At 37.3% G+C, this 144,179-nt stretch overlaps 8 protein-coding genes across 16 annotated transcripts; 6 read left to right on the top strand and 2 right to left on the bottom strand.

The window, feature by feature from the left end:
* The first annotated feature begins 50,737 nt into the window (after positions 1 to 50,737).
* Positions 50,738 to 61,829, top strand: rnd1a (Rho family GTPase 1a). The gene is made up of 5 exons (XM_082144790.1): positions 50,738 to 51,007; positions 51,366 to 51,453; positions 57,029 to 57,138; positions 57,496 to 57,630; positions 57,714 to 61,829. Exons 1-5 carry the CDS (start codon positions 50,888 to 50,890, stop codon positions 57,957 to 57,959), a joined length of 699 nt encoding a protein of 232 aa, XP_082000916.1. The 5' UTR covers positions 50,738 to 50,887; the 3' UTR covers positions 57,960 to 61,829.
* A 7,339-nt stretch (positions 61,830 to 69,168) lies between these two features.
* prim1 (DNA primase subunit 1) lies at positions 69,169 to 73,107 on the top strand. Its single transcript, XM_082144449.1, has 13 exons — positions 69,169 to 69,384; positions 69,578 to 69,735; positions 70,181 to 70,287; positions 70,409 to 70,482; positions 70,590 to 70,726; positions 70,859 to 70,917; positions 70,997 to 71,111; positions 71,207 to 71,293; positions 71,407 to 71,542; positions 72,067 to 72,136; positions 72,241 to 72,347; positions 72,435 to 72,533; positions 72,886 to 73,107. Exons 1-13 carry the CDS (start codon positions 69,276 to 69,278, stop codon positions 72,903 to 72,905), a joined length of 1,278 nt encoding a protein of 425 aa, XP_082000575.1. The 5' UTR covers positions 69,169 to 69,275; the 3' UTR covers positions 72,906 to 73,107.
* Positions 73,108 to 73,283: 176 nt separating this feature from the next.
* tfip11 (tuftelin interacting protein 11) lies at positions 73,284 to 81,646 on the bottom strand. Its single transcript, XM_082144443.1, has 14 exons — positions 81,572 to 81,646; positions 80,736 to 80,945; positions 80,446 to 80,605; positions 79,846 to 79,999; positions 79,601 to 79,728; positions 78,416 to 78,571; positions 78,128 to 78,319; positions 76,746 to 77,060; positions 75,675 to 75,781; positions 75,432 to 75,600; positions 75,084 to 75,327; positions 74,859 to 75,001; positions 73,890 to 74,055; positions 73,284 to 73,787 (listed from the first exon to the last, which is right to left on the bottom strand). The coding sequence occupies exons 2-14, from the start codon at positions 80,939 to 80,941 to the stop codon at positions 73,426 to 73,428; spliced, it is 2,502 nt and encodes an 833-aa protein (XP_082000569.1). The 5' UTR covers positions 80,942 to 80,945; positions 81,572 to 81,646; the 3' UTR covers positions 73,284 to 73,425.
* Positions 81,631 to 95,185, top strand: naca (nascent polypeptide associated complex subunit alpha). 4 transcript variants are annotated; one of them, XM_082144447.1, is made up of 8 exons: positions 81,631 to 81,715; positions 82,604 to 82,679; positions 91,436 to 91,521; positions 93,861 to 93,938; positions 94,037 to 94,183; positions 94,464 to 94,592; positions 94,725 to 94,847; positions 95,065 to 95,185. In XM_082144447.1, the coding sequence occupies exons 2-8, from the start codon at positions 82,610 to 82,612 to the stop codon at positions 95,077 to 95,079; spliced, it is 648 nt and encodes a 215-aa protein (XP_082000573.1). In that variant the 5' UTR covers positions 81,631 to 81,715; positions 82,604 to 82,609; the 3' UTR covers positions 95,080 to 95,185. The 4 variants fall into 4 exon arrangements, with proteins under 4 accessions (XP_082000573.1, XP_082000572.1, XP_082000570.1 ...); XM_082144446.1 differs by lacking the exons at positions 93,861 to 93,938; positions 94,037 to 94,183; positions 94,464 to 94,592; positions 94,725 to 94,847; positions 95,065 to 95,185 and adding an exon at positions 88,877 to 90,492 and having other exon boundaries at positions 90,637 to 91,493; XM_082144444.1 differs by lacking the exons at positions 93,861 to 93,938; positions 94,037 to 94,183; positions 94,464 to 94,592; positions 94,725 to 94,847; positions 95,065 to 95,185 and having other exon boundaries at positions 88,877 to 91,493.
* Positions 95,186 to 97,383: 2,198 nt separating this feature from the next.
* LOC309480085 (calcium-independent phospholipase A2-gamma-like) lies at positions 97,384 to 107,183 on the top strand. 2 transcript variants are annotated; one of them, XM_082144442.1, is made up of 10 exons: positions 97,384 to 97,861; positions 101,577 to 103,026; positions 103,921 to 104,070; positions 104,172 to 104,329; positions 104,547 to 104,641; positions 105,296 to 105,467; positions 105,557 to 105,614; positions 105,705 to 105,899; positions 105,978 to 106,173; positions 106,597 to 107,183. In XM_082144442.1, exons 2-10 carry the CDS (start codon positions 101,728 to 101,730, stop codon positions 106,857 to 106,859), a joined length of 2,586 nt encoding a protein of 861 aa, XP_082000568.1. In that variant the 5' UTR covers positions 97,384 to 97,861; positions 101,577 to 101,727; the 3' UTR covers positions 106,860 to 107,183. The 2 variants fall into 2 exon arrangements, with proteins under 2 accessions (XP_082000568.1, XP_082000567.1); XM_082144441.1 differs by having other exon boundaries at positions 97,384 to 101,120.
* Positions 107,184 to 107,609: 426 nt separating this feature from the next.
* Positions 107,610 to 127,664, top strand: nfascb (neurofascin homolog (chicken) b). Of its 4 annotated transcripts, none has more exons than XM_082144438.1 (28): positions 107,610 to 107,745; positions 109,762 to 109,829; positions 110,544 to 110,653; positions 110,790 to 110,895; positions 111,127 to 111,317; positions 111,396 to 111,518; positions 112,951 to 113,121; positions 113,394 to 113,505; positions 113,622 to 113,806; positions 114,776 to 114,907; positions 114,988 to 115,131; positions 115,217 to 115,328; positions 115,534 to 115,697; positions 115,919 to 116,066; positions 116,158 to 116,282; positions 116,362 to 116,463; positions 116,550 to 116,762; positions 118,848 to 118,924; positions 119,037 to 119,262; positions 119,358 to 119,473; positions 119,549 to 119,759; positions 119,846 to 119,968; positions 125,124 to 125,297; positions 125,389 to 125,520; positions 125,611 to 125,677; positions 126,024 to 126,035; positions 126,644 to 126,679; positions 126,774 to 127,664. In XM_082144438.1, the coding sequence occupies exons 3-28, from the start codon at positions 110,548 to 110,550 to the stop codon at positions 127,003 to 127,005; spliced, it is 3,540 nt and encodes a 1,179-aa protein (XP_082000564.1). In that variant the 5' UTR covers positions 107,610 to 107,745; positions 109,762 to 109,829; positions 110,544 to 110,547; the 3' UTR covers positions 127,006 to 127,664. The 4 variants fall into 4 exon arrangements, with proteins under 4 accessions (XP_082000564.1, XP_082000563.1, XP_082000565.1 ...); XM_082144437.1 differs by lacking the exon at positions 107,610 to 107,745 and adding an exon at positions 109,477 to 109,671; XM_082144439.1 differs by lacking the exons at positions 107,610 to 107,745; positions 126,024 to 126,035 and adding an exon at positions 109,477 to 109,671.
* A 3,373-nt stretch (positions 127,665 to 131,037) lies between these two features.
* Positions 131,038 to 139,037, top strand: LOC309480351 (acidic mammalian chitinase-like). Of its 2 annotated transcripts, XM_082144784.1 has the most exons (12): positions 131,038 to 131,234; positions 131,359 to 131,430; positions 131,522 to 131,548; positions 131,783 to 131,987; positions 132,117 to 132,173; positions 132,268 to 132,433; positions 133,292 to 133,416; positions 133,557 to 133,680; positions 134,308 to 134,490; positions 134,591 to 134,707; positions 134,791 to 134,923; positions 135,818 to 139,037. In XM_082144784.1, exons 2-12 carry the CDS (start codon positions 131,403 to 131,405, stop codon positions 136,087 to 136,089), a joined length of 1,437 nt encoding a protein of 478 aa, XP_082000910.1. In that variant the 5' UTR covers positions 131,038 to 131,234; positions 131,359 to 131,402; the 3' UTR covers positions 136,090 to 139,037. The 2 variants fall into 2 exon arrangements, with proteins under 2 accessions (XP_082000910.1, XP_082000909.1); XM_082144783.1 differs by lacking the exon at positions 131,038 to 131,234 and having other exon boundaries at positions 131,300 to 131,430.
* LOC309480356 (uncharacterized protein) lies at positions 138,935 to 143,931 on the bottom strand. Its single transcript, XM_082144789.1, has 3 exons — positions 142,772 to 143,931; positions 142,589 to 142,675; positions 138,935 to 142,520 (listed from the first exon to the last, which is right to left on the bottom strand). The coding sequence occupies exons 1-3, from the start codon at positions 142,772 to 142,774 to the stop codon at positions 141,747 to 141,749; spliced, it is 864 nt and encodes a 287-aa protein (XP_082000915.1). The 5' UTR covers positions 142,775 to 143,931; the 3' UTR covers positions 138,935 to 141,746.
* Positions 143,932 to 144,179: the final 248 nt, after the last annotated feature.

The following is a 144,179-nucleotide window of genomic DNA, read 5'->3' as shown; positions in this document are numbered from 1 at the left end:
AAACAGTTTCAAAGTACTTAGACTGGAGTATATAAACTGGCTAGCTTCATTATTTTACATTTATATAGCGCTTTTCTCTACACTTAGTATATACTTAGTCCACCCATAAATACATTTTCTGTCATTAATTACTTATCCTTATGTCATTCCAAACCTGTAAGACCTTCGTTCATCTTCAGAACACAAATCAAGTGTAATACAGTCTACTCCCCATAGACTGCAATGTCATTGCCACTTTCAAAGCACAGAAAGATAGTAAAGACATCATTAAAATAGTCCATGGGACGTAACAGTGGTTCAACCTTAACGTTATGAAGTGACGAGAATACTTTCTGTGCGCAAAAACACATAAATAACTACTTTATCAACAATTTATTCTCCGTGTTATTCTCCGACGCTGTTCACATTGTAAATTGTGATGCTCCTGCGTCAGCAACACACACATGCGTTGTGGTGCACATGTGAACAAAAAGTATTCTCGTCACTTCATAAAATTAAGGTTGCACCACTGTAGTCACATGGACTCATTGAAAGTGGTAATAACGTTGCAATCTATCGGCGGTCAGAAAGCTTTCCACACACCAGCTTATTGGTGGAGAGGAGATCAATATCAGTATATATGGGGATGAGGCCACGATGATGCATAGAGGCCAATGGCCAAAATTTGCCCATGGGCAAATAACAATAACAATAATAAAAGTCTTAATATTGTATTATTATTATTGTAGCAGTATTAATAATAATAGTAAATAGCTTCAGTAAAAAGTAAATATCTGCCGTACAGACCTGCACTACCCTACATGTGCCTCATACACACATTGGAAGATTATGACTGACTGTGAGTGTGTCTTTATATGATGACTGACTTTCATCCTGGCTACCATCCATCTGTTTGTAACTCTGGGTCTCGCTTTACTTTCTTTTACTTTCCTCATCTCTCTCTCTCTCTGTCCTCTAGTCATAGTGAAGCATCACAGTGTTCCTGCAGAGAGTTTTTAGACAGGAGGTCAATATTTAATGAAGTGACACTCTTGTTAAAATGCTTAAAGTGCTCCTGTTCAGCACTAGAGGTTGGTTATGGCTTTTATTTATTCATTTAGGACCCCCACTCTCTTTCTCTCACTCTTTTCATACTCTCTAGCCCGTTCTCTCAGGTTTGAAAGAAGAGCCTTGTTGTTTCCCCCAAGGAACGCCGCTGCATCATTCCATCAAACACACTCTCTCCCCTTTGGAAACACACACATCAAAAGACACCTGAACACACACTTCTTACAGTATTATTAATATTTTCACTATCATGAACATGCCAGCACACACTAATCGACGTCTCAAACTGGAAAACAGTGGGATGACTTTGCAAATGTTGTGTGTTGGAAGTTGCCATGATTATTATTCTACAACAGACGGGTTGTGTATGTGCGCACACGAGTCTGTGCGGGAGATCGGACAGCATATTTAAAGAAGTCATGCTCATCAGCAAAGTCTCTATAACACCCAGCACATCAATATTATCAGAAACTAAAAAGCTAAGGGCCAACTCTAGGAGATGTTCAAAAAGCTCTGTTTTGCCAATAACTATTAATTAAACATCATCACTTACATCTAAAGAGTTTTCATCAAATATTTATGCTGGGAATGTTGAAACATGCAGAAAAGTGTGTGTTAAATATGCCATAAACCCATGAGAAACCGGTTTGTGAGCACACACTCACATATATGCGAGTTAACATAAGAGTGTAATTTGAAAGGACAGTTTCTCTCCTGTGTGTGCATGTGTGTATATGCCTGTGTGTGTATCTGATCTGAATATGTAGGTCAAACAACCATATATGGAAAGCCTGAAAATTGCCAACTTGCGTACGCTTGAGTAGACACACTCACACACAGCAGCGCTAAACCCATTCAACTAACAGATCAGATCTTTAAGTGTGGAAGTGTGTACCATTTTTGTCCTGCATTAAAACTTTGGCTGTTAGACTCCACAATGTTTTGCACTTGAAGAAAGCTTTGAAACAATCTTCAAATCTTCAAGACAGTAAGAAGCAGGGCTGATGTTGTCAACTGCTTCTTCACTTTAAAAAAAAATCTTCCCCCGTATTTCTCTCTCTCAGTTATCACTGAAATATTTAAATGAAATTCCTTTTTTTCCTGCTGGTTTTTGGAACATCAAATGAAGTTTTAATTGGATTTTTTTTCTGCCATGGTTCGTGTTTAGAGATTTTATTCATCAGTTTTTTCATTTGTTAAATCTCAACCTCTGCTGATGAACCGCACACATTTGTCCTCACAAGTCAGCCTTATCAGACGGCGGAAGAGAGGGAGGGATATGGAGACAGAGAAAAAGGAACAGACTGAGCCAAAACAGAACATGTCAAATAGAACATCTTGGAATAGTGTATCGAAGACTAAATTGTTTGAGCTGTTTGACACACACATAAACACTTGAGACGAGTCCTGCATGCTCATATCTAACTGTAAATGATGGGGGGAGTGCTCATTAGCATAGAGACAGGTTTAATCAAATCAGCTGTGGGTACAAATTAGTCAGTGAGAGCATAATGAGTTAGGAATTAATTAGAAACATAATGAGAATACGAAAATATGGGAATCCTGGCATCTGCACATTATCTTCTGGTCACTAGATTCCCAAAAGACCCTCTGCCTCAACCCTTTCTTTCTTTTCTTTCTTTCCTTTCTTCTTTTCTTTCCTTTATTTCCTTCGTCAGTGGGAACAGGAGTTGGATCAGCGTATTGGAACAGAATGAAGTTAAACATGGTTGGAATGTGAATATGACTTACAATATTTTAGAAAAAAGACCCTCAAATGTTCCTTTTAATCCCTCCCCAATGTTATAATTACACCTCAATAAAAAAAGTAATTAACATGACATAATACCCATTATATAGTGTAAGGTCATGACACAGCTGTTTGCATTTTACACTGTGACAGAACATTCTTGCCAGAAACTTCTGTGCATCAGCAGAAACTTCTGCATGTGTCAAGACACCTCTTTCTCTCACCCATTACAACACGACTCATTTGAGGTGTAATCATGCAGGCTCTTACTTCTACTGACAAATTCTAGCAAGGCTCTGCAAAATATGAGTAAAAGGGAGCGAAAATAATGTAGCTATAGTCTTATGTCTCATCACAGTACTCATCATCACAATCACATTAATCCTGACATTTTTTCACAGTACTCATCACATCACTTCTTACATTTTATCACAGTGCTCATCACATCACTCACCTTTTATCACAGTACTCATCACATCATCACAGTACTCATAACATCACATTACTTCTTACTTTTTATCACAGTACTCATCACATCATCACCGGACTCCTCACATTTTATCACAGTACTAATCACATCATCACAGTACTCCTCACATCACATTACTCCTCACATTTTATCACAGTACTCCTCACATCACATTACTCCTCACATTTTATCACAGTACTCCTCACATCATCACAGTACTCCTCACATCACATTACTCCTCACATTTTATCACAGTACTCCTCACATTTTATCACAGTACTCCTCACATCACTCACTTTTTTTCACAGTACTCATCACACCATCACAGTACTCCTCACATTTTATCACAGTACTCCTCCTCACATCATCACAGTACTCATAACATCACATTACTTCTTACTTTTTATCACAGTACTCATCACATCATCACCGGACTCCTCACATTTTATCACAGTAATAATCACATCATCACAGTACTCCTCACATCACATTACTCCTCACATTTTTTCACAGTACTCATCACACCATCACAGTACTCCTCACATCATCACATTACTCCTCACATTTTATCACAGTACTCCCCACATCACATTACTCCTCACACCATCACATTACTCCTCACATTTTATCACAGTACTCATCACACCATCACAGTACTCATCACATTTTATCACAGTACTCCTCACATCACATTACTCCTCACATTTTATCACAGTACTCCTCACATCACATTACTCCTCACATTTTATCACAGTACTCATTACATCATCACAGTACTCCTCACATTTTATCACAGTACTCATCACATTACTTCTTAAATTTACACTTTATAACAATACTCATCACATCACCACAGTAAGGCAAGGCAAGTTTATTTATATAGCACAGTTCATACACAATGGTAATTCAAAGTGCTTTTCATAGAAGTAATTAAAATAATCAAAAGAAATAAGAATAATTAAAACAGTTTAGAATAAAAAGGAAATAAAATACAGTGCAAACAGTCGGACGAACAATGGCACAGTGCTCATTCAGTACAATACACATTTTATTATAGTAAGGAAGCCGTCACTAGATGGAGTCAGGCTAGTACTGGACAGATTGTGTTTGTGAGTGAGATAAACTAGGTTAGCGTTAGTGCTGCTGTATAGCAGTAAAACATCTGACTCTGATGTTATGGAGGGGAGGTGGTACTGTCATAGTATCTGCACAGTGCTAGTTTTAGACTTTTTTAAATAACCTTGTTTTTAATCATGCTCTTAAAACACTTATTTATTTGCTTATCCTTATCCTGACCCTTTAGCTGCTTTCTGGTGTGATTATACTTGTGACTATCACAATACTCAAATTCACTACTCACATAATTCATCACATTTTTCACAATACTCGTTCCATCATTTTATCACAGCGCACATCACTGCATTACTTCTTGCATTTTATCACAGTACTCATCACATACATTTTCACATTTTATCAATACTCAACACATCTTGACATTAAAATGTGAGAAGTAATCACAAAACATTTGATCACAGTACTCATCACATCATTACATTACTCCTCACATCTTATCACAACTTTCCTTACAACACCTTACAATTACTCCTCCCTTCTTTTAATAATACTCATCACATCAATATTTTACTCCTCAAATCTTATCGCAGTACTGGAAGTACTGACTCATCACCTCATCACAATACACGTCATATCACAATGCTCTTTACATCTCATCACTCTTTTCTTTATGTTACGATACTCTTCCGATCACTGTATTTCAATCACAATGTTCTTTATATTCGTATCAAAATACTCTGGACAGTTCATCTTGCTCTTCGCATCACATTACTTCCTACATCTCCTCATATAGTAGGGATAAAACCAGACACCAAACGAGATCAATTAATTAAACCTCAATTGTAAATGCAAAATGAGCCGTGCTGAATAATAGGCCGTGATTGTTACCGAGCTGGTCCCTCAAACAGGAGCGGGTGATCAGGCAGGTGGCTCAGCTGTGGCACTAACGAGCCACTAACGCCTTAACGAGGCTGCTGCCCTCATTTGTTTATGCTAATGAGTTAAAATAATATTTGTTCTTTTCTCAGCAATAGTGAACCAATGTGCCAGTTTCCCTCCTTCCCCTTGTGTTTGGAATCATGGCACAACAAAAGAACCAGGGGTTCAGAGGGGAGGCTTTTGTTTTCTAATTGAGCTAATTAGTTTAATAAGGTCAACTGGTTTGATATCAAGTTGTAGAGGAATCTGTAGCCTTTTGATATATTTAGATTAGCAGCGACTGTTCTTGGATTGGTGCAGTGTTCTAAAAGAAAACCTCTGGCTGTGTGAATTGGCCAACTAAGATGAGGCACCTTCACAATAAGAAGTGTTTTAGAAATCCTTTAAATTGGAATTCCTACCCGTTATAAGAAATAATCACCCTTCTGTGTTTAAGGCAGCACGTGTGTGTGTGTGTGTGAGAGAGAGAGACTTCACCTTCATACAGGAGGTTATTTCTTTATTCAGACAGAGTGGTCCTGGCTATGGTGTATGTTCACCATTGAGTGAGCATTCAGCGATGTGAAACCAGCTTGCGCCTGCTCCGCGCTGATAACTTCACAGCAAAGAGATGGCAGCCGACTCAGACTTCTTCTTTTCACCACTGCTATTATTAATAAAGGAGGGGGGTGCTCTTTAATTGGACGCACTGTCCCTCAAAGAAAAATCCGTAAGAATAATTTCCTGCAATATTCCACAGCAGGCAGAATTAATAATAATACAATTATACAGAGAGACACAAGCCAGATTCGCATACACACAAACACACGCAGCACTCAGTGATGTGCTACACTGGACACTAAACACTGAGTAAAGCAGCTTAAAATGCCTCCTTTTTGAAATAGAGAGAATGCGTCTCATAGGCTTTGGAGAGAGTTGAGTCCCTCAGGAGAAGGGGAGTTTAGGTGGACTGAGTAAAAACTACTTATCTAAAAGGAAAAAAATGAAGACCAGCATATTCTGCACTGTAAAATAAATGAAATTAAAATTTTTTTTAACTCAAATGTAATTTAATAAAATCAGACATGTCAAAGTGGTGCCAAAGTGCCAGAGTAGCAACTTGTACTGAAAAGGAATTTGAGTTCTCATAACATCTAGCAGAAAAATGACAGAAATTATTGACATGTGCAGTGGATGAAAATAATGGGAATTGATGAAACCTTTTTGACAGTGTGTATTCTTACTTACCCCTGTAATGCAACATTACCTCATAGTTCTTATCATATTTTTGAACAATATTTTCTTTTCTACAAAACTAGAAAGGTCCATGACTGTGCCATGAAGTTTTCTAAATAAAAAACCTTGCATATAAAAATAAATTAATCACAATACGAGGAGGAAGATAATACATCACTGTGATTGGCTGATCATCTATTTATCATGTTCACAACATGTCACAAACATTACATAAAACCCACAAAAATGATTCAAACTACTGGAAATGTACAGACTAATTACAAACTTGGGTAACACTTTTTCTTTTTAAATATATCCCTGTTACTGTGTAATTATACATTTGGGTAATATTAACTAACTATAAGTACTTACTATAGGGTTAGGGTAGGATTAGGGTTTGGTTTAGGTTTTGTTGCATGTAATTATGCAGAATTTATAGTTATTACTATAGTAAATTCATGTAACGTGTAATAAGGACATATTCATGTAAAATGTTACCCAAACTTGTTTTTCATTCTTAATTTCATCTAAATCATAAAAAAAAACTTGACTTAAATGAGTGAGCTGGATTTTAGTGACCATTCTGCTTTTTTATTAAAGGCATACCTCCGTTTCTGCCACCATATTTACCTTTACTGTGTTTACTGCACTCTAAAAAAAAAAGTCAGTAAAAATAGGATCCATTGTGCTATTAATATGCTGGAATTTTCCATATTGATTTTTCACAGGTGTTTTCCCCATATTTTGAATTTATTTATAGTGTTGTATTTTAGGATGAAAGGAAAATGTCCAGGCAGAAAATTACCAGTTCCCTTTTTGGTTTTTCTACAGATTTTTTTTTTTCTTATAGCAGTGTGAGCATTTGATATTTTGTTTAAAAAAATAAATAAAAAAAGGTGATAAATTAAAAAGCAGTTGAACAGTAGATACACCATTATTGCAGTTAAATTAAAGCAATGTTAAAAAATGAGAGATTTTGATGCAACTTGGTTTTAATAATGATAATATAAAAAAAATATAAAATTCATGTGTGCATGTGTATATTATATACACATGCACACATGAATTTGGTCTTAGCCTTCTCTTTTAACTGTCATGCAGAGCCTGAAGAGACAAAGCACATTTCCAGCACAGAGCACATCACCTACATGCATGATAGTTCTGTCTCTTACAGTCATCAGTGCTGACGAGCTGTATTTGACAGCAGTCCCACCTCTCTCTTCTGGGCCGTGTAGATTTAATGTGTGTCTGAGCTAGTGTGTGATGTTTGGGTGAGAATGTTAATATATGTATGTGTGTGAGTGGTGGGTAATCTGCAGGGTGGGGTGGCGGGGGGTTGTTGTCACACTTGTCCTGCGTGAAGAGGCGCTGTAGCGTGCAGTACTGCAGCGATAGGCCGAGCTCATTAAAATACAGACAGAAACAAAAGCATGGATACACTCACTGTGGCGTGTTCCTGTGTGATAAACGGCATAGTTCCTCATCTGAATTAGCCAGCCTTTGTAGTCACACACACACACACACACACACACACACACACACACACACACACACACACACACACACACACACACACACACACACACACACACACACACACACACACACACACACACACAAACGTATACATGCAAACACTTGAACAAAAGTACACACTTTCGCACATGCACTCGCACATACACATTATAGAGAGTAATATATTTATACAAGCAAAATGATATAAAATACTACCACCCTTTTTACACTACCGGTATATAAAACAGGGCAAAATATGTTATAGAAAAAAATCATAGGTTGAGCATTCAATGTATTCAATAACATCACTCACTAAGAATATATATAATTCACTCACTTTTACAATTTATTAAAAATAATCAGCTTTTAGTCAATAAACATCCAATAAACATCTTTAAAATAAATTTGAGAAGCTATTACAAACTAAAATTGATGATCTTGAATTTAATATCATTGGCAAAAAAAATAAAATAATAATTTAAATATTATTTTAAGCCTAAACTCATATATTGTTAGATTAAAAACTAATTATAGTCTTAAATTCTAATAAAATTCATCTTCTTCAATAAAATTATATATTAAATAAATTAAAAATAAATTTTGAAAACAGTTCATATGAATAGTAAATATACAATATAAATACATTAATTATTGAAAAAAATTAATAAAAGTAAATGTATAAAATAAATATTTTTACTGGAAAAGGTATATTTTTAGTTCTGGCCATCCAAATCATGTAAAACCTTTCAACACTAGCTTTCTAGTGTGTTTTTTATGCTGTAATGAAGCTTAAATGGGTGTCGAGACCAACTAAGGAGAAAAATATTTTGATTATAAAGTAATATTATTTGAGGAAAAAATAACGTCAGCAAAATAAATAAATGATATGAACATATAAAGCTTCTGCAACTTGCAACTGACTCAAGCTTTCTCACTTGCACCCACATATGGCAAACTCAAGCTCCACCACAGATGTGCCATGTATTATTAGACAACAGAATAAAGCAAGAACCTTTGCCTCTTCTCATTAATGTGCCAGCAAAATATGGTCAGGGTACATTTCTTCCAGTCTTTTACTAGCAGGTTAACAGAGAAACCAATACAATCCTTAATGAATGCACAACTGCTTTACAGCACAGTAACAAAAAGCCTTTCCTGTCCTCTGTTCATACTGTGTGGCCAGTATATCTTATATGACCACTGAAAGAGCGAGAGAGAGAGAAGGCTTGTCTTCGGCACAATAAATATAGGAGGGTGAGGGGGTGGGGGGAACCTGACCCCCCTCACCACCACCAGCCCCCTACCCAAGGCTGGCCCCCAAGGACAAGCTGTGTGATTGGCCACCATTGGGACAGGAAATCGAAGAAGAGCGGAGAGAAAGAAAAGGTGTGATTTCACTAGCTAAATTACCCACGGGACTGATGAGAGAAACAAATCAGCGAGTGAGAGTCCAGCATCAAGAAGCCAATATCACAGCACATCTCTTAGACTGAAATATGAGGCGATCCTGGAACAAAATACAGCGTTTCTGTACATTGTCATAACTTACACGGCCAAAAAATAAAGCATCATTGAGCAGGCATAAAATAACTATCCGGAAGGGTTTTTTTCCACCCTGTCGCTTTGAGCAAATCACGAGTGCTCAGGCTATCAGAGATAAACACTGGTGCGCCCTGAAACATGCCCCAATGTCAAACAACCAACCGGGATTTGAAGCAAGGTCACTCCAGCTCTCCTTTCACCTCCCTCTCTCTCTCTCTCTCTCTCTCTCTCTCTCTCTTTCACACCCTCCTTCACTCTGTCACTTAAATGCTTTGCAGTAATTTCACTGTATCAGAGCATCTTTCTGTAAACAGATAAATGATAACCTATCTGGCTCTGTTCAGAGAGATAAGACTTTCATCTGTCTCCCGTCTCTCTCTTCAACTCTAACCTACCTTGCCTTTTTTTTTTGGGACAGATTCAGATAGTAAAGGAATGGTTTCCTCAAAACCATTGGTGGTGGTTGAGGAGATTCCCCCCTTCCATATGTGAAGCGCTTTGAGTACCCAGAAAAGTGCTATATAAATGTAACAAATTATTATTATTACTAAAACTGAAATTTCTGTCATCTCGTTGTCTAGTCTACTAACAATGTCCACATCCAGTCTTGAAAATTCCCACTGCAGATTCATTTCCACCACATCTCAAATTAAGATATTCTGTGGTGGAAATGTCAGTGATTTTTAAATTTTTGGAACGAGATGGCATACTTTGTCTTGCTGAGGCTACTTTCATAGTATTTTTGTACTTTAAATATTCACAATTATGTAATATTTGCACACTTATCAGCTCAACTGAAAAAGATGAACAAAAAATATCTGCTCAAATGGTATCACCTTGATATTTCTTTATTATATTCACACTTCACAACTCATTTCATCTCAAGCTCTCACTTACACATTTGTTTCACTGGTAAACACATTTTAAAATAAATAAATAAATTGATTAAAGACATCTGCATGTTCACGGTTCTTTGTTTATTGGTCACATGACATGTAGATGAACAATCAAAATACTTCAGCTTTTTAATATAGGCTAAGCGTTTTAATTTAATTTATTTTAATATTAATTTACTTTTTTGTGGTTTAATTATTAGCTTTTTACAACCCCTTTGAAGTTCCTGCACAAATCCTAGTTTGGAAAACCCTGGTTTAGATAATTATAGTTTATTTTCATATTTTAAAATTCGAAGTCTGGGATAAGAAGAAAACAATACAATCTATACATTATTTATATTTGCTCATTTCAAATTCCATTTATGAAGGCATGATAGTAAAAATCAACCACTGGGACATAAAAGTCTCCAAGAGATTAAGCAGCACCCTTAGAGGGGTCTGAAAAGACAAGTGTGAGAGAATTATCCCAGAATTTCTATATGGGTGTACTATCCCTTTAAGGGTGGCTTTTAAAAAAAATATATATATTAAGGCAATCGCGCTCTCCACAAAGCTCCTTTTCTTAGAAAAGCAGCTTTGCAGGGTTGTCAATAGAAGCAGTGCGCATCTGCAGTGCAACCCAGTTAAAATCTGATGCTTCAAATCAGCAAAGGTCTCAAAATAGTTTGCAACGATGAGACAATACAGCAAGATTTTCACTCAACATCCCACTGCTCTTCCCTATTGTTCTTAAAGCTGCAGTCCGTAACTTTTCTGGGTATAAAAAATAATTTTATGAGCAAGTACATAACCAGCCAGTGTTCAAAACTATCTGCTTGCCTTAGCTCGATTCAAAACGGTAAGCTTGTAATAATGTTTTTAATTCCAGTGGTACTGGTGTATTTTCGCAGTCACATCTGTACACATAAATGTGTCCCAGCTAGTAGGCTATATTGCGTGTGAGGATGTGGAGGTGGAGATTTATTGCCTTTTCTCACAGCACTTGAAATAATTAAACTTATCAATTTGATGGCGGATCCAGAAAGGTTCAAACGACAATCACCAGTGACAGCTGGAGATTCACCCGTTGTAAAATGCAAAAGACTTCGGACTTCGGAATGGCTACAGAAAAAAAGAGACCGCAACCGGGCCCATGCGAAAACAAGGATAAATATCGGAAGGGCTTTTGAAAGGTGGCGTGTTTTGAAGGGGTTCAAAACGGATGCAGAGACGGCTTTTTTTTTCTGCTGGACAGGTAAGACATTTCAATGGTTCAATTATGTAACAGTAGCGCACTTGTTCGCTTAATTCATACAGTTACGGAGTACTGAACTACAGGTAGCCCTAATACACATTAAATGTAGTCACGCAATGCTGATGTTGTTAACAATTTGAGAACAAAGTATAATTTTGCACGGTGTGACGTGATATTATAAGCGATCGTTAGATTTAATCAGCACGATTTACTGCAATGCTTTTTTTCCCTTAGTTGGTCAGAACAAAAGTGGATGTTACTTACTTGTTCAGACGTCATTTACCGATGAAAATTCTTATGTTGGTCATACTTCCAAAAAGTAGCATCTGTGATTCCGAATGCCAGGATCCACACCGGTGCAGCGACTGACAGCCGCACATTCTCCACAAAACATTGGATTCATAACTGCAATTGCAGATTTCGAACAGAGATGGCGACAAAGAGGAAAAACTACGGACTGCAGCTTTAACAAATGCTCTCCAACTTGATCTCGGTTTCTCTATGTTCACCCCACTCTCTTTTCCCCTCTCCCTATCACAGACACATACAATCACACACATGCTTTTCATATGTAAATCTCCTCGTGAAGCATCCAGTCTGAGCGCTGGTGCTAGCGTGCTAAATCATTAGCTCCACAGTGACAGAGAGTGCCTCGTATCATTACATCTAATTAGAGCCTTTCTGTTTCCTATCAATTAACAGAGCAATTAAAACCACTGTGGCATGATTACCAACTAACTGCTGACTCAGGGGCAGACATGGTAAACAATAGAATCTGTGGATACACGTGCAAAACAAACAAACAAACACACACAGTGTTGATGTTAGCATGATAAACAACTTAGCGTACCTACTCAAATGCAGCAGCACAATAAGGAAGCCATTTGTATTATTAATAAACTCTGATTCCACAGTGTGAGTGGATAATGTGCAGGGTGACCGTTTGCATTAGAGCTCAGTCTGAAATAAAGATGGAAACGTGGAGTTAACACATTTGGAGAGAATCCTTTTCGCTCGTTCACATCAATAACAAGCACGAGAACAGATTTACGTGTGCAGGGCTGCCAACTCTCATGCAGTTGCGCAATTGACACTCTTCTCACGCCACACGTCCATATTCTCACGCATTATTACTAGTTACAGCACAAGATATACATGAATGAACATCAGGGTATGTTGAAATAACCAGTACGACTTACAGAAATGTATCATGTCTCTTGTAATCGCTCAATCGGTTTCAACCGCAGATAAAACAGCTTGTAAACAATGTCACCAAACATTATTTACATAAGAAAAATTAATATAAACAGTTAGCGAGAGAAACAAACTCTACAGAGTCGAATTTTGCACAAAAAAGCACATTATTACCAATAATTATTATTTTACTCTAATACCATTATAAATTCATTATTATAAAAACGGCCTTATATACAATTGTGTACAAATCAGTTGTTAATATTGAGAGGCCTCTCTCATAGTTTACATATATCCAAGTATATATATCAAAGTGAATCGATATTGAATCAAAATGATGATTGTAATTTTACAATTGATGATTATAAAATATAAGTACAATATTGTCAAATGAAATATGTAAAAACAATGTAATATTTTTTTAAAGGCCGGTATTGTCAAAGACCAATTCTTATATCGATATTGATTAACATTACATTTGAATTATGAAAAATATAGTTAATTTATATAAATGCATATAAATATAACTAAAAATGTGCTTTATAATTTAGATTTATATATATATTTATATATTTGTGTGTGTGTGTGTGATTAAAAATATATATTGACAAAAATATTAATTATAAATAAACATGTCCTGTATATAATTAAAATTCATGTGTGTGTATTGTAATATTATATAGATGTGTAATTATATACTATTGTATTTAATTGTGTATTTTAATATGAAGAATATTATACAATATCATATTTCAAACACCAATATTGTGTAATAAGAATGTCAATATTTATGATTGACAGGGATATATTGTTACATGTCTGTTTGTTTTTGGACTCTATTCTTTGTTTCTTTTGTTCAGTTTCCCGCCATTCATTTGTTCCCATGGTAACCCTCCTCATTAGTTCTTTTGGTTCAGCTGTGTGTCAATTATCTTGTCAATCAGTTCCTCCCTGTCACCTGTGTATTTAAGTCTTAGTCTTGTACTGTCTAGTAGTCTGTCGTCGTCTTTGTTGGATGGTTGTTTTTGAGTTTCTCTTCCTGTTCCTTGAGTATTTTGATGAAAAGACTATTTCCTGGAATCATCCTTCGTCGTGTGTTTCAATTGACACAGTCATTCCGTAACATATATAGTATTAGCAAGTATTAAATAGACATTTTCCATGAGGAACCAAACCTACATATATCTTCTAGTTTCCATGACTACTGGCTATACTGCTTGTGGACCATGATGCTGTGCAACACCATATTGACAGGAGTGTGCTGATTTTCTTTCCTTATTTATTTATTTTCAAGGAGAGTTTCTGTAAATCCAGGCCATATTTATACAATTCAAACACAATCCAAAACCTCCTAATATGAACTGCACTACAAACTTGACAGAGTTAAAAGAGTTAAAAAAAAAAAAACACTGTTAAATGTACAGAGCTGTGAATGTGTGAGTGTCTTAGTGTTAATAACTGGGTATGCTGTGAAACTATACTGCGTGTGTGTGCTCAAACGAGTGTGTTTGTGTGTCAGTGTTGTGTGCAAATTCGATGTGGCCTCGGGGTAGGGGGGGGGGGGGGGGGGGGGGGGGGGGGGGGGGGGGGGGGGGGGGGGGGGGGGGGGGGGGGGGGGGGGGGGGGGGTGCATGATTCAGCACCAGACACTTGGCACGTGCCTTTCCCCCTCACACACACGCACACACTAGTGCGTGCACAATAAATCCTCTTCCCCCTGAGGAGTCGTCCGAGGGAGTGATGTGGAGGAGGGTTGAGTCAGGTGGGGATGAACATCCCTCCCCCACCTCTCCCCTCACCACATGACCCACAAAATGAGACAAATAGAGCCGCTTCCCTCACTCACTCTCTCTAATTATGTTGGGGAGGTCAGAGATCACGTGTGGGGGGTTGAATCTGAATTTTCGGGTGTCTGGGGTGAGATTTGGGGTGGTATTACATTTGGTATGCAGATCAACATAAGCGTGGCAGTTCTGTGTGCATCTGCGTGTGCTTTCTGCAGGGGTCACCGGCTGTAACGTCTACGAGCGCCAGCCGGCCTGGGGAGGGACTAAAGGTTAAAAAGGTCAAGCTCCTCATGGGAATAAGACTGCACCTCATCATGCAAACATGAATATATATACAAACTAATACAGACAAATGCGTCTCTGCTATTGACCTTCGCCCTTAATCAACCTTGAACCTAACAGAAGGAAGGCAATCATCCAAGTTTTCGGGGTGGACGGTTTGGACTGCATTTGGTCCGTTCAGATCTGTGAATGAATGTTAGGAAGTGGTTTCGATCTCGTCATGGATGCCGTGCTCTACGCTGGAGTACACTGTCACCAGCAATAACACTCTCAGTGGTGCTGCGGTAGAGCTTCACAGGTTCATCTGCTCGTGACACACTTCCACAGAAGCACCGCAGAGAGGAGGCACTGCCGAGCCTCTTTCAGGACAGACCCAGAATCAGATCGTCTCAAATCTGCAGTATGGGAGGAATATATAGATGTTAGGACTTCCTACTGTTAATCACATGAACCTGATCGGGATGTGAACCCGTTTTTGTGTCGGTCCATAAAGAATTATTTATCCATTAGAATAATCTTATGGATGTGACACATAAGTTCATGCACATCTCAAATCAAAATTATAATTTTTTCATTGTAACATAAGCTGGTTAGAGTGCTGCCACAATGCTAGGGTATTTAAGGGGGCTGCCAGGGTGTCACTCAGTGGTTTTTATCGGGTTGCTATGTGGTTGTTTAATGCAAAAGTCAAGAGATCACCTCCAAGTCCTAGATATTGCTTAAATTGTTGCATCAATGTAACCATATAGGATTTTTCCCACTTGTTTTGTTGTCCACCAGGCAAAAAACATTAATCAGATGAATTAGTAATATTAAGTAATTAAGTAATATTGCACCATGTATTATTATATTTATTTATTATAGTATTCATTGTACTGTATATAAAACACACACAATGTTCTGTACTTCAGTAACAAATTGGCATCAGATTTTGAAACTCTTATGAGAGATATCACAACCTTGTCTTCAATAGGCTGCCGCTTTGCATTTTTCACCTTTCATTTCCATAAAGTTCAGCATTTTCATCAACTTTCACCACATACTCCGCACTGTTGTCAATCCCCCAATCCATTGCACAAGCTAGTCACCCAGATCCCACAGACCATGAAAAGAAAATGTCCCAACTCCACTCACCCCACGCCAGTGGACACATACGGTTGGGTTAGGGGTTTGATCAAATCCTTAATTTAGAGTATGAGTAATAGTACTGATGCTTAACATATTAAGGAATACTAATTAAAGTAAAACCAATCAGCGGAGAACTAAATTAAACTCAGGTCAGTGAATTGGCATGCCTGTGCTAATTTAAAGTAATCAAGAGATTTGTGCTGCTCAAGCTGGAACGAGTCCAGGGAGTCAGCAAGAATATTACTGATGATGACATACATCTCTCTACAGCAAGCTGAGAATATCCTTGATTTGGTGTTTAAGGGAGTGTAGTATACACACAACGAGAGAAGATGAGTGTGTGACAGATGGCCAGAGCTTTTGGCAGCACAGCGAAGCGAGTGCGCGAGTACGTACCAGCACAGCAACCACCAAAAGTGTTCTTTATGCTGAAATTCCCCTTATCTGCTCATAATCATATTATACGCATCAATGCTTGCTCCTCTTTATTTACTGTAAAATGCGTTATAGCCTACAGTTAGTTCCATTCCTCAGATTTGATTGGTGGCGAATTACACAGTATAACAGCACTGGGATGTTTAACTGTTTTTAATACACAGTTTCATTTTAATATACATCTAAATACCTGTTTCGCCCTATACTGTTGTGATGGGGGGGCGGGGGGTGTTTGTCACCACCTATACAGAACTGCTTGCTTGCACTGACACTTTGCACTTTGACTCTGCACTACACCAGCAACATGTGAGAAGTGCAAGAAAAAGTAAAGGAACGCAAAAAATTTAAATGCGAACCGGCCCACTTTGAGCACTGATAACATATATATTACCTTTGTCTGTCTCTAAATCTGCACTAGATTAGATTAAGAGAAAGAAACATTGTAAATACACAAAACATTTGGAATTCATGAGCTTTGTCTTAAAAACCACACAGATCATTTACATCATAAAAAGAGAAAAAAATAGGAATCCATCCCACTCTTCTGGATTGACAGATTGACATACAATTGTAGAATACACTGGCACAATTACAACAGGACTAAAAACCAAAGAAACCCCCAAAGACTGGTGCATACCACAGCTGCTCGAGAACAGCCAGAGAATGTATTTCCAACTATAGTTGCAATTCCTCAGCAGCATTTCTGGGATATTTCTCAGTCTCTTTAGATTGTGTCGAACCTATAATAGTATTTTGAACGGTCAGCTCATCACAGGTTCCTTGAGATTCCATTTAGTAACATTAGTGATTTATAGACACAGAATTGCTACATCAGTCACTTGAAGCAGTGCCCCTAAAATCAGCAGTAGCTTATAAAACAGCCTTGAACTGTGCTGACAGAAGGAAGGGCAGAAGACTTTCACATCACCCGCGAGTTAAATTATTAGTACTGACAGAAATACAGGTTGATCTCTCATCTTGACCTGCTCCTCTGTTTATTCACTTTCAAACCATCCACCATTTTTTCCTCTCACCCTCTCTCATTGTATTAATGAGTGTGTTGTGGGTGCATGTGAGATGCAGATATAGTCTACCAGACAGGCTTGTCATCTAAGAGTAAGAGACACTGGAGGACATTGACAATTTTTTTCATTATTGGGAAATATACGTCTTTTTCCTTTTTCCTAAAACTAAAATCAGCAAGGATGCATTCAACTGATCAAAGTGACAGTAAAGACATTTAAAATGTTATTAAAGATTTATGTTTCAAACTTAATACGTCACACGGTTTTTGACACAAATGTTAAGCAGCACAACAGTTTTCAACATTAATAATAATAAGAAATGTTTCTCGAGCCCCAAATCAGCATTTAAGAATGATTTCTGAAGGATCATGTGACACTTAAGATTGGAGTAATGATGCTGAAAATTCAGCTTTGCATCACAGAAATAAAGTACATTTTAAAAAAGAAAACAGTTATTTTAAATTGTAATATTTCACAATATTACTGTTTACAGCCTACTGTATTTTTGATCAAATAAATGCATGTCAGCTCCCATTGACTGTTAGAATAGGGAAAGTAGTTTCAATTTAAAGTCACTTTCGACAGCAGAAGAAAAATAGTGAATAAGCACAAAAAACTAAATAAATAAAAAGAAAATAAATGAAAGAAAACAGTACATTTGAATATATAAATAAAAAATAGATCAACAGATTGACTGTGTCCTCACACCAACTGCCTCTCGCCTTAAAGGGGCCAGCTCACTCACATCTATCAATGAACATTGACATATGCACACGTTATGATTCTCTGCTTCTGTCCATCAGGTAAACCTGAACAAATCAGCAGTAACTGAGAAAATGCCCTTCTGCATGTGATCTATTAGGAGGTATACTGTAGATCTCCAAGCGAACGTTAAAGCAAATTGGAAGCGTTTCAGGTCTCTCTGGCAGTCGTATATTAAGGGGGGAACAGGGGGCGGGGTGTGCGGCCCTGGGTTCTCCCTAACAACATTACAATGAAAAGAACAGGCGGCGAGGAACGACATTGTCATTAACCTCTGCCGCGAATGTAAATCAACGCCCGTTCACGCAAATTACCCCAATTCCACACAACCCTTCTCCAAAGACCCAGCCAGAAATCTCCCGGATAAATGACGAGGGGCCGTGGAGGGAGTGTACGTGCTGGCCTGTAAATGCCTCCATTGCTAATACGTGTTTATTATTCTCTTGTTTCTTTTTAGATTTGTCCTCCAGCATTGTTTTACGCTTGAATTTACGATTGAAATGCATCACTATGCAGTACGCCTTATCAAAATCGAGGCTGAAACAATCGCATAAGGCAATTTTATATCATTACCCTCATCATCATCACCCAGAACACAAACATTATATCATCAGATTCATTATGCTCAGAGTGTCTCAAGCCACATTAGCGGCGAGAGAAGCGTTTATTCCGCATTGACAGTCGTGATGGATGGACAGCTGCTGTCTCTGTGCGCGCTCGGTCGGGACGTCGACATATTGCACGTCATACGGAAAGGTAACAAATTCGCCAGGACGGCTTGAACCATCTGTCTGTGTGTCCTCGCCTGAACAAAGGGGGTCACCATGAGTCAGGACGCTCTGCACCCTCCTATTGTCCTAAATAACTACAGCTGAAAACAATATTAAAGCTACATTTTTACAACAGTTGTACATTAGTTCTGACAATACGCAAATTCAAAGCAGAAAGTTTGCAAACGCTGTATGAAAAATTGGTCATTTGGGGATGTAGACAGAACACAAGCATACTTTGAAACACTGTGAGCTTTATAATTGGACAACACGCGTAGAAAATGGAGGCAGTTGTGTGGGCCCGTGCGCACAAAAGCAAATCAAAATTTTCCAGTGAGCACGATAATCCTTGCACTGTCCTGAGGGAAAATGTCTCTCTCTCTCTCTCTCCTTCTCTGTCTTTTGAATTCATGTGAGACTCATAACCATCTGGCTGCCGAACAGATTAATTTTTGTTTGAATTAAATATGATCGTTTTTGAATCATTTTGTAGCACGAAGAAGCCTACCTCCTGAGAACGAAAGCGTACAGAGCCAAAATGATGACAGGATTTGATTCTTTATTCTCTTTTAGTGGATAAATGTCACTGAATTGGAGCACTGGACATTTACAGTAAGTCCTCAGTGGCGAGGACATACATTGAACTGGTTTATTTAAATATAGGACAAAAAATATCCAATGCATTTAAAAATGTTAGTCCAATAATTTGAATATGGAGCTTGATAAAGGAACACACACACAAATATAGCCCTAGTGTAAAATAAATGAAAAACCATCTTTGTTATTGGCAATATTTTGGAAGCACGCCTCCAAATCTAAAATACTGGAGCCATGGGTCGATATTCAATTATGGTTTCCGATAATAAAGATAAACCAGCAGTCAAAGCTCAGCTTAAAGCAGCCAAACTCGCTCTCCCACCACCCCACTGTTCCCAAAATATAGCTCTCCTGTAGTTAAGCTTTCTATCTCTCTATTCATTTCTTTTGCAGTGAAAACCAAAGAAAAGAAGAGGAAGGTCAAATACCTGACAGAGAGGAATAGAGAGAGAGAGAGAGAGAGAGAGAGAGAGAGAGAGAGAGAGAGAGAGAGTTGATCAATAGTGAATTTGGTGATGTTTTTTCCTGTAATAGCAGCTAACGGTCGGCTGTAAGAACGCTGTTATTCTTATACTATACAGTACGTTGTGTGAGGATTCATTTGTGTAGGATAAATCACAGGTGTGTGTGTACGTATGTGTGTTGATGGTTTTCTCCATACTTAGATTGTGGGATACGAGTGTTTGGAATGGATGTATGTGTACTCACTTCTTTTTTTTCTCTCGGTCTCTTGGTTCTTCCACCATTTTAGAGCAGAGCGCTGCTCTCTGCATACAGTATCACTGCTTCCTTATTCAGGACCAATCAGAGTGTGTGTCAGATTAGGATGTTTAATCCTGGTGTAATCCCTCGTCTGGTCCACCGGGTGCAGATAGCAGTGACTGTACAGACACACAGATGATCACAGAATGTGAAGAAAGAAATGACTAAATCATTCAGTCCAGTCAAATAAATGTTAGTGCATTTTAACTTGCACTTAAAAAATGCACAACATACAACTGTGTCATGCCACATTAAACTGAATGTTGAATTTTATAGGGTTAAGATGGATTTAATTAAAAAATGTTGTTGTTGTTGTTACATTTTTTGTGAATTAAAATATTAAAAGCACAGTATATTGGCAATGTTGCACTGTTGAAGTGGCAGCTAGAGACTTCTAATTGGTTCCCTAAAATTAAATTAATTTTAAAAAGACAGTAAAGAATTAAATATGTTACAAAATATTTCTTTTTTTTTTAAATAAATGCTGTACTTGAACCATCTGATGAACTTTCTATTCATCAAAAAATCCTCAAAATGAATGACATTTTCCACATAAATATTAAGCAGCACAAATGTTTTCAACATTCATAATAAGAAATGTTTCTTATTAAGAAATGTTTCAGCATATTAAGATGATTTCTGAAGGATCATGTGACACTAAAGACCGTATGAAATTAAAACATTTAAAAAAAATCTTACCAACAGTGCATATATATACAGCAGATAAATAAGAAATATACAGCATACATAAAAGTAGTAAACAAAAAAAGATACAATATAATAATATGTATAAATAAATATATAAACATGAACATAAACAAAGGTGCAGTGAGCATGGCATATCAAATTACAAAAGTGCAAAATATGGTTGAGAAAAATTTGAGAAATAGAAAAAACTAAAAAGTGCCTTAGCTGGCATATTGAGCCTTGCTGGAACTCATCTTCTCTCTTATAAAAATAAACACCTATAAAAAGTGTTGAAAATGCTAAAAGACAAAAACCTTCCAGTCCTTTCCATACCATAATATTGTTTTGTTTTTTTGTTGTTGTTTTTTTTTGGGAGAAAATGTTATTGCTTTAATTTCCTGCTCTTTTAAAGACTCAGGGTCACAAATGTATGGCTTTTTACAAATGTATCATTACAAACAAAGAGACTTAATGACGGCCTGCACCACAGAATAGACCCTCTGCAGGGGGGGCAGGTGTCTCTTCGCTGGGGTGAAATGTGACATTTGGAAACTTAAGGGGGGAGGCGAGAACAGGGAAACGCAGATGGCAGTTGTGCCCTGACCTCTGACCTCTATGTCCAGCCGAGGCTTCGACAAACGCATGTGCGTGTGTGTGTGAGTGGATAATTAAGTCGGAGTTTTCCGATCAGCAAGATTACGTCTCGCGCTGTGGAGGCAGTGAGGGACACAGGAGATCATGTCACCTCAGCATTTATATGGTGAAGGACGTCACTAGCGTTTATACTGAGTGACACACACGTATGCAACTTCCATAAAACAGGAAGAGTCTTTTGTTCATAAAGAAATTGCCTTCTTTCTGTCTTTGGGTGTGTTTCAGGGACACTTCAATGTGTTTCATTCACAGCTCATATGCTAGTGTATAAATACACATAAACCAATCAATGAGTAACTGTTCTGTGACCTGCTTACTCACACACACAGACATCATGAATGGAGTTTAAAAAAAAAAAAAAAAAAAAAAAAAAAAAAAAACATGAATTGAGAGAGACAGACATACCAATAAGATTAAAAGCGTGTGAAGGCATAGAGATGAACAGCAGAGTAAAGATGAGAAAAATGAGCAGGCGAACACAATCACCGCATACAGCAACAGCATATCCTGTATTTATAACTCACTTATTTTTACATTTAACTGTTCACTAAACTAAATTTGAACAAGTAAATGTCTGGAGATCTGCTTAGTGGTGTTTGGCAAAGCAAGGAACAGCTTTTTAGCTATTGTCTATACTTAGGATTAGGGATTTAACAAATAAGTAATGACCTAGCGACACCCTAGTAACCATCCAGTGCATCCTAGCAGTCTGTTTGAACACAGCAACCACATAAGGCCATAGGCCTACTTTCAACCACTCAGAACACATTAGCTAGCACAAAACAACCCGCTAACCACCCAGAACACATTACCATCCCCTCAGAACACCTTAGCAGTGCCATGGCAAGCACCCAAAACAGTAGCGAGTTTTAGACAGGCCGGCAGCACTTGTAAAAAAATTTAAAAGAGTTGACTATTTTGGGCAGCCATGTTCTGGACTCTGGAGGGACATCTGACTCACTCACTCCCCCACAGGTGGATGTATTTATAACACAACGGTGCAGAGAACACAATAAAGCAGCAGAAAGCAAACAGACAGAACTGACGCCCCGCTTTGAACTGCTGAGGCCAAACCCTGTACTCTAATCTTCCCAAGACGCCTTGAAACCAGTCAAGAGTATGTGTTTTACCTGCCTTTAATATGGCGGATGGGGCTGGAGCAAGAGAAGACGAGAGGGGGAAAGAGATTGAGCCGGTGGAAGGAGAAACAGACACACCTCTCTTCAGCGCTCTCAGAACAGATCCTATTATAGAAGGCCATGAGGATTTCCCCCCTTCTGCAGAGAGAAGTGAGGATGAGCTCAGGAGATTACCCTAACATTGACCTAAACACACACACACACCTGGACACTATCAAACACGCACACGCACATTTACTAGAGCAGCAGGTTTCAAACTTTTTTGTATGTCGTTACAGTGACTTTGGCAGAATCGTTTCATCACAACCTCTCCACACAATTCAGAGAGAAAGTGAAGTGAGAGAGAGGAGCCATCTATTATGTCAGCCTGGCAATAAAATAAGCACAGAGTTTTCCAGTGAGACTGACCTCTACGCTTAAAGAGAGACACATACTGAGCAGGTAAGTAGGCAGTCATTTCCATATGAATGTGTTTCTAAAGTAAAGAAGGAAAAAACACAGGAAAACTGGCCCGTTCAGCTAAATCAAACAGGAGTGCTCTTAAAGACATGAATAAACATGAGCTCTTCAGCCCAACAGAGAGAGCCGAAAGCACATCGCACCTTAAAGTGAAAAGCTGCCTGTTATTAGGACTTAATGTGGCAAAGTGAGTGGCCATTTCAGACACTGCATTGAAACACACACACACACACACACCAACACAGATTCACACAATCTGAAACTAATAAGAAAACTAATAACTGCTGCTCAGCTATAATAATAATATTAAAAATAAAAACAACAACAAATGAAATTCTAAATGTAAAAAATTAAATACAAATTATTTCAAATAAAATTACATCATTATTATTACTATTAATGCTTTAATTAATAAAGTCATAACAATATAATTTTTATTATATTTATATATATATATAGTTTTTTTTGTTAACTGAAAAGAAAAAAAGAAAAAATATGAAAAAAAAATTTTATTAGAAGTTGAAGCACTAAAATTATTAACTGGGAATATATAAAAAATTAAAATAAATTAAAATAAAATGTATTAAACCTAAAAAGCAATATTTTAAAAAAGAAAAAAAGAAAATAACAAAAGCACAAAGAAATTACAATTATTTTTTACTAAATTAACATGAAAACAACCAAATATAAATTTGTTCAAAATATTGTTAAAACTACAGTAAAAGTAAAATAAAAACTGAAATAGCATGCACACACACACACAGCTGTAATAATTAAATAATTTAGAGACTGCAGAAGTCATTCAGTCATTTTCAGCTGATTTTGGGGAAACCACTTGAAACATTTTTTGTGTTGAGCTACTTCAATTACTTTTGTTTGATTTGTTCATTGCAAACATCTTAAATTTATTCTTTAAATTTAGCCAATAAACCTGATTTGCAATGGCCGTTGAATAACTTAGATTACAACTGTATATGCAGACTTACTTTTGTATATCTTTTGTCAGATATATTGTACATCTTCCTTACTACTTCATAATGACTAGGCCATGTATCTAAACACCAAACAGGCATTGCTTCATATAAATGTGATGATCTATTCATCTGTCTTACGTTTTTATAGCTTTGCACCGTATACAGTATATATATTCTCTACTTGTGCTGGGGAAGGAATTATGAAAGTTTGAGTAAGTGTGGATGTGTTTTTTCTAATTACAACTGTATACACACACACACACACACACACACACACACACACACACACACACACACACACACACACACACACACACACACACACACACACACACACACACACACACACACACACACACACACACACACACACACACACACACACACACACACACACACACACACACTTATTCTTAGTGTTTATTATTATTAATTTTATTATTAATAAATGCTAATAACAGTATTATTAATAATTAATTAACTAATGATTATTATTATTATTACTATTATTATTATTGCTGAGCAACAGTATGCAACAATACTAGCAGAATGCAATATTGGATTAGTTTCTTTCAGTCTGGTGATTTCATACTATCATTATTGATGATGATAATAATGATGATGATAAAAGTAGTATTATCTTAGTTTATTAAAGGGGTGGTATAATGCCCTTTTTTACAAGATGTAAAATAAGTCTTTGATGTCCCCAGAGTGTGTATGTGAAGTTTTAGCTCAAAATACCCCACAGATCTTTTTATATAGCATGTTCAAGTTGTCACTTTTTGGGGGTGAGCAAAAACGCACCGTTTTTGTGTCTGTCCCTTTAAATGCAAATGAGCTGCTGCTCCCGGGACAGAAGGTGGAGCTACAACAACAGCTTTGATTACCTAACATTTCAAAAACTTTTAGCATTTTATGTTCAAACCAGAGTCAGAAAGATGGAGAGACTCAAGAAGTAGTGACAACATGTAACTATTTCTGAATGGTTAGTTGATGAATTTATATAGCTTATCTTCTAGTCATTGATTAGCATATTCTGTCTTGATAATCTATAAATTGCTTTCCAGGGGTGGGGTTCATGTAAATTTTAGGGTTGGTGATGTCACTAACCCTGGAGTTATGTCGTGTAGTCCCTACCAGCCGTTTGTTGTCCTTAAAAAGCAATTTCTTTAAAAGCAAATATCTCCCTTTGCTTTGAACTTTGAGCGTCGTAACTTTGCAGATGTTGTTTATGCTCAAACAGCAACATTACACACTAACTAAAGTTAGAAAAGTGAAATCATAATCAACCACCCCTTTAAGCATTGAGTGGCACTTGGCAGCTCCTGGAAAGAGTATCCTCAGATTATACTAAATTTCAGCACCTCGGAGAATGTTCCTATGCACCTGTCAGGAATGGGCTGGGATCAGGTGAGCGAGGTGAGACTCAGGTGAGATCTGAGGGAAAGACCATTAGCACTAAGCAGCGCGTAAGCCGCTCCACTTTAACATGTTAGATAATACACAGCTCAAGAGGATCCTTAGCTCAGAATAGCACTGAAAGAGAGAGAGATCTACAGTGTAACACAAGCACTACATGCCACTGGAAAGTTGTCACTATGCCACAATATTTGTGTGGTACATTTTCTATGCTGTTATTATATGATATACTCTGATTGCAGCAAGAATGGAATTTTTGATTTTTTTTCCTTTCAGATCGGTGGTTTAATTGCATCATCTTGCCCATGAAGAAGCACAGTAGTGAATTGACTGGAGCAAAAGGAAAGGAATCGGTGTTGAATTCATCCAAAAAAAAAAAAAAAAACTGTGAATACAAGTAAAGTGGGACTCTTTCTGATTTGTCATTGTTGCTAAATAATGCAAAATCATATTATCCACTTACAAAGTTCAACTCTAAATAGCTTAAGATCTCCATAAAAAAGAAAATATAGAATACAAAATACATACACAAAACCCAGGATGTCCCACTTTACCTATTGTCCTTTTTTTTTTATGAAACATTATGATCCTGATTTAACATTATGATCCTCTCCATGATTACTGTTAAAACTATATATATATATATATATATATATATATATATATATATATATATATATAAATAAATAAACACGCAAATATATCAAAACAAATCCAAAGGAATTTTCACATCCCCCTCCCTCCCCTCTTTTTCTCTCTCACTCTCTCTGCCTGTGGAGAGCTCGGAGAGATGGGTATGGTTGCTAGGTGACCGGTTGTGGTTGCCATGGCAACTTTAAGTGGAACAGCTGGTCCAATCAGCATAAATTGCGGGCAAGCAAAGGCAGAGCGAGCGAGTGAGAGAGAGAGAGAGAGAGAGAGAGAGAGAGAGAGAGAGAGAGAGAGAGAGAGAGAGAGAGAGAGAGAGAGAGAGAGAGAGAGAGGCAGAGAGGCTGCTGAAGCATGCAGGATAGAGCGAAAGAGAAGAGAAATAAGGATGAGTGAGAGGGATGAGAGAGGAGAGGAGTAGAAAAGGAGAGGCGGGAAGAGGATGTGAGATAGAGAAAAGAAGCTGAAGATGAATAAAAAGCCAGCTTGGAGAAATGGATAAGCGAGAGAAGAGGAAAGGATATGAGGAGACCAGCGTGAAATTCAGGAAAGGATAGAGAAGGAAGTCAAACTTCAGGCCACCATCTTCATACCAAAGAATATTAATCAAAAAAAAAAAAAAAAAGATTTGCAAATACATCCGAGTTTCAATAACCTCATAACATAGCATTTTACTTGCCATTCTTAAAGAGACAGTCCACTCCAAAATGAAAATTCTGTCATTATTCTGTTCACCTTCATGTGGTTCCAAACCTGTACGAGTTTTCTTCTGAAAAATGTTTCAACTGTTTTCATCTGTACATTGAAAGTCAGTGGGGTCTAGAACAACCTCAGACTCCATTGACTTTCTCAGAAAAGACCTGTCCCTTTAAGATTATGAAGAAGAGATCTCAAATACTAAATCATACTACAACAAGAGTTTTCTCAAACAAGCTCCATACAAAATCATTCCAAGTCCACTTCACACTATTCACATACGACACACCTATTTTTGCGGTGTGTGTGTTCATACACCATGAAGAGTCACTGGAGTGTGTCCTCTCCCTCTCTCGGCCAACTTGTGATTCTGAGGATTGACATATGATTCATATTTTACAAAACAAGAATATATAACATGACAGAAGATGATGTTTTCAGATTTTGAATGCATTCGTGAACCATATGTACCCACATAGTTGTGTTAAAAACACTTTTATAGAAAATGGTATTATAACCATTTTTTTTAAATGTTCGATTCTAGTCATTAGATTTGAGCAAGTCAGACTGAAAGATATTACTCCTGATCTGACCGTATCAGTACATCTTGGGCAATCAAGGTTTCCACGGAGACAAACGAGCAGCTCTCCATGACAACAGAGTTGGGTAATGGGTTCAGCCATTAGAATGACAGGGAACTGGAGGCTATATGAACTGTTTTAAGTTTACATTACTCTCTAGCCAGGACTTTAATAGGCCTGAAGTAGAAGAATGAACCATTTAAACACTACAACTAGGATTCGCTCCAAAACTAACAAAGCTGACAGGTTCGTAGAGACCCCGGTGCCAGAGGGCCACAGCCAAAACCAGCCCCTAACATCTTCCACTAATTCTTTTCCTCTTCGCACCCCCCGCCAACCTTCTGACCGGGTTCCTGCCAGTAAGACCGCCTGTATTGGAGCTCATTGTGTTTGGTTACTCAAGCACACGCGGTAGCAGTTTATAGCACAATAAAACGGCACAACAGCACTCACAAGCTTTAATTGGATATAATAGCCGTAAATAATTCTGATCATTTCACACCTTCTCCCAGATACAGTGGAAATTATCTATCAGCCTGTTTTGCCAACTATCACTATTCCCGTCCACTCGCTCGTGAACACGTGCACATTATATCTCGCTGTCGACGGAGCTCTTGTCTTATTCTGTTCCTTGCCTGAGTAGTGAGCGAGCGAGAGTGAGAATAGAGGTGACTCTGAGAGCGGTGTTTTACAGAAGCACGCGTGGCCCGCTGTCATCACAACAACATTTCATGCGGTGCGGACCAAAGAGCTCCATCAAACACAGAATTTAATGCCAGGTCAGCTGACACAAGACTGATTTATTTTCTGAGAGGCATGTAAGGCAAGCGACTCGCCTCTTCATATTTTATTCATTGTAAAACAAAAAAACAGGACATACTCTTCGAGATGGGAGAAACACTACTATTCAAAAGTTTGGAGTTGGTAAGATTTTATCGAATGTTTTTAAAAGTAGTCTCTTATGCTCACCAAGGCTGCATGTATTTGATAAAAAATACAGTAAAAACAGTAACATTGTGAAATATTATTACAATTTACTGTTACAATAACATTTTTCTATTGAAAATACTTTAAAATGTAATTGAATCCTTTGATGGCAAAGCTGAATTTAGTTCTAATATGCTGATCTGTTGCTCAAGAAACATTTCTTATTGTTATTAATGTTGAAAACAGGTGTGCTGCTTAATATTTTTGTGGAAATTGTTTGTTCAGGATTCTTTTCAGGAATAGAACATTCAAAATAAAAGGTAATCTTTTGTTACATTATCCCTTTTGATCAGTTTAATGCATTTAACGCTAAAAAGAATCTAACTGATACAATGAAATTTAAGTACAGTTACATAAATGACACATTTTGACATTTAAGAGTAAATGTCAGGTTTTTGTACACATGTTCAAAAATAGACCAAATGAATATACTAAATGTTCTAGACTAGATCAGCGCCATGACAGGTATGAAAGCGAGGCTGAGGGATAGACTTGCAGTGTTTCCAATGGAATCCGCTGTAAAAAGCTGCATAAAGCTCCTAGATCATTTTCCACAGCTCATGTTGTCTGGAGTTTATTGTCTACAGAAATTTCTTGAAAAGATATTTTTGTAGTGTTTCATCAGTAGAACAATCCAAAAACACCTTAAATAACAGTACAACCCACTGAAGAGATGCATATCTCTCCCTTATAGCCCCGCTTTTATTCCCGTTAAAAATCAAAGATGGCGCTGCTGTAAATAAGGTCTACATAAGGTCTACAAGCCCCTATATTCTCGCGGCAAAGTTCTTTTTCATTCTTCGTATACTGTTAGTGAACATCTCGACGTTTAGATGAATATGTAAATGTGTTCTCCATGCTTTCCTCAAAAAATAAATTAAAAAAACACAACAAAAATAACAGCGGTGAGAAAACAGCAGTTAAGAAAGCATCTGATCATAGTGACCTGGATATTTTTGCACCAGCTCTGCAATTCAGCACTCCAGTCAAGTCACATCACTTTATTTAAATAGCACTTTATACAACAGATTGCTAAAAAACAATCAAGCAGTTTTACAGTATTAAACATGAAAAAGCAAGCGGGCAATTCCACGCAAAACTGTCACATCCATAACGCCAACTAAATACCATGGCATTGTGTTGGTGTTATGGATGTGACAGTTTTGCGCGGAATTGCCCAAGCTCTTTCAAGTAGAATTACAACCTCTATTTCTACTATAAAGCAGCTCTCCAGTGAGTTCATGTTTTTACTAGCGGACGTCTGATCTTGAAGGACTGAACAAAAGAAATAAACCAGAGATGATCCACGTCAAAGAAAGAAGGCGGAGCCTCAGAGCCACACCTAACTAGTACGTAATCGCCATAGACCAAAGGTAGGAGTGAACTTTTATAGAAAAAATGTTTTGTCAAGCCATTTAGAACTCCTAAAACGAACGTTTTGGTCTGATTTTGTTTGAAATGATTCGATTTCTCTTGAGTTATATCAGGCCGTAATATCTGGATCTCGCCGGGTGCATGAGGTGACTTTTTAGTTTAACATATGTCAGGGGCCAATCAGGTTCAGATTACCTACTGAAACGATTAAGTTCTTTCTGATAAGACCATGTTGGAATTAAAAGCATAGTTCAACCAAAAATTTAAATTGTCATAAATTACTCACCCTCATGCTGTCCCAAACTTGTACGACTTTTTCTTCTGTGAATGAAACATTCTGTGAAAAAAAAGATTCCATCCATACAATGGAAGTCAATGGTAATTAAAACGGTTTGGTTATTAAAGTCATACAGGTTTGGAATGACATGAGTGTGAGTGAACAACAACTGATTTTTTTTCATTATTTAGCGAACTACTCCTTTAAGAGTGAAAAGATAAACGTCGTATTGAATGACATGCCTTTGCAAATGTAAAACGATAGATTAGAAAAGACTTAAGTCTTAATCCCTCTGTAAATAACAGCAGCAGGGGGATGTTGAAGCAGGTTATACATCGTGTTGTCAGGTGACCTGTTAAAGAGACATTCAGAAGTCATTCATATACATCACAAAGAGGATGCTGTATTTACATATATATATGTTCATTGTCTGATGGGAGCACCATGTTTAACAATAACTGTGCTCTGAATGGGAAGAAGAAAATCATTCTCTTTATCTCAACCTTCCTTCTTCCTCTCCCAGGTGAAAGGAAGCAGATATTCTACTCGCTGTACATAATTGCCCTTTTATTGTCACATCAGATTCATATCGGCCCTCCGTTACACCGACTAGAGTGCATGGAGAGGGCCCATAAATACTGGAGAGACAGTCAATGAAACCAATAAAATCACTAAGACCAATCACATCCAATAAAGACAGCCACTCTTAATGTGCTCAGAGTGTCCAACTGGGCCCGCAGACCCCCTCCCCAGGCCTGTGCTATAATAGTGGCCAACAGGCCAGTAATGTGGGGTGACGTCCAAGGCACTGCTGAGCTAGACTTTGACGTGTTAAAAACCAAAACCAAATCATATGATCCTGTTCTTTTACTTTACGAATCATTAAACTAATGATTATATACTTTTGATTTAAATCCGAGTAAATACTTTTTGTGGTCAGAAATGAGAATATAATTCAGTAGTTTTTTTGTGGTTTAATTTGCCTTTGTTGTATATAAGTGATGATTTAGGCTCTCAGTTCTCTGTCTTATTTAATCTATACATTTATTTGAGCATGGAAATCAAGGCATTAATTAAATCACACAATTAAAGGGAAATTCTACATTACATTAAATATTTGGAAATCTCTTACCACTGCAAAAAAATTTAATTAATAAAAAAAAATATATATATATATATATATATATTTCTATATCAGTTTCACAAGATCCTTCAGAAATCATTTTAATATGCTGCTTTGGTGCTCAAGAAACATATTTTAGGATTACCAATGATGAGAGCAGTTGTGGTGCATAATATATATATATATATATATATATATATATATATATATATATATATATATATATATGTGTGTGTGTGTGTGTGTGAAAAATGTCTTTTATGGAATATATATTTCCAGGATTGTTTAATGAATAGAAAGTTCAAAAGAACAGCATTTATTTGAAATATAAATATGTCCCTACATCCTTTAATGCATCCTTGCTGAATACAATTATTTCTTTCTTTCCAAAAAAATACAGGGTGTATATTGCATAATTAAGGCAATGATACAAAGTAATGTAAACAAAACAGCACAAAAATAAGACATTTTTCTTTTTTAAAATAATGTATATGTGGCCCATGGAAGGGTACATTCTTTAACAGTGATTTTGTTTTTATTTTTTGGATAAACTTGCTTGTTGTTGCACATATATGGGTAGTAGATGCTAATGCAAATACATCAAAGGACAATTCACATCAACATTTTTAAGAATTGCATTGTATTGCTGTGACAGCAGAGACACAGAGATGCAATGACATGCATTTAATTTATTATGATGTACATCAGCAATTTTACTGTAAATGTAAAAGGCAGATGACAGATATTTTTTTCCGATATCAGTCATTTCTGTGATGGGTATCTGCTTGAATATGTCTGCACAGAGCAGGACTAAAGGAGCTGACCTGGAAAAAAGATCACGGCAAAACCTGACCTTTCAGAAGATGTCTGTTTTCATCACCTCACCGCCTCCCCCCCACCCCCACCCTGAGACCTTGGGAATAAAACAGACAGAGAGAGAGATGACAACACTGCTATTTGAAAGCCTGCAACATATTAGCTTCAGATGGATGGGGGAGCTTACGCTGGGATTTCTACCAGTCAGATAATGAGTGTGAGGAGAAAGGTTAGGAATTTAAAAAGTGAAATAATCCTTCGGATCTTTGATTTCCTTATGTGGGACAACCGGGAAAGATTAAGACAGTGAGCATGATATGAAATAATTGGGTGAGTGAGATGGCAAAATGTATGTGTTTGTAATAGACATGGTCCATGAACACTCCTCCTCTCCCTGCCTTACTTTATCATATTCATAATTCATCGCTCCTCAAACAGAAAGGCGACCTTTCTTAACCGATTCACAGAAGTGTAACACTCTTCAATGTTTGGAACCGCACATGATAACACTATAACAAGCACTACACGTCTGAAATGCAGGTGACCGGCCGGGCCGGCAAACAGCGCGTCCTTAATGAGCCCGTAGGGTGGATGTGGGATGGATGCCGGGCAGCGTGATTCAAGACGACAGACCTTAAAGCAGAGAGGAGAGGAGAGGCGAAGCTCAAACAGCTGTATGCTAAACCCTCTCTCTCACACACACACACACACACGGCAAAGACAAGCAGCGATGGGGGTCGCGGAAAATGTATCTGTTGTGTGAGCATCTGCTGGCTCATTTCTCTTCATATGAGTTATGAATTGAGAAAATGGCTAATAAAACATCACATAATTGTCACATTTATTAATAACCATTGCAACAAATACAGATTTCTTAAAATGTTATAATTTAGCAAAAATATTTTCCCCTTAACCTTAATAAATCCATTAGAGTTTTTAAAGAGGCTGTTTTTGAACAAATTAATAATGGGTATAAAGCAAATAAAATGTAAAAATAATAATAATAAATGTTTCAAAATATAGACTACACAATATTTTAAAACGCTTGTTATTTCGCTGTTTTTTATTATTTCCTTAGACTCTTCTCTTTAAAGGCTGTATCTCTTTATACAGTATAGCCTATATACACACACAGTATATATATATATATATATATATATATATATATATATATATATATATATATATATAAGAAGATATGTTGAAGATATATTATAGAATAGACATATATTAGATATACTATATATATATATATATTTTTTTTTATATATATATATATTTTTTTTTTTTTTTTTTTTTTTTTTTTTATTTATATGTGTATATATTATACACACACACAAACGTATATTTCTTATACTAAATATTATTAATATAATATTATAATTGATAAATGAAAAGCAAGCAAAATACAAATGCATTCACATACATAACACAAACTTACACACACACACAAATACATATAGCTTGCTTTTAACTTTTACGGGAAAAAAATTCTGTTATTTCAGTCTGTAACACAACATGGTTTCTTATAAGGTTTCCTTATAAGAGGACTTTTGACTTTCCCTCTACTGCTGGCTTCTGTGGATAGACTGTAAAAAATAGGGATGGACTCAATGAGAACATGAAAGAAGAGTCAAGAGCGCTAGTGAATTATTCCAGTCATCTCTGGACACTAGACCGAATGGCTGTAGTTAGGAATGGATCAGTAAATCTAGAATTATTGTGCATCTTCATCTTGTTGAAGATGCACAAAGACTTGAATACGGGACCTGACATTATTCAGACTGATTTGCCCAATAAATCGCACACAGCTTCCTGATGGGAGGGCTTTTAAAATGTGTGTAGTTGGTATCAATTCATTGTGGCCTGGCAGGGTTACATGTGCAGAAATTATGATAAATAAACAGAGGGCACTAGCAACATTATTAGAAAAGAATTGTCCATGTGAACATTAGAATGATCAGACTATTTGATTATAGCACAGCATCCTCAACACCGACACATGCTATTAAAATATCCTGCAAGACAGTATAGGTGCCATGAATACCAGATTAGACCGCAAAGACTTCCATACCATCCCAACTGTGGTGCAAACGGATCAATGCTGCTGATGTTGACATTTATTAGACTGTACCGAAGTTCCTGCATTGATATCGACACTCAGATGCATCACCCAAGTACCTCAAGAGGCAAGGTGTCAATAATTCTGAAGAGCATCATGACTGAATGCAGCACACTGGATCACATGTCTCATGTCTGTTTGTTTTTTTCTGTTTTTTTTTTTTCTTTGCACACTTACTAACTCACCGGGATTCTGTTTCATCACGAAACGCATGCAGAGTTCAAATCAGCCAGCTTTTGATTCCAGACGGTATTGTTTGTTATAAAAGGTCTTTAACACTTTCCTTTGAGACATGGTTATGGCCCCTTTCTCGTGTCATATTCTATGTCATGGAGTCGGCTCTGGTCAGAGGCATGTTATAACAAAAGAGCCAGAGGGGAAGCAGGGAAGAGAAGTGCATGGAATATGTTTTGTGTTTTTATGGAGATGATAAAACAGCTGTGGAACAATGTTTAGGCTGAAAGGTCAGCCAAATATTTGTATTGTACTAAACTGCTTATGCTCAAACTGAGGAAGTTTATTTGGATTGTCCAGTTCTGAACCTGTGTAGGATTTTATGCTCAGTAGTGGTTAATTAATACAGATGTTTGTGCACATAACACTCCTCTGTAAAGGCTGTTTAAGACAATAAGCAACAATGTCTGGTTATGCATTAAAGAAAATAGGACAACATTACATTTTACATCAAATCTAATAAACAATGCATTAACGTCCCCAGCGAGGTTTCCTAGCGTTTGAAAAGGGGTCAAAAATAAATGCCCCTTTTTAAAAAGTTAATCTAAATGGACTTTAAATTGTTTATACCATTTAAAACCATTAATTATTATTTTTTACAACTGTTGAGACTCTCTCTATAAATATACGTATTTGGAATATTATTGCAATGTTTTTGCTGTTTTATTTATTCGCTGCTGTGACGTTACCTGACCTAGTTCTTGGCAGAAAACGACAACTAAACTCATTTGAGACAAATTCGTCAAAACTCTTTATCAGGGATAAATTTGTGCAAACGAATTTTTTATTTATTAATTTAGTTTACATTTAGCTCACAAAATCCGTTTTGTTTTTGATGGTTGTGTGTGCGGCAATAAATCGCTGCTAGACACCGCACTCTCTTTCTCCTCCTTTATCTATGAATTTACCTCATTGCCACTCAGTACAGTTTTAAGGTGAGTAAATATAGCCTATGCTCTAGAAGCACTACATTTCCCTTTTGACTTTTTAAACTCGACTTTTTCGAGTTCCATATACTGACATTATCTGAAATTGCCAACAACGCAGTGGACACTTCGCGCGTGAGCGTTTGACTTACGGTTTGAGAGCGGTTATCCTCTCGGCGAATAGCATTCGGTAGATACGAAAGTGCAGGCCCCTCTCGCATTCAAATCATTGCCCACCATCTTGATTGTGGAGGACAGCTTATGAGGCCCCGCAGATTGTTCGGGCTTGACAATGGATTCTTTTGTGAGGGTGTTTCTCTTTATTTCTTCAGACAATGCTTGAGGGTCCTTCTGGTTCTGCTCTCAGGAACTGTTTGCAAAGTTACACCTTACTATACCTCTCTAAACAAGTAGGCAGTATTAAACTTCTTTCCACTCGCAAGTGGCCACTAAATGGGAGCATTTTTAAATGACGTTACCGTAATGGTAGAAGCGCACGAGATATTTATTCGTAGACAATGTCTTCATAGCTATATGGCATTCTATATGTCTATACCCATCACTGAGAAAACGCGCTCAAAATGACACCAGATGTGCATATGGGTATTTCTCTTTAAATATAAGCGTGTGCATCAGGACAGCGCAAATGAGTGTGTGTGTGTGTGTGTGTGTGTGTGTGTGTGTTTAGGTTAGAATTGAGCGGCCATACAGGCGCCATGTTTAGCGGGTTCCCAGGCGCACCGGGCCGTAGAGATGACCTTTCCGTCCTCTGCTTGAATGGCCGCATAAGTAAAGCGCCCAGCTGGGCCTGTCTAAGCCTTCAACGTCATTTCGAAAATCGGTATGATTTCCCTGGGAAAAATCAAAAAAAAATCTAGAAATGTTCACGAGAGTTTTTGTGCTATAGGTCTACAAAAGAAGGACACTAATAATGAAACGGAGTATGCAGTAATTATAATAACTAGGCTACATTTATTATTATTATTTTGACAATAATATTAATAAATATATATATACCTTAATTTTATTATTGCATTATATAAATAAGAAGTAGGCGAGTCCTAACATTTTATTATTTTACTACGAGAGAGAAAATCGTTTCTTTTTTTAGATAAAACATTGCATCACCCATCAGTTCAGCGTCAAAAATGTTGGTTTCTCACATTTTTGCTGTCTTTTATGACTTAGTGTTGCCTTAAAAGATAGCAAACACAAACAATAAAAATAAACTGCAGCAATGAATAATGCACTATAACAAGGGTGGTAATTTTTCTTACGCTTACAAAAATAGAAAATTAATTCGATTTATAGTTGTCAACCATGCCAACGTGGTTAAGTCATAAAGAGAAGATATTCATATTCAGTGATTGTGATTTTAAGCATGTATAGCTACTAATAAGTAAAACCTATACCAATCAGTATAGTACTTTTTACAAGTGTGGTACTTTGGCGGAAACCAAATCATATTTCTATCATCATTTATTTAAAGGCGTCTTTATGAGTTATCATTAAATTAGATGGACGCTGAGCTGCATTCGGTTTCAGGGAAAGGGAAGTGCATTCAGCTCGAACCTGGCCTTGACCCCTCAAGAGTCTTATGAATTTGTGGTGACACGTCTATTCGCGCGCGTTATTATGCTCCAAGGCACAAGCGCCATCACCACAATACCATCACGAACAACGAGTCAGACTTAGCCATATCCCCTATGTCTCCACTGTAAACTGGTGGATGCTTTAATCCCGTCCATATACAGTCAGTATGTCACATTCAAACATGTGTAGAAACACAACGTGCAACTATAACCAAAGGCTGCCTGTGCAATAGCTGTATTCACCTTTAATGCCCTTTATAAAATTAACGCGTGAGACGTCTCTTTTTTACTCCAAACCGTTTGAGAACGGACCCTTCTAAATAACAAAACACTTTAACACGTTGCTCGCAACACCGACACTGAAGAGCATTTTTCTCACTGGAGCGCAGAGTTCAGCGCCCGGGCCGCGCAGCGCTGAGGCCCACTCCCCTGGCTCTTTGTTGGGTCTATTGTAGTGAGTCTGTGTTGGGATTGGGGGCGTAATGAGAGGGCTGCGACCCCCCGATGGGGTGGATTTGCTATCCAAAGACCGTTAGACAGCGCCTGAATGAATTGGGACTGAATGTCATTGTAATGCAACTGAACAGCTCCTCCTTCACGCAGTTTAAGACGAGGAGGCCGCTCAACTGAGTCGGGAGGAATTGCCAACTGACGGCGTTCAGCGCACTATTTCTGTCCTTTTCTCTGCCGTCCGGTTCTCATCTTCTCCAGCTATGGACAAGTGGCCGTCGTTATCCTTCGGATTCAGGAAGGTGTTTCCCCCACTGATAAAATCCTCTAAGGGCCTTCCCTTCAGTCAGAGCCGGGATTTGCGTGGCAACAGATCTAAACCCACTGAACAAAAAACGAGGCGAATATGCATTCAAAAATGATCCAAAATACTTCGACTGAAGAAAACGGGTCGTGCTTTTTGAAGCGGAGATCATTCTGACCGGACCACATTTCTGTTCTGGAATCTCAGTTTTCGTTTCGATTAGCCTATAGGCCTATGCATAGGCGCGTTAGCTTACAAAAATTAATTTAGCTATAAGATAGCATTACTTACGTGGGCGACAACAACAGAAAACGAGGTAGGGTAATATATTAAAAAAGCATATTGTCTTAAAGTAAAACGTAGCCTATCTTCGAGAAAGAAAAAAAAAAAAAAAAAAAAAAAAACTCGGATATAGCCTACCTGGAAAATTTGGGACTGTTACCGATACCCTTTGTTCCATCCACAGGGGAGGTGTGGGGAAAATCCAGTCATGCTAACAATGCTCATGATACATCACAACCGTGATATAGGCTATCAGCAAATATTTAAGAGAAAAATAATTTATGCAATCTGAAAAATTACATTAATAATAATTTAGCGTCAATGTCACCGAGGTCAAAGAGAGCATCATTAAAGGAGTCATTAATCGTGTGTTGTTTAGGAAACATTAGAATTACGGTGGAAATGCACATTTTAGTAATTAATCACATACATCTCGATACGAAAATCATTCATTGAGCTGCAAAATTGTGCAAATATTTAATCCATGCACCAGATAACATGGACGAAACAAAGTTACGCGTCATCGGTTAATGCAGTGTTCAATGCATTGATGAGAAAATAATAGAAAATGAATAGAATTGTAATAAAAAGTCACACACACACACACGTGACAATAATAAACACGAGCGGTGTGTCTATGCAGTAATGCAATAGATAGAATAAGTTTCTAACACCGTGTAATTAAATTTGACCATTGGAACAGTAACCTTTCTACTATAATGAGCTTAAAGACGAAAATATACAACCATAAAAAAATTCTAATTAAAATAATATGAAAATGAATCATGAATATAGTAGTACAAAATGAAAGAAAGAAAGAAAGAAAGAAAGAAAGAAAGAACGAATAGTTGTAGCCTATACGTTTAAACTCATGACAAATGTAAAATAGTCATGTTAATTATTACTTATTTTTTAATTGTATAAACAAAAAATATCTGCATTAGTGAATTACGTTTGCTACAATGGTGGAACAGTGATGTCCATGGTGCAATCTAAAACAGGATTTCTCAGGGGACATTGGTTCAAATAAATGCTAAAATCTCCAATTCTGTTGGTCAAAAACAAACCTTTTCGAAAGCAATGCAAGCAGTGAACACCTTCTTGACAAATTGAAACAAACGAATACATTCGCACCCAACCTGGTATTCTCAGAATAGTGTATATCCAAATTAAAAAATAAAAAATAAAAATTGCTCCCCTGAGAGATTAGTATGATTTGTTCTGTTTCCCATTGCATAACAGTTAGACTTTGCATGCAAAAATTTGGAGGATTTGATTCTCTGATGATAATTACGATTTCTACCGCTTTTAAAACAAAGAAAACAAATGATTGACATATAAATATGATTTCGCCTTTTTCATGCTAAGTAGTAATCTTTGTGCATGTGTGCTTCACTTGACTACTTTATACAGTTTAGGACATTCCATCAAGGGGACTGTATAAAATAAAAAAATAAGTCGAGTATAAACATGGATGAAAAAACAAAACAAAAAACGTTTGCACGCGTCAAAGCAATAAAACTATTTCGTACATAATGCAAGTCGGGATGGCCGCTTCTCTTTGCAGAATGTCAGGCGCGCGCTATTTCAAGGGCATCTCGCTGATGAGGCTTTGGCTAATGGGGGAGAACTTGGGCCCGGGCCATGACGTCATTATGTCCCAATGTAATCCGCTTGCGTTGAGCCCAATCAGCAGAAGGCTGCGCGTGTCTGGGACGGGAAGAGAGGACCTCTAATCCGCGAGACTGGATCAGAGAGGCTGAAAAAACACTCAGGGCAGGACCAAAAAACCGCTGCCCGAGGACAATCGAGATTTAAAGGGATAGATCGGGAAGGACTGGCCCCAGTGCCTGCTCGTCTTAGGATGAATTTACAGACGGATGCTGCGGAGATTGTTTCAAATGGAGGGAAAAAGCAAGTCATCCTCAAGAACGGACTTCGAGCGCCATAGCTTCCGCAAAGTCATTGGACAGAAACGAAAACGAAAAGAGCGCTCGATAATAGGGATATCGTTGAATTATACGTTTCGTTCCGATGCCTTCCCTCGCTGTGTTAACGTGTCTTCGCGATCCAGAAGAGGAACGCTATTGTGCATCGGTGTTAAGCCGCGAAGGAGGGCGTATTTGCATAGACAAGAGGAGTCGCAGCATCTGAGCTGTGGAAACATTCCTGTTCTCTCACCAGGATAGTCCATTTTTTAAGTACAGCCGTACTGCGAGGGTTTTGTCCTTTTTTCGATATGTGACCAGTAGCATTTCTCAGGTGGTGCTTCCATTGCTCATTTTTTTTCAAATACATCAAGGACAAAGGAATCAGAGCGCCGGTTTAAAGATTGAATGAAGAAACCAGGGGACGCAAAGCAAGATATTTTGCTGCTTTTAATTTTTACCCCGAAGGAAAACGGTATTGAGCGCAAGAGTAAACGCGCTGTATATCGATTGACTTATTTTTCCATTGTGTAAGCTTAGACATGGTACATGTTTTTAAACTTCAATAACAACCGTGTCAGATATGTACAAACCACTGAAGACTAAAGTGGTGGATGGAAATGTGTTAAGTAGGTCGCCTCGTAGCGCAGATTTGTTTAGCTCGCGTGCACAAGTCTACTAATACTGATTCATTTGCTAAAACAGTGTTGTAGTAAAAGTGTTCAATGTTATAGCCTACCACTCTCTCAGAAGCTCATGGTTAGTGTTACATGTGCAAGTCAAGGCGCGAAATTTGAGTGTGAAATGAGGCTGGAGGGGCTGCTGTGCGTTCTTCTCAGAGTTCTCGCTCTGCGTGTTCACAGCGGACCTTGATTTAATGTCCATACAATTAAGGCACGCGGTGAATGCCAAGAGAAGAATCTCTCCAGCAACGAGCTTTCGTAAGTACAGTTAGCCAACTGTTTTCAGCGCAAAAAAGGCATTGAAGAGGGAAATGTGCAGTATAGGCTACCGCAAGCGTTCACGTTCAAGCAATGTATTACGTTTTATTAATAGTGGATTAAGAATAGGCTAAGCTAACAAAGCACCTATAACGTTTAGAAAAGTGGCAGTTTGGTTAGCCAGCATTTTTGTTTTTCTGAAATGTCAATGGGATTTCCGACTAAATGAAGTAATAGACATTCAAGGCCTCGTTGCGACTGCGTAGATTAATTGGAAAATTGATCCTACTGCTGAGGTTTTAAAAGGGGCGGAAAAAGCTCTAATGAAAAGAAATGTTCGATCGTTCTGACTTTACTTTCAGAGCAGTTTATTTGACTAACTCTTTCTGCGTAATCACTGTCACTTTGTGTGGACAGTTTAACCCTGCAGACGATAATGTTGGAGGTTGAAAGAAAACGCACATGGTTTCACAGCCGTAGATAATCTGAACCATTTATGCTCTAATCCAAACGGACCTGCTTCAGATGCAAAGTGACGCGAATTTAGCTAGATGTTACTGGACGAGGGCGCCATCTATTGGGCACATTATCGATGTCTTGCCAATCGACACAAGTGAGGAATAATATGCTGTAGGCTACTGATAAATTACATCAAATCAGTTTCCACACTGTATTTTGTTTCTTTACTTAAAAGAATATATTTTACCGTTCTTATTCATAAGAAGAATAAACCGGTGAAACTAAACTGTAGAACTTGGCTGTATAAATGTTATACGGTATTGTATAAAATATATATTTGGATGCTTTGGAGATGGTTTCTTTGCTTCAACACAATTTTACCTCAATTTTCAATTGATACTCCACAGCTCAAAAACTATTGTCTAACGTATAGGGGGTAAAAATATATGAACAAAAATGGCGCTGCATTCACCTTCAACAAAACCTGTGCGTGGAAACGTACACCTGTCAACGCAACATCTGGAATGATCAGCTACAAAACAGTTAAATTCAAATCTGAAGAAAGTCTATCAAAGTAAAATGTCAAAAATAGATTAGGCTATCTGTTGTTTTACAGTATCTTACAATATGTAACGATCAAACGTCATCACCTAATTTTCCTATATTTAGGGGGTTAGTTTACGATATAAACGATGAAATGCAGAACCATCTATTATTCTTATCTATGCATCACCACCGAATCAATACTTCACAAAATAATTTTCGAAATTATATTCATTTTACGACTCGACTAATAATGGGTAAAATGCAAAACGCTCTAAATGGCAATTCCTAACTACTGTACATTTTGGCGAATTAGTATAAATTCATACGATCTTATTAGGTTTTCACCATTGAGAGTTAGGTTTAGGAGTAGACCATGTTTACGTTTTTTTCTTCTTCTAAAAATCGTAGGAATTCATACGAAACCACCATCTCGTAAAATAGTCACTTTTTCTCATGGGATCTGGGTAAAATGTGTTCGAATGATTAATTAACACAATTTCCAATGATTTCACACAGCCGCAGGGTTAGGCCTACCAAGTATGAGGACAATTAAAATGACATAATTTTGTCTTGTAGATATGCAACCTAACCTGACATTTTGCACAGATCTCTACATCGTCAGAAATATGACTATTGTACATGTACAGAAGTTACCTGCATTTCTACACACGTAAGTAACAGCTTTCAGATAAACAAGATCCTCTGTTGATGTTCTTGGCTCATTAATTGTGTTGCAACTTCTATAAATAAATATGCATAATCACGTTTTGTTCGTTTGTCTGTTTCTTATCTTCTCAAACTGTCAGACACATTACCTACTGCATTCTTGTTGTGCTGTGGTTACGGCAGGTCTAGGGCATAAATGCCTAAATAAACAGATCCATTAATACGAAGTGATTTGATCATTATAATTATTATTAGTTTTGAACATAAATATCTCATTAAATCTGATGCTTAAAAACTGAGGGAAAACACGGCAACAAAAAAGGCTATAAAAACACAAACTCCGACACAGGAAGACCTTAAAGACCTGATAAAAGAAGTGATGGCCATGCAGCATTAAGTAAAGGTATTTTATGGTCATTTGTTATGTCCTTTTTTTCCTTGGTCTAATCTTACTGATGTGATTCTTACAATCTTAAGTGTGTAAAAGGTGAAGTGCGCCACTAACTTCACAAAACGGAATTGCAAAAATATTGACCGTTTCAAACAGGTGTCTTTAATACTGCCATATGACATCAGTAGCCCCGCCCAAAACTCACACCATTAGTTGAGATTTGTCTGGCATGGGCCGTGTTTCAATGTACAAACTATATCGAAGCATCTTATGGGCCGAGTATTTGACTAAAGTGTGTATAGGCCTATAAAGTGTAATGGTATACTCACTGTAAAAAAAAGTTGCTGCACTACATTTTTAAGTACAAACAACTTGGATGTTTAAGTCATTTCAACTTAAATTGCATTAAACTGGCTTAACTTAAAAAAAGTTTAAAATTGCTTAACTTATTTTGAGGAGTTAAAGCAATGTAAAAACATATGTTGTCAAAATTACTTTTAGATCATATAATTTTTACAGTGCTGTTTTTTAAATTGTATTTCATTTCATTCAATAATATAAAATGTAAAAATCATAAAATAAATTATACACATAATCCAAGAAATAAATAAACAAAACATTACTCAATGTTCTTTCTCTATATTACTCAATTTTCGTTTTATTGGCAAAATAAGTTAAAATGCCTCGGTGGCCTTGGGTCTTAAGTATTGAGTAAAAAATTTAGTAGGAAACCAGGCTGAATAAATAAGAAAATACATAAAACAATCCCCAAAGTATTTTAACGTAATAAAGTATTACAACGTAACAATAATTAAAAAAAAGTATTTACAACGTTAGGCAAAGAGATAATGTTAAAGATAAGTTACAGAGCAAAGAGATAATGTTAAAGATAAGTTACAGAGAGAACGCTCAGCAAAATCGTTATCGGCACATGGTTTACATTTTTTTTTAAAAAGACAAAACTTTTGAGGGGAAACCAGTTAAGCTTTTATAGGAGAAACTATTTGAATACAAAAATACATGCATCACCTTTAAGAAAATGTGACAAGCTGCCTAATATATGCGGCGATATTTGGGGCATAAAATCAGGACCATGGAGAGCTCCGGGTGTGCGCGCTCGCACGCGCTCGAAAAACCCCTTCAAATTACAGCCAGTGACGACATCCATGCATGCATTCATGTTGACGTTTTATTATACTAACATACTGTCACAAATTCATGCCATGAAGAAAGAAACAAAGGCATTTTAGTGCAAAATAGGCTTAGGCTACAAGTAACATTGCCGCCTAGCGGGGTATAGAGCTATAGGCTATTATTGGGGCGAAATACGATCCTGCTGCTCAAAGGAGACACTCCACCGATTGACCACAGAGGTGTGAAATCCTCTCAAACACCAGTTACAAGTTAACTGGCCGTGAGCTTTACAGCTGACACGTATAAACTAAGCACTTTCTAGCTTACATATCAGTTCAACTAATCGCCTTTGGATAAAAACGCGTCTGCTTAAGAACACGTTGACAAGTGTTTGACGCAATTTGAGGATGTTCTCTTTCTGAAACTGCACTGTGCATCTCGCTGCACACAAACGCTTGCATTTTCATGTCTCGTTTCCTGTTAAATGAGATTTTCAATTTGTCTATCCACAAACCTATTTGTGAAACTATATTATTTACATGTAGCCTATACTAGCCTATATACAAACGTGCATTTTCTTTCTTTAACATTATTTTTGGCAGAGGCTTCATTTAAAAAAATCATAAAGTTCTGACCAGTAAAATAATTGTGGGAAATGATTTCATATTTTTTAGGGATGTTTTTTCTTCCTGAATAAAAATAGTAACAGACCGGCAAAAAAAAAAAAAAAAAGCCGTAAAACGTCCACACCAAACACTGCAAAGTTTGTAAAGGGAAACGCTCTGATGCGTAAACTCAAAATAAGATTACCCTGAATAAAAATACAAATTAGTATTTTAACTACATTAGTTAAACATTCTATGCCTAATGTTATTTATGAAAATTAATTGAGCTGTGTTCAATTTACAGTGTCCCTCACATTTGGTATTTATTTATTTATTATAAATACATTTGTTTTTGAGCAGTCCTGGTAAACCCAAGTTGTGCATGGGGACAAAATGTCCTTACAAGGATGGTAAAGAAATATTTGACCTTGTGGGCACTTTTTTTTTTTTTTTTTGGTCCTCATGAGGAAAACAGCATATGAATCATACAGAATGATGTTTTTTGAAAATATAAAAATGCAGAAAGTTTTCTGTGATGGGTAGGTTGAAGGGTATGGTTAGGGGATATATGTTTATACTGTATAAAAATAATTATGCCTATGGAAAGTCCCAAACCCAACGTGTGTGTGTGTGTGTGTGTGTGTGTGTGTGTGTGTGTGTGTGTGTGTGTGTGTGTGTGTGTGTGTGTGTGTGTGTGTGTGTGTGTGTGTGTGTGTGTGTGTGTGTGTGTGTGTGTGTGTGTGTGTGTGTGTGTGTGTGTGTGTGATGTCCCGTGCTGTTTTTGTTTTTTTAAATTGTTACCAGCATCAGCCACCTGAGGTCAGCATTACCCTGGAAAAGCATGCTCTATTAATCCTGACTGGATAAATCTCCAGTGCGACAGATAACAAATATTTAACCCTCCTAATGCATTAAAACTGTATAGGCCTACAGCTTTTGCATTCCACAGTCATTTTGGACCTGTGGAACAAGCTTATAAAATAGTCATAACTTAATTTTATAAGTCATTAACTAAAACTATATCAGTAATTTCTCATTAATGAGTGAATGCACAAAAGTAAAACAAATTTGAATGTCGCCATGTTTTTACCATGTCACTACTTCATTTACCCCTTTTTTAATAAATTAAAACAATTGACAATTTATTTGAAATTTCACATTTTTCAAGAACTACAACAAAACCCAGAGTGAGTCAAGCTATAATTTATCACTATTTATGAGAAATTTTATTTTAATATATCCTTAGATTAAATTCATAAGAACATAATATGATAATTACCCGTATACCCGTAAAAACATAACTCATGACTGCTCAAAACTTTCAAACAAAACACCAAAGCAACTTCAATATTATTCAAAAATGTTTTCAAACTATATATATATTCATAAACATTTACTTTCATATGAAAAAAAATATTGTATAGCCTACTTGAATCTCCTTTTCATGCTGCAATGTTTCGTCAATAGGTGGCAGCAAAGTGAAATGTGGACTTTTTCTTTTGCAAAAAAATAAATTCATAAATGTCTATTTTTATATCTGTGGTCTTATTTACATTTGCTTTATGAATAAAAGGTGTTTTCAACTTTTTAAAACAGATACTGTAACAACGGCAATTAGAACTTTAATGAAAATATAGCAATTATAAAAATATGGTTGACAATTGGTGGTGGGACAAGAAAAAAAATCTAAACTGGCCCACCTTTGCCAGCAGAAGAAGAAAAAACGTATTGTTGAGACCTGAAATGTTCGAGTATATATAATTTTATATATATATATAATTTTATATATATATATAGTGGGGGAAATAATTATTTGATCCTCAGCTGATTTTGTAAGTTCGCCCACTTACAAAGAAATGAAGAGTCTATCATTTTTATGCTATAGGTTTATTTTAACGGATAGAGACAGAATATCAACCAGAAAATCCAGAAAAACACATTATATAAAGGTTGTAAATTGATTAGCATTTGATCGAGTGAAATAAGTATTTTATCCCCAACCAACCAGCAAGAATTCTGCCTCCCACAGATTGGTTATGTGCCCGTGTTAAACACAGATTAGTCCTGTCACTTTAAGAAAGTACACCTAATGTCAGCTCATAATTTGTATAAAAGAAACCTATCCACAGAATCTGTATCTTCCATTCCATCCTCTCCACCACCATAGGCAAGACCAAAGAGCTTTTAAAGGATATCAGGGACCAGACTGTAAAGCTGCACAAGTCTGGAATGGGCAACAAGACCATCAGCAAGCTTGATGAGGAGGAGACAACTGTTGGTGCCATTATTCGGAAATGGAAGAAATACAAAATAACCATCAATCTCCCTCGGTTTGGAGCTCCATGCAAGATCTGGCCTCATGGGGTAAGGATGATCATGAGAAAGGTGAGGGATCACCCCAGAACTACACGGGAGGAGCTTGTTAATGATCTCAAGGCAGTTGGGACCACAGTCACCAAGCAAACCATTGGTAACACACAACACTGCAATGGATTGAAATTCTGCAGCGCCAGCAAGGTCCCCCTCTTCAAGAAGGCACATGTTCAAGCCTGTCTGAAGTTTGCCAATGAACATTTAATTATTCAGAGAAGGCTTGGGAGAAAGTGCTGTGGTCAGATGAGACCAAAATTGAGCTCTTTGGCATCAACTCAACTCACCGTGTTTGGAGGAAGAGAAATGCTGACTAAGACCCCAAGAACACCATCCCTGCAGTCAAGCACGGAGGTGGAAACACCCTAAGGGTACAGGACACCTTCACCGTATTGAAGGGCAAATGGACGGGGCCATGTACCGTAAAGTCTTGGACGAGAACCTCCTTCCCTCAGTCAGAACACTGAAGATGGGTCGTGGATGGGTCTTCCATGACAATGACCCAAAACATTCCACCCGGGCAACAAAGGAGTGGCTCAAGAAGAAGCACATTAAGGTCTTGGAGTGGCCTAGCCAGTCTCCAGTCCTTAGTCCTAATGAAAATCTGTGGAGGGAGCTGAAACTTCGAGTTGCAAAGCGACAGCCAAGAAACCTTAAGGATTTTGAGAGTATCTGTAAAGAGGAGTGGACCAAAATCCCTCCTGAGATGTGCGCAAACCTGGTGACCAGCTACAAGAAAAGTCTTACCTCTGTGCTTGCCAACAAGGGTTTCTCCACCAAATACTAAATTATGTTTTGCTTGGGGATGAAATACTTATTTCACTCACTGAAGTGCAAATCAATTTATAACCTATATATAATGTTTTTTTCTGGATTTTTTTGGTTGATATTCTGTCTCTATCCGTTAAAATAAACCTACCATAAAAAGTGGGCAAACTTACAAAATCAGCAGAGGATCAAATAATTATTTCCCCCACTTTAAGAGTAAAAGTAATAATTTGTATTTAGTAATCATTTCTGGATTCAGAATATTGCATAGGTAAGGATCTCTATTTTTAATATCACTATAATACGACAATATTAATAATTAAAATTATTCTTGAAATATTCAACATTAAAAATGTATTCACCGTACGCCGTCTTGTTTGTCCCTTCACAGCTCTTTCAGAGATGTATACACATCATAGTATGAGTACATACAGTATACTTTACTCCTACACGGTACTCCAAACATACTAATTTCAAATGCAGTGCATCAGAAGCAGTGCAGTGGGTCAGTGAAGCAGGCGATGATGACATCATGGCCTCTGACCTGTTATCTAACCAGAATGCAGCAGCACAAACACAGACACCACTGCATATATTACATTATAAATTAGTATCCTTTTACTAGACTGATGCTGTTACAAAACTTCAATAATCAATCTGAAAACAAAACTCTTGTATGACACGCTTGTCAAAAAACGTGTTCTTCATAGCCCTGGTGGTTCGGTGAGCTAGAAATACAATTTTCAGTATGAAATGACAGCATTTTCTTCCGTGACAATGTACCTCTCCCAGGGCGAAAGAATTTGCCCACATTCAAGGACCTGGGAATATTATGCAACACATTACAATTCAACCTGACTGCCAAAGAGAGTAAGAGATGGGGAGAGAAAAAGAAAAATCGCACAGGTATTACGTGAGAAGAACGACAATAAAGTGAAACCGGAACTTGAATTACTGACCATGGCCTTTTAATGACCTTATTTACAGACTTGTCTGTAAATTTGAGTGTGTAATAACAGTCATTTTCCTCCAGCTTACAGGAAATGCCCGATGCTTCTCCCCAGCTGAGATGTCATTGCTGTGTTTCCTGTCTCAGTTTGGGGAAGACCAGACCATCTGTCTCTGTCTGGCCCGGGCCACCACACTCTCCTGTAAACATACATACACACGCTGCCATACTGTGCTTTTGCAGAGTAGAACATATTCAGAAATCACATTAATAGAAAAATCATGATGGGAAGATAAAGTGTAAGTCTGTACTTTTAAACTAGAACACTATGCTACTTCTAAAAGGGTCAATGTCAACACATAACTCCCCTAGGCCTAGGTTTGTTTCCTGTATTAGCTTTTATGACTGTCTGTACCCTTGTCTGTTAGTCTAAATATATGATTTGTTTTATAAGCAGAGACAGACCAAGAGAGCGAGAGAGTTTAGCTAACAAAGGAACCACAGATAGTTACATAATCATTTCACTCCTAGGGGTTTTAGCACAAAGGGTATCAAAATAAATGGAACAATCTGTTTGAACATATTCTCTGAAACGCTGCCCTGAGTGAACTAAATATAGCATTATAGCGGGTTACAATCTTCGCATCATGTAATTAGCATCTATGTGCAGGGGGCAGGCTTAAATTACAGTCAGACGCATCCACAACACACAGACAATGCGATCGGTTTATAGATTTATTGCGTGAGCGGACTTGCACTCGTCTGATTACGCTCTCATTTGTCAGAGCCAAACAAATAGATCAGGGAATACCAGGAAAGAGTCAAATGGTTACTCAACACAGTCAATAATGCCTCAGAGGTTATTGGACATTTACGCAACCTGGGGTCAATAAAGTTGACAGAAGAGTGGTCGTTTATCCACCTGTTTCTGTCATTGAGTCGGAGGAGGTGAATATGGGCCCTTCACAGTTCACACTAAGGAGTGTGGGGTCAGTTGTAACATTGCCAGGTGATCCAATCAGCAACAAGCTAGAGTGATGTCACTCACTTTGAAGTCTTTCTCTGCGAAACAGCTGTAAATTTTGAAGCCTTAACGTGCTATTGGAATTATCGTAAATACGAGTTTCCTAGTAGGAAATTGGACATGAACGCCCTCTCAAGTCGTATTTACTGGGAATCTCTGAGAATGGCGGAGAAGAGAACAATTGCTGCTGTGACTGCTATTCTTTATTATCTTTATTTAACATACCTTGATGTTAAAGTTGTGCACATGTACATATATGAATAACCACTTGAAGCATATTGTATGTTTTATAGACAGAGAGAGATGAGATTTACAACAAAAATGTGAAACAAGTTACAATTGACCCAATCCCCTAACCCAAAATGCAACATCAAAAGGCAAAAATGTGCTTGTGTTGTGTTGAAAAATTTTCACCAACCTGAAAAGTGTACAGAAGTTATTTTTCATAATATTGCTGACTCTGTTTATAGCCTAATATTACATAATATTATTATTAATGAGATACATGCATAATTATTTTGAGGAGCACTTAGTATTTATAATAGTTATTACATTAAGATAGGCCTATGCTGCTTGTATAACGTAAAGAGTTCGAGATTATTTTTACAACTAGAATTTCTCAACTTTAATTTGATCTCAGATGTAAACTTTCTTAAAACCCTCCCTTTTCATATTTTGTTACCTTACCGTTGCTAGAAGTAAGTATCTTGGCTAAATCAATGTGCGGACTCCAGCTGGGTGGGCGCCTTTCGGGGGCAGTGGAACTCGAGCGCGAGCAGGAGAGCGCGTCGCTGATTGGATAACAGAGCTGTATAAATTGCCGCAGTGCCGTATTTCTCTATTTCGTGGTGATTTAGTCCAAACCCCAATGCGGTCTGAACAAACTGCCCAGGGCCGTCATACGAGAGAGCCAACGCGAACAGAACCGTCTTATTTACAATGAAGGAGAGAAGAATCAGTCAGCCTTTAGTAATGCGTTGTAAACTGGTTTTAGTAGGAGACGTGCAGTGCGGGAAAACTGCAATGTTGCAAGTCTTGGCCAAAGACTGTTATCCTGAGGTATGTCCTACTCTCTCTCATGTATTCCTTCAGTTGATAATGATGTGTAGGCTATTTTCAATAGTAATGCACTTGGACGCTTGCTTATGAAATTATGTAACAATATACTGCGAAATATATTACGCTTATCCTGGATGTTCATTCATCAAGGCGATACTCCATGTATCTTTCTCATGTGAGTTGTGTGCGGTGCACGTGTTGACGCTGGGGGAAAAAAATCGACACATTTGCAACAAACCATAACCTAGGATATAGTCTATACTATGGCGTTTTATGCGACATGAACGAACTGTTTTTTATACAAACGTTAAATGCTTAAGTCATTATGTAACGTTTTATTTTGTTCCCAACCACACAGACTTACGTCCCAACAGTGTTTGAGAACTACACAGCTGGACTGGATTTAGAGGAGCAGCGCGTGGAGCTCAGTTTATGGGACACGTCAGGTGAGAGAGAGAAGACAGCGATGATGCTGGTGTGCATAACAGAGCATTTAAACTGATGAACACATTTGCACTCAAGTCATTTTTGCTAATTAATAAAGTTTTACACATGAGACTGCACTTTTGAGAAATATCGTGAAATGGACTCTAAATTGAAAACGATATAATCATTTACTTGAAAAAAAAAATGACAAAAATATCAGTGTTGTTTTGGACCCCATTTACATTCACTGTCTGGACAAGATTAAAATGAATAAAACAATCATAAACCACTTCACTGTGAAATAGAAGAAAATAGTGTAACCCGAGTCCCTGATTGACTATAAATTGAACTTGTTTTGTTCAGTGATATTTTAATTCAAGGCATCATATATTGCATTATTAACTTCTTTATCCTGTAAATGAATTTCAGTTAGAAAAAAAAAGATAGATAGATTTGGATTTGATTTGACTATGTTTTGCTGGATAGCATTACAATAACAAACTTTCACTTTACAAAATGACTTTCTGTAAATCATCCACATGCATTTGTTTGTGTGCATTCTCGGCTGTTGTGTTGACTGTTATTGGGCTAGTAGGTCAGTCAGACGTTACAGGAAAGACACCATCAGCACCTGAGCCCTGAGTTAGGGAAAGCAAGCAGACATGTGAAGCTGCAGTAAGTGTGCGAGAGGATCTGGCATCTGCTACACCTGAGACCTGTCCTCAGGCGTCAGACGCTGCAATGTGATGTCTTCACCTTCTGTCTGCCTCTGGATCAGACAATATCTCTGATTTGGTTATTAAAATAACCAGGGCTGTGTATAGGACTGGGTTTTGCCATGTTTTGGAATGTCTCACTGTGACACGCAAAGCCTTTTTGATGACTCTTTTTAGAGTTACAGTCTCTCTGAAGTGGATTACAGAGATCAGCTCCTGTTTCAGTGCCTGTCATTCAATATAGTATCAAGGTATTTGGTCAGGGAATGTTTAGTCTGTGTGTTTGTCTGTGTATCTGATTAAGTGTAATCTGTGCCTGTGTATCTTATTAAGATTATAGTAGTAGAAAGCTGTGGTTCAATGACTGATAGCTATAGCTCGTAGGCCTATCTAGTAAAAAGACATGGAATGTTCTTCTGATAGTCTAATTTCTTTAGTCTATGTTTGGATTCACAGAGCTTTATGTCAAAAAATACATATCTTAAAGAGATAGTTCCCCTCAAAAAGAAAACTGTCGTAATTTACTCACCGTAAAAAAACAAACAGTTGAAACAATGAAAGTCAGTGGGGTCCAAAACAACATTATGGGAGTGAATTAGTGGTTTTTGTTTTTGTTTTGTTACTTATTTTTATTTTGAATATTCTTCAAATCTCCTTATACAGCAATTACTTCCAGTCAGAAACAATATCTTGTTCAAGGGTTCATAGCATTCACACACTCTTACGTATATGGTCAAGTCCACAGGAGAATATGTCCAGAAGTACAAGAAAGAGAAGGAATAAAAATTAAGTAACAACATTTAAAATAAACAATGTGAACAGAACAAACATCAACTTAAAACAAAACATGGGTTGTATACAAGTTCTCCTGGCAGATATAATCAGAGTTAGTTCTAACGGTCCTCCATCACCGTCATTAAAGGGATAGTTCACCCAAAAATGAAAATTCTGTCATCATTTACTCACACTCAAGTTGTTTCAAACCTGTATGAATTTCTTTTTTCTGCTGAACACAAAAGAAGATATTTTGAAAAATGTCAGTAACCAAACAGTTGATGGACCCCATTGACTTCCATAGTATTTTTTTTTTTTTCTACTATGGAAGTCAATGGGGTCCATCAACAGTTTGGTTACCGACATTTTTCAAAATATCTTCTTTTGTGTTCAGCAGAAAAAAGAAATTCATACAGGTTTGAAACAACTTGAGGGTGAGTAAATGATGACAGAATTTTCATTTTTGGGTGAACTATCCCTTTAATGGTGCCCATCTTTCAATAAAAAGTTCCCTCTGTAATCTCAACAAATACGTAATTTTTTCCATAGTGTAAATATTTCTTAAAATTGTTAGCCATTCAGCTTGGTTTGGACGACTCCTTTTTAAGCCATTTTATTGTAATTGTTTTCTTTCCTGCTACCAGTAATATCTGTAATAAATACATATTTTCCTACTTTGTATCACAACTGGCTCCATCCCTAGAATTGCTATCAGAGGGCCTCTTATCAGTTCAACATTCAATACTTTATTAATATATTAATACTTTATTAATCCATAAAATGGATTTCCAAAAGTTATCGAACAATGGGCATTGCCAAAAATAATTAGTGTTTTTTGGGGGGGTACTAGTGAACTCTCTCTTTAAATAGGATTTAGGTTTCTTCCCTCAAAATTAATATTACTGCTATCATACCAATTATGTACCCAACAATCTATCTGGCTCTAAAGTTCTCTTTTAGTCCCATCTTTGCTTCATATATGTATTATCTTTATATTCTACTATCTGCTCGAGTATCACTGGATCTTGTTTTGGATGGATGTGTCATGCCCTCCCCAAATGTCCTTTTTTTATAACTGATATTTCAACTGAGATTAATCTTTGCAAGTGTATAGGTTTAATATTTTTAAATCCCATGCTGTCATCTTGCATGCCGAGTGAAAAGCGGAGTTCTTTAGGGTCATGTTGCATGGCACGTTGTGTAACGTATCAGTCAGTGATGCCTGATGGATCTGAATCTGTTAATTGTCATGCCTGACTGCTTGACTGAGTGCCTACTTTTAGGATGAGTGGATGGGATATTGCTTTTCTATAACAGGTGCCTGATTAGGGAGATTATTTGTTTTTCTCTAATTTTGTTTGCTATACAAAACCTCGCAATGTGAGAACTAAATTTTTTTTTTTCATTGGTACGAAATTTTTTATTTGTTCACATTAGAAATAGACGGACTTAGCAGCTGATAAAATACAAGTTATTTTTATATACAGAATAAAACAGAGAGAGAGTGGTTGTGCAAGGCAAGGAGGACTTCCTGTCTCAAGGTATTTCCTGCTATACATTTCATCTTATTATGGAATGTTAAAAACACTCAGATGGAATTTCCCAGTCATATTGACCTGGAACAGTGAAACAATACTGGAAAAACTGTCAAACAAACTACACTGAAAAAATATAAATATATTTTTGCTGCTTGTTCAAATTACTTCATTAAAATAAGCTAAAGCAACACAGTTGCTATACATTTTGTCTTAATTTCATTGTGGTCAATCTACTTAAATATATTTATAAATGAATTTTTTTTCTGATTTTTTGTTGGGATTACATGAATGATTTTTGTTGAAAATGGGCAGGGGATTTTTAGTTCCCAGCATGCTTTGCATATGGCTGGATCAGGAGAGTAAATGTTGAAATGAAGTGTTATTTTATGTGTTTTTGAGTGAAGGGAAAGACCTGTGAGTGTTTAATGTTTAGTTATGTTTTATGGTTACCATTGTGCTGAAGAGTAGAGCCTCTGGTTAGGTTGTGGATGGCTGCATGTACAAAGAATATGATACATGATGCTTTGACCAATGAGCAATAGCTTTACTAATTTCAATTGTACAATATAACTGAATGTCAAATACAAACAAGTCTTTTCCATTTACTCAAATCGCAGACTAAATATATTGGAAACTACTCAAAATGTTATATATAACTGAAATAACTAAAAAACATTGAAGTTCAACTAAAAATGTTTAAAATTAAGATAAATTAATTTAGTGTAACCACTTGCCTTAATTATTTTTAGTAAAATGAAAAAGCCATTTTTTTTGTGTAACCCCAGACACTGAATCCAGATCAGAAGAGAAAAGAGTAACTGTGGAGGAACATAAATTTGATCATGCACAACAACTGACCCAGAATCTTGCATACAGTATAAGATCAGAGCTTGAGAAGACAATCAAACGGCCCCCATCTATTCCCTCATTACGGCAGTTAGGCTTTGTTAATTGTGCACAGCCTCGTTAGGTGGCGACGCACAGGAGGAACGTTGGCAGAGCGGTAGATGCTCGTGCACCCACACACGCAAACACTCATCAGCACACATGCACAAACACACTCTAATCACGACTAATTACAGAAGCTTTAATTGAATTTGCTCATCTGGCTCTCGCTGCTTCAGGCATCTCTTCACACACTCTCCAGATCAAAGAGGTGACAGGCATGAGAGGCTGCTCTCTGGTCTGGTGTGGGCCACTTCTGTAGCTCTTATCATTGGAAATTTGATTCAAGAGGAATAAACAGTGTTTTAATTTGTTTTTCAAACAGTCAGCTGTAAAGAGCAATTGCCTCCTAGAACGGATACAGGAAGATGTCCTACCATTGAGGTTTATGTCTGAATAGATCAATGACCCCTCATAGAGAAGATCTGCGACCCAAATATACTGTATATTTTTGTCAGAATAAAATTTATATATTTCATTTAAAAAAATGTTTACAATTTTTTTTATATATTTAAAAACAATCATATGTGTTATAAGTTAATTAGCTATTTCAAAGTATAATTAAACTATAATACAATTCATAGTGATAGTCGTAAATTCATAATTTTTCAACTTATAAAAAGTAAGATATTAAAAAAATAATATGTAATTGGTTTTAAATATATAAATAATTTAATTAAAATTAAAAGCATAATATATTATTCACAATGACAGCTGTTAATGAAAAAAAAAATCATTAAACAACTTTTCTTTACAGAAATGTATATTAATTGATTTTAAATATATCAATATGATCAATTAATAATATTATTAATAGTGACAAATTCATCAATAGTCTTTTACTGGAAAAAGATGGTACATGGTAACCGGTTTATGATTGTCAAGCTATTTTTACTGATACTTCAGTTGAAACAAACCTCACCTCTGTTTGCAAACTAATTAATTTGACCATGGGTGACATTTAAAGCAGTTAAACTGGAATTCATTCGCTACAACGACCTTACTGTTGAGAGCTGTATAGTCTAGTTGAGTGCATAGATTGTGATATCAGGATTGCATGTAGATTCATTGTTTTGTCTAGTCATATCTCTCTTATCTTTCTGCTGGTAAGCCATATACTCTGTCTAAACCCAGTAGGCTGAGTCACTGTCTACATAATACAGCAGTAGTACGTGACCCAGAGAGGCTCACACAACACCCAACATCTGAGCTGAGTCCATACTCTAAAAAGCACAAATACATCAATATTGGGTGAAATGTGTCTTTAATGGACTTGCTTTATTTGCTATCGAATAGAGCTATAGTCATAGTGTGGCAGTGTTTTTGTGTGCATCCTTCAATTCCGTTGCCGTAGTTACGAAATGAGATGAGGTTTGCTGTGTGTGGGGGACAGGACCTCCTCGGCAACTCATTCTGTCAATAAAGGAATCTCCGAGATTCGCCCACACACACCTATTACAAGACCTCCCATATGATTGCTATTTACATTATTTCGACCGCCAGATCCCCTCCATACCATTTGATGTTCCCTATTTAGTCGCATTTGCTTCTTTCTCACCAGTATAATGTTATTTGATTTTAAGTTTCCATTACTGACGTTTGTTATGTGGTTGCTCCTGCAGGTTCACCATATTATGATAATGTTAGGCCTCTCTGCTACAGTGATGCAGATGCGGTTCTGCTCTGCTTCGACATAAGTCGCCCTGACACCGTCGAAAGCTCTCTGAAAAAGGTGAAGTATATTTTATGACTTCATAAATTTGAAATATTCTATTTTGTTACTTAAAATGTCTAAGAAGAAACAGAAAATGTTGTCTCATTGCACTGGCAGATTTTTTTTCCATAAAATTTAAAGTATAAACATGTTTAGCAAAAGGTGAAGAAAATCCGTAAAACAAAATGCACTTATTTTAAAGATTAAATCTATCAAAACACAATTTAAAGGGATAGTTCACCCCAAAAAATTACAATTTTTTTTTTCATTTTTGGGTGAACTACTTCGTGCATAGTGTTGTTGCTTTTCAAAAAAAAAAAAAAAAACTCATTAAGAATATGATTTTTCAGTATATTAACAGTTCTCTCCCTGCAGTGGAAAGCCGAAATCATGGATTTCTGCCCCAGTACTCGAATAATCTTAGTCGGCTGCAAGACAGACCTGCGTACAGATGTTTGCACACTGATGGAGCTGTCCAATCAGAGACTGACACCCATCTCCCATGAGCAGGTCAGTCAATTGAACCCTCCCTGTGTAAACTAGACTCCTCGTCTCTCTATTTCCATCTCTGACTGCATTCTGTCTGTATGTAGGGCACCCTGTTGGCGAAGCAGGTAGGAGCGGAGGTGTACCTGGAGTGCTCTGCGTTCACATCGGAGAAGAGCATCCACAGCGTGTTCCGCTCAGCGGCGCTCATGTGCCTCAACAAACTGCAGCCCCCCATAAAGCAAAGCCCCACCCGCCGGCTCTCCAAACGCCTCCTTCACCTGCCCAGCAAGGCAGAGCTCCTGACCTCCTCCTTCAGCAAGGAGAGAACCAAGAGCTGTTCCGTCATGTGAGCCCCACGCGCACCACCCCAGCTCCAGAAAAAGAAATGCATTTTTGCTCTTCGCGAGGGTTGGTTGAGGGGGTTTGAGAGAAGGGGAGGTCATGACCTTTGATGACCCCTCCCTCTCTCTACACTTGTGTTGTTCTTCTTCCATTCTGACACCCCACCTGCAAACACACTCATCCCTACGACAAAGAGCTGCTGCCATTGTTCAAGGTTTTTGCCTGTTACACATCCTAATGCTAAAGTATCGATTGATTTCCCTTTACATGAACTGCATTTTGTATTAAAGATAAATCAATCAGACGAAGAAGGAAATGCAAAGTATATTGCACACCGTTGAATATATTTGTGGGTAGTCTTATTTGTTAGTGTGCATACATGAATGGGAATGCGGGTTGAGCTGTGAACGTAATTTAATGGAAGAGGATGTGTTTCTGTTACACAGTACGCACTTTAGTGAATATGGATGTGATTGTTGATTGGAAAGTGAGAGGATGATTTAATACAGGTTGGCATTAGTTGCTGTTTCAAAACAGAATTATGCATTGCTTGTACTTGCTGAAGTCTCTGGCACTGATCTACGAAGAATCAAAATATCACTCTATCCTGTTAGAAGTCACGCAAACGTGGGAGGAGCCAAACAAGATTTTATGTCCTCCTGAAAAAGGAGGACAGTGTTATAAATCTGCTAGATGAAGCATCCAATCACATTTGTACAATCCAGATGTATTGGAATACACTCTTTCACTCTTTCTCTCTCATCCCTACTGTAGTCCTTCATGCTCTCTCTGCCCCTAGAGAATGGGTCATAAATCTCAGTCAATGAGGAGAAACCCAGCATTGCCAGGCCATTTCTATGTATAGAGCAGGAGTTATTGCCACAAAGATCCCTTCCAGATGTTCCAGGCATTCTTTTCTAGAAAACAAAATCTTTCGCTGAAGTAATTTTAGAGATGGACTGGGAAGGTCATGGGGGATTACTAAGGGACTTTGCTGTCCATCAAAACTGATCAATGTTGCATAATCAAGAAGACAATTTGAACGCGCCAGTTAACTTTTCTTCTGAAGTAATCTTAAAATTGCCCCAACACCTAATTCTCAATAACAGGCCTGTAAAGAGTTATGTGGTAAAGCTACTGGTTATTCTCTGGGTTGGGCATTAGATTGCAATATAATTTCAGCAATTCTGATGTAGTCGGTTGGATCACTGTCACAGAGGACTCTCCTCTCATCGTAAACCTCATTCTAGTAATCTCTGACTTAAATCCCACAACCCCTGGTTGTGTAATGCTTAATCGTAAAACAACTAAATCCTCACTTTGGGCTTATAAATGGCCAAATAGTAATGAACTGAGAAGTCAGACAAGACAGCATTATGAAAAATCTGACCTCAGAATCAGTGGTCCTACTCAAGTAGTTCATCAAATTTAAATTGATCAAAGAAACGGTTTAAGGGAATAACATACACTACCGTTAAAAGATTTGGGGTCAGTAAAGGCCAAGTATGTCACTTCTCAGACATTCCAATACCAAACAAACACAGATTAAACCCGTTCAATTGGCGAAAGCCAGAGCAGACCAATGCCGACAGACGGCAACAAGGGTAACACACTTATCGACAAAACCCGACCGTCAGCATCAGTGTGAATTGACCTTAAGAGTGAATAAAATATTGTTATTCAGCAAGGATGCATTCAATTGATAAAAAATGACAGTGAAGACAGTAAAGTTACAAAAGATTTCTATTTCAAATAAATGCCGTTCTTTTGAACTTTATAATCATCAAAGAATCCTGGAAAACCATATCACAGTTTCCACAAAAATAGTCTTCAGCATTGATAATAACAATAAATGTTTCTTAAGCATCAAATCAGCATATTATGATCATAATCTTTATACCAAGACTGGATTTTTAATTGTAATTGTTTTAATTTTAATAATATTTTTGATCAAATAAATGCAGCCTTGGTGAGCATAAGAGACCAAAAGTTTACAGAACCCAAACTTGTGAACGGTTGTGCATGTTTGATGACTTAGTTTTCCTCATTCATTGAACTTAGCTGATTTTCTTGGCGGTTTGTCTAGTTATTGGCGGTTTGTCTAGTTATTATCAGTTGACATTGCCTGAAACATGGCAATGATCTCATGCCTGAAGCATGATCTCGATGAAAGCTCTCGCTGGCCTTGAAAATCGAAACATTGCATCAAAATTACACGTCACATTATTGAGCGTTTTGTTTTGCGGGTCTAATAGGTCATTAAGCAGAAATTTGGTACGTTTTTAAATTACTTTTTTATTTTATTTTTTATTAATGTCAACCCAAAATGTCGTGAACACTCAGTCACTATCTGAAGAATGAGTGAAAATACTGAACATAAAAAATGGTCTTGCCTTAACTGCACCTCAGAACTACATTAATATATCATTCTCATCTGAAAGGAACTTTAGGAGTCAAACATTGACCTGCATCACTTCATGCTACATACCGATCGCTGTTGCTTAGGAACAGACAAGTCAGATAAGCCGGACTACATGTCGGAAAAACCACTCGAGAAGTTGAGAGAGAGAAAGCGGGTGTAAACAAAGTGAAAATAAGGGCAAGTTTTCTCACTGTAGCATAACAAATGGCGTTTCCATGGCTGTAGTTTGAGTCATTCAACATACAGACCATCATCTTGATATGAATTTGTTACTGTTGTCTGGTTTAGTAGCACTCTTATATGTTATATGTTTGAAGTGGTGAAACTCCACAATCTTCCTTTTGTTACTTAAGTCTCTGGACGTACATATGTTGTGCATAATCAGTTTTGTACAGCCCTTTAAATGATGTCTGTGAAGCAAACAATTTCAAAACAGACATGATTGTTTGTGCTATGTAATGTGTAACTTATTAATGGTTGATTATTGCTGGTTCTGTTTTATTCTTTAGTTTCAGACAATCTATTTTATATTGAATATGTTTATTGGTTATTTTCCCTTGTCTTTGGTGTCATGTGTCACTCTTAAATTAATTAAAACCTGGATTTGGTCAGTAAGTTGCACGCATGTTCCCTTCTTTTCAACATTCATTAAGGCAAAACCCTTCATCTACAGATATTTAGCATCTTCCTGACCTTTTTACATAGGTTAAGACTTGCAGATCCAGTGGATATTACATATTACAAAATATGAGACGTTTAACATGTCCAAATAACATGTATTTAGCATGCAAAATAAAAATGTTTGGCAGCAGCAGTCTCTATCAAATGAATTTAGCAATCATTAAAAAAAAACTGGAAGTCATGGCAATTCATTCAAAAAAGCATGGAAAACCTATGTCTTAAATAGGAGAGATTTCAAAACAGACAACCATCCTTATGGCAGACTCTTAAATTAGCTTCAAATTCTTCAAAACTAGGCCAACAGGTCTAAGAAAAACCAGGAGCAAGTCATGTGGTTCTGCAGGAATAGCAAAGAAACAGCGTAACACTAAATAATGAAGAGGCAGAAACAATAAAAAGATTTCCTGTGTGCATCTTCACATCTAACAGAACTTCAGTGAGTGCTGCACACTCACAATCAACAAGCAGACATGGCTCTGTCTGGAACATATGCTGATATAGTTAGGTAAAAATAGCTTTAGCTAAGTAAACCATATTCCTCAGTCAGTGACATACACTACTTTTTAATGTTTTTGAAAGTCTTGTGCTCACCCAGGCTGAATCTATTTGATAAAAAAATTCAGTAAAAACAATAGTGTGAAATAATGTTAAGGAAACGGTTTTCATATATATTAAACAGTAACATGCAGTGGTGTTCTGACACATTTTCCAGCTTAAATAATTAATAAATAAACATTACTTACACTGTCAAAAAATAAAAAACATACCCCATCAATTTTTGTGCAATAGATTTTTTTCTCATCAAATTTTCTGAGGAGACACGACCTCCTGGAAGGAAGCATTTTAAAATGTAATTTATTCAATGACAAAGCTTAACTTCTGATGGACAAACAGAGTGCTAGTATAACACACAGGCTCTTTCATTTAATACATTAGATCCAGACAACCTTGACCAGCCACAGCTTAAAGGCATGACTTTCAAAGGCTATTTCATTCATCATATAGAATATAACCTGAATAAAACAGCAGAGTCTGTTAAGCATGATTTTAGGAAGAAAGCTTTAAAGGAAAAATACAGCATCATGAAGGGAATGCTTATGGAGAGAGCTGCCGCTTCCAGCTGCTTGAAGTCTTCTACACCCCAGAGCTTTAGAGAGAAGAGAGAGACTGGGGCTGTTTGGGTGGAAAGTAAAGGAATGACAGAATGCCGGCTCATTACAATGACTCACATCAGGCAGAGACCTAGCGAGAGAAACTGGGGAGAAATCAGTAAAGGAGGAAATGAAATGATGGGGGGAGACTTATTTTCTCCAATTACCATGAGCTGCAGTCTGCCATATAGAGACATGCACACACACACACACACACACACACACACGTGCGCAGCCATCAAACCAGCCACCGTGACTCCAGCGCTAACAATGCCACATATCGTCTAGAACTGCTGCAACAATGTGGGATCATAATGACAGGAGAATGTGTTCGGTATGTGCATTCAGACCTTCAAATGTGCCGTCGTTGTGTTATTTGCCTTCTCACAGTCATATTATCAGAGGAACATTGTTTTAAGGTTCATAAGGGACTTTTAGAGCTGTTTAAATGCAACAAGCTCAGTCAACCCTTGTTGAATCAGTCAGGGTGACTGTCTGTTCACTGGAGCAGAAAGCATGTCTCAGACACACACACACACACACAACTGCAGGCCTTGTGGTCTCAGGAGAAATGAATGTACATAATCAGCATATTCAATTTATTCAGATATTAGCATAAACAATGTGAATCCCCTCAACTCACATCATCATAAATTTCTGATTTATATTACTAGCATGCCCTTTCAGAGATGCATTAGATGGGCAGCATATTGGTTATTGGACAATATTGGATATCTATCTATCTATCTATCTATCTATATATATTGAATAATGAATGGTACATGCTCATTTTTACATTTGGATTACCACTACCATCACCTAATGCTCAAAGCAGCGGTTCATACTTTTTTGTTAGTCAAACTCATTTGATGTAAAATACTTAAAATATAAGAACTCTGACAAAAATAATAATAATATAATCACTTGTATTTTCATAATTTTTCCATGTCAATGGTTAATGGTCACATCATATGCAGGTAAACAAAGCACATCATCTTTTAAGGGACTGTTTTTTATTTTAATTTTAAAATCATTTATTTTATTTAACGTTTCATCAACTCACAAACCTCCTACAATTCCCTTACAAACCCCAGTTTGGAAAACCCTGCTGAAAATGATTTTTTTTTAAAGAAGTCCTGTTTTGAAGACCTGTTTTTGTCCAAACAATGAAAGTAAATGGTGTCCAAAACAAACACTGAACAGATACCACTGACTTTTACAATTTTTTTAATATATCTTTCTTTGTGTTCAACCAAAGGAAATAAGTCATACAGATTTGCAACAACATGACTGTGAGTAAATGAGAGATTTTAATACTGTAGTGTTGCGAGTCTCTTGCACAGCTGATTTCTGCTGTGTTGGCAACAGAACAAAATAACCGCACACACGTTCCCTCATACAAGCATCCCTCTCGCACTGCCATAGGCCTTTTCTTCCCAAGGGAGTCCCCAAGGCTGCCCTAAAACCCATGAGGTACGCCCAACCCCCACTATCACTCACTCTTACACATATGTACAGTTTGTCACGGTGAACCCCTAAGGTATGTTGATAATGGATGAGCATATTTGGCTGTTTAATTAGCCAACCGTGCTTTTACGGCATCTGGGTCTCGGGTCCATAGAGAAGGAAGAAGGTGTGGGTTGTGTTTGGACAGGCCAGGATGGCTATGCGTGCCTGGAGTTTAAAACAGCACAGGTTTTTTGCTGGTTACAGCTAAAAATATAGGCAGAAATACATGTTTTAGTGTAAAAAAAAAAATCTGACCTATTTTAAGGGCTACAAACTGCCCATATGTCCTATGCTCGGGCTCAGGTGCTTGATTTCGATTGACCTGTGCCTCTGTAAACAAACAATATAAATGTACAAGTTAAAATGGTATGCTAAAGCTGTTTTATGAACATAAAGTTGCATGTACTGTACGTTTTAGTCTGGATATGGTACTAAAAAAGAGATTTATGTTTATTAAGGACAAATTTGAACATACGGAGTCCAGTTATGCGTGAAACTGTAAATAACTAATTAGGTCAGGGTGCATTACACATGCAGTAGTGCCCACAATCACAGCAGGGTGGGGCAACTTCCCGAAATGCTGCAATATCATGAAAATATTGGTAACTTACATAAAGAAAAAAGAAAAAGTGTCTTTATTTGTACTTCCATGATACAATATTTTTCTTGTAATAACAGGAAGCAAACAATCATTTACAACAATGAAGCCTGATTGCTACTCCATGTGTATAATACGTTATCAATCAAGATCACAGCAACACACAATATGCCAGACAATGAACCGATGATTGAAGATACAGTATATTTTAAGAAAACTGCTTTTATAGCGTATCATTATCAGCATGAGCACTAAAGACTTCAAAGTTATAGATTATAGAGAACTTGGAGTTGCTTCAGACTAAAGCAGGGGTCTACAATAGGGGGTCCGAGGTGGTACTGCAGGGGGTCTGCCAATTACTGTTTGCAAAAACTCATTCTATATAAAAAATAAAATGCAAAAAAACAAAAATGTTAAAAAAGTTTTTCATATTATTAACATATTTAATATAATAATATATTTACATTCAATTTTATTAAATTAATAATTGCTGTTAAACGTATTTAAATTATTATTACAAATTATTTAAATATTATATTTTAATATATTTAATGAGACATTAAGAAACAAATTGACCTCAGCATATGTAAATATGTACACACACACCTAATTTAAATTATATATATATATATATTTATTTATTTATTTATTTCAAAGCCAAGTTAATTATCTCTCCCATATTTAAATGTATTTAGTAAAAAAATAAAAATAAAAGAAATAACATTATCAAGTATAAGACTGTAAACTAACAATTTTTAATAGCTTTGCAACCTTAGCATCGTAAATACATTAACATGGTACTATAAATATTTCTATTCACCAAGGTATCCAAAACGTTGAAGACCTATGAACTAAAGTAAAATTCATAAATATATTCACAATTCATAAAGATATTCAAAGCATTACTGCTAGTTATGTGTAGACTGTTCACAACACACACACATATCCAGAAAGATCGGTATTGTAGGGCGCTCTTTAAGAGTCTCAAGGTCACACAAAGCCGTAACCAAAATTACCCACAACCTTGAGAGGAGCAAGTATGTGAGAGAGAAAGAAAAGACGGGAGTAGATATGAAAACATGAGTATTCTCTTTGACTTTACAGTGTCAGACAACACATTTACCGCAGAAAGAATGTAGTCATAGCAACAGCAGCGAAGTCTTAGTGCATGAGTGTCTGTGTGTAGGTGTGTATGTGTGCACACACAGATTTACTTTCCAACGGCCTGAAAGAGAAAAATCGCACAAAATGAAAAATTTAACAGATTTAGGTCTCTTTTGAGCACGCGTATATTCTTTGTGTGAAGATGAAAGCAACAAACAGGTGCTTATCAGGCCAACTAAAACGGTACATTTTAATTAACACCTGTGCCCTGCGTTATCAGTAATCGAAACCGTATCCACGCAACCCTTTCCGTGCGATGACCACGTTTGTAATTCATTTGAATTGAATAAAGATAAATGATGATAAAGACTGTGTATTATAATACTCCTAGATAGCTTTTGCTGCGTGATGTACCATTAGTAATTGATGTTACCTGTACCTAAAAACTCAAACGGCAGGCATCCTCCTTAGATCATAAGTGTGTCAGAGCACCATCAACAGTCTGCACCTGTTTTGAAGGAAGTTCTCTTTCTTCCTCAGAAGGAAGGGCTCATAAAGGGAAGCCCAGCTTTGAGATTTTCCACTGAGGGAAAAGTCACTTCCACCCACACACGGAGAACACCACTGCAGGAGGAGGAGGAGGAGGATGTGAAGTGAACAATAGAGACTCGCATGTCGGTGGAGTTCCGTAGTTGAAGCCCTGACATGCTTCACCCTGTCGCCCAGATAACCCTCTCTCTCCCCTCATGCTTCTCCACCAGCCCCTCATCCAGCTATTGTTGTAGGACAAACATTACAGTCTATTTCTGTCAAAGCTGATCAAGTGAACAAGGTGGTGCCAACCTCATTCTCTTTATCTTGTGCCAAACAAACACTGAAAAGAGGTTTGCAAGCTGCAATTTCAGTAATATAGGGGAGAACGGGGCTAGTTGTCACAAGGACTGTGTCAGTATTAGGAACTATGAGGTTGAGTCAAAATCCAAATGCACAAATGTGTGTTTTCTCTAGTAGAATATTTTATGTGGTTGTGGTTCAAGCACTGTGCTCCATACTTTCTTGAATTAGAATCATTTTGTGAATTATATGCTCCAAACTTCTAAAATCATTTATATATATATATATATATAGAGAGAATTATATTCATAATTATATATATAAATATATCATTATATTATTATATTATATCATATATATATATATATATATATATATATATAGCTAAACCTGTGAGCATTATAAAACCACATTAGCATATACTGAGGTGAGAGTCAACCATAAAATGAAGGGAGATTTTAAATGAAATCATGAACTCTCAGGACAAGCATATTTTTTAATATAAATTTCATGTCAGGGGAAGTTGTTAAATTATTTTAATTATAATACAAGTTATTAATTACATGGTTACTTTTTACATAACTGTTAAAAAATGTGGGTCGATATAATTTTCTTAACTTTTGAAAATCTCTTATGCTCACCAAAGCTGCATTTATTTTATATAAAAATATTATAACAATTTAAAATAACTGTTTACTATTGTAATATATTTTAAAATGTAATTTATTCCTGTGATGCAAAGCTGAATTTTCAGCATCATTACTCCAGTCTTCAGTGTCACATGATCCTCCAGGAATCATTCTAATATGCTGATTTGATGCTTAAGAAGCATTTATTATTATTATCAATGTTGAAAACTGTTGTGCTGCTTAATATTGATATCTTTTTTTCAGGATTCTCTTATGAATTGAATGTTGAAAAGAACCGCATTCATTTTAAATAAAAAATATTTTGTAACATTGTTAAAGTCTTTAGTCACTTTTTGATCAATGTAATGTGTCCTTGCTTAAAAGTATTAATTTCTTTCAAATAATAATAATCTTACTGACTGAAACTTTTGAACAGTAGTGTATATTTTATTATTTATTATGTTTCATAATTGCTTTACTGTTTTAATTTTGTGACAGCTTAACCCATTCAGTATGACAACATGCTCTGCTATTAGGAGATTCTTCAAATTTATTCAAAGTGCTGAAAATGGATCCGCAAAGGACTACAGGAAAGCCATTTGTTCAGAGAAGAGTATTATGCCTAAAATAGCTCTGACCAGTTGCTACAGGAGGATGTCTCTGTTGAGCCTCTCGGGAAGCTGGTAGTAATTAATATAGAGACTTGCTGACGGAAGTCAAATCCTCTAACATGTATAAGGAACACATAAGCCTTGCTTAACGTGAATGTACTCAATTGAACACTGAAAAAAAAGACAGTGAGAGGTGGAAATGAGACTGGTACACTCAGACACAAGTGCTCTCAGTCACACTCTCCCTGTGAGAGCTCTTGTACAAGAGTTCCTGTGAGCCGCACTCCATTAGGATTTACCTTCAGTTACTCACATAAAATACAACATTTCTTTAGAGGTTCTTGAGAGATTAAGAGAAACAAGACCCCCACCCATCTCAAAAACACACATTCCAATATCAATACATGAGGCCTGCAATTACTGGCACTAGAAAAAGGCCTGGGATGATATTCCTGGTGACGGCACAGTGAAAAATCATACCCACATATGTACACATTTATATTTACACTTCACCTGTTTACTGCGGTGACTGTGGACTCAGCAGATCGGATCAAGCTCTAGCTGCAGAATTATCAATATGCATGCAGTCACATGGCTGTGTGTCGCAGTCTGAGGGAAATTCTGTCCTTGTAAGATAGAGATTCTGAAAGGAAAAGTTGGGGAAAAGGCATTTTAGTGTTTCATGGTTTTATGCCAAATGGAGATGTAAAAAAGATAGACTGATTTTTTTATTTTCAAAAGTGAACAATTGTATTACAATACATATTAAATAATATATTAATAGCCGTTTCTTCTTACATTTATTTAAACACAATTCATACTCTCACTATTGTATTTATTTTGTCTGCTAACAATGTCCAGCAGTACACATGGATTACGTGGAAATTCGGCCATATATACTTATATATATAGGCCTATAAACAGTATATATATATATATATACACACACACACACACACATATATATATATATATATATATATATATATATATATATATAGTTAAATATATAAATATATATATATATAATTATATATTATTCATTTCGACCACATTTAATAGCATTCTGTGGTGAAAATGACACTTTAAATAATTATTTTTGGGGGGTGGAGAGATAGTCAACTCCACTGTGTAGCTAAGGCTAATTTCACAAGTAGCATTTCATTACCCTTAATACACACAATGAAATAATATATTCACCCTTCTTCCATAATTTGTCAACAATAAGGACTTGAAATGAATGTCTGGAAATGTAGCACAACAAAAAGCCTATCTATATTCTGTTAACCCCTGGTATTTACCTTGATTTTTCTCTGTGTTCTCCACAAATCACAGGTCTCATTTTTCTCAAGCTCTTCGTTGTCACAGTTTGCTCCCTGGTAACTATAGTTAACTAACTTTTTTCCACAAAAAAAAGCTTTACTCTCAAAATGGTTAAGCTCGAGACTTCGCTTGATTTGAATCACACACATACATTCATCCACACGTTTATCCTGCTGGAGTTCATCCCAGCCTAACGGCAGGACACCGTAGGCTACAGGTGACCTCTGCCTGCCAGTGCCAGTGCAACAGTGATTTGAATCATGATTGAACAACATATAATCATAATAAAACACTGTTATCCGAGCCTTGAGGTGGCAGCAAAGCGAGTAGAAAACAGTAGCTGTGCGCGAGACCAACGAGTAAGGACACAGTGCGTCATTTCCTATTTACGTAAATTTTCCCGCGCTGGTTGGTTGTAGGATCAACTCAGCTGTCATTGAGAATCAACAACACTGATTAAACATGTCAAACGCAGATTATAATCCAGCTTGTTTGCCTGACTTGTTACCGCTGTATTATCGCAGACTCTTCCCGTTTTCACAGTACTATCGCTGGTTAAGTTATGGCGGTGGTAAGTAAATATCCGAGGCATTAACTCAATCTCCTATCACACAACGAGCCATTCACTTTTTTTTTGGTGTAATTTGCGTAGTACAAAATCGATCTATAAATATTTCAGTTTAATCAATATGGCATTTATATTTAATAGTAGTACATCTCTTCGTGCTTTATATTCATATTCTACTTAACTTTGCCTCTTGCAGTGTCTAAAAACTACTTCCAGAACCGTGAATTTTCCTTCACGCTAAAAGATGACATTTATGTCAGATATCAGTCCTTCAGCACTCAGAATGAGCTGGAGAAAGAGATGCAGAAAATGCTTCCCTACAAGATTGATATTGGAGCAGTCTACAGCCACAGGGTAATATATAACTTATTATGTTTCTATATTATATTATTTATATATTGTATTGTATGGAAAGTTGGCATGTCACAGCATTTTGCCAATTATTTTATACTTTTATTATTATGCAAAGTTTTTATGACTAGAAATGGATATTATTTGAAAGACATAATGGAATATTCATACTTCTAAATATATAATAGTATATATAATAGTACTATAGCTATATAGAGAATATTATTGTACTATTATATAGTGATATAATATAGTCATTACATTTGTATGAATAATTTGATATTTTAATTAATAGATTGAATGAATATTGAGTCTTGGATTATTTGCTGTGTGATAAAATTTTATAAATTCTCACATTTTTGACTCTTTGTTTAAACTGCTTCATATTTCTTTTGGAAGCTGAAACCCCTTATCAAAGAGATCCTAATTCTCTGTTTCTGATTGACAGCCCAGCCAACACAACGCTGTGAAGTCTGGAACCTTCCAGGCCCTGGAGAAGGAGCTGGTGTTTGACATTGACATGACAGACTATGATGATGTCAGGCGTTGCTGCAGGTATACAGATGCCTTTTCACCTTTCATCCTAATATACACCTGATGATGCTTATGGGGTAGTGTTTTTAATGCAGTTATTTTGTGCATTTTCTGTTAATATATTCATATTTTTGTTCTTCAGCGCTGCTGATATATGCTCCAAGTGCTGGACTCTAATGACCATCGCTATTCTTATTCTGGACCGGGCACTTCGGGGTAAAGGGGGGCCTCTCATCAACGGAACATTTACAATTTAAGTAACATCATAACAGATATACAGATAGAACAAAGATAACCTGCATTGTGCTGTATGTGTGGTTCAGAGGACTTTGGATTCCATCATCTCCTGTGGGTGTATTCGGGCAGGAGAGGAGTACATTGCTGGGTTTGTGATGATGCTGCTAGGAAGCTCTCAGTGGCGGCACGGTCTGCTGTGGCAGAGTATCTCAGTTTAATCAAGGTATTCAAATATCAGATAGATCATCATTCTATAAGTTGTATCCTTTGTTTACCATATACACGTATCTTGTCCAAAAGCTTGACTTTTACGCTGTGTTTTAATTAATTGTGTGTCCTGCGCATGTTTCTTTAGGGTGGTGAGGACACCGTGAGAAAAGTTGTGCTGTCAGATCCAATCCATCCTTTCATCAAGTAAGGGGAAAAAATGGCCGACCTTCCTAAGTATATATTGTCAACATAATTGACTGTAGTCTCTCTCGCTTTCTTTTAGGTGTTCTCTGTCTGTGGTGGAGCGCTATTTCCCACAGTACGCCATTGTGGAACAGGACATTTTAGGCAGTAAGGAGAGTGTAGACAAAGTGCTCGCTCTGCTACCTGAAGATATCCTTTCATCCCCAGTAGTGTTGTCACCTTAACAAAATTTCAGTAGTCTGTACCAATACCAGTACTGTTTATTTCTTTAAGTCTGAGTGCACATATCAAAAAGGACCTGACAAGCTTTTGTCAGAAGCAGAAAAACCCAATGGAGCGATGGGAAGAACTCTGCACTCTGGTTGAACACAAAAGGGTAAATGCAAATTGGTTGGAAAGCAACACTGAGAGCACCTAATCTCAGGCAAATAAGTCTTTCAGCATAAAATGTAGTTCAGTTTCCCATTATTGTTATTTGTTTGTGTTAAGTCGAGTAGTAAGAAGGGTGGTCAGTACTTCGATAAGGAGATCATGTTGCAGTACTGTTACCCTCGCCTGGATGTCAACGTCAGTAAAGGAGTCAACCACTTACTGAAGAGCCCCTTCAGCGTACACCCCAAGACAGGTGAGATCAAACTTCATTTATACAGTACCATTCAAAAGTTCTGGGGTCAGTAGTTATTATCTAGCAAGTAGGCCTTAAATTGATCAAAAGTCACAATAAAGACATGTTGCAATAAAATTCAGATTAGAATGATTTCTGACGGATCATGTGACACTGAAGACTGGAGGAATGATGCTGAAAATTCAGCTTTGCCAACACAGGAATAAATTACATTTAAATATAAATAAAATATATTTAAACAGAAAAGTTATAAATTGTATTAATATTTCACAATTACTGTTTTTTTGCAAATAACAGATAGCATATATTTGATCAAATGTATGGTGAACATAAGAAGCTTCTTTCAAAAACATAAAAAAAATGTCACCGACCCAAAACTTTAGAATGGTAGTGTATATGTTTCTAGTCTTATTTTGCATGAATCATTTTTGTATGTTTTACATTCAAAGTAAAATGGGTTGCAAATGTCGCTACGTGTTGATTTTAAACATCTTAATTCTTTTTGTCTTAAATTTTTTCTTTAGGTCGAATCTCAGTGCCGATAGATTTGAAAGAACTGGACACGTTTGATCCCTTTGAGGTTCCTACGATCAGGTAAATGCTGAATATATCAGTGTCCCTCTTAATGCAGGGTAGATCCACATAAAGTTGTGGGACTTGACAACTGCTTTCATATCTCCACTCATCTGTCTCTGTAGTCTGATCTGTGAGGAGCTGGAGAAACTCAGAACAGATGAGGTGGAGGACGAGGACATGAAGGACAAGGAGAATGAACAAGATGCTGGAGAACGACGCAGAATCAGAGGTGAGCAAACATGTATGACTCCGCAATTCAACTGTTTAAGATTCATCCTCAGTTCCGTGGGCTAAACATGTTTTTGGTTATGTGTAGACTATAAGCGCACCAGCCTGGCCAAGTATGTAAAGGTCTTTGATCATTTTTTGGAGGCAATGACTCGATCTCGGAAAGGAGAGATGCTGAAGAAGAGTGGTGAGTTACAAACAAGCTTCTATTACACATACACTTGATTAGATCCCTGATCCAAAGGCTGCATGACACATCGGTTATCAGTCAATTGGATATGTAATTCTGCATGCTCAATTCCTGTTTTTTCACTTCTATTTTTTCATTTTTGAGGATTAAATGACATTTGTCTTTAAAAACACTTACACTTAAATCCAGTCTTCAGCAAATATCAAAATGATTATTCAGTTTTCATTCTGTTGATTATAATGCAAGTTAATTTGTAGCATTCAGAATGATTGATTTTAGGTTTTGGTGTTAGTGACTGCAGATACAGATACATACTTTATGAATTACTTCAATGTGATTTATTTTGCAGATCTTCAGACAGACTTCTAAGACCGATGAGCTGGGACATAACAGCTAATCAGCAGTTTTTCATAACGCATTTACATGTTTGTCTGCCAACCATCTGTTTGTGAAAATACAGACACTTTGACTTACAAAACAAGAAGTCAAGTTATGTATGAATTAATATCAGTTATTTCCATATGATATTGTTCCTTTACTTTTCTAATAAAATGTTTTCACTTGTTTTGTACTTTTCTCAGGATGGTTTAATCTTTCTACAATCTTATTAAAATAACTTTTACAAATCTATTATGTTGCTGTCTGGTTTGGGGAAAAATCGAGTGAAAGTGGTTGTTCTTCTGACATTTGAATTTATAGAAAATAATAAGAGCTGGGTAGCTGAGTACAACACAATCAAGTATGATGTTAATTTAAGCACAAGTTTATTCAAAAGCATATCTTCTATGTTATAAAACAACATTGATAGACAAGATACAGTTTTAAAAGCTGTGTGGAAGCAGACTAGACAGCAAAATGTAAATGGCTTGTCTTTGACCAACCATCAGTCTCATTTGGCCATGTCAATTAGACTCTGTAGTGATGTTGGAACCCAGGTTTTCTCGCCTTGGACGAAGACAACTCCACGCTCAATGTAGATGACTATTCTGCCAAATGTGAACAACTGTTTTCCCATATGCCGTTTGGCTACCAGTGGCATGAAGACGATGCCGTTCTCCTCAGCCTTGGCCTGGACTAGATCTTTAAAGTTGGTAGGTACAGCTGTTGGTACCGCTGCGGTGCCTGGTGGGCGTGTGGCAGAATTCTCCACTTCACGGCGCTCAGGCAGAGGCTCGCACTGGAAATCTTTCCTTCTCTCCGTCTGAATCAGATATGCAATGTTCTCTCTTGCACCAGGTTGCATATACCCACCTGCAACAAAAGACATAGGTGAAGTTGAAGGTAGAATGAGACACCTGTATAAATATGTATAAGCTATAAATATGTTTAGTGGACTTCTAGAGCGTGACTGACCTAATCCAGAGGCAACAGCACGATTCATAATATCAAGGGCCTCGTTGAGTTTTTCTTTGACCAATGGGTGACTGAGCAGATTCTCTGAGAATAAGCTCTTCCAGCCAAGATACCATTTAGTGATCTCCTCATAGTTTGGGTTGTTGCTGAGCCAGGAACACAACACCTGCAACAGAAAACAAAATAAACTTTTAGTACTTAATTCAGATGTAGGAGTGCCACTGAAACGTAAAATGAAGAAATCATTTTAATTAATTAATTAAAAGTACATAAATAAACTTGTAATTTATAATAAATAAAATATATGACAAAATAATTCATGCGTATGAATTAATGTAGTTCAATGTAACAGTAAAATAATAAATAAGAAGATCACATTTTAAACTTTAAATATTTAAAATATAAAATATTTAATTCATGTTTAAAATGGACAGAGACCCTAAAGGGACATACTGATGAAAAAGAAATATTTCAATGCTTTTGTGTTCTATTGCAAAAGATTTGCATTTCCACAAGAAACTTTGCATACACTCACAAAACCTTGATGTTCCCCCAAGAAACTTGTGTTCTTTGCGAGTGAACGCAAAGTTTTTAAGGGGAACGCAAAAGCATATTTGACATCATTTTTCCTCCAATCTCATTTTTTTCCTTTACCATGTCCCTTTTGTGATGTTAGTTAGTTAAATGTAACAAAATTAATTTTATTTTTAAATGCAATTTAATTTAGATTTTTTTAAAGCACTGGCCAATTGCTTTTCTTAAAATAAGTTGATAAAAAGAAAGCAAAAGGTGCACCGCAATTTGAGTACGTATGCACTATTGTATGGCATTTTGTAATATAAATAGTGAGTAGTCTGTTCACACTTAAAATTCCAAAAAGCAAAAGTGTACTTTTTTATTATTTTTTTATTGCCCAGATGACACACTTCTGTATTCTTTTGACTGATTCTAAAAGACTGTTGGACTGACCTGTAGCCATTTGGGGAAGAAATTCTTATCCAGCAATCCAACCATGGAGGAGACAGAGAGCATCCCCTCCCAGTCCATCACCCAGTTGAACGGCTCCAGCAGTTGCTGATGAGGATTCACCACCAGCTCTCCTAAACATAGAGCTGCAACACAGTAGCAAAACCTTCAGAGACTCCCTCAGACTCCAAAAGTCTGACACTGCAAATCTAGCAGATAAGTGCATACCCAGTTTGGGGACGATATTTTTGACCATGAAGGCTTCCCAGGCCCCAGGTGTGAAGACCTCTCTCCAGGGTTGCAGAATGAGTCTGGCAGAGGAGTCGCTGGGGTGCCAGCGCTGCAAAGCATGAGCTAGTTTGCTGCGGATGGGGGCGTACAGCGGCTCAAGACGGGTTTGCATCAGGGGTAGCCAGGGATGAATCCATGAATGGATTGGCACTGTGTCGGTCAGTGGGTTCCAGTTGTCCACCTATCCCAAAACAGACAGAGAAGTTACATCTTGCATGGACACCCATACTTGTGTTTACCAAAAAAGAATTACAGTACGCATTGGTCAATATATTCAGCACAAACCTCTCTCTGTAGTCGTGGGAAAATAAGCTGCTCCAAAACATTGTCCAGAATCCACAGCGGTAATACAGGAGCCCAGCATTCCACACAGTCCACCATGGGCCCCACATTTCTGGGCTGCCACTGAGACACACAGGTCCTCATGACTGGAACCCACACTTCCCATATCAACCTGCACAAAAAACTCCAGCTCAAGTCATCTGCTTCCAGAGACACACCACATACACACTCTCGGAAATAGTTTACCTGTGATAGGCGTCCATGTTAGAAGTGTCTGGTCCACCGTGAAGAGATTGTGTGCTTTCAAGAATGGCCCTCCATTGACCGACTTCCTCTAAACCATCTGAACAGTCCTATAGATAAACAGAGAATGGACCTCATTAATCAATCTGACGTAGAAACGAGCACAGATCCGAGCGCAGAAATCATCTTTCGACAGGGTTCACGTGTGATTTATGAAACATTCATACGCTGCCAATCCCATCGTACGAATGATAGTACGTTGATAAATGTGGCAGCTGAAAACAATCATCATTTGAATAGCCCATAAAAATTCAGGATTTAGAAGCCTTAAATATCGCTAAGTAAAACAAAACATTTACAAACATAAAAACTATAAACTAGGCTATTTTCCCCTCAACAACAAAATCTTAAAATTTAACAGTATTCAGAATAGAACAAGAATGAAACATTTTTATATTAAACAATAAAATAAAACAAATTAATCTATAGTGGCATTCATTATAAACAACATAGGCTAATGGGGTCACCTGTTGCCATGTTTGCCATGTAACATTTGGTTGCTAAACTATATATTAATGATTTGATCGTAGCCACCGCTTATGTCCATATTGATAAATTCCAAGTTTTAAGTGGAAATGGCCATACGCCCAGTTTTCTGTCGTACGTTTGTTTCACAAATGAGACCCAGAGAGTGTAAATAAGTTCAGAGCTTACACACAAGGTGAACACAATAATAAGATCATGAATAAAGAAATATCTAAGCAGGCATTCCCTGTATACACTTCATATACACTACAGTTCAAAGGTTTGAGGTCGGTACGATTATTTATTTTAGAAGAAGTCCCTTATGCTCACCAAGGCTGCATCTATTTGATCAAAAATACAGTTAAAACAGCAATATTGTGAAATATTATTACAATTTAAAATAACTGTTTTCTATTTGAATCTATTTTAAAATGTAATTTATTCCTGTGATGGCAAAGGTGAATTTTCAGCTTCATTACTCCAATCTTAAGTGTCAAGTGATCTTTCAAAATTGCTGATATGCTGCTTAATAAAAAAAAAAAAGTTTACCTTCAGTGGATCCCAGCTGCGAAGCTTCTCTTTCAATAGAGGATGCACAACAGACACAGCTAGATCTCCCAAACCCAAAGTCTTATACTCCTGATAGAACTCTGTCTGCAGCTGCTGGAAGACCTTCGCACACTCCTGAAGGCTGAGCGCAGAGCTTCCCTCCGTATCGCCTGCTTCAAAGCTCTCCACCAGGTTCATCACCTGCTCTAGCCGACCAAGAGACTCTTCCTCCTCTGCCAGCCGGATCTGCAGGGCGTCGCTCTCATGGGTCAGGGTCACCACAGTGTCCTTCTCATGCTGCAGACGTCGTGCACTCTACACACACAACGCAAACCCACAGACCAGTCAGGTGAAATAAGCGGACAGGAATTTTTTCAATAAAAAAATGGCTCTATGTATCCGTCATTGACCAAAACAAGAATTTATTATTAAAGGTGCAGTAAGCGATTTCTGAGAAAAGCTGTTGAAAGTGGATCGGACCGAGCAGCACATCACATCTGTAGCCAATCAGAAGTGGGGGGCGTTTACACTTATGATGGGGGAGGAGGGAGAGTGAGCAAGAGGGAGATTTGAAGTCTGTAGGAGAGATGGCTGAGAGACATTACAAAAGAGAAAAGGTCAGAGGAATATCACTGGAAAAAAGAAGGTTATGATCAGACAAGAGCTTTAAGACCTGCGTTAATTTGAGAAAATCTTTCCAGCGCTGGAGAGACCTAAGCAGAAAGGCCTGAAAATGGATGCAGAGGTTGTGTTGTTTCACAGAACCAAGAGATGCTGTTGTTGTAATGTTAGCTATAGTAACAGGACAGTTGTGAGTGTCATTGTTTGTCTGGAGTTGGTGTGCCGCTGGCGACCCTTGCTTGTATATATACTTGTGTACTGTTCAACGTAAATTTTTTGTTCTTTCTTGTCATTTGTTCGTCATCTTCGCTTTATTTTTCCCGAAGCATTATTTTACTTCACTTCAACTATGATAAAGAGACACCCACTCTTGCATTGCGTGTTCGTGAATTTTGGGGAGGGATGTGTTTGTTTGGGTTGATTTCAAATATCAACAGTGTTTCTTAGTAATGGCTTACTGCACCTTTAAGTGAATTACGTGATTAAACATAAGTAAAGTATGAAGGGTTAGACTGAATGTCCTACTATGAGAAAAAAATATAGAAAATTATTCATATTTTTTCTCCTACACTACAGCTCTCATATTCTGGCACAAAGGAGCACCCAAGTGGTACACCACATGAAATGGACATTTACAAATACTAAAAACGTTTAAAATATTAATTATTTATATTGCATACGATTTTATGATTAACATTATATAATTTTTTTTACTTTTTGCTAATTTACTGTCGGTTTAGTGCAGGTGTATGAGTCTTTACCTGTAGGATGTCTTGCTCAGTGAGCTCAATGAGCAGTTTGAGGTTGTGTTCCAGCTCCGGGAGAGCGAAGCCAGTGCTCTTCTGCTCTCGCGCGCTTACGCTCAAAGGGGCCTCCTCAGGAACACTGTGCTTCTGACTCATATGACTGTAGCTATGATACACCTTCTGCTCTCTGCCCGTCATATCGATCACCTGGAACACATGAGGGATGCGTTCATTGTTTACTCTGGGATATATTTAAATGGTTATTAGGCCCTATGCATTATTCTAATTGTTTTGGGCTCTCACCTTGACCTGAGCAAGTTCTCCAGCAGGTCTGCTCATGCTCTTGTTGGCCAGTTTGCCATAAGCTTTCAGCTCTTCCACAGACTTGTAAGAATATCTGGGCTTTTTCTTTGTTGTTCCCGGGTCTTTACGCCATTGCCCCAACTCTCTCTGAAAATCCTGAAAAGATGGAATGAAGAATAAAAGGAAAATTGAAGCAGAGCTAGTAAAACAGTTTGAGGTTTGTGGACCTACCGTTGAACTGTTTAGTCCGAAGCTTTTGTTTACTGACCAAAAGAGAAAACTATGGAGTTTTCTCCATGCAAGTATTGCTTTAGGTCATTGAAATAGCTTATCTGGATATGTGGATCTTTTAAACAACAGTAATGGAGAATCTGACTACTGAGAATAGCAATCAAAACATAGCCATGTCATAAAGCCAATAAATTATACTATTAACATTTTTTTGAGGGTTTTGCAGTTTTGTTTAAATAGTTCAGTTTATTATTTTTAATAAAGTTATACAAATAATAGTATTTTTAATAAAATAAAAGAATAAAATGGAAGAATAAAATGCCTGATCCAGTCACTATCATTAAAATTAAGAGAATTTTTCTAAAATAATACGGCGTCTCAAACTTTTGTATTACACTCACTGTCAGATTAGGCACTGGTTACTTCGTTATTGCTTATGATTGCCCGCGTGGCTGTGAGCATTTTACGTTCACTTTCGAATGATCAGCAATTCAGGGGCGGCAATTGCTTGAATGGTGGGTTCATTATTATTCTTAATGAAAAACAACAACAAAACAGTACAATGACTAAATATTGCCAAATAGGTGCTTTTACATATCGCTTTGAAACCAAATCTTCCGCCATCGTCTTGTCAGTCAGTTCGCCTAACCCTCTTCACGTGATAAATGAAATTTGCCTCTTGCTGCTGATTTATGCTGCGACTCTCATTCGGCTCAAGCTGAATTGAGCAGACACGTTCAGTTTTTAATTGTAGTGTCTTTTCTCAAAGTAAATTACTTTTATTACGATGAAAAAATCTAAATGACAGTCGGGGGCTGTGCCTCTATGGGCAAGTGATGTGACCATAGTCCGGCTGAACACCGTGGAACACCGGTAACACGGACTTATCACAGCAAGCCTAGTATATATTGGCCAGACAGCACCAAAACCACTCGTTTTGTAGTGTAGACTTACTTGCTCCTCCTCTTCCTCAGAGTCTACAACAGGGAAATCCTGCAGGGATTGCTGGGTCCTCTCATTACCATATGCACCAACCGCTCCCTTCCCCTTCCGCAGCTTAGCTTCAATAGGATTCACAATACCTGCAGACAAAGATATTCACATTATGTAAGCACACAATGCATAACATAATTCACAATAAGCTACATACACTAAAAACAGAATACTGTGGTATGAAATTAAGGACTGAAATGGTTTACCCTGAGCATTTTTGCCCAATCCTTTTCCTGGAACGTAACCCATCTTCTGCAGCAGTTTTTGACCAATGCCTCGTGTGTGTTTCTCCCAGGATCCCAGGTCCTGCCCTGTTCTAATACCGCCTGCAAACCTCTGGGATGTCTTAAAGCTCCCACCCTAAAAAGAATTCAAAGACATTTACTATACAGTTCAAAGGTTTGGGGTCAGTAAGACTTTTTTGAAAGATTTAAATACTTCAGCAAGGACATATTAAATTGATCAAAAGTGACAGTAAAGACATTTATAATGTTACAAAAAATATATACATATAAATGCTGATATAAATGCTGAATAAGAAATGTTTCTTGAGAACCAAATCAGACTTCTGTAGGATCATGTGACTGAAGACTGGAGTAATGGTTGATGAAAATTCAGCTGTGCATCACAGAAATAAATCATATTTTAAAATATATCAAATAGAATAATATTTAACAATATTACTGTATTTTAGAACAAATAAATGCAGGCTTGATGAGCATAAAAGACTTTTGAATGGTACTGTATGAAAACATATTTGGACCCAATATTCAAAGATGCTGCTGTTGTGTAACATCTCAACATACCGTTTGGAGCTTTTTGGGAACTGCAGTGCGAGGTGGAGGAGGAGGTGCATCTCCACTGTCATTGGAGTCATCTGAACCCTCCTTCTCCACTTTCTCCTCAGCTGCAGTCTTTCGTATGCCACCGCTCACAAAGTTCACAGGAGCTGTATAGTCTTTCGCTCTGTGTGGATACAAATATCAATACTGAATGCTGAATTTATTATATGGCAAATAAAATGATATTCATTCACTACTTAGTCAACAAGGTCTCTAGCAATTTGACAGCTGAAACATTATCAACAACAACATACCTTTTCCCCCCAAAGCTGGGCCGCTCATCATCAGAGTCATGCTCTGCCCAAATCCCATAAGTCGCTTCTTCTTTAGTCTGTCTGTGTCTGCGTCTGTCTGGGTTGAACTCATTGGCCAAGTCCCACTCAGTCACCTCAAACTTTTCAATTTCCACACCATCCTCCTCCTCCTCACCTCTACGCCCATACAAATGGGACATAGACATATCTCTGTTGGGATGAAATAAGAATGTTTAAGGCCAGTGGGTTAACAAACTGGGGTCTGAGGAGGAGGAATAACATTAATTAGAGAGTACTAGGAGGGTCATGGAGAAGTTTAGAAAAAAAACTGTGTAACGAATGTAAAGATTAATAAAAATGAAATAAAATAAACATTTAAATAAATACATAACACAACTACAAGTATTATAGAGAGTATAAAATGTAATATAGTAACTATATACTCACATACTTATAATGTAATATTTAGCCGTATAAATTGAGGCATTAACTTATACACATATGAAAATGTCGAGCTGCCTCTTAAAATGTTAGGATGTGTGTCCCTCGCAAGAGGAAGATGATATTTGGGGGTTCGTGGAGTCTAAACGATTGAAGGCAAAACATAGTTTACATAAAGGAGAATCCGAATAATATGTTGACCGTAATATTAGAACGCCACGCAATCGTTATCAAAAAACATTCAGGTTAGTTAGCTTAGCAAAGCTATTTATAATGTAAACAAAAACACCTGCCTTCTTTCAAAGCATTTTTGTGACTTTTGTCAAATAAGAAATAAACACATTTGTATTGAAATAACAGACAAAACACATAAAAAAGATATATATATTTTTTACCCGAAAATGCGGTTCCACACTGCCAGCAAAAGTGCATCCAAAAGCAACTTCCTGTTGTAGCCGGAAGTAGAGCTGTGACATCAGAGGGACGCAGAGGTCAGAAACCCTCTCTTACAGCCATCTTGGATCCTGTGCCCTGATCTAGTGAGTACTTCTGTGTTACATCTACTGTCATCCAACGTTGCATTCGTGCTTTTGGCCTCTCATTTACCACTTGCATTGATGCTTTAGTGTTCCTCTGTACTAAACGGTAAAGATTTCTTTGTTTGACTTCTTTATTGAGGAAATATCTTGAAAACAACCGGCAGACTGTTCAAAATGGGGGAGCGAGACGCACCGCAGCTCGCTTTATGCGAGGACTTCAGCCGAGTGCTTTGTATCTAACGAAACGATTAAATCGTGTGAAATGTATTATTATAAACAAATACAGCAATGTTTGTGAGCCGTCTGTAATGTAATAGCTAAAATAGTTTCCATTGTGTGGGACAGTAATCACTGATTTGAAGGTTGATCTCGCGTATTAAATCGTTTAGAAACAGAGATACACGTGCTATGATAACATTATTACATTATGAATGCTCAACTCGTTTTGTCCACGTTGTTTTGTTTTCGTTTGGTTATAAGTTACTCATACACAACAGCAGCGTGACAGTGCTGCTCTGTGACACACGTGAAATGTGCATCATCACTACACATGCACCAATGAACGGCTTGTAAAACAAAGTTTTTATGTCGTTATGATTCTAAATAGGCCATACTATGTATGTGTGTTGATGTAACGGTGAAGCTCACAGTTTCTGTACAGTGGACTTGTGAAATGTTTTATCATGCAACTTAGCTATCTCGATGCTTGTGAAATGTGAACACAGCTTAATTCAGCTGATAGCAGAGGCCTACAGGAAGAGGCCTGGTGCGCTGCTCTGGTTGAATACTAAAAGCCACATGAACACAAAGACCCAGACTAAAACTTCTTATTGGCTTTCCTTTTACAAAGATTATAATGTGCTATATTATCTCTCATTTCTGTTGCAGTCCAGAATGCCAGGCGAAGCCACAGAAACTGTCCCTGTTACAGAGCAGGAGATGCAGCAGCCCCAGGCTGAGACGGGTTAGTAACTATCTTTAAATGTGCATGTCTGACACTAAAAAAAAAAGTTGTGTGAGGGGTCCTGGAGCTATATTGTTTTTCACTTTTTAAAATGTAAGGCAGATACTGGAAGGTTGATCAGTCTGTTTAGGGTATTTTTGCACCTGTTTCAGATTTCCTTCATGTTTCTTTTATGGTACTCTACCAGCTGTTGTAGAGACTTCACAAAGCCAGTTTCTCTCGTTGGAGGGGTGTCATGTTGTTTTGTTGGGTGGGGTTGTAGTTTGAGTCATCTTTTTCTCCACCTAGAGGTTTTTAAGTTAATTTGCTTGAGCCCCTCCCTGTATTGCAAATATACACTAGTTTTATAAAAGGGAGAGTTCAGACAATTTTCATGTTGGTCCAAACCTGTATGACTTTATTCTGTGGAACACAAAAGATGATATTTGTCCCTACAATTAGAGTTAATGCAACTTCAAACAACACTGGAACCATTGGCTTCCATTGTACAGACAAATAAAAAAACCTTTTTTTAAATAAGCCCTTTAAATACCTGCTGTGTATGATTTAAGTATATAGGCTTGTGATTGGTTATGAGGTATTGACACACAACAATTGTTTTTGAAAAATAAGAGTGATCCAGGACTGCCTTGCCCAACAGTAGTTTAATATGGTACTTTTTGTTTTGTTTGACATTGAAAGCACATGCATCCTTGAATGTTTTAATGAAATGTGGGCAACGCAACACTGCATGAACGTTTTCCTAACACTTCATTGAATTTGAGTGATCTCAACCTGAATATTTATACAAAAATAATTGATTTTTTTTGTGTTAGTATTTTGTAAAGTATTTTGTTCTTTTTCTGGAGAGATTTATTGTGTTCAGTAATGTATTTGCCAGATCTTCATAAGGAGAACCATGAATACAATGTTTACAATGTAAGAAGTCTTATAATGATCCTGATCTTGAGGAACACAGTCTTTTCTGTTCATATCTTGAGTACAAGGTTTTTTAATTTTACAATGGAAATGTTAATTCTTGAATTTATGTAGCAAAATTAAGTTTTGTAAAGTACACTTGATAAAGCACACGCATCTCGGTCAAATATTTGACAAGTTTAGCCAGTTCAATCACGGGTATGGAACACTATCTCTTGGATGGTACACTGATGGTAAACTGCAGTTATGACAACATGGGGAAGAAATATTATTGCTTGCATCTGTTACAAGGAATAACAGAGGCATCTTTGTCAAGGGGGAGACAAGATAGGTTGAACTAAATATCTTTCTGTTTTTCACTAGGCAGAATGCGTAGTATTCATGTTATTTCTCCTCAGATTACTAATTAGGAGCCTAAAAATAACTAGGAGCCAAGGATACAAGAATACATTCTTTGACTAAAGTTCACATATTTCCTGATATCCTGACTGGGGTTGTGCCGATAGACAATATGTTAATGTTGTTATCAGACTAGTATTATCAAATTAAAATTAGGACCTACAATTAATTTGCCTTCCCTAATTTCATAACATCACCACATAACCACACTTGCGACACCGATTTATGAGGATTGTGGACTCAATGATAATGTTTGAATTTTGTCTACAAAATTGAATTGGAAGGTGATCTATTTACAAATTGTCAAGAGTGCTTCTTATAAAAAAAGACACCTCAATATTATACAGTTGTTGTTTAAAGGAACACTATGTAGCTTTTCAATCTTCATAATATATTTCCAAGACTCTTGTGATGGTACATCGACTTACAATAGGTTGAATGACACGTCTGCCATAGCCTGACGGGGTCTGTATCGTTTTTACTGGCACTACGTAACTTCGGGGTTCGGGTAGTAACCCTAGCACAAAAAGAACTACAAAATTCGACTGCTTTACGGCATACGTCACTTCCCCCACCACTTCCTCAAATTTGGACGTGAGAGGCTAACCAGCGTTTATTTTCAGCTTTCGTGCATATGTTTTTGTCATGGGGGCTGTTTACACCTGGCCACTTCATGCGTTTTCTCAGATCGGATAGCTATCTGATCGTGAAAAGACCAGGTGTAAATGTCCTCCGAAACGCATTCGAGACGGATTTGAATCCGATCGCTCAAACCACTTCAGGAGGAGGTTTGAGACGCATTCCAGATGAAACTGGACAAGTGTGCATCTGGTTGTTGAAACCACATGTGTAAATTGTACTCCTCCCAAAAATGTAAAAAAAATAAATAAAATAAAACTTGTGCGAGCGTGTTATAGTCTATAAATGTTATTGCCAGATATGACGACGCTACTGGAACACGCATTAGCGCAGCTGAGCATCGATTCATCAAGGCAACGTGCAAGCTATCGCAAATCAAAGTGAAAGTAAGTCGCAGACGCTTAACACACAATCTTCATCATTAAAAGTAAAGAAACGAAATGATCTTACCAGTGCTGTTGCCGCTCTGATTTTGATTTAGAAATTTTAGCTGATGATCAATAAAATGCAGCTCATATCTGTTGCTTTCGGTGACGTGCACTCCATTAAATATGCATATAGCGTGAGAATTGAAGATCGGATTTAACCCTCTGGGGTCTGAGCTGTTTTCTGGCCCTGGAGATTTTCTGACATGCTCTGACATTTGTGCTTATTTCTGTTACTTGTGACATTGTCATGGCTAAAGTCTTATTACACTGTATTTAGCACAAACTCTGCTACAATAATATATCAGCAGCATGTATGTAAAAGTTTGTAGTTTTGAGATAATGACATTTATGCGTGGTTTGTGAAAATACCAAAAAAAATTGTCACTGAAATAAGGCCATGTAACCCATACTGATTATTTCTTCACAAGACTTTTGAAAATTGTATGACGTAGCCTAGAATATTTTCTCCAAAACTATGTGAAAATCACCCTGACTGCTCATTCAGATAAGACAATATATTGATTTAAAATTTCTAAGACGTGTTTTGTGTGAGAAAGCCAAATGCGAAGAGGCGTGATCATCTCATGAATATGTAAGCCTTCAACACCTGAGAAAGACAGACACTCCCCTAACTGCCCCATTAGGAGCTATCAGGCCCTGTCATTCAGAGCAACCTTGCACAAAGAATGAGGAGATTTAAAAAAGAATGGCTTTTAGATTGTTTGGATTTATTTACAACACAACATAATCCAAAAATACACAACAAATGACAAAAGAGCACATTGAAAACAATGATCCAAAGACAGAGACCTTTGTGCCATTCCTAAAAACATTGTACATACCTTTCATTTCCAAGGTGTTTGATTTTCACTTTACCATGTTCATGTACAGAGACTCATGTGAATGTTGAAGTCAGCAGGACTCAGTTGCATCTGGTCCCTGAAAGAAAAGAAAAAAAAGTGAACATACTGGTATCAAGAGAAACTAGGCCTGCACGATTTTGGGAATACATTTTAGATTTTTCTGGTTAAAATTGCTTTTTAAAATTCACAGAATACACACACACACAAATGTTTCCAACAATATATAATATAATGAACACCATGTTTGTTGTGCCTTGTAGGCATAAGCTATGTGCAGTACTGCATAAAATAATTATAACAATAACCTATAGCAGCCTATAAATCTTCCAAAAGATTTCAGTAACAATGCTAGAGAAAAATATATTGATTATCTTATGTTACTTCAAATGTTTCCATTCGTTATGATGATATGAAATGAGATAATAGTAAAAACATAAAGCCTAATGTTTGGTGCATTTTTCCTTTTAAACGCGATCGCGCTCCAAAATATGATACATTCAAACCCACAGCGCGCTCCAAAATATGATACATTCAAACGCGATCGCGCTCCAAAATATGATACATTCAAACGGGATCGCGCTCCAAAATATGATACATTCAAATGCGATCACGCTCCAAAATATGATACATTCAAACGCGATCGCGCTCCAAAATATTAAACATTATGGTTATATATATCTATGTTTGAGCAGATATCCACAAACAGTATTTAACAGTAAACACGGGTCTAAATAGTATAATATTCACCATATATCTAGCAACAGTTCAACTGCAATGTGAAGTTTATGCAACAATACCATAAACTAATAAGTAAGAATTTCTTACCTTACATCTTTCTTGTCTTCAAATCTCCTTCTTCTTCTTCTGAGTTAAATCCAATGTAAGCTCAGACGTGTCTTCCAAACTCGACGAAAAGCAGAGACTTGTGAAGTTTTTTGGTGTTTTGTGTTTGAGGTAACGAGGGCGTTCGCGTTCCATGTGGACGATTTGCATGTGAATCACTTTTGCGCGAGTGGGCGTGGTCGAATTAAAAGTAATTAGCAAGCGTTTGAGATACTGGACATCCTGTTGGTTTTATACAAATTACTTAAACAGAGAATATTTGTTTTCAGTTTGAATCCGATCATTTAAAAGTACACACTTAAATGTGTATAAAGGTATATGGCTCATAAATGTGTGACAAGTATTCGCTGAGTTTTGTTTCAGTTTATAGACGTGCTCAAGAAAAAAAAGTTCACCGCGACGGAGAGGCAGAACGCACACCCCGTTTATTTTCTTTATTTTACAAAAGCACAATGTTTTGATTTGATTGTAAGTGGACACATACAAAAGTAGAAATATCACAAATTCTTTTTTTATATTTCTTTTTTCTGTATGACCATAAATGACGGAGTAATTTAAGTTTATTGTGCTACAATGTGAAGAAAATCCAGCAAAACGCGGGGCGCGTTTGCCGACCTCAGAGGGTTAAATCCGTTTCGCAAAAACACATTTATGTGACCAGGTGTAAATGGAATCGTTTTGATAAATCAGATATCCGATCTGAGAAAACGCATTTAGTGGCCAGTAAATAAATCTCTTATTTGTAAACTTGTTTGCATTCTATGTTGTATGTTGTTGCGCTCGCTTGTAGTATGTCATTTTTTTACGATGCTGTTCATTCATCCATTGCTGATAATTAGACCAGTCCAATAATTTCCACATATGTCTAGCTAGCTTTCGATTATCAGAGCTGTTAACAGACTTTCTAACAAACACTCATTTCTCTTAAGTGTTTTTTGCGTTATGTTTTATTGCCTAGCTTGCCTCACGAACTAGTTTGCCAGCTGAACTCAGGTGTTGTGAGGTGTATTTATCACGTAAGTTAGTCCTGAGGGATATCAGACGACGCTATTGACGTTGATTCTTGCGATTATCATGAGAACAGTTTTCAATATCTCACATAAATATCAAGACATAAATAAGTCTAACGTAGAGGTTGGGGGGGTTGAGGGGTATTTACGACAGTGCAAGGATCCACAGCGACTCTAGGGGTCGCTGTTTGACAAAAACACAATTTCTCCACAGTGTGCCTTTAAGGCAAGGCGAAAATTACAGTTGTCCATTTAGTTTCCATAGCACATTAACAAAACATTTAAAGGCCACTAAAAATACAACTACAAATTATTTATAATATTGCTAAAATAATATATGCAAGGCAGCTTAGAACACCGACTTAAAAGAATACTTGTTTAACAAGAAATATTGATTCTTCTCATTGTTTCCCTATCATTAATGTATAATCCACAAGAGAAAGTCAGATGCCAAAAGCTTGGTCAGTTTTTTGCTTTCACGGAATAATTAACTGGTTTTAGACACTTTCACCAGCATTATTCTTGTGCAAAGTTTGCAAATTGTATGTGTGATATGCGACATGGCATTTTTCTTCATCACCAACTTGATCTTTGCTTGCGAAATTATTCTAATTTCCCATGATGATAAAACAAAGTAAACAATTAAATGAGCAAATAAAATGGTTTTACTATAGTGTATTTATGTAATAGTGTATCGGCTAAGGCTTTCTTACAGGCTGACGATAGGACTATATGACTTGGAGTAGGCAATATTATAGTTGCTTTTAACTGGGTGATTGTCCTTTCAGATTTTTTATATTTGTCTATGTAAGACACTTCATGGTAAATAAATGTGCCTGTTTTTAGATGTTGTTCGTTGCCAGTGCCTGATGGTTCACGCATGTGCAGTTGAGTGGTTTTTACACCTTAAGTCTTAACAAATCTTAACCAGATTTCATGGTGTGTTTGATTTTGCTTTAATAGCGATTGTTTTTGTGGAACAGTTTAACACTTGAACAATGGAAAGCATCCCTTATAACCAGCATGGATGTGACGGTTTTACATCATGCAACTTTTTAATTGCCAAAAAAGTCACTCTAGCATTTTATTTCCATTAGCCACACCTGCTGCTGCGGCCCCTACTCCCTCTCAGGCAAAACCTAAAGAGGGCAAAACTAACCCCAAGCTGTCCTCTTCTCACGCCACCACTCCTAAGGCAGTTCCTGCTGGACGCAGGAAGCGCTCCTCTCTATCTGCCTCCTCAAGCTCCCCTACCTCTCCTAAATCTGCCTCTGGCCCACATGCTACCCCTCCATGTTCCCCTTTGGCCTTCCCTCCAGCTGACTCTCCTGTAGCTTTGAAAGCTGAGCAATCTGCTCCCAAGGTGGTAAAGGCTGGCAAACAAGGGAAGCAACAGAAAATGAAGAATTTTAAACCTGCCGAACATGAGCAGGCGCCTCCCTCTGCCTCCAAGCCTGCTCAAGAGCCTGCACCAGTGGCAGCTCTGCCATCTCTTGCTGTACCAATTCCAGAGGTAGCAAAACCAGCAGCTAATGCTGATGCTTCCCCTGTCTCTCCCAAAGTTGCTGTGGCTCCTGTGGCCTTTAAAGTGACTTCCAAATCTGCTGTCCCAGCACCAAAGTCATTTTCAGAAGCCGTGGCCAACTGTCCAGCCAAAGTGGCTGAAACCCCCAAGTTTGCCTCTGAAGCTCCAAAAGTAGCAACCCCTGCTGCTTCAGAAGCCAAGACTACTTCACCTTCAAAAGCAGCCGAAAAGACTGGCCCTGCCCAAGTGCCAAATGTGAACCCAGCCACTGATGTTCCATCAAAACCTGCTCCTCGGGTTGTGACTGCAGAATTTGAGGATGATGATCTCCCACCTCTCTTACCACCTGAGAATCCTTTTGCAATGCCTACTTTCCCCCCCATGCCACCTAGTACAATTTCTGTAGTTACCCCAACAGCTCCTAAAGCTGAACCTGTCACCTCCAGTAAAGTTGAATCTGGCCCTGCCCCTAAAGCAAAGGTTGCTCCTAAAGCTAAGCCAGTTCCTAAAGTTGAACCTATCCTCACCCCTAAAGGAGTGACTACCCCTGTACAGAAAGCAGCTCCTGCACCTAAAGCTGAGGCTGCCCCTAAGATAGAGGCTGCTCCTGCACCTAAAGCTAAGTCTACCCCTAGCCCTAATGCTGAGCCTGCTCCTGCCGCTAAAGTTAAACCTGTTGCCTCTCCTAAAGCTGAGGGGGTGGCCCCTAAAGTTGAGCCTGCTCCTGCTGCTAAAGTTAAACCCGTTGCTCCTCCTAAAGCTGAGGTGGTGGCCCCTAAAGCAGAGTCTGCTCCTACCTCTCAGGTGGAGCCTGCTGCTAAAGTTGAGGCTGCTGCACCTGCCGTTAAAGTTAAGCCTGCCCCTAAAACTAGGTCTGATCCTAACTCTAAGGTTGAGCCAGCTGTTTCCCCTAAAGTTAAAGTTGAACCTGCACCTGCCCCTAAAGTTGAGGCTGCTGCCCCTTCCCCTAAAGTCAAACCTGCTGCGCCTGCACCTAAAGTAGAGGCTGCTGCCACCAAAGTTAAACCTGTGCAGGCCCCCAAAGTTGAGGCTGCTGTGCCTGCCCCTAAAGTAGAGGCTGCTGCTCCTCTCCCTAAAGTAGAGGCTGCTGCCACCAAAGTTAAACCTGTGCCTGCCCCCAAAGTTGAGGCTGCTGCCACCAAAGTTAAACCTGTGCAGGCCCCCAAAGTTGAGGCTGCTGCCACCAAAGTTAAACCTGTGCAGGCCCCCAAAGTTGAGGCTGCTGCGCCTGCCCCTAAAGTAGAGGCTGCTGCCACCAAAGTTAAACCTGTGCCTGCCCCCAAAGTTGAGGCTGCTGCCCCTTCCCCTAAGGTAGAGGCTGCTGCGCCTGCCCCTAAAGTAGAGGCTGCTGCCACCAAAGTTAAACCTGTGCAGGCCCCCAAAGTTGAGGCTGCTGCGCCTGCCCCTAAAGTAGAGGCTGCTGCAACCAAAGTTAAACCTGTGCCTGCCCCCAAAGTTGAGGCTGCTGCCCCTTCCCCTAAGGTAGAGGCTGCTGCGCCTGCTCCTAAAGTAGAGGCTGCTGCCACCAAAGTTAAACCTGTGCCTGCCCCCAAAGTTGAGGTTACTGCCGCTTCCCCTAAAGTCAAACCTGCCCCTTCTCCTAAAGTTGAGGCTGCTGCGCCTGCCCCTAAAGTTGAGCCATTCCTTGCCCCTAAAGTTGAGCCAGCACCTGTTCCCAAACCACTTAAAGCCCCATCCATACTGGAACCAGTCATCAAGAACGACAAGGGTATCTCTTTCTGTCTGTCTTTGCTTTCTGCGTTTGTTGTTGTTGCCAAATAATGTTGTCCCCCCATAATGCTTTAGGGTCACATTATCAGTGAAAGTAAGCCTAATAACTCCAGGATCTGAAAATCATCTGTCCTTAGTCTTTGAGTGAAGTTGAATTTTCAGAAAGTAGGAGCATGGGCCAGTAACTGAATGTTTTTTGAGCATCAATATGGATATTGTTCAGCGTTTCAATGTATAATTGGAATTTACTTTAATTACTTTAAAACACACTGCAAGATAAAATGTAAAGTTAAAGTATTTATTTTGATCATTTCAACAGTATTCTGGTGAAAATGGGTTCTGTGTGTATAATGGCAAATCAATGTACTGTATGTTTTAGGGTCTGGCACTGAATCTGACAGTGACGAATCTGTTCCTGATCTTGAGGAGCAGGACTCTGCACAGACACAGACACAGCAGGCACAGGTAATATTATTTTAAACAGCATCCACCTGTAGGGCTGGTCCGAATACCATTTTTTGAGATTCGAGGCTTCGGTAGTAATCAACACCGAATATTGAAAGCTTTGGTAGTAATCAACAGGGGAGGGGAGGGTGGGCTGGGCTGGGCTGAACATATTCTTCTCTCTAATATAGGCAGGAATCTCTGTGTGTCTGTTTGCATTTTGATTATGTCGAGAACCATTCATCCAATTGCTGCGGACCCAAGGGAGTGCAATATGGACACTCGACACATTCAGAATGAATAAACTACAGAACAGCGCGAGCAGAAGCGGTGCGCCTCACGCGGGCAGGGCTTGTATGCTCCGAGAACGGACACTGCGCTAGTGATACAAAACACACAGGTCTGTTAAGAGCAATACTTTTAATAAGTTAACTCAACATTTTTCTGACAAACAAATCACTCCCAAATCAGAAATGAGCAATTAGCAATAAGGTAAGCTATTTAAATAAAAGAACAAAAAATAAATGAACGAACTTTAATAAATAAAGAACACAGTAGCATACTTTCAATAACAGCATCACACATTTCAATTAACAAGCAGTTTAAATAAAATAGAATAAATTCCCTTATATAGAATTAAAAAAACTGCAATAGGCTAAATAGAACAAGGTAACATTAGGCTGGCTAACGTTCACTCGTGGGCGATTTTGCTGGGGCATATGACGTTGAGTTTTAAAGGGGTCATGAACTGAATTGTTTTATTATTTTATAATGTTGCCTGGGGTGCCCTTATAATGTTAGTATGATTTTTACATCAAAAATTGTCATAATTTATAAATAAAAGCCATTTTTCCAAGCCTGATTTCAGCCTCAGATTTGAACGCTCTGTTTTAAGGGGCGTGTCTGCTGTGAGACTGCAGTGCAAACGCCCACTGCTGTGATTGGCTGACATGCTTGCATATGAAATAGCTAGTATTATATGAACTCTCTCGAAAACTTTTACTACGTTTTTACTATTACAGCTATCGCGATTAACAAATCGTGAAAAGTATCGTTTAAAGCATTATATTTAAATCTATTCCATCACATGAAAGGTTGCAGCATGATGAGCACTGACTGAGCAGATGACAGACAGTCTGTTGATCGCGTGAATAAAGATCTTATCATTGCAACGCAATTTTTGCACTCTAACAAATGCTTACACCAAATCACAATGCAAACACGATGTGAATACACAGTAAGAGCTTCGTTGTGTAGTGTAACAGTGTCATTATTTCATCACGAGTTTGGTAAGTGTCCAGATAAGCTCTCGCGGCTCGCGCTGTGCTGTTTGATTGACAGCTTGGGCGATTGGAAAGGGATCGTTCTTTGATCGCTTTCAGTTTAAAAAATATTATTTTCATAATTCTACGAGAAATTATGTGAAGTTGATCGTTTAGTCACTGATGCATAAACAGTATTGAACGATTTTAAGAGAAATATCTGAACTTGAATAATTACACGGAAATCACTGATCGCAGATCAGGCATTAGAATACACATGGTTACTTACATGTTGCTGGCAGATCCGTGTCGGGAAATTGTGATTGACTGATTTAATAAAGTTTAACCATGCTGGAATCCGAAGGAAGCTTATGCAGACTGTCTTCTTCCACAAACAGGCACTGCACAATATTTAGTAAACAGCATGTTTATTGCTTGGAAGTAGCTCGATCCGGTTTAGCAATTATCATGTCGTCCTATGTTATTTAGCATGTTTGGGTGAATCGGTGGGCGGGGCTAAACAGGCCGTGTTGAAGTAGGCGTTGATCTTCTTTTGTGGAGGCGGTGTTTTATCCTCTTTGACGTCATAGTTCCCCACTTTGAAAAACGAGTCGTTTGCTGAGCCTGATGTCTATAAAAGCTTTTATTGGACTAACAAGGTAGTTTTCAGTTCTGAAACTTACAGGATATTATTATAGTATGATGATCTCTTATATGTCAAAAGCTCAAGGAAATTTTGATTTCTCAGTTCATCACCCCTTTAACAAGCTCCTATATTTCGCAGTAGATTAATTTAGATTGATAATAACGGGTAAAAAGGCTAATACATTTTGTTTCAATTATTCTATTTTGCATCTGTATTTTGCCAGATTTTTGTGTAAACATATGTAAGCACGAATGAGAACAGTTTTGAGGAGGTGCTGAAAAAAAAAACTCATATTTGAATCCCAAAATTTAAAATCGAATACCAACCCACCGAACGAATATTCGGGTCCAGCCCTATCTACCAGTAGCATTATTTGCCCTCAGCTTTTTCTCACACCACTTCTTTTTCAATTTTACATTGGTATGAACTGAAATTGCATTACCTTTCTGTAGCTTGCAGCTGCAGCTGAAATCGATGAGGAACCTGTCAGCAAAGCAAAACAAAGCAGAAGTGAGAAGAAAGCCAGGAAGGTAGGTCATCCTCAAACCAAATGAATCTGATTATAACACCAAATTCAATAAGAACGCATGCACAGTTGTTTAACTGTGCCCTTGTTTCACTTTGCTAGGCCATGTCCAAATTGGGGTTGAGACAAGTTGCTGGTGTTACCAGGGTAACCATTCGCAAGTCCAAGAACATTCTCTTTGTCATCACCAAACCAGATGTCTACAAAAGTCCAGCTTCAGATACTTACATTGTCTTTGGTGAGGCCAAGGTAAAGATTAGAAAAAAATTGGTTTCTTGTTTAAGTTTGGTGTGCACTCCTGCTATATCAGCCCTGTTTTGGTTGAAAACTAATTCTACAGGGCAACCTTTCCTGGTTATCTCGGCCTAAGTGACCTCTCAATGATGATTTAAACAGTTTGACTTTCGTTCTTCTGAATCTGATGAAGCCAAACTTTCTGTCCTGAAAGGGGAAACATTCGCAATGTTGTGAGGAACACAGTGAAGCTTACAAAACAAACAAAAATCTGGATTGTTTCTGCTGTTTTCAGATTGAAGACCTGTCACAGCAAGCTCAGTTAGCAGCTGCAGAGAAGTTCAAGGTTCAAGGAGAAGCCGTTTCAAACATCCAGGAAAACACACAGACGCCCACAGTACAGGAGGAGAGCGAAGAGGAAGAGGTGTGCATCAACACTGTTGTGATTCTAACACAGAATAATACTGCTTTCATGAAAGGTCTTGTGCTGATGTATTCAACAAATGTGAAAAGTAATTGTCCTCATTCATTGAGTGATTTGATTTACCATTTACAGGTTGATGAGACCGGAGTGGAGGTCAAGGACATTGAGCTGGTCATGTCACAGGCCAATGTATCGAGGGCGAAGGCTGTGCGTGCACTGAAGAATAACAATAACGACATTGTCAATGCTATTATGGTGAGTTAAACTGATATTGTCTCACTTTATGCAGTTAATTGCATTTTACAATTATGTATTACTATTTCAAAACTCTTCTGTGATGAATTAACATATGACTTTCGTTCTTCTGAATTTGTCGTGAAGCCAGTTCATTTGTCCTGAGAAGAGCTCAGGCTTTAAATGCTGTGTCATAATATGAAGCAGTCTTACTCGATTTATCTTTTTGTCTTCACAGGAATTGACGATGTAGATGGAGATCAGGGACTGGGTCACAATAAGATGTTGCTGATTTGATCTACACTATTGTTTGTACAATTTATACCCAAGAGAAATAAAGGAGTGGATTGAAGAAATTATTTATGTTGTATTTTGTTTATTTTATACTATTGATGGAAATTTTCATTGTGTGGTGAATTTGTCCAGAGAAGCACAAATCATTATTTGCATTGAGTAAAGGTATGAACTAGCTCCTATCTCTGTCTGAGGATGGATCTTTGCTGTGATTAAAGAAAAAGTTCTGGAGTAGCTCTTGTCTTTCTTCTGGAAATCAGCATATTAAACTGTGATTAAAGAAGACACATGGATTTCTTGGACTATGTCAGTGAAGATAAATATTTTTATATATACATATACATAGTGTGTGTTAATCTGAAGTTAAACCTGTTTCCTGGTTGATTTAATTTAAGTCTCAGTTTAGCCCTGGAGTAGCTCTAAGTCTTCCTCCATTAGATCATGGTCATCTGGTATGTTCTTCAAAGGTTGCTGGCTCTCAATTATACATCTGAGTAATTCATCCAATTGGCCAGTACGTTTTATTTGCAGGACTGCCAGTTCTCTTCGGGTGTCAGCAGCATTTTTATTTTTAAGGTTTATTTTTATATTCTTCCACAACACTATTGAATAACTATTGTAATGTCCACCACAGATTTCTCAAAACAGCTAGGTAATAAAGCTGATGATTCAGTCTTGCCTGAAGTTGTTGTATTATTCTTGCATTGAGTTAATTACAAATAGATTGCCAGGCATTCTTTTTCATTCATCAGCTGATGTGTGCAGTTTTTCTTTTTTGCTGCCATTGTTTTCCTTAGATTAGCTTCTCGATTCCAAACAATTTAAAGATTTTATTAATCTGTACTTAATCTGTTTTAGAAAGCCATTAAGACATAAACAACTATTCTAAATTAATTAATCCTGTCTTTATTTAAATCCTGTCTGGGAAATCGCCCCTAAATGTTTAAAATATTTTATTAATTGTGAGATAAGGTCATAGGTTCATTTTAGTCTTGGTGTATAAATGTCTGAAATTTAGTTTTAGATTTGTACAGTGTGTTGTGTGAGGGACTTTTAGTTTGGAAAAGCAGCAAGGAGTAGACGTTGTTTGTGATGATCTCACGTGTGCACTGGCGTTTGTTGGATATGTAAGATCAAATATCCACAATTAACTTTACGCCGCTATGAATGTTAAATTATCTCCAGCAACACATACAGTTTACAAATACTCGGTAAAAAAAAAAAAAAAAATCGTGTTAAAATCGTAATATCGCGTTACTTCAATGTGTTGTGTAAGTTGAGTTCTTAGCGAATAAGCTAACAGCCATCGGATCCGGACAGGTCAAATCATAAAGTGCATGAAGGGATTTTAAATGGTGCGTTCTGTCACTCAAATCCATTTATAAGACTGAAATGGCTGTCAGGATGGCTTTTGTTGGCGCTTTACGTTTTGTGGGCTCCAGGACGAGTGTCGTTAGTTCACAGCGACTGCTCAGCTCTCTCGAGAGAGGACGAGGATCATCTGGCAGTGTAAGGGTGAGAAGACTCACTTACTATAGTTTAGCAATGACCGTAGTTTACTGCAGGTCATGCTCACATATTTCTTGTCACTGCGTGTTCTAGTGAATGAATGAATATACCAACACCTAGAGATCTGCCCATCCAAACATCACTAAGCAAGCATGTGTATTAGGCTAATCATGTTCATTTTGTGTCATAGGTACTATATGATGGAGAATGCCCAATATGTGTTAAAGAAATTAGCTTTCTTCAGTTTCTTCAGAGAAACAGAGCAGAAAAAGTAGATTTTGTGGACATTTCACTGCCAGAATATGACGGGACAAAATATGGAGTCAGTTATGAGATTGCAATGGAGGAAATGACAGTGATTGATACGAATAACAAGGTGAGAGATCAGTTTTCCACTTTTATCATGTGAAAAATCTCAATAGCATTGTGTTTCAAAAGTTTTTTTATGCAAGTATTTTGAAGTATTCAGATAATTTGTATGGTGTTTAATTTCAATACATTTCACAATACCTGATCAAATATGTGATTATTATCCCTCAATGCTACTGTTTCTCCTGAGGGCAGATTCATCGTGGTGTGCCAGCATTTACAGTCATGTACAGTGCGGTGGGTTTGGGTTGGCTTGGATGGTTCATCTCTCTCCCACTGATCAGGCCTGTAATGGATCGCGCCTACGTGATATTTGCAAGAAACAGACTGAAGTGGACCGGCAGAGAGGGCTGCATCTCTGGACGCTGTGCTAAAAAAGAGACATAAGGGTCAGAGCACTTTAAAATGGACTCCATGCTATAATATCATGCCAATGGATGTATCATTAACAGTTTTTGTTACTGTAAAGCTTACTTTTTTTGCATCTAATATTTAAAAGAGTCTGAATGTAACTGTAATATCTGTATGTACTTAGAACAAATGATCTTTTATTAAGATCTTTAAACTTTAAAAAACAATATGATATCTGTATATACAATAAATTAGTCAGAGTGTTGACACTCGGAACAACTTTGATGGTGCGTTTTCTAAATTTAGACGCCTCCTGACTAGTCATCAACTGTTGGGATGCAGGAGGACAGATTGTGCTTTAATGAGGAATGGCCAGGGGTTTGGTCAGCACTCCTTTAAACCGACCAATAGGGTTTGAGTAGGGTGGGATTAAAAACCACAACTTTGGAAGGAAAGTGAGCATTTATTATTCTCCTTGAAGTCAAGTTCAGCAGAAGAGGAGAAAGCGAAAGGTAAGACAAAAGACTAAATATATTTAGTTTGTTTAGGGCTTCTAGACCTACAAGTCACCCTCAAGGTTAAGTCTGTTTTTTTTTAATTGGAATTAACTTGACCTTCTGTCTAGGTGAATATAAAATGCTTTTTTTATGATGACTAGTTATAATCATTGCTTAAGTTGAACATTTTAAATATTGAAGCCCCTTTAATTTACAGAATAGTCATAATAATAACCATTTCAGTTCATGTTGGTTCACAATGCATTTTAAATGTATTATTAAATGTTAAAACATTAACTAAAATTAAATTAAATGCTTTAAAAGTATTGTTCATTGTTTGTGTAGTTAAGTAATGTAAACAAATGAAACCTTTTAAAGTGTTAGCCATTCAAATATGTATTGCTTCTTAATATTATTTATTATGAAAATGTTCCTCATTTCACTATTAGTGTAGTTCTAATTTATGAATATAGGTCTGGGAATAGATGCAAAATTTTGTGTAGCATTTAAATTCTCAGTTATTTATAGTATACATAAAGGTCAGCCTTGTCACAAAACATTAACAAACTCTTAATGTTTTATGCGATGAAACAAATTACAAAAGAATGCAGTCGTTTGGTCTATTGGTGACTGTCTTTCATTTTAAATGGACTTCTGCAGATTCCGTGTGACCAAGTCTAAGCACGTGGATATTGACATGTGGAACTGAATGTACACATAGTGACGCAAAGGCCTGCCAGTCCTCAGATCACAACAAACACAAGTGGCAGTTCTCTTCTGTCTGTCACGTGACACATAAATATGTACTGGAGGTTCATGGAAGTACTAAACGGGCTGCTGCTCTCACCTATTCAGTTGACACTTTAGTGTCCTATTTCACAGTTCTGATTATAGTTAGCCTGTTCTTATTCACAGAATTGCTTGTATATAACATTCACTCTGCAAAAACCCCTTAAGAGGTTGTTGAATTAAAGGCTTAAAGGGATAGTTCACCCAAAAAGGAAAATTAGCCCATGATTTATTCACCCTCAACTCATCTTAGGTGTATATGACATTCTTCTTTCACACGAATACAGTCGGAGTTACATAAAAAAAATGTCCTGGCTCTTCCAAGCTTTATAATGGCAGTGAATAGCCATTTCTGTTTTGAAGTCCATAAAAGTGCTCCACACAGCTCTGGGGGATTAATAAAGGCCTTCTCAAGTGAAGCGATGTGTTTGTATAAGAAAAATATCCATATTTAAAACTTTATAAAGTAAAATAACTAGCTTCCGGCCAAACAAACATACGGATTCCACTTAAATGTAAAGCGCAACTTATGCTAGTAATGCGACGTACTGCTGATATTTATACCATATTCTGGGGTTACAAGTTGCGTAAGCTAAGTTGCTTTATGTTTGCTTTAAGACGAAGCAATAGATGCAGCAAACGTATTAGCATTAATAACATTGGGCCTCATTCAGCAGTCTTCCTGAGCATTTCCATAACTTTGTCCTTAATAAACTTCCTAAGAAAAGTTCATGACATGACATGACATGTTCTTAAAGGGGTGGTATAATGTCCTTTTCACAAGATGTAAAATAAGTCTTTGATGTCCCCAGAGTGTGTATGTGAAGTTTTAGCTCAAAATACCCCACAGATATTTTATATAGCATGTTAAAATTGTCGATTTTTGAGGGTGAGCAAAAACGCACCGTTTTGTGTCTGTTCCTTTAAATGCAAATGAGCTGCTGCTCCCGGCACAGGGGGTGGAGCTACAACAGCTTGCACTGGCACAGACATGCACTGAAAATTTCTAAAACTTTTAGCCTTTTATGTTCAAACTGGATTCAGACAATGATGGAGAGACTCAAGAAGAAGTGACAACATGTAGACAACATTTCTGAATGGTTAGTTGATGAATGTATGTAGCTTATGTGTAGTTATCTTCTAGTCATTGATTAGCATATTCTGTCTTGATAATCTATAAATCGTGCCCTGGGGTTTATGTAAATTTTAGGGTTTGTGATGTCACTAACCCGGGAGGAATGTCGTGTAGTCCCTACCAGCTGTTTGTTGTAGTCCTTAAAAAGCTATTTCTGTAAAAGAAAATATCTCTCTTTGCTTTGAACTTTGAGCATTGTAACTTTGCAGATGTTGTTTATCAAACAGCAGCATACACAGTATCTAAAGTTAGAAAAGTGAAATCATATTCAACCACCCCTTTAAACAACAGGATTGTTCGCACCTGTGTTCTTAGGATTGATGAATCCCACATCTTCGTAATTGAAAGCGAGTGCCAATTGTTCCTAATTAGCATAAGAAAACGCCCCGCAAATTCCCATATAAGGACATGACACTTCAGGGCCTTGTGCAAGAAAAGTTGGAGAATGTCCATAAGACGCACAGACGGTGGTGGTCCACCAATCACCAAACGAAAAAAGAACTTCAGTAATTCTGAAATAGAAATTCTACTGCAACAGGTAAATGCCAAACGAGGCATAATATATGATTTCAAATTGATTTCAAATTGTAAATTGCAGTGTTAGTGTTTCTTTGCATACTATGATTTTTTTATTTAATTTTTTTAACAAAGGATCAGAAATACATTACAGTAAAATACTATCATTGTAAACGACTGTAGAATTAAATAAAATGCAGTAACCAATTATTTGGAGCAAACTGTCATCACTCAAATGTGCATATAAGAGTGCTCTTGAGTGTGCATAGATTTTGTTCTTAGCTAAGAACAAATCCAAGAAAAGAAAACATTAGTGAATGTCAGAATCTTCGTAAAAAGTGCGTAAGTGGGGTTTAAGAACACATTTCTTCATAAGAACGGTTGGTGAATGAGGCCCATATTGATCTTATGATAAGAGATGGTTATATTGTTAATACATTTAGTTGGACAAATTAATGTAAAATCAAGTGTAATAAGCTTATGATCAGAGATAGTGGTAACCAGACTGAAGATATCATTCAAACCAGATGTACCCTTTATAACCTTGTGGGCTGGTAATTTTAATAGCTACATTATCAATTAGTAAGTCATTACATGCTGTGTGTTTGCTGGGATGGCTGTCTAAGAAAATGATTAACATGAGTCATATTCAAAATGGTAAGTATTAATATTTAAAATAATACAATTACAATTTTAAATAAATTACCTCAATTATTTCAGTGTTTGCACTCAATTCAATGTGCTTGTGTTTTTACTATACATATTATTTTTTAGCAATTTTTGTGTTACATGCACACCTTCCTCTCATATCTGACATACCAGAGTAAATTCAAGGTGAGAGATTTATGGCTTGAGTCTTTGAAGTAACTTCGTCCTCAGTGATAATGTGAAACAAAAACACACTTGAACACACATACCCATGAAATATGCAAATGCAGTTTTGGTAGCGCTTTATTTTACAGTCCTGTCCCCCATGTACATACCATACATATTATAGTTATTACAATAACTGGGTAATAACTAGGTACTCATAGCAATCTGTACATGTGTACATCACTTTTTTCTTTTTTATATATATTTGACCTCCATGATTGACCAGGAGGGGGCGTCCAAACATAAACCAACACTATGGATTAAATTATTAAACATTATTTTGATCTTTATAGATTTTCCTGTTTGTAGGAATAAGTTCAAGAACTGACTTTGTTCTTAAATATACACCACAAGAACAGATCATATGATTAAATATTTTGATTATATGTTTTTGTTTCCTTTTATATTTCATTCCAGACATTCCATGATTCTGATTCTGCTGCCAAAGCTCATCCGGTCCTCATTCAGATCATCTGCTTGGACACTGTAGGCACTTCATTGATGGGTTGGTATCTTGACAAAACACAGGTCACTTACCTGGGGTCAAGGCAGCTCTGGTAACTGCAAGATGAAGTATCTCCTCACAGACATCAGTAATGTGTCTTACCTTGTCAGGAGTATCGGCTCCTCACCTCAGTCAGCAAGGAGAATTCCTCTCAAATCATATAGATCAATAAAAACTAAAAGACTTTTTGGAGCAGTTAGCCATTATATGAAGTATGAGAATGGATTGGGCCTTCAGATGTACCATTTATACTCAACTTCCAGTAGAGAGACATTCAAAGCAGAAGCACCCATTGGAGTTTATCAGAACAGCCGGGCTACTTTTCGGCTGCACTTACTTGGACTGAGATTAGGAGAGTCTTTTAATCGTCTCTCCCAACACATTAACTTGTACTTTAAGCAGAAACGGGTCTCTGTGAATGTGATAGATTATGGGCAGATTGAGTTGATATCTTCAGTGCAGGAACCATTTACCAGAACTCAGAGACGAGTTCAGAGAGAGAGACGCTCTGGAGAGTCCAGACCATTTATGGGGACGCCTTCTATTGAGCAGGTCCATCAAACATCCTCAGATCAACCCTTGACCTCGGCCTATCCTGGACTACAGCTGTTCCACATCAGCTCCTTGGCAAACAGATTTGGGGAGACTTACAACTATGTGGCCAATCACATTAACTCGGTATTCTCTCGAAATCCAGCTGAGCAAATCCATGTGGAGTTATCACCAGATGATGGCTTCAGAAGGTCTAGAAGCAGAAAGCGAAGAGTTATGGGTAACAAAAGTGTTCTTTGTTGGGAAAATGAGCAAACACAGAAAAACATTAGTTTGGGTACAAAACCAGAGATTGATAAGAATGTATCTAGTTCCTGGGAAGAAGGATACCTTCATTTTGCCAGTCACATCAATCAATACTTTGGGGCAAAAGTAGCAGATACTGTTGAGGAATCACCACGTGTTGATCATCAGTTGTCAAAGACTTCAGTCTCACTGGACCCTCTAAACAAAACTAAAGACCCTACTTCACTTCTTCAGCCTAAATCCCCGGGCTTGTTCCACATGAGCAGCCTTGCCACACGCTTTGGGGAAAATTACACTTACATGGCCAACCACATTAATCGGTACTTCGACGGATCTGGAGCTTCAGAGAATGAGGAGGTGGGTAGAGAGCTACACACAGAAGAACGTTACAGAGGTTCATCTGAGGACATGGTGAGCCAGGAAAAACCAGTGCCCTTCTTTGAGTGCCTGTTGAAACCCTCAACTTTACCTGGATTTGTGGGCAGCTACCTGGGAATGGGCTCTAGCAGGCGTAGTGACCATACAACTGTAACAAGGAGCCCAGAGGAAATGCTGGATAAAATGGTGAGTCTTGCAGGACCAGAAATCATAATTTAATCAAACACCTGAACTCAAGCATTTGGGACTCATATGAGTTTCATATGTTCTTTGGCTTTGTGTGAAGACATATAGGACTACTGTTGTAGTTTTTTCAGTCGTCTATATGCCATGGATGCAGGATACATGCCATATCGGTTATCTGCTGATATTAGAGATTTTTTGCTGTTGTAAATTTTATTGGAAAACAATTTAAAAATGTTTTTTTACAATCTTACAAATGTCTCTTTACCAATAATAATACATAATAATAATAATAATAATGATAATTAAAACAAATTAAAATAATAATTAATAAAGAAAAGAAGAAGAAAAAATAATAATAAAAAAAATATTAGAGATTTTTAAACTATTGGTCAATATTAGAAATTGAATTGTTCATGCTGATTTCTTCTATTTAAAAAAAAAAAGTTACTAACTAACTCTCATTTAAAGTTAATCTTTAAAAACATTAATAATTTAATAACACTTAAATATAATTGTAGCTAATCTCTAAATTATGAAAAATGCCATGTATCGTTTTTATTATCTGGTATCAGCGATGACATGAAATAATTTTCAGCCTATCAAATCATATACATTTTAATATCGGTGCATCCCTTTGCATTTGTAAAAAGGCATAATAAAAGTACGTTTTACAAGAAAATACTATTTCAGTCTTTTAAAATGTCATGTTTACTTCAATGTGTTACTTGCTGTTTCTTTGTAATAATTTCAGAAATGTACTTGCAATTTCTGAGTGAAAATTGTTTTAAAGTAAATATACTACACGTTTATTTAGTGTATCCTGACAGCTTTTGTTTTCTACACTGTATCTAGTCAATGAAATGGATTGAATATAGCAGGAAAGCTGTTTTCTAGGTTTTTAGGAGGAGGAAGGCAGATGATATGACAAGAGTTCTACTGAACAGACTGGAAGAGGCTAGTGTACCGTCATCCATCACTTCTTGTGTGGAGGAACTGAACACTCACCTCATTCAGCACCCAGCATGCAAGGCTGTGGTGTGGCAGGTATACAATACAAGACTCAAATCCATTAAAACCAAAGATAGAACACTATATGTAACTGTAGAAATGTAGATTTTTCAATTCATTCCTTTGATGAAATCCAGGAAAAAGCAGCTCTGCATCTCCTTAGACGACGCCGGATCTTTTGGATGGATGAAAAACTTCAAGAAGCCATTAGGGAGACTCTTGCTCTGATTGGCTATGTGGATCCAGTCAAAGGTTGTGGGGTCAGAATGCTTTCCATTGATGGAGGAGGAACCAAGTAGGAAACACCACATTTAGTCAACATGCTCTACAGTTTTTGCCTGTAAAACTAGATAAATATGATCCAATGTGTCTTCCAAAAAAGCTTTTTAGAGATAATAACATCTGTTTGCAATTTTATGGAATATAACAATGGCAATTATTTTTGTCACTCGTATAGAGAAATGTGTTTATGCCAAGATGGCTTTTACTTACAACTGTTTCTTGCATTACAGAGGGTTAGTTCCACTACAAGTGCTAAAACAGCTGGAGGCTCAAACAGGAAAGCGAGTGTATCAACTTTTTGACTATATATGTGGAGTCAGCACAGGTAAAAATGCATGACAAGCCTTTATTCTCAAAGTAACACAGAACATATTTACACCATCAATCAAAATGTTTTTTTTTATTATTAATACTTTTATTCAACAAGGACTTTTATTCAACATTTAACTGATCAAAAGTGACAGTAAATACATTTAATGTTACAAAAGATTTCTATTTCAAATTAATGCTTGTTTTTTAAACTTCCTCAAAGAGTCTTGAATTTTTTTTTATCACGGTTTCCATTAAAATATTAAGCAGCACAACTTTTTCAAAACATTGATAAAAATCAGAAATGTTTCTTGAGCATCAAATCATCATATTGGAATGATTTCTGAAGGATCATATGACACTGAAGACTGGAGTAATGATGCTGAAAACTCCGTTTTGACTGAAATTACATTATAAATTACATTATAAAATATATTCAAATAAAAAATGGTTATTTTAAATACTAATATTGTGACATATATTTACATATGACTGTGTTTTTGATTAAATAAATGCAGCCTTGGTGAGCACAAGAGGCTTACTGACCTCAAACCTTTGACCAGCAGTGTACATATAAAGTAAACACTGACTATACTCTAATTATGTGTATATTATTACATGCCAATATTATTATCATATCTTTTTTTTTATCTCTGTGTTTGACGTACAGGAGCAGTTTTGGCTTTCTTGTTGGGTCTAGCTCATATCTCTATAGATGAATGTGAAGAGATGTATCATCGTTTTGGGACAGACGTTTTTCGACAAAACCCCCTGGTTGGTACAGTGAAGATGGGCTGGACACACTCCTACTACAACACAGAAACATGGGAAATGATTTTAAGGTTGGATTTAAACACTCAGTGGAAGTAGAAAACTATACTATATTAATGCCTGCAATGCTTTCTTAACTATTCCCATATGTTCAACATAGGGAGAAGATGGGGGAGGAGATTTTAATTAAAACAGCAAGAGATGAGCTGAGCCCAAAGGTGAATCCAAAATACCGTCTGTCTTTTTCAAACTTACTTTTAAAATCCAGATTTTCATGATCTCCTGACTGCTGATCTCTTCTTACACAGGTGTCTGCTGTAAGTGCCGTAGTGAACTGGGGGAAAAGTCCGAAAGCATTTATCTTCCGCAACTATAACCATGCTCCAGGAAGATTGAGCCGCTATTCCGGAGGATCAGGGTACCGGCTATGGCAGGCTGTCCGCGCCTCATCTGCTGCTCCGGGATATTTCCAGGAGTTCCCTCTCCACGGTGACATACACCAGGTCAGAACAGTCAATTTTAGTCAATTTCAGGACCAAAATATACTTGTATCCAGACCTTTTCCCATTTGTTTTCTCCAGGATGGTGGTCTTATCCTCAATAACCCCTGTGCTCTGGCCGTCCATGAAAGCCGATTGCTGTGGCCCAATCAGCACTTCCAGTGTGTGCTGTCACTGGGAACGGGACGCTATGACAACGCTAGAAGAGGGCCTGCAACCTCCACTAGTCTGAGAGCCAAAATCAGCAACCTGATCTGCAGTGCCACCGATACTGAGGGTTAGTCTGGTACCACTATCATTGAATAATTGTACAGTTATTAATATTACATACAATCATTTTACACTTATTATTTGTGCTAAATACACAATTTACAATTATTTAATAAAGTTCTCTTTTGTGTAGAGTACCACTATGAGGATCAGAGAATAAATGTGTAATCATTAATTGTGCATAATAGCCTACACAATTTACAATTATTTAGTTAATTTGGATAAAAGCATCTGTTAACTGAATAAATGTACATTTAAATCCTGGAATAATTATTTGTAAGTATACAAATAAAGCCTAGAAATATATATTTTCCAGACTACTTACATTTAGCCAGTCAACATGGTGCTCACATTTGCAAATGCCCTTCACTTTAAAAAAAATAATTTGGATATATTGAGGTGCTGATCTTGTTCATATTGCCATGTTTAGGAGTTCACACTCTGTTGGATGACCTCTTATCACCGAACGTGTATTTTCGCTTTAACCCGATGCTGAGATCAAACGTGACACTGGATGAAAGCAGGCCTGAAGTGCTTCAACAGCTGCAGAAAGACACACAGCTGTACTTGGACCGGAACCGACCCAAACTGGAACGTCTGTGTGATGTGCTGATGGCAGAGCGCACAGCAATATGGAAAACACGGGACTGGATCGGTGGGAAAGCATGGGAGCTGCAGCAACGCTGGGCTTAAGTGGACTTTACACAGTGCTGACCAGTAATCAGCTGAATGTATTAAAATTTAAAACTACTTAAATGTGCATCACAAATTTTATTTTGAAGGGCCATGTTATATTTTGACATGTTACAAATCATAAAATGCAGCCGTGTACACAGCCATATTAGAATGAATGTACTGAACACCTCTGCCATGAAAGCAGATTACACATGTAAATGTAAATTCTGTATGAATGTCAATATTTATAGACTGATGTATTTATTTCTTTATTTCTGTTTTACATTTTTCAGAGGTTTATGTAATTAATAAAAAAATGCACTTTTCTTTGATCAAACTAAAGGGCACACTACTTCTATTCATTAGTTTATTTTATATTTCAATAAGATGACTGCACATAACAAATAATGTAAAGTATAATTAATCATTCAGGTGCTGTTAATGCTTTACCCATAAAGTTAAGACTTTGGGACATTTTAAATATGGATTTTCTACTTTCTACTTTCAACAGCCATTACCAAACATAGAGACAGCTTATTTGAGTGTGGCCATTTAGATGGTAAAGTCACTAATCATCCTGATTTTAATGATGTTTTCAATGCTTAAATGACCTGAAGAAGCCACATAGTCATCAGTCATGTGACCAGTGGTGACTGGGACATCAGTCAAGAGCGCTGTTTGTTATTTTGGACAGTTGTGTAAAATCTTCCCTCAGAGAAGTTATTTTACTTCAGCCTCTGCTTTGAACAAACTAGTGGACTCCTTTTCTATCATAATAAGGTTTTTACTGTCATAGCTTAGGAGACGAAACATGGACAAAGAGCACAATGATTATGCTTTTGTAAATTAAAAATAGACTGCAAAGGATCCTCCATTTGTACTGAACACTGAAATATCAATTCAGGTAAGAAAAGACAATTGTATAATTTAGAAATAGACATTAAACATTTTAGAAAATATTATATTTTGATTATATGTTTGTATGATATTAGCATACTCTCTTACCAAACCAAAATAAAATACACTAAGTTTTTTTTAAAATGTATATATATATAGTATATATACACATACACACACACACACACATATATATATATATTATATATAATAAAAAATATTTACAATTTTTGTATCTATATAATCTGGCTTTGCTATTTTGGATTGCATTCCACCGTGTCACCGTCAGATAAACAATGTATGTTTCATTATAATGTCATCACTTGAGCTGGCAGTTGTGAGTCAGCTGCTTCATCTGAATTACTCTTGTCATCCTAGACAGTGTCAACAACGCAGACAGATATAAACTGAATTATGAGTCTTATTGAAGAGACTGTTGGTAGTTATGAACATAAACATCAAGAATTGTGCATGGTAAAAAACAAGCCAAATTGTTAAATTAATTACCCTTTTTTTTTTTTTGCTTTGTGGAAGCAATTAGCATGTACTAAAACAACTGGCTCTTTCATTCATTAAAAATTGGCATTCTTTTACATTTGAAAACAAATTCTGTTTTTATTTTTGCAGTTATACAATTGTGTTTAAAATTCAGTATCTCAAAGCAAGTTAACCAGCAGCATCTGTTCTTCCAAACAAGCTGTAGTGCCACTTTAAGGCTGAACTGATAAAAACCCTCAGAGATATTCTGTATGAATAGAGCCAGCTTACTGCGTCCATTGGGACAGAGGTTTCATTGTCCCGTCCATGGAGGAAGCGGTTCATTCAGGCTCAGGTTGTGTGCTGTACAGTTTGGTGCTTGGCACTGCAGCGCTGCTGATGTCATTTGCACCGCTCAGGATACTGAAGCACTGGGGAACATGACCACAATTAGATCATACTTGAGTCTCTGTTCACTTACTGAGCTGACTCAAGAACTTTTTTGTTCTTTCGTGACCCTCAATATCGTATTAGCTCATCTGTGGAGTGTACAGTAAGACCGTACTGGCGTATCAGGCGTCCCTGGCCGCCTGAGCTGATGTGGGATGGGAATGTATATCTTAGTGGCTGAGATGCTGTTTCCACCTACATCATCTCTTCTGAGTCAAGATTTGCCTTCTGGGATTTTGCGAGTTCATTCACATTCTGTTTCTGTATTTGACCATGCAACTCACGTTAGCAAAGCTTTATACACAAGTAAAAACATAAAAGAGAATCAAAAAAGCAGTTTTTCACAAGCAGATTTAAATCTCTTTTAGGTGCAGTCACGAGTCGTGTGACCGCATTTTAATTTTCACTCAGAAACAAACATTTCATTCATTGAGTTAGCTTAGTTTTTCAGGACCAAACAATGAGGCCCACACATTGATGTCATAATCAAAAAGAATGCAAAATATCTTTCAGCTGAGTTTGGCTATTTATGGACTATGGGCTTTTGCTCATGTAAATATGACAAGATAACAATTTTAAAAACAGTTAATAAAATAAAGACTTGTACTTTATATGTATATATAACTATTACTACAATAAAGCCTTTGCCACTGTAACGAGCACATATGTTTGCAACTATACTGAGAGAGAGAGAGAGAGAGAGAGAGAGAGAGAGAGGGGGGGGGGGGGGGAGAGGGGGGGAGGGGGGAGGGGGGGAGGGGGAGGGGGGGGGGTTGGACGTCATTCATGGTTCATGGGTAGAGTGGGCAAATGGATGAAGACAATGAAGAGGGATGTTAGTTGGAGAGGTATTCATTTCAGAAAACGTCTGCTTGGTTTGACGTTGTTTTGGACCTTTTTGAATGCAACAACAATAACAAAACATTTAAGATTGGAATTACATGTTTGGAATATGGGCAATGATGACAGATTAACATCACCATAGTGCGGAAACATTAAATAAAAGGTAACAATCTCCAGATGTACCTACTTCTACTTGACAAATGTGAACATTTGTGTAATAGCATGTAATTGTTAAACTTAGTTTTTATTTTAGGATTGTGAAATGACCTGCTGAAACAGAAAAAGAAGATTTTGTGAATTCTGGATACTCCACTTCAGTTGGTAGGTTACTTTGCATTATTATGTTGCTAGATAAAGATTACGGTGACCTTTACAAATGAACTGTAGCTTGGATTACAAAATATGTAGCTTTACAACTTGTATTGTGCAATGCAGTCAGTAAACAATTCTATTTTACAAGCAGACCCTATGTATTTTTTTGCATAGATATCGTACTGAATTATTCACGCAAAGGAGTAGAACATTTTCTTGTTTTGGATCTTTTTGTCTAAGCTATTTAAATAGCTGTAATATATAAAATATATAATAGCCTACTATACTAACATAAAATTCGATATAGCCTAATGAAAACAATCACTGCGTTATACGATAAAAATAAGACAATAAATGTGTTTGTTGTACCCTTGATGTAACACGAAGTTTGACGCAGTAGAATTACGCACAGGATATGCAGGTGCGTGAATGCCAACGAATCACAGTTGCGGAAAGCGGAAGGGGGCGGAGACTTAAAATAATACCAGTGGTCATTTGCATATGAAATAGTTTGGTTTGCCTGCTTCATTTCATTATAAATGCTACAGCTGTCAGCGACTAGCGCTTTCATGGTTTAGCATTAACCCTTGCACAACACATACAAAATTATACAAAAGCATTAGTTATGAAATAACTTTAAACAAGATGTTTCAAGACAAGCATATGTTGGGCAATATTTGAGTATTTTGGTGCTCTTGTTTTTCCCTGTTGTATTATCACAAGGCGGATGCTGTACACAGCAGAGATGAGAGCTCTGAAGTGTTGGAGGATTCCTGCCATATTTACCATCCTACAGCAAACATGGATTTTAGCAATGGAAATTCCTCCCGAGGGTGAGGAACTGCAATTTTACCTCAATTTGTTTTTAACTTTGGTCCTTGTGACTAAAGGATACAAAGCATTATTTACTACTACATTGTCCTTTTAATTTGTTAAAACATAATATTTTTTATATGTATATCCCTACAGTCAGACAACCTCCAATGATCATTAAAGAGAGTGTTCAAGACCACATAGTAGATCCAGTTGACCCCATTATAGTGGAGTGTGAGGCAACCGGGAATCCACCTCCAGTGTAAGTAGCCTACCAAACTTCAACATGTCCACACTTCAAAATACATGTCATTCATTGGACTTGATTACTTACCTTATAATGATTAGCATTTGTTTGTTTGTGTAAAAGGTGCTAAAATATTGACTGAATGATTCCAATGTAAAATGTATGCATTTTTAATGCAAATTCAAATGATTTTGGACAGCTGTGTTAGAGGATGTGTGATTGACAGATAACATGTACTGTACATAGCTTCACATGGACACGTGATGGGGTTTACCTGAATGTGGCACGGGATCCTCAGGTCAGCATGAGGAGGCGTTCTGGCACATTAGAGATTTTCTTTTGGGGTCGCCCTAATGACTATGAGGGAGTCTATCAGTGCACGGCGACTAATGAGTTTGGCTCTGCTCTGTCCAGTCACATCCATCTGCGTGTCTCCAGTAAGCCTTTAAATACCATGCAATTGTTAATATAAAACAATTAGTCTATAGTTTTTTAAACGTGAATGCTTTGTTTAGAGGCCCGTACGTGGTTGAAGGAGTATCTGGAGCCAGTATCAGTGGTGGTTGGACTTCCTCTCATCCTTCCCTGCAATCCCCCAGTAGGCCCTCCAAATCCTGACACCTACTGGCTGAACAGCAGTAAGTATCTGCCTCAGATGTTTTTGATTTGAAAGATATAGGCCCGGTTTCACAGACAGGGTTTAGATTAAGCCAGAATTAGGCCTTAGATTAATTAGTGTATTTAAGTAGCTTTTATAACCGTGCCTTAGAAAATAAAATTACTGGTGTGCATCTTGAGACAAAACAATGGCACTGATGTATTTTAAGATCTGTCAGTCCAAGTAACTTTCAGTTAAAACGGCTCAAACATGCATTTTAGTCTGGGACTAGGCTTAAAGGGATAGTTCACTTTGAAATAAAATGTTGGTATGTTTTAGCTTACCTCAAGGGCATCCAAGATGTAGGTGTCTTTTTTTCCGCAGTAGTTTCAATTTTGATATTTTTAGGTCAAACCGTTCTTGTCTGTCAGTCAAATAATGCAGGTCTATGGTCACCACCTCAAAGAGCATGCACAGAGTCCAAATTAAAACAATTCCACATCGTCCAAATTAAACAATTCCCCATCGTAAGTACACATTGATGGCCCAAGACACGAAACGAGTGGTTTGTGTGAGAAAACGAACAGTATTTATATCGTTGTTACCTCTTGAACACAGCCGCGTATAAGTGATCTGAGGGTGCGGGCGGGTATAGATATATACACTAGATGTCGCCTTGGCTACTGCAGTTCATTGGAACGAAACCGTAGCCAAGGCTATATCTAGTGTATATATCTATACCCGCCCGCACCCTCAGATCATTTGGACGCAGCTGTGTTCAAGAGGTAAAAACGATATAAATACTGTTCGTTTTCTCACACAAACCGCTCGTTTCGTGTCTTGGGCCATCAATGTGTACTTACGATGGGGAATTGTTTAATTTGGACGATGGGGAATTGTTTTAATTTGGACTCTGTGCATGCTCTTTGAGACAGTGACCATCGACCTGCATTATTTACAGTAAAGACATTTATAATGTTGCAAAAGATTCCTGTCTCAAATAAATACTGTTCTTTTAAACTTTCTATTCATCAAAGATTCCTGAAAGAAATGATCATAAATTCCACAAAAATATTAAGTGACACAGTTGTTTTCAACATTGAAAATAATAAGAAACATTTCTTGAGCATCAAATCAGCATATTAGAATGATTTCGGAAGGATCATTTGACACTGAAGACTGGAGTAATGATGCTGAAAATTCAGCTTTCATCACAGGAATAAATTACATTTTAAAATAGATTCGAATAGAAAAAGTTATTTTAAATTGTAATGATTTTTTTTTTTTTTTTTTTTTTTTTACTGTATTTTTGATCAAATAAATAAAGCACAAGAACGCCCCCAATATTTTGAACGGTAGTGTGTTTGTATCACCAATCTTCATTGTAATTATATTATTAATGTTTGTCTAGCCTTAAATAAGCCTTTAAATACAACCAGTATTTGGTATCCAAGTTCATCTTTATTCCATAGCTATGACACCAATCCGACAGGATCGTCGAGTATCAAAGGCAGAGAATGGAGATCTGTACTTCTCCAGTATCGTAGCAGAAGACGCTCTTACGAACTATGTCTGTGTCGCCCGCTTCCCCTTCACGAACACCATCCAGCAGAAACCGCCCCTCATCCTGCAGGTGCTCACAGGTCTGTGTGAGGAACTATTTTGATTCTGCTTCAGAATTAAACTTTGAGCAAATTTGTTTTAATATTTCTACCTGTGCCTTTTTCTGTGTGTTCAGTTGAGGAAGAACCATGATTAAAACCATCTAACAGTCTAACACATGGTGAGTTAGGACTCTTTCTTATGTTTCTCTTTAGTGTAAACATGCAACAGGACTTTACTGATCCACTAACTAGTCAACAGTGCTCTGGCCAGATTTGTAAAGTGTGAAGATTTCTGTCAAATGTTTGTGTAGCTCGCATGGCAGCCCACACGCCACCCAAGTTTCTGCGGCCCAAAGGAACTGCCAGCACAAGAATTGCGATGCTAGGGGAAGAATTTATTTTGGAGTGTTTTGCTGCAGGAGTGTGAGTTTTTAAAGTATTTTGATGATATCTCTGTTTTCTGAGAGCAATTGAATGCAGTTGATTTTTGGATTGCCTTTTGAAATCTGTGCATTTCTGATGCTCTCTTAATGTTGTAGTCCGACTCCCTCCATAAAATGGACTAAAGATTGGGAGGAGATGTCTATGACAGGAAAGAAGTTGGAGAATTTCAATAAGACGCTTCGAATAAAGAAGATCGCCATGGATGATGGAGGAGAATACATCTGCACCTCTTCAAACAGGATGGGCAGCCTGGACCACGTCATCACTGTCTGGGTCAAATGTAGAATACTTCATTACTTGATTTCTATTGTTCTTGTCTGCCACTATGTGGGGTTCACCCAAAAATGTAAATTCTGTCATTATCTAATCTGTTTTATGATGTTTCAAATCCATATGCTGCCGTTGAAGAATGTTCACGCATTGACAGTTCATAGTGACCACATCTGTCATTTAACAAAAATGCATTATTAAAACACCACAATAATAGTCCAAACAACTTGTGCTATATATTTAAAAATTTTCTGAAGAGATTTGTTATTAATGTGTGAGGTACAGACCAAAATTTAAGTCATTATTCACTGAAAATTTACTCCGTAAAATCACTGCTGACCCCATCAAATATGACACCTTTTCCATGCATCACATCATATTGGACATTTAAAACATCATCAAACATAAATGATGTTTCACCTCATGCTATATTCACAGTACCACTTTTAAAATGTAAAATAACTGTTCAGAATCCTTCAGAAAGGCTTGTTTGATGCTTAAGAAACATTGTTATCAATGTTGAAAACGGTTGTGCTGCTTAATATTTTTGAGGAAACCATGATACATTTTTATCAGGATTCATCGAAGAATAGAAAGTTCAAAAGAACAGCATTTATTTGAAATAGAAATCAGCAACAACTGTAACATTACATTTTTTAAATAATATTATCACTTTTGATCAGTTTGGTGAATCCTTATTAAATAAAGGTATTAATTTCTTTAGAAAAACAACAACAAAAAAACGGGAGTATAATTTGAGAATTTAAGCAGAATGGAATATTTTCTGTCAATAACAACTAGTGTATTTATCACACAAATCTATACCATAACAAACATTTCATGTTCCACAAAAAAAAAAAAAAAAACAGCATTCAGGTTTGAAACAATATGAAGAAGAATAAATAATGACTACATTTTTATTTTCAGTATTCCTTTAAGAATGACAAAATTGAGATGCACATTCTCAACTCTTTTGCAGCGGTTCCGTTCTGGGTGGAGAAGCCTGAGAGTCTGGTTCTGTCTCGTGATGACAGCGGTAGTATAGAGTGTAGAGCTGATGGTATTCCTCGACCCCAGATACAGTGGCTGGTCAATGGAGAGCCAATCAGTGGTGAGAAAACAGCAGCTTCATTAAGCAAACAGGTGCACTGCAAAGCATTTTAATGCTCACTCTTTCTGTCTGGTCTTCAGATGCTCCTAAGAGTCCAGGCAGGCAGGTTTCAGGAGACACTTTGATTTTCAACGCCGTGGTTCCAGACAGCGCTGCTGTGTTCCAGTGCAATGCTTCAAACCAGTATGGCTATATCATGGCAAACGCTTTCTTGGCCGTAATGGGTAAGAGCTAGAGGTTGGATTGAAAAACACTTCATTTCTATGCACCATTAGCTTTTAGCTTGCAACTGTGCACTGTTGTCTGCAGATATGAAGCCTCGTCTGCTTGGTCACAGAGATGAACTGGTTAAAACAACAGAAGGCAATAATACTCATTTAGACTGCCCGTATTTTGGCTCTCCTAAACCTGACCTGCGGTGGTAAATAAATTGTCTCACTATCATTTATCTTCATTATTTCCCAAAACTTGTCTGTTTTTACCTTTGAATTATCACAAATACAAGGATAAAAACAAAACACATGTCTATTGTGATGGTGTGAATGAACAAAATGAGGAGTAACTGCATAAATTATTTCAAAATAAGTGCACATAAAAAGTATCCAATTAATGTGTATATACTGTAGGTCAAAAGGAGGACTAGGCACCTTAGAGGGAAATCGTCACAGGATTCTTCCAAATGGTACATTGGAAATCAGTGACACAATGCTACAAGATCAGGGAACATATGTGTGTGTTGCAAGCAATGTCATTGGACGAGATGAGAAGGAGGTCCAACTAGAGGTCAAAGGTCAGTCTCTGGAACAGGTGCTGCATTGAAATTTCTGATAAAAATGCTTATATTTTAAATGCACTGATGTCCATTAAATGTATGTTTTAATCCAATAAGCAGATGATTTATGGATGTTTGATTCTGCATTTTACTTGTATGTATTTTATATGTCATGTGTATATATATATATATCAAGATGATCTGCTTGTTAAAAGATTACATTTATTTTAATTTTATAGAGCCCATTAAAATTGTTCGTGCCCCACGCAATACTATGGTCACAAGAGGGAGTCTGGCTCGCTTTGATTGTAAGATTAAATTAGACCCGACTCTAGACGTTACCGTTACTTGGCTTAAGGACAAGAAGTTCTTGATCTTAGGAAGAAGGTAAACACAAATGAATCTGACCACAAGCATGTAGGAAGTGTTATTAATTGTTCTATTGGTTTAATGTATCTGACTGCTTTGTGTTCTGTAGGATGACAAAGGATGAGGATTCTCTGAGCATTGCTGATGTGTACAGAAGAGATGAAGGCATCTACACTTGCAGGGTTAAAAGTGAACTGGAGGAGGTCACTGCCTCGGCCAAACTCACTGTGACAGGTACCAGCACATATACTCTCTCTATACATGCGACCAGTATAAACATGAGCATTTTATTCATGTATACTTTTGCTTTTAGACCGGCCAGACCCACCCACTGATTTAGAGATATCAGACCCATCAGAGAGGAGCGTTAGACTCACCTGGATTCCAGGACTGAGCAACCACAATCCTATTAAAGGTACATCCACACAAACATAGATGCAAGCAAAAATTCAGAACAATCTAGCCTTACAATGACATGATTTTAAATGAATTTTCTTTCAGAGTACCAGGTTCAATATACTGAAGATCTCCTTGCAGACTATTGGCTGCTGCCGAGCGGCTGGAAGAACCTGACTAGTTACCCAGGCAACTTGAACTCTGTCGTTTTACAGCTAACTCCATTCGTAGAGTACCGATTCCGGGTCATTGCTGTAAATGGCATAGGACCCAGTAAACCCAGCTGGCCATCTGCATACTACCAGACTGGAGGAGCTGGTAGGTCCTCGTTTTTCCATTATATTATATTATTGTTTAACAGTAAAACATATTATGCAATTTATTTGATTCACACCAAACTTTTTCAACATGATGCCAAGACACTGAAGATGCTAAATTGTGAACGGATATTGGATATCTCCAGCAGTGTTGCCATGGCAAGGGATTAAAGTAATGTCAAAAAAGGGAAACAGGAAGATTCTCATCTTCATCTTCTAAACAATTAATTATAAACCATTTATTTCTTTATAAAATAATACAAATATTTTTCAATTCAAGAAGTATGTATAAGTTAAAAATAGGCAGATTAGTGCTATCTGGTTGAATAAAAATGTCATACACAGTATAACCACTAGATGGCAGCATAGGCCTATTTTAAAACAGGGTTGAGAAAACTCTTATTGCGGAAATCATAATGTTCAGATTGATAACAAAATTGTTCAGACATAATCCTTTTATCAGGTATTGCATTTGGATATGTATTTAGACATGATCAAAAACAACTTTCTGTCACAAAATAGATTTTATTTTATTTCTTGTTTAAAATGTTGTTGAATCTTCTGGCTCGACTTCCTGGTAAACAGTCTGAGCATTTAATCTCATCTCACTTTCTCTCTCTCTCTGTGTGTGTGTTGTGTGTGTGTGTGTGTGCGCGCGTGTGCACGTGTCAGTTACACTTTTGATGGTTTAGAGTTTAACCCTTTCATTGCTGTGAGCTTTGGCCTGCTAATAAGTTTGATTAACAAAATAAAGGCATAGAACCAGTTTGTAGGGCACTGACAACATAGTTATATATAATTATTTTAATAATTAGATTAATAAAAAATATAAAAAGACCTTGAGATAAAAATCGCCTTTTTGAGAAAATAATTTTTGAGCTGCAAAAGATAACTTCGCACTCATTTGAAAGTGGTCTATGACATGAAATTCATCTGAATTTAATTTATCTCATGGATGTGGATATTATGGTTTGTAGTCATAGTGGTCTGCAGTAAATGTGGCATATTAAAACAACTTTGACATAGTCCTTTTGAAATTTACCTGGTTTGATTGCATATTGCCCATCATGAACAGTTGCCCTAAAGCCACCGGGTTGGCGGTGGTGCCGGGGATTGGGCCCGTCATCGCTGCTTGCAGCTATATTTTATTCCTGTGATGTAAAGCTGAATTTTCAGCATCATTACTCTAGTCTTCAGTGTCTAATAGTCTAATGATTTGCTGCTCAAGAAACATTTCTTATTATTATCAATGTTGAAAACAGGTGTGCTGCTTGATATTTTTGTGGAAACTGTGATGCATTTTTTCAGGATTCTTTGAAATTAGAAAACTTTTGTAAATTTCTAAACAATAAATAAAGTTCCCTTGGCCTTTGGAATTAAAATAGCCCCACATCATCACATAGCCTTCACCATACCTAGAGATTGGCGTGGTTTTATTTCAGTTAGCCTAATAGCTGGTTTGAATTGCATTGAGAGATGATCTTATGGAAAGTACTCCATGCCAATCTCTAGGTATGGTGAAGGCTATGTGATGATGTGGGGCTATTTTAATTCCAAAGGCCAAGGGAACTTTATCAGGATGCATAGTATCCTGGATCCATGAAGTAACTGGCCTTTAAAAATAAAAATCTGCTTGCCTCTAAGGGAATTTAACATAGGGGTGTCCAGACTTATGCACCCTGTATTTTAAGGAAGAACATTTATTTATTTATTTACGATACATTATTCATTCACAAAGAAAATTGGTGTCCTTAAAGGTTGGATTTTTCCTAATTTTTTTAATTAAGGCATTAAGTTCAATTTCCAAAAGATGATTTTGTATTCCTCTTTTTAGTCAACTTTAGCATGGGTGTCTAAACTTATGCATAGCACTGTATATATATATATATATATATATATGTGTGTGTATATATATATATATGTATATAAATATGATATACATATATATATATATATATATATATATATATATATATATATATATATACACACATATATTATGTAAACACAAACTTTTATGCAATATGAGATTAAGTGTGATTAATCGCGATTAATCGATTTGACAGCACTAGTTTTGTGTCTTTAGTGCCTGATGCCATCCCAAGAAACATCCAAGGACTGGGAAGTGGAGTGTTCAGAAATAACATGGAAATCAGCTGGGAGGTGATGCACTGATGATTGATGGATGTCGATCATTTTAATCAAAGTTGTTAACTGTGATGTAATCACATGCACGTGATTTATATTAACTGTGATGTTTTTGTTGTGTCTGAAGCCACTGGAGTACAGAGAATGGAATGGGCCGAAACTGGGCTACATGGTTTGGTGGAGACGGAGGGATTCGAGGGAGGAGTGGAAGAACTACACAACATACTGGTGGTGTAGCTGCATCATCTATGACACTGACACCTTCACGCCCTATGAAATTAAAGTTCAGGCCATCAACTTCTTCGGCTATGGCCCAGAATCCCCTGTTGTGATTGGTTACTCTGGGGAGGACCGTAAGTTCATATGTACCACAAGTAATGGTTTGGTTTAACATGCATTAAAAATAGATTTTGGTCAGTGTTTTACTCCTATTGGGTTTCTCTAACAGGTCCTGTTGCCGCTCCATCTGATCTGAGGGTGTCAGACATTGAAAGCACGACGCTGACAGTCCATTGGGAACCAGTGGCACGAGCCGACATCATGGGTGAAATAAAGGAGTACAAAGTATGGCTTCTTCATTGCACAGGTCCATACAGTAAATGAAATGGGCCGCTGATGGAGCTGTGTTTGGTGTCTCAGGTTTATTACTGGAGAGAGAGCAGTCGACTGCCCTGGCACACTGTGAGCAGGAGGATTAAGACCAAGAGTTTTAAAGCTAATGGACCGCGTCTGTCTGGGTCCCTTTCTGGTCTTGTCCCGTATAGTAACTACAGGATCTATATTGTAGTGGCCAATAACCGCTTTGAGGGTCCTCCCAGCCACACCATTGAGTTTCAGACACCTGAAGGAGGTATGAAACTCTTCACACAGTTAACATTATGGCAAACCAAACACATACAGGCATGACTTTATACATGCGTCTCGCTCCCACTCTAGTGCCCACCATTCCCAGGTCGTTCAGGATCATGCACCGGCACTATGACACCATTTACCTGGACTGGGAGGAACCTGCAGAACCCAATGGCATTCTGACTGGGTACATTCTCAAATATCAGACGTGTAAGTCCCATGACATTTTTTAAAGCATTAGAGGCACAAATCTTATTTTTTCATGACACCCAAGTTTGGGGTGGGTGCAATTTAAAAAAATGTTTTTTAAAGGAAGCATCTTATGCTCACCAAGGCTGCATTCCTGTGATGGTTACTCCAGTGTTCAGTGTCAAATGATCCTTCAGAAATCATTCAAACATGCTGATTTGCTGCTCAAGAATAATTTCTTATTATTATCGATGTTGAAGTTGAGCTGCTTAATATTTTTTAACATGAAAAAAAGAAAATTCTGGATTATTTGATGAATAGAAAGTTCAAACAAAGATTTATTTGAAATGGAATTCATTAAATGCATCCTTGCTGAATATTAAAATATTAATTTCTTTTAAAAAATCTTACTGACTGATTGAAAAACTTTTAAACTGTATATTATATGTACATTATATAAACTTTTATGGTGCTATGTCATAATTCATATTCATTTCAATGTAGTAACAATCTTTAATTATTAATTGATTTTAATTATCAAAAACATAGTATAATTACAGTTGTGGTCAGAATTAATGGCACCCCTGGTAAATATGATCAAAGATGGCTGTAAAAAATAAATCTGCATTGTTTATCCTTTTGATCTTTCATTAAAAAAATTCGCAAAAATCAAACCTTTCATTGAAGTAAAAGAATTGAAAGTGGGGAAATTATGAAATAAATGCTTTTCTCCAAAACACGCTGGCCATAATAATTGGCTCCCTGTTATTAAATACTTTTTGCAACCTCCTTTTGCCAAGATAACAGCGCTGAGTTTTCTTCTATAATGCCTGATGAGTTTGGAGAACAACTGACATGAGATCAGAGACCATACAGAATCTCTCCAGATCCTTCAGATTCACAAGTTCATGCTGTTGCTTCTTCTCTTGAGTTCACCCCACTCATTTTCTACAGGGTTCAGTTTAGGGGACTGGGTTAATAAAAATAATTTGAAGGCAGTTTAGGGGACTGGGACGGTCATGGATGGCAGAAGCTTAATTTTGTGCTCAGTTACCCATTTTTGTGTTGATTTTGATGTTTGTGTGGACCGTTGTCCTGATGGAAGATCCAAACACGACCCATTATAAGATTTCTAGCAGAGGCAGTCAGGTGTTGATTTTTTTATCTCTTGGTATTTGCTAGAATCCATAATACCATGTATCTGAACAAGATGTCCAGGACCTCCAGAAAAAAAAAATATGCCCACAACATATAAGATCCAGCAGTATATTTAACCGTAGGCATGGGGTACTTATTATCCCTGTTTGCACCAAACACATCTGGTGGCTCTGCTGCCAAAAAGCCCTTTTTTTGTTTCATCTGACCATAGAATCCGGTCCCTTTTGAAGTTCTAGTCGTGTCTGACAACTGAATATGCTGGAGTTTATTTTTTGACGAGCAAGGAGGATTTTTCTTGAAACTCTCCCAAAAAGCATGTGGTGATGTAGGGGTTGTTTGATATATTTTTTTAGGCTTTCTGACCCCCAAGACTCAACTAATCTCTGCAATTCTCCATCTGTGATCCTTGGAGAGTCTTTGGCCACTCAAACTTTCCTCCTCACCCTGCATTTAGACAGTATAGACACACGTCCTCTTCCTGGCAGATTCGTAACATCTTTAGTTGATTGGAACTTCTTAATTATTTTCCTGATGGTCAAAATGGGGATTTTCAATTCTTTAGCTATTTTCTTACAGCCACTTTCTATTTTGTAATGCTCAACAATCTTTTGATGCACATCAGAACTATATTCTTTGGTTTTACTCATTGTGATGGATGATTAAGGGAATTTGGCCTTTGTGTTTCCTCATATTTAAACTCCTGTGAAACAAAAAGTCATAGCTGGACAATTTCATGTTCCTAGTCACACTGGTGTGCTAAAAAAAAAAAGGTAAATATTAATGGGAATATACTTCAGAGATATTTTACTCAAAATTCTAGGGGTGCCAATAATTGTGGCCAACATTTTTCGGAGAAAAACATTTGTTTCATAATGTGATTTCCCCCCCCCAACTTTCAATTCTTTTACTTCAATGAAAGGTTCGATTTTTGCAATTTTTTTAATGAAAGATCAAAAGTTTAAACAATGCAGATTTATTTTTTACAGCCGTTTTTGATCATATTTACCAGGGGTGCCATTAATTAGGGCCCGAGCACCGATGGTGTGAGGACCCTCTTGGAATTGCTCTGTTTATTATTATTATTATTATTATTCTTCTCCGCATTTAATTGCATTTTTGAGGGCCTAAACATGCTCGAAAACTCACAAAACTTTGCACACGCGTCAGAATTGGCGAAAATTTACATCTGATATAGGTTTCAGAATTGGACGGGGCAAAATGGCTCGATAGCGCCACCTATAAAAGTTCAACGGAGTGCGCCTCCCGCAACGTTCCACGTACGTGCACGAAATTCGGTACATACATGTAATCACCTAATACCTACAAAAAAGTCTCTTGGAGCATAGCCCTAAACACAACAGGAAGTCAGCCATTTTGAACTTCCTCTCAGATTTTTGTGCAGTTTTTGCCATTTTCAGGCCTCGTACTTAAACGAACTCCTCCTACAGTTTTAATCTGATCATCTTCAAATTTGGTGAGTGTAATCTTAAGGCCTTTGCGACGTTAAATTGCGAAGATCTTGAGTTTTCGTCGAAGGGCGGGTCCTCGGCGTCCTGACAAATTTCGATGTTTCGCCATGAAACAGGAAGTTGCTGTAACTCAGGCATGGAATGTCCAATCTGCCCCAAACTTCACACGTTTGATAAGCGTTCTGTCCTGAACACATGACCATGCTCATATTCAGTTATAGTCATAGCGCCACCTGCTGGCAACAGGAAGTGACATGTTTAACACTGTTATGGACTCCTAATAACATATAAAAAAGTGCCAGCAAGTGCTAAACATGCTAACAACATACTAGAAGCATGCTAAAACATGCTAGCAAACTCTTAGCTAAGTGCTAAAGCATGCTATTTTTGCAATTAAATAGGAATTTGCTGTAACTCAGGCATGGAATGTCCAATCTGCCCCAAACTTCACACTTTTGATAATCGTTCTGTCCTGAACACATCTACATGAGAATATTCAGTTATAGTAATAGCGCCACCTACTGGTAACAGGAAGTGTCATGTTTAACACGTTGATGCCATTCTAGCAACATGTTAAAAATGCCATTGACTTCTAAACATGCTAGAAACATGTTAAAACTTGCTAGCAATACTTAGCTAAGTGCTAAAGCATGCTAATTCAATGAAACAGGATGTTGTTGTTACTCAAGAAGGCAATGTCCAATCTGCGCCAAACTTAACACTTTTGATAAGCGTTCTGTCCTGGACACATGACCATGCTCATATTCAGTTACAGTCATAGCTCCACCTGCTGGCAACAGGAAGTGACATGTTTAACACTGTTGTGAACTCCTGATAACATATACAAAAGTTCCAGCATGTGCTAAACATGCTAACAACATACTAGAAACATGTTAAAACATGCTAGCAAATACTTAGCTTAGTGCTAAAGCATGCTAATACTGCAATTAAATAGGAATTTGCTGTAACACAGGCACGGAATGTCCAGTCTGCCCCAAACTTCACACGTTTGATAAGAGGCATGGCCTGAACACATCTACATGAGAATATTCAGTTATAGTAATAGCGCCACCTACTGGTAACAGGAAGTGTCATGTTTAACACGTTGATGCCGTTCTAGCAACATGTTAAAAATGCCATTGACTTCTAAACATGCTAGAAACATGTTAAAACATGCTAGCAATACTTAGCTAAGTGCTAAAGCATGCTAATTCAATGAAACAGGATGTTGTTGTTACTCAAGAAGGCAATGTCCAATCTGCGCCAAACTTCACACTTTTGATAAACGTTCTGTCCTGAACACATGACCATGCTCATATTCAGTTACAGTCATAGCGCCACCTGCTGTCAACAGGAAGTGACATGTTAAACACTGTTGTGGACATATAAAAACATTAAAAAGTGCCAGCAAGTGTTAAACATGCTAACAACATACTAGAAACTTGCTAAAACATGCTAGCAAACACTTAGCTAAGTGCTAAAGCATGCTATTGCTGCAATTAAATAGGAATTTGCTGTAACACAGGCATGCAATGTCGAATCTGCCCCAAACTTAATATGTAACATGCAAGAAACATGCTAGCAACACATAGCTAAGTTCTAAATCATGCTAGAAATGCTAAAGAAAGTTGTTGTAACTTAAGCATACAATGTCCAATCTACCCCAAACTTCACACGTTTGATAAGAATTATCTCCTGAACACAAGTCCATGCTCATATTCAGATATAGTCATAGCGCCGCCTGCTGGCAACAGGAAGTGATGTTTAACATTGTTCTGGACTCCTAATAACATATAAAAAAGTGCCACCAACTGCTAAACATGTTAGCAACATACTAGAAACATGCTATCAAATACTTAGCTAAGTGTTAAAGCATGCTATTACTGCAATTAAATATGAATTTGCTGTAACTCAGGCATGCAATGTCCAATCTACCCCAAAATTAATATGTAATATGCTAGAAACATCATAAAACATGCAAGAAATGCTAAAGGAAGTTATTGTAACTCAAGCATACAATGTCCAATCTGCCCCAAACTTCACATGTTTGATAAAAGTCCTGCACTAAACACATCTACATAGCGATATTCAGATGTAGACATAGCCCCACCTACTGGCAACAGAAACTGACATGGTTAAAACAGTAATGCAGTACTAACCACATAACTATTGTGTACTAAGCATGCTAGAAACATACTAAACATGCTAGCAACTACTATACCTCCTTAAATGCACATTGCCCAACCATGCTCTGTCTTTCTAAAGCCACCGAGTGACGATGGCACGAGTGCGAGGGCCCTTTCATCGCTGCTTGCAGCTTTAATTCTGACCACAACTGTATGTCCCACATTTTGCACTCAAACCCTTCATGTTCTTGAATGTCTTTCCCAAAAAAATTTACCATTCCTTAAAATATATTTTTTTCTTTGCAACATTTTATTTTCGGTTTTTTTATTATTAATGTTTTGATGTTTGTTTATCACTATAAAGTAACAAAAAGACACAAATCATTTATTTAGCCCTATAAGACTGTAATATTTTTTCTGTAGTGAACATCACTCTGGGGGACAGAATCCAAGTGGAATACATTCCTCCTAACATCACCTACTTCTCTCTGCACCGTTTGGACCGATACACTCGATACAAGTTCTCACTGGCAGCACAAACTGAAGTTGGAGCCGGGGAGGCGTTCACAGAGGAATCACCCAAATTTACTACTGAGGGTAATTTTTCATCTACAAAAATAAGATCATTGTTCTGTAAACATACAAAGATTCCTAACATGTCTGCATGATTGCGTGTGTGCATGAACAGAATATACCCGGGAGCAAGTGGACATTGTGACGCAGGGTTGGTTCATTGGCTTAATGTGTGCGGTTGCTCTTCTCGTTCTCATCATGCTCATAGTCTTCTTCATCAAGAGAAGCCGAGGAGGAAAGTACCCAGGTACAATAGAAATTACATGAGACAAGTTACATATATTTATTATTCAGCCTTATATATGTGGCAAAACATATTCTTTTGTTTGTTTGTAAGTGCGGGACATGAAGGACTTTGCACTGGAGCCAATGGATGATAGAGAGAATGGAACGTTTGATTACAGGTGACTGTTTGATGAGAAGCTCTATGTAAAATCCCAGGACTTTCTATTTGATTTATAAGTGTTAAAAGTTGTCTTAAGTTTATTTACTACAGGCGGCACAGTTTATTTTCAGTAATGCACTGACATGAAAACAGCATGTTAGATACACTAAAGGGTGAAAAATTATTAAATCCAATAAATTACATCATAACATAATCATATTAGCAAAGGTTGATTTTGAATATGTACTGTATACCACAATAATTGTTCCTCAGTTTATAATTCATCACTTCATCCATCAAACATTTCTCACTTTCTTCATTCCTCCTTTATTTTTTTTATGTCTTTTGCGGTTGGACCGCTGAAGGTCTCTTGAGAGGTATGATACATGTCATACAGAACAAGTGCTGACCTTTTTTAAATTGTCATATTTGTTTTACAATTAAACTACACATTCTAGTCTAACTATTAAGCAATTTTTTAAAAACTGTTTTCACACTACCATTCAAAATTTGGTAAATTGATACTTTTATTCAGCAAGGATGCTTTAAATTGATCAAAAGTATCAGTAAAAACATTTATAAAGTTAGATTTATGTTTTGAAAATAAATGCTGTTCTTTTGAAATTTCTATTTATCAAAGAATCCTTAAAACAAATCTGAATATTAGAATGATTTCTGTATACATATATATACATGTATACAGAAATAATTCTAATGTATGTGTGTATGTATAAATATATATATATATATATATATATATATATATATATATATAAATATTACTGTTTTTAGTTTTTAATATATTTTTTATCAAATAAATGCAGCTTTAGTGAGCATAAGAGACTTCTTTCAAAAACATGAACAAATCTTACCTGATCCCAAACTTTTGAACAGTAGTGTTTAACAATAGTATTTGTGTTTTATATGTCATGTCTTTGTTTCCATTATATGAATTGTGACTTTTTAACTTCTATATCTACTGCAGGATAACACGAGTGTCCACCATGCCCTACAGCAGACGGTAAGCATCTCTTCAACCTTTGTTTCAAACATTGTTTGGAACAATGGACATCTCCTTACTTTTAAAACTCTCAAATGAATCTCTTCCCCTTTAGTGAGGACGAAGGTCGACAGGGACGCAGTCAAGGTGTGATTGAGCACATTGACAGGAGAACGAACAGTGACGACAGCCTCATGGAGTATGGTGAGGGGGAAGAGATCGAGTTTAATGAGGATGGCTCCTTCATCGGAGAGTACACTGGTGTCAGTAAGAGGAACATCGACAGGAGCCCGTACCATGATAGCTCTGAGCCCACGTCTCCTGTGGCCATCTACTCTTTTGCCTAGAGCCCATGGTGTCTGATTAAACCACCTTTTACACAGATGGACTAAGACTCATTTAATCTGTTAGACAGGCTGGAAATAATGATGTATATAGATGTGTTTTAAAAGTAAAACCGTGTTTCTGGGGATTTACAGAAAAAGTGCCAATCAGGTTTGTTTTTCAAATCCACAAATCATGTGAGAGAAAGCCAAGTAAGATGTCTTGATGTGTTTATCATGTTGATAAGAAGACAGAAAAGAAATGGCTGATGGAAGCTTGCTTCGTTAAACAAACTCATGTTCAGTTTATAAAATAACATTCAGGAGCAATTCACACACATTTACTTAGCATAGACATCTGCTGAAGAGATGTTGAGCATCAAGAACTTCCACAATGCTTTGTTATTTAACCAGTGTTTGATATCACTGATAGTTGCCACTAATTCTTCTTATGTTTTATTTTCCATAGTACCTTTTTCTCTGTAGTTATCTGTTTGCTGTACTGTAGGTCACATTAATACTGCAAACCATTTGTTCTCACACAAAATACAATCTAACCCTCAGCTGCTTATTGGAGTATGATGTAGGCCCCTACGTGATGTTTATTGTATATTTTTTGGAGTCTGGTAAGAGTACTATCATAAGTGTTGTAGTGCTTAAGTTATTAAAATGCATGATGTAAATTAATGAGTTTGTCATAATTACAAATTTCACAACAGCAGTTTACAGGAGGACTATCAAACTCGGAGGGACGGAGGGAGGGTGGTGGGGGATGGGCGGATACACAATAAACTTACCATTTAAAAGTAGTCTACCTACTACTGATCAAGTCATATGATAGATGACAAACCAAAATCTATAATCTTGCCCTCCAAAGCTCACATATATCCCACATATGAGTTGGAAACTACATCAGAGTGAGTAAACAATGAATGAATTTTCATATTTTGGGTATACTGCTCTTTTACGCGCTCATTGGGAGGCTGTTATGCCGCTATTCTCCACTAGAGGACAGATTGAACTGAGCACGAGCTCCACTCAACCACAAACATTGATGGACACGTGACGCACACAAACCTGTACTTAAAGCTGCCGTCGGCAACATTTTTTTGATCATATTCAGTGTAATCGACACTATAATCCGACAGCACAGCATAAATAAGGTGGTTTTAGAAAAAAACCCGAGCTTCTAACTCCACCTGGAGCGTGTTATTTGTTTTGCAAAAATCCAGCGCTCCCGCTTCATCAGGTCCAATCAGCGCAGGGGGGTGTGAGATCTGACTGTCAATCACAGGTCGTGCACACGCCACAGATCCCCCCTCACTCGCGCACGTTAATATCACATGCACACGCCACGCCTGAAGTTCGCCTGGAGATTGCATGAAGCGTGATGGCGGAGAGAAAATCTACTAACAAGCTTCCAATTCCTCGGTTAATTGCTATCTATGGATAGATTAGCCAGGGCAGCCTACCTCCGATTCCATGGTGTTGATAGATGCTGAAGAGACGGACGCGTTCACAGAAAATCAGGTACACACGCACAGTGACGCACTGACGAGCACGACCTCGATGGGAGGGTGCTCGCTGGTAGTGGGGAGGGGCATGAGAGTTGTAAACATTCAAAATTTTGGCTAATCGACCCAATCTGCCAGACTTGCCGACGGCAGCTTTAAACATTGAGAATCCACAGAATCTAGTTCTGTATTGTGTTTCATTATTATAACGTTGTCTAAAAATAACAGCGCAGATAATCTTGAGAATTTAACTAGTAGCCTAGGCTACAAGTATTTCATCTCATTCAGTCACATTTTTTTGTGGTAAACAAAGAACATTGTGTTATTTCCTTTTTAAAACTGATCACAACACTGCAGTAACGGAGGGAAGTTCACAATGTGTGAAATATTACAACATACTGATGACTCTATTTCTCATTTGTTTTATAACGGTTTTAAATAACCTTTGATTAGTTGTGTTCCCCTTTCCCCTCAAAAATAGAGAAACACTTTAAAATATATTACACAATCCTTCATTTGACCTCTGGAGACCAATTCTAACTGTGTCAGAGGCACACAGGATAAAAAATGGGTAATGCATAATTTCTTGGATAAGCCTAGGCTACATAATACATTCAAATTAAAGGTAACAAGTTAAACATATAGCCTAACATTGTCATTTGGAGGTTTCAACTCTGGTGCAAATGTGATCATCCTGTCAGTGTATTGGCCCATAAAGATAAACATAGACATACAGAACAGCTGTTAAAGACTAACCTTTTACTGTCTTTGACATTTACTTCAGCATTGTGGTTCTCATATCAGAGGTTAGGCTATGTAATAGTGTGATCCTGCTCAACAGTACAACAATATGGATGGGAAGTAACCTTGTATGCCAAACTTTTACCTTACCATCAATTATGTTTTATCAGCTACTTATGAAAGCTTATTTTAAAGACCTACAAGACCTAACACATTCTGTCAACTTGGATAAATTAGAGATTTCATCTGGTCACGATGAAATATATAACAGAGTATCATCAGCATAACAGTGGAAACTAATGTTTTCTTATAATATTACCAAAAGGAAGCATGTCTATTGAAAATAGCAGAGGGCCTCAAACAGACCCTTGCAGCACTCCATAATTTACTGACGTTAACTTGGGATAATTTCCTGTTTAAAAAAACTAAATTGTAACAGTCTGATAGGTACGATCTAAACCACCTTAATGCCTGTGCCTGAATTGCCTGTAATTTTGTAATCGATCTAAGAGTATGTCATGATCTATTCTAGTGTTAAGCACTAAGCACTAAGATCAAGTAAAACTAGTATTGAGATGCAGCCTTGGTCAGAAGTTAGAAGTGAGTCATTTTTATGAGCGCAGTTTCCAATGGGGCCTGAATCCTGACTGAAATTTTTCATAAATATCAGTACACTGTAATAAAGAAATCTGTAAAAAATGGAAAAGGTACTGGTAATTTTCTGCCAGTATCTCATCAGTTATTTTTACAGACATTTTCTTTAACCCTAAAACACAACACAATTCATTGCGTACAAATGCACTGGAAGCATTGCAATATTACGGATGAAAAATCAATGAAGAAAATTCTTTCATATATTACCACAGGACATCGGGCCCTTTTTTACATGTATAATAAATCATGCAAATACTGTATATCATGTATTTTTTATTACATCTACTTTAAGGGAAGTCATGATTTTTCTCGGTAAGAATCACAGCACATGTTGATTCATTATTTGTTATAAATAAATAAATACATTTCACATAAATTAATCTAATCTCAAGCTATTTATAATATAATTAACAATATAATTTGGGCCTGGTTTCACAGACAGGGCTTAGATTACACCAGGATTAGTAGGATCCAGGATTTAAGTAGCTTTTATAAAATGAATTATGTGAATCTTAAGACAAAACAATAGCACTGACATATTTTATTTACATTTATGAAAGTATATATTTAAATGTACATTTAGCAGATGCTTTTATGCAAAGTGTTTTACACATTATAATGTTGTATCTTTTACTATACATTATATTAAATGAATGTGCAAACAAATACTGTAGCCTATATCATAATAGTCTCTTCTTCCTGCAAGTTCAGTTTTTACTGTGTTACACGAATCAAGGTATTAGAATAGAATACAAATATAATTGAAAAACAATGTTTTTGAATCTCTACAAATGTGTAGGCTGGGTTTAAAGTGTGGTGAACTTTTATTCTTCATTGGCCATGCAAGTGATCTTGTGACATACAAATGGAATAATGACAAACTTTACAGATCCTTGAAGCCTGAAGAACAGGTCATTGAACAGGATATGCACTGAATATTTTGAAAGTTACTAACAACGATTTGTAATTGGAATTAATGGTGCATTACATTGCTGTCTGAAAGTTGTGTGTAGTGAAGGAAAACATCTTCCTCTTTCTTTGCGTTTCAATTGCTTATGTTGCTCTGTTGTAAGTCGCTTTGGATAGAAGTGCTAAATGCATGAATGTAAATACAAAGATATTTTACAGTATTTTTTTACTCTCTTTGCAGTGGATGTCATTTTGGATGGACTCAGTGACAGAAGACTGAACATATTCTGAAGGGGCTTGTATCTTTGAAATGATTGTTCTAATGAGTAATGAAACAAACACTCCTACAATCACAACAAAACCTAAAGACTGGTATTGTAGAAACGGTCGATTTCTTAACTATGTGATGTCTGGCAACATCCAGGACAGATGACAGTGAGCAGCTTTATGGGGAAATTCCTTTTTTGAAATGTCTGTTTTGGTTAATCATTGTTTTCATGCAGAAGTTCTGTGTTGGGGGTAAAAGGAAGTAAAATACATGATAAATTCTGCATTTCAGCAATAGCAGACACAGTTTCTTGACTGACTTCAAGTCTTCACTTTATGATGACCAAATTTATTTTTATAGCTGGTAAGTGATTGTTGCTCTTAGAGTATGCTTTTTAAGAGTTTGAATGTTTGAGTTTTTTATATGTTAACATTTCATTTGTACCTCTTTTCAGGCTTTTCTCTGGCATTGTGCCACTTTGGTAAGTTTTTTTATTTATTTGTTGTTTCATTAAATATGATATTCAAAGGCCATGTTTAAATAATACTAATAACAATACAAATTTATCCATTATACAAACAGCTTGTCCTTTGTAGGGTGGTGGAAATAATAATAATTAATATTATTATTTGTTCTGTTTTATATTATTATTATTAATATTTGTGTAATAAATATTTGTGTAGTAATTTTTTTCTTTTTCTTTTTTTTTCTTCAGGACTGGCCTTCCAACTGCTATGCTACTTCACAAACTGGTCTCAGTACAGACCTGGCGGTGGCAAGTACCTGCCATCCAATGTGGACCCACATCTGTGCACTCATTTAATTTATGCTTTTTCCATTATTAGTCAGGAAAATAAATTGACAACCTTTGAATGGAATGATGAAACTCTCTACAAATCTTTCAACGGACTAAAGAAAAGGTATGTGCGATCATCTGATGTTTTGTTTGTGAATATATTTGTTTACAGAATAGAATGCATTATGTAATGTAGTTTTGAATAATAATTTTTTTGTACAGCGAATAATGATACAAATATTTGTCTTGACAGAAACCCCAGCTTGAAAACTCTCTTGGCTGTCGGAGGATGGAACTTCGGCTCAGCTCAGTAAGAGTCCAGCTCAAACATTGAATATTGAAGGATGTGTGTCTAGAACAGAACTGTTTATTTCATCTTCATGAGATTTCCCACTTTACTCTAGGTTTAGTATCATGGTGTCCACATCAGAAAACAGGCGGACGTTTATTCAGTCCTCCATCGCATTTCTGAGGACCCATGGCTTTGATGGTCTGGATCTGGACTGGGAGTATCCCGGTGCTCGTGGAAGTCCTCCAGAAGACAAGCAGAGATTCACTCTGCTGTGTAAGGTACTTCATTATTTACAGATTTGTATTCTCTCACACAAATCAATGCTCTTTACAACAAGTTGATAACATGGTTGAATGTTGGAGTAAAAATCAATAAAGATGATAAATAATCAGAGAAAGAATGAGTATGCATGTACGCATATCCAAAAGTCCACTGGTGAAAATGCTTATTTAAATGGGTAAAAAATGGGTAACGCTTTACATTAAGCTTTCATTTATTACAATTAGTTAACTACATTAGTTAATTTCAACATTAACTACTACATCTGTTAACATTAGTTAATGCTCTGTGAATTAAGAAGAACAGACATTTTATTAACTAATATTAACAAATGCTTTAAAAATGTATTGCTCATCTCATGTATTAACTCATTTTAACAAATAATTCCTTATTGGAAAGTGTTACCTAAAACTGTAAATAAAATAAATAAAATATGAGCATAACAAAAACTTGAGAGGAAAATTAATTAAAACATTGTTTAGGAGGTATTTAGTTTGTTCCTCTTTTGCTTTAATGACAGCAGCACTTGAGCTTCATGAACTCCACAAGTGTGTGTAAAACCTGATGATCATGTTCTCCAGCCTGATTGAGATGATACAGAGGAACATCTGACCTTCTGTACAAGAGAGTCACATGATCAATGTCACAAATGTACTTTGACTAGTTACCAAGAAATGGTGCAGAAAATTTTATTTTTGTTTAACATCATGCATATTTATAAAAAAAAAAAATTTTTTTTTTTACAAAATCCTAAAGCTTTCTGCTTATTTCCAGGTTTATATTAGATTTCAATGTGCATTATAATTACATTGAGTTAAAAAAGGCATTAATCCACTGCAAATATGTGACTATAACAGGAACTCCAGGAAGCTTACCAGGCAGAGAGTGCCGCCACTGGACGCCCCATACTCATGCTCAGCGCTGCAGTGGCTGCTGGGAAAGGAAACATTGATGCTGCTTATGAAATTGCAGAAATGGCCAAGTATGTCTCCTGTTCACTTTTTTGTTCACTTTGAATCATGAAATATGTTTAATATGCTTTGGAAAGAATCTCTTAAAATGCCAATCAAATGTATAAATGGGTGATAACTATGAACTCGCTCTTTCCCTCTTGTAATGCAGATATTTGGACTTCATTAATGTCATGACCTATGACTTCCATGGCTCATGGGAGACGGTAACTGGGCACAACAGTCCTCTGTACCGTGGCTCTGGAGACACTGGAGACAATATCTACTTAAATACTGTACAAAAGCCTTATATCCTACTGGAAAATTTCTGAAATACACTGCCTTGCCAAAAAAAAAGTCAAATGCCTATTGATGGAAATAACATCACAACATTTATTTCCATCAAGACGTGCATCAATTGTTGGTCAAGATCTTGTGTTGGCAATGCAAGAGTCAAGCACTCTGTAAAGTCTCCTCCAGCACATCCCAAAGACTTTCATTATATTTAAGGTCTGTGCCAATTCATGTGTGAAAATCATTCTTCATGCTCCCTCCCAACCATTCCTTCACAGTTTTAGCCTGATGAATCTTGACATTGTCATCCTGGAATATGGCCATGATGTGTCTTCCTACTGGTTGTTCAAGAAATGAAAAACTAGACACTCCATCAATTAGGGTTAGAAGAACATACAGTATAACATGCTTGAAACATAATAATCACTGCAATAATGATCAAATCATAGATTTTTATTAAGCATTTGTCTGTTTAAATACAAAAAAAAAAAAAAAAAATGTTTGGCTGGGCAGTGTATAACATCAAGTATAACATATAAATGATTTATGAATTATACTATGAGTCATTGCAAACACAGAGCAGCTGGAAACAAGCAACAGAAAATAACTGATTCATCATGACAATGTAGGATTTTGCAATGAAATACTGGAGAGATCAGGGTACTCCTGTGGAGAAGCTGAGGATGGGCTTTGCAACATATGGAAGAACGTTTCGTCTGGCGTCTGCAGCCAGTGGAGTTGGAGCTCCAGCTAGTGGACCTGCCTCAGCTGGACCTTTCACCAGAGAGAACGGATTCTGGTCCTATTATGAGGTCTTATCTTCAATCTATACTCATGCACTTATATCATAGCACAATATTTAATAGTGAAAAATAAAATCAGAAGAGTTATGAACTGATCATCTCCTATCAGATCTGTACTTTCCTTCAAGGAACCACCGTGAAATGGATTGATGATCAGAAAGTTCCTTATGCAACCAAGGATGGGAACTGGGTAGGATTTGACACCAAGGAAAGCTTTACGACTAAGGTGAATATGTCATAAATGTTGGAAATTACATACAATTTAATGCAGTTCTCCTGCTTTCAATAATTAAATCTGGTCTGCTACAGGTGAACTATCTGAAGGAGAACAAGTTCGGTGGAGCTTTCGTCTGGGCTCTGGATCTCGATGACTTTGCAGGACAGTTCTGTGGGCAGGGCAACTACCCTCTTATTGGGCAACTCCGTACACTTCTTGATACTGGTACAGTACATCTCATATTTATAGAAGCCTATTCCCGCCACATAAGAAAAAAAAAAAACATACGTTGGTAAATCATAATTATCACGTGAAAAGTCACAATTATGAGATACTAATTTATAATTATGAGATAAACAGTCAGAATTATGACATAAATGGGTTAAAGTAGGAAATTGATTATCCTACTTATGATTTTTATCTCAATACTTTCAACTAGTTATAATTTCCATTTGTCATAATTTTGATTTTTTTTATCTCATTATTATAACTATCTATTTTAGATTTTTTATCTCATATTTATGTGCAACATTTCATGTCAACTTTTTGTGATTTCAATTTCGACTTTTGATCTAATAATTATGCCATAATTTCAACTTTGTCAGACTTAAATTTCAACTTTGTCATACTTCAATTACTCAATTTTAAATTTGTCATGACTTTTTTCATAATTTCAACTGTCATAATTTTGATATTTTATCTCATTATGACATAGCATCTCATCATTTTGACTTTTATATCGTAATTATTACTTTCTATCTAATGATTATATTATATAAAGAATAGATAATGAATATTCTGTTCTGCATCACCCTGTTACGGTTTATTTTGCGATAATAACTGACTGACTGTACATTATCCTTTATTGCCCGGCTACTCCCCAAATAAAGAAATAATAAATATATGGGCGTGAAATATTGATTTGAGTTGAAAATGGTTCATAATAGTACCCGTACACTTAAGCGTAGCCATAGATGATGCTAAATATTAGGAAATATCAGACCACTGGATGCCGTGATTAACCAGTCAGAATCCAGTATTCCAGGGAGCCGTGTAATAAACCAGATTAATAATTGGAAAACTTAAGATAAAACATCATATTCCAATTTCCTCCTCCAGAGTCTCCTCTCCCTCCAAATACAACCGATGTGCTCTCTGGGACCTCAACAACAGCATCCACCACTGCTCTATCTTCAAGACCTCATGTTGTGCCGACAGTTCCCTCAGGAACAGATTTCTGTGTAGACAAACCGACGGGGGGAATATATGCAAACCCAGCTGACCCGATGACCTTCATTCAATGTGCTAATGGCATAACCTATGTAAAGAGATGCGCTGAAGGGACCGTCTTCAATCCCAACTGCCTGTGCTGTGACTGGCCTAAGAATTAACCTCACGTTATCACGGTTTCACTATTCAGGGCCACTAGTGCCGCAATAATTTCACATTTTATCTTTAAGTATTGTGTTAATGTCTTCAAATTTTACATAGACAGTCAATGATATAATACTACTTTCGTAAAATATTTAGTTGGGTCTAAAAAAGGGGTCAGTCTAACTTGTCTGATTAAAACTAACCTGATTAAAAAAACAGCACTTGTCCACTTATTTTACATTAGAGTGTGACTGCACCTCAGCAGCGTGGGTGAAGGTATTCTGTGTGCAGGTTTTTACTTGCGCTTCTAAGTTCAATTAATTTATTCGAATTTAGTTTCAATTTGATTCTAGCTCTGTGTTTAATCTGATTCCAATTTTAATGTATTATACAATTTTGACTGTTTCTAATTAGGAACTAATCATAAACATTGATTATGTTTTTTTTTTTTTTACATAATTATGTTTATTGAATTTTCTTAAGATACAAATATAACAAGACATCACCCCCCCCCCCCCACCCCACCCCCAAAAAAACAAAAAAAAACACTCAGATTTTTATATAAAACAGGACCATACTAATAAGGCAGATTTGTGAGAAGAAAAATAGTACAACATTATATAATGTATAACATGTATAAAATAACATTTCCAAAAGATGAAGAGGATGACAAAAAAAAAAAAAAAAGGTTAAATGTCCAGAAAGTTACACAGTTACATTGTTCCTTGTAATATAATTGGGCGAAGACAAGGTTCCAAAGCGTCCAGATATGGGGTCCAGACTCCAGACTTTGTAAAACTGGCCTGTTTTTCCATGTAACACATAAGTAAGGCGCTCCAGTGGAATCAACTCAAAAATGATCTTGTACCATCCTTTAAGGGATGGAGATTTATCACTGATCCAATTAAGTAAAATATTTTTCCTGGCAGCAAAGGATAGAATATTATACAATTTCTTATTAGCAGACGAAGAAATGCATCTATTAGGTATACCCAACAACAGTGAGACTGGGTCAAAATCTAGCTGAATATTAAAGATCCTTTCCATCTCCCCTAGCACCAGAAACCAATACCTTTGCAGTCTGTTACATGACCACAAACAATTGTGTTAAGGTACCTCTTTCAATTTGACATTTTAAACACATAGGCGATAAAGAGGAGTTGAAAAAATGCCTGCGGTTAGGGGAAATATGGAGTCTATGAATGATTTTTAATTGTATTTCTCTCATTCGTGTACAAACAGATATTTTTCTAGCATTAGACCAAATGGCTTCCCATGTTTCATCGTCAATGTCAGTAGCTAACTCTTCTTCCCATTTAGTTTTAATACTCTGTGTGTCAGCATAAGAGATTGAGCACACTGAACGATAAATCCTACCTAGAGGCATTTTCCCTGATGATAAAAATAATAACCTTTCAATAGAAGAAATTTCACAATTTCTAACAAGTGTTGTGTTATTAGTAATATAATGTCTCAATTGGAGGAAACGAAAAAAATCTAATTTGGACAAATGATACTTCTGAGTTAACTCCTCAAATGACATTAATTTATTGTCTGAAAAAATATCCCCAACATTACTAAGTCCCAAACAACACCATCGTTTAAAACCATCATCCAAAATTCCTGGAGTGAAATCAGGATTGTTTAATATTGGTGTAAAGAAAGAAGTCAATTTAAATCTACCTTCAAGCCTACATGCTGATCTCCATGCTTTCAGAGTATTTACTATAATTGGATTATCATATATCTCTTTTATTTTTTGAAAACTCTTAATAAAAAGAAGGGCTCTTAAAGGAAATTGAGAAAAGGAAGATTCGATATCCAACCAAGTAGAGGAAAAATCATTCCTGACCCAATCTGCAATGTATTTCAGATGAGAACTTAACTGATACTTCTTAATATTTGGAAAATCCCCCCCCCCCCCCCCCCCCTCCTCTATGGCCATCGCAAACAAAAGTGGTGACAAGGGGCAACCCTGCATGGTGCCTCTATGTATAGGAAAATAATCAGATCTTAAGCCATTTGTCAATACGGCAGAGCATGGGTCCGTGTACAGCACTCTAATCCATTGCACAAAATTTTCCCCTAGGCCAAATTTTTCCAAAACAAAGAAAAGGTAGGACCACTCAATATGGTCAAACGCCTTCTCTGCATCCAAGGACAGCACTAGCCCATCTATGGATTTCCCTTTAAAGGCAACGATAATGTTTAAAAGGCGTCTTATATTATCAGATGAATTCCTACCCTGTATAAATCCTGTTTGATCGATCCCAATTATTGTAGGAAGAATTTTTTCAAGGCGCATTGCTAAAATTTTAGAAAGCAATTTCCGGTCCACATTCAGTGATGCTATTGGCCTGTAAGAAGTACATACATCAGGACTTTTACCTTTCTTTAATATAAGCGTGATATTAGCTTCTCTAAGGGTCTTTGGTAATTCTTTAACCACAAAGGAATGATTAAACATATTAAGCAATGGGTCTACAAGCAGCTCTTGAAACTCCTTAAAAAACTCTCCACAAAACCCATCTGGTCCAGGTGATTTACCATTCTTAAGAACATTAATAGCATTAATAACCTCCTGTCTAGTAATAGGTCCATTGAGGGAGTCTTTTTGTGTAGCTGAAATAGTTGGTAGATTAATCTCAGAGAAAAAGTCAATCATTTGTTTGAGATGGTCATCTGTTTTCTCAGAAGAATATAGATTCATATAAAAATCTTTAAACGAGTTATTAATATTCTTATTATCGTGGAAAATATTATCATCTGAGACAACAATAGTAGTGATAAACTGAGATGCAGCACGTTGTTTTGCAATATATGCTAGAAATCTCCCAGGTTTGTCTCCATGCTCATAAAATCTTTGTTTTGAGTATCTTATTTTCTTCTCTGCTTCCATAGTAAGGAGACAGTATAAAGATGCTCTAACTGCTTGTAACTCTTTCAATAAATCTGCTGATGGGGATCTATTATAAATTTTTTCCTTAACCAATAACTGAGCCTCCAAAGCCCTGTGATTTATCATTCTTTGACGCTTTCTAGAGGAAGTATAATTTGGAGATAATTTGCCCCCTTGCATAAGCTTTACAAGTTTCCCACAATAAAGATGGATTATCTGTGGATAGAGAATTAATAGATAGAAAGGATTTAAATTCAGAAGAGAAGTAAACTGAAAATGCACTGTCTCTAAGTGTTGCAATATTAAGTCTCCACTATATAGAACAGTCAGCTGTATTCCTGAATCGAAGCTCCATAGTGACACTGGCATGATCTGACAGTAAAATGCTTTCAATATTACAAGATAGTACTAAGTGCAAATCTGTTTTTGGCATAAAAAAGTAGTCTAATCTGGACTGACACTTATAGGAGGTAGAAAAAAATGTGTATTCCTTATCAGCAGGGTGAAGAGTTCTCCAGACATCTACAAAACCAAGATCTTTACAAATATTCTGAAGGGATCTCGCCTGAGCGGTTAGAGACGCAGAGCTATGTGGGTGTCTATCTACAAAAGGATTCATTACACAATTAAAATCTCCACCCACAATTGTTAAATCTGCTGACCTGGCACTCAAAAAACACTTTAGTAGTAAAGTCAGATGGATGAGCTGGAGGATAGTACATGTTTAGTATGAGAATAGTTTTACCTTGCAACAAGCCTTCAACAATAACATAACGACCACCCCTATCTTTAATACAGTTTACCATTTTGAACAGTAAATTACGTTTAATGAGAATGGCAACACCTCTACTTCTAGATGTAAAAGAAGAAAAATATATCTGCCCAAAACCACCCTGTTGTAATTTTAGATGTTCTGCATCACTCAGATGAGTCTCTTGTAAAAGAGCAATTTCGATATTTCCTTTTTTCAAAAAAGCAAGTATCTTTCTCCGCTTTAAAGGATTATATATACCTCGAATATTCCAAGTGCAAATCCTAAGCACCCTAGACATTCAATATTGCACAGACAATCAGTGCAAACATAATGCAAATGAATTTAGAGTATATTCCTGTAAGGGAACCCATAGGAAATCTGAGCTTCAAACAAAAATTAACTAAAATCAAAATAAAACACAGAAAACTATTCAAGGGAACAAACCTGCCAAACATGCAGGAAGAACTGTTCTCACTCTTTCCTTCTGAAGGCAACTGCCTTCCCCCCCAAACACCACTCACATCTCTGAACATAGGGTAAACACAAACCTCACCACGCTCTCAGCAACATGATACATCTTCACTCAGCATGTTATTTTGTTGAGATACCACATCACTGTCCCGTTGACGGTCAGCCTCAGAGTTGCAGGATACAGTAGTGCATACTGCATACCCAATCTTCATCTTCTGCAGTCGCCGTTTGACATCGTCGAAAGCCTTGCGTTTCTTTATCACCATCGCAGAATAATCGTTGAAGAATGAAATCCTCGGTCCTGCATCAGTGCTCATTTCGGGATCCATGCCAACACGACGAGCTGCGTCCAACACTCGCTGTTTGTCCGTAAAGTTATGAAACTTTATGATGACAGGTCTGGGTCTCTGCTTAGGTCCTGGTAATGGCGCTAACGAGCGATGAGCACGATCTAGCTTGATCCGTCCAGCCTTCGTTGCAATCTTTAAGTAATCGGGCAACCACCTTTCAAAGAAATGCACCGGATCACTTCCTTCCGCGCCCTCTTGAAGACCGACAAGATGCAAATTACACCTGCGCCCGCGATTCTCCAGATCGTCGATGTGCGCTGACATTTCGCTCACTTTTTTTTGAAGATCAGCCACGGTGGCCTGCAGAGATTCCGTTGAATTTTCCACACCGGCTATTCGTTCCTCCGCCTGGCCCACTCGTTCCACCAAGGCTTGGAACTGAACGGTTTGATCGTTTATCGCGGCTAGGACAGTATTCACTTTATCATCTATTACCTTCGTAACGTTTTCAGTTAATTTGTCCATAGCTTGAGCAAAGTTGGAGTTGGAACTTTCCTCCTCAGGACTCTTCATGCTCGCGTCAGCACCGCGTCGCCGCTGGTAGTAGAACTCTTCGACGCAATCTTCTTAGCTTTGGGCATTCTGTCAGATCCTTTTGAAAAATATTGATCTAAAGACATGGCACATTAACCATTTAAGCTCGTAGAATGATTCCGCTGAGTGAAAATATTAATTAATCGAATATTTGAACTAATGTCACGAGAGCTCGCCAAAAGACGTGTTCACTCTACGACGCCATCTTTCTTCCCCTTCCATTGATTATGTATTAATTTAGGTATTTGATTATTTTAGGTATCGAATACTTTCAATTATGTGTTCATTAGGGACATGATGTCGCACAGAGTCTCATGCGGGCCGGGTCTCCCCCTCGGTTGAAATCATGTTCCGGGAGGAACCGCAATACTGTCACGGTGTGGTGCAGGCATAAGAAGATGAGGAGACAAAAGTTCAATACAAACTTTTACGTATAATAATATCCAACGGGTACAGACAGGCAGAATTTTACACACACCAAAATAGGACTAACTACGGACAAGGACTGACTGAACTGAAGGAACTAAATACAAACACTGATGAACATGATTAGGAAAACAGGTGACACAGATGACAATGATTAACAGAACAGGTGATACAGAAGAACTAATAAAGGTTGACATGGAAACGGATGAGTGGCGGGAAAACAGAACAAAAGACATGTGACTAACACAAACAGAACACAACTGTGACAGTACTCCCTCCTCCCGGTAGGTGTGTCTTCGCACCGTAGAAGACCAACTGTGGAGGGAGGGGACTCAGGAGGAGGACGAAGAGTAGGTGAGGGCAGACAAAAGGCAAGAGGTACCAAGGTGGAGCAGGCAGTGCTGGCGGCCAGGGCACAGCCGACAGAGGGAGGAGGCTGACGACTCCAGGGGGGCGACTGACGGGGGCGAAGCAGGAGGGAGAGGAGACCAGGGTGGAGCCGGAGAGGGCGATGCAGAGGATCTGGAGGGACTTGGCGACGCAGATGGCTCTAGCGACTGAAGCGCAGGCGGGGATCCAGAAGGCCACGGTGGAGACGGAGTAAACGAGGACCAAGGTGGAGCTGGAGGGAGAGAGGAGCTCAACAGAGCCAGAGGGACGAAGGGACGAGGCGAAGCCAGAGGAGGGTAGTCCCGAGGCGAGAGCAGGGCGAGAAACGACCAAGGCGGAACCGGGGGGACGAGGGAGACCGGCGGAGATGAGGGAGGCAGGAGCCACGGCGGAACCAATGGGCCGACCGGCCGCAGTGGAGTCCGGGTCAAGGAGGTCGGAGGCGGAGGCGGAGACCAGGGATCCACCGACCCTGATGCAGTGGGTGACTGGCAGACCCACGGTGACTCCACCTGTTATGACACCGTCCAGCACTGCCAGGCCTTCATCTAAAACATACTGGAGCTTCACCCCTTGACTCTTTAGGAGCTTCACGATATTGACTGCGCCATGTAAGCCATTCACCTGACATGTAACCGTATAAATAAGTGCATCCAAACAAGTGACTACAAGTCAGTTAACTTGAGACTGACCTCCTCATCATGACCCAAACCAATGTAGAAGCTTCTGCGAGGGGTGTAACCTCGTTCCAGCAGGTATTCCAGCGCCTGAAGGATCCCCTTCAAGAACAAACATTGTTACAGTTAGCTTTAGGTTGGAGTGAACTGATGTGCAATTGTTTGAATGAAGAGCGATGCAGCGTTGATTCACTGTACCATCACAGACTGTTTGTTGTCGATGGTTCCTCGTCCATAAATGAAGCCATTGAGCTCTTGAGCAGAGAAAGCTATTTAGCTATTCTAGTTATTTACCTTAACTGTCATAACAATAACGATAGCCACACCCTCATTGGCTCTGGCCGCACCCTTTCGCCATGTCACATGACCGAAAGAGAAGAGAGGTCGTTTCGAGGGGGGAGGGAAGGGTAATGTATTTGATTAAAGATTATAAGGGTACATGAATTAAAAAAATTAATGAAGTGCACAGATAAATCATTTATAATAAACACTACAATATTACATAAAAGAAGATTTGTCAAATTTGATTTCATGCCGACTTTAAAGGCCAAATTGTGTGATTACATTGTTCTCGAAGAATAAGCATTGAAACACAAAAATGAAATGATTAATGAGTTTGTCAATTATATTGTATTATATTAATCATGTAAAGTATTTAATATATTTAAAGTATAAAAAAATTATTACATATGAATGAAATACTAGGTTAAAAGGTCTAATAAAATTAAAATATATATTTTGGTAAACTTACATTTCTCATAAATTTCAAAAAAAAAAAAAAATTTGATCAATTTTGTCACAACAGCTAAATAAACAGTGTTGAATGGTTGAGCTTATCAAATGCTGTCAAATCTAAAATATGTGTCAACATTTTTTGTTTTAATTAAATTAAGTTAAGAATTACATGATTTTGTCCTGACTGTCAGTTCAGTAGACTAATGAAATTGTAAATATTTAGTAGGCTACAGATATATTTTGTTTATTTTCTGCCATATAATAGTTTGTAAAGCATATATAATAGTTCTCACCAAAGTTTTTGGGATTTAATAGCTTAAAAAAGAGAATGGGCACAATTAGCGGCAGGTATCAGTAATCTTGCGTTGACAGCTCTGTTTGATGCTGTTGTGTAACGCATGTTGTCTCAGTCTCACCCCTCCTCAGCAGCCCGTCAAACTCCTGCAGCACGCTTGTGTTCACATTCTTCTCAGTAGATGACACGGTGGGAATCTGTATGGCCGCTATGAAAGTGATGAAAACCAGACATTTTAAACAATTACATTACAATTACATATGTAATATCTACAGGCAGCACCCATGTTGACAGCGCATCCCTTATCTCCATTAACTGTATCTTTATGTCTACCTAATCTATTTACGTCACGTGACGAGTTGAATGTCAAACTGCGCGAAATGAGCCAATCGTCAAGATAGTTCAGCACGCGCACTCCCTGTTGCCTCAGGGGGAAAAGCGCTGCGTCCATGCACTTTGTGAAAGTACGAGGTGCTACAGACACCGTCCTTCGTTGTTACAAGGAAGTAATGGCTGTAAAACCCTGACCGGCTCAGATTTTGTACTTCGATGCGAAGCACGTGAGCCACATTGCTT

The sequence above is a fragment of the Leuciscus leuciscus genome (genome assembly GCF_965113295.1).
Source record: "Leuciscus leuciscus genome assembly, chromosome: 18".
Lineage (NCBI taxonomy): Eukaryota > Metazoa > Chordata > Actinopteri > Cypriniformes > Leuciscidae > Leuciscus > Leuciscus leuciscus.
This window is presented reverse-complemented; position numbering and strand designations above follow the sequence as displayed.

Bases quoted from the DNA above. Each gene is read 5' to 3' on its own strand.
- rnd1a (XM_082144790.1), top strand. From the start codon at position 50,888: ATGAAGGAGAGAAGAATCAGTCAGCCTTTAGTAATGCGTTGTAAACTG. The intron at 51,008-51,365 runs GTATGTCCTACT...CCAACCACACAG, and splicing joins CCAAAGACTGTTATCCTGAG to ACTTACGTCCCAACAGTGTT. The intron at 57,631-57,713 runs GTCAGTCAATTG...GTCTGTATGTAG, and splicing joins CACCCATCTCCCATGAGCAG to GGCACCCTGTTGGCGAAGCA.
- prim1 (XM_082144449.1), top strand. From the start codon at position 69,276: ATGTCAAACGCAGATTATAATCCAGCTTGTTTGCCTGACTTGTTACCG. The intron at 71,543-72,066 runs GTGAGATCAAAC...TTTTTTCTTTAG, and splicing joins CAGCGTACACCCCAAGACAG to GTCGAATCTCAGTGCCGATA. The intron at 72,137-72,240 runs GTAAATGCTGAA...CTGTCTCTGTAG, and splicing joins TTTGAGGTTCCTACGATCAG to TCTGATCTGTGAGGAGCTGG.
- tfip11 (XM_082144443.1), bottom strand. From the start codon at position 80,941: ATGTCTATGTCCCATTTGTATGGGCGTAGAGGTGAGGAGGAGGAGGAT. The intron at 75,328-75,431 runs GTTTGTGCTGAA...GTTTTGGGATAG, and splicing joins TCCCACGACTACAGAGAGAG to GTGGACAACTGGAACCCACT. The intron at 73,788-73,889 runs GTCAGTCACGCT...CTTTTGTTGCAG, and splicing joins TGCTGTTGCCTCTGGATTAG to GTGGGTATATGCAACCTGGT.
- naca (XM_082144444.1), top strand. From the start codon at position 82,610: ATGCCAGGCGAAGCCACAGAAACTGTCCCTGTTACAGAGCAGGAGATG. The intron at 82,680-88,876 runs GTTAGTAACTAT...TATTTCCATTAG, and splicing joins GCAGCCCCAGGCTGAGACGG to CCACACCTGCTGCTGCGGCC.
- LOC309480085 (XM_082144442.1), top strand. From the start codon at position 101,728: ATGAAGTATCTCCTCACAGACATCAGTAATGTGTCTTACCTTGTCAGG. The intron at 104,071-104,171 runs GTATACAATACA...GATGAAATCCAG, and splicing joins GCAAGGCTGTGGTGTGGCAG to GAAAAAGCAGCTCTGCATCT. The intron at 105,900-105,977 runs GTCAGAACAGTC...TGTTTTCTCCAG, and splicing joins TCCACGGTGACATACACCAG to GATGGTGGTCTTATCCTCAA.
- nfascb (XM_082144438.1), top strand. From the start codon at position 110,548: ATGCTGTACACAGCAGAGATGAGAGCTCTGAAGTGTTGGAGGATTCCT. The intron at 113,122-113,393 runs GTCTGTGTGAGG...ATGTTTGTGTAG, and splicing joins CATCCTGCAGGTGCTCACAG to CTCGCATGGCAGCCCACACG. The intron at 114,908-114,987 runs GTGAGAAAACAG...TCTGGTCTTCAG, and splicing joins CAATGGAGAGCCAATCAGTG to ATGCTCCTAAGAGTCCAGGC.
- LOC309480351 (XM_082144784.1), top strand. From the start codon at position 131,403: ATGATGACCAAATTTATTTTTATAGCTG. The intron at 131,431-131,521 runs GTAAGTGATTGT...ACCTCTTTTCAG, and splicing joins CAAATTTATTTTTATAGCTG to GCTTTTCTCTGGCATTGTGC. The intron at 133,681-134,307 runs GTACAAAAGCCT...ATGACAATGTAG, and splicing joins ACAATATCTACTTAAATACT to GATTTTGCAATGAAATACTG.
- LOC309480356 (XM_082144789.1), bottom strand. The intron at 142,521-142,588 runs GTCAGTCTCAAG...GTTACATGTCAG, and splicing joins GTTTGGGTCATGATGAGGAG to GTGAATGGCTTACATGGCGC.